This window comes from Lagopus leucura, unplaced genomic scaffold, assembly GCF_019238085.1.
Source record: "Lagopus leucura isolate 7727_CA_CO unplaced genomic scaffold, USGS_WTPT01 Super-Scaffold_100015, whole genome shotgun sequence".
In the NCBI taxonomy this organism is placed as follows: Eukaryota; Metazoa; Chordata; class Aves; order Galliformes; family Phasianidae; genus Lagopus; species Lagopus leucura.
This window is the reverse complement of record NW_024962269.1, coordinates 9,715,266-9,859,444: the sequence shown is the minus strand read 5'-3', so window position 1 is coordinate 9,859,444 and position 144,179 is coordinate 9,715,266. Positions and strand designations below refer to the sequence as shown.

Below are 144,179 nucleotides of genomic sequence, written 5' to 3'. Positions count from 1 at the left end.
TAAAGCCTGTAGTCAGAGCCACTCTTTAATTAAGACTGTACCAAAGGAGCTTTGGTTCCTGTCATGTATTACAGCCTGATGTTGTTTTCTTTGTCACTTCAGCAGGTTATTGGAAATGTAGCCCTTGATTAAAATGATTGTGTGTAATTACATTCCATCCCCACATCTTCAGCTACATCAGAATCTTGTCAGTGGTTCATTGGGAATCAGACTGCCAGAACCTTTGTACATGTTCAATTTATAAAAGGCTGTTTTTCTGGCATGGCATCAAACAGTCCTACACATCCAATAGCTTATTAATGCACCATTAGCCACAAGGAACACTTTCAAGCAAATATAATGTACAGGGAGAGATGAGGGCTTGCCTGAACTGACTCAGCAATTTGAAGGTCTTTTCCTCTTTGCAGGGATCACACTGACTTCTGAACATGCTTGAATGTCTCATGACTAATAATGATTTTCTGCTTCTGTACACCTTTTGTTATTTTGGTTTCTGATGGATTGAGATCATCAGAATTCAAAAGCAAGTCAGTGGGCTAAGAAATAGAGTTACAGAATCATTAAGGTTGGAAAAAACCACTCAGATCACCTAATCCGTGCCTGTGACTACTCTAAACCATGTCCTTCAGTGCCACGTCCCCACGGTCCTTGAACACCTCCAGGGGCAGTGACTCCACCACCTCCCTGTGCAACCTGTGCCAATGCATGACCGCTCTTTTGAAGAAGACTCTTTTTCTAATGTCTAATCTGAACCTTTCCTGCTGCTACTTAAAGCTATTACTTCTTGTCCTGGAATTATCTTTAAACTGATTAAAGTGAGCAAAAAGACTATCAGCTGCTTTGAAAGAACCCAAAGATGGGGCTCTTCAGTTTGGGAAGGTGGCTGAGGAGGAATACGTTTGAGCTGTACCGAATCACAGATCTGGTGAGTGGGAAAATGGCTTAAAAAAAGAAAAGGTATAGTTTTCCCAAGGCCCTGGTCTTTGCTTTTAGGTTGTCTCTTTTTATATATGTATGCAGCACAATAATGAGATTCCTCAAAAGCTTTTCATGCATGAAAGGAAGCTTAAATCACGCAGCTCTGTTCTATGAATAACAAGGTGAGATGAGTCCCAGTCAGTCTCTGCCAGACCATGGTTGGTATTTGTCTGCTTACTGTCAAAGGCTTCTTTTATATCTGTTCTTCTGGAGGTTGCAGGCTGTAGAGGCTAGTTGTTTTGTGGAACCCTAGGCTTTTGGACAGAAATAAGTATGAATCTAACTGATAGATATTGCCTCCACAAATAAGTACGTCCTTTGTCTGAACCCCATCTCGCAAAGCAAAAGCATCTCGCCAGTGATCTTCAAAATGATGCAGGGCACGAATTATGGTGATGCAATGAGGATTAACTAAGTTCTCCTGCCTTGTTTGTTGTGGATCCATATTAATTTCTGTGGTAGGCTAGGAGCCAACTGGACTGCAGTTATTTCCTCATTTAAAAAAGAGTATTTTTTTTCTTGGGTGAATTTTCATGTATGTGCAAATTACAGATCTGAACTTGCTTTTAGATGAGGTGCTCTTCCCTTCTCCTTGAATTGTTTTCTGTGCTGAGATCTTCTAGGTGATCCTAGTGCTGAACATTATGGATAGGATCAACTCCAAATCTCCCACAGGCTCAATATGCCACAGCTGAGTCCGGGAGCATCTGGAAGGACAGTGCATGCAGCCTAAAACAGCGCTGGCTTTCCAGTTGCTGATCTGCAGTTCTGCCTGCTGATATTCCATCAGTGCCAGGTTCAGAAATGACTCTTACTCTAGTGTCAGCTTTCCTAAAGCAGGGCTTTGGCTCACTTCTAGGATGCAAGGGCAACTGGTTTCCTCTCAGTTTTGCAGTGTTTCAGGCGTTAGCTGATTCACAAAAATAAAGCAGCCAACTATCTTCTCCCTTGTCACCACATGTTAAGGTGAAGAGAGTGCAGGCTGTGTTGTCTGGGGGAGAAATGATTTTAAATTTAATAAAATCTGTGATTTTTTTTTAAATGTTTTTTTTGTTCCATATTGATGCAAAAATGAGACCTCTGCGAAAGATGAAGAAGAAAGGAGGAGAGAATAGGCAGAGCTCAGACTACCTTGTAATGGGTGGGTGGGTGTAATAAGACTGCTTTAAAGATCTGTTTATGCTCACAACTACAGTCCAAATGTGTGCACCTTCAGCACATGTGTTTTCTGGCATGTACATGTACAGGTGCGAGTTAACACTTCTGAATACACAATAATATATAATCTCTTCTATTTTTCAAAATAAGCCCACAGGCTAATACATTAAACCAGATACAAGGAAGCTCCTTTACTCATTTTACTCAGGAAACCTCCAACACTGCATCACAGTCAACGCTGTTTTCTATTTAAGCCTGCTTTGCAAACTGAGATTTAGTCAATCATCTCTGTATTACCCCAAAATGCACCCACAGCTTTTGGAGAGTAGAAAGCAGACAGCAATGAGACTGCCATAAAATTCAGTTTTTCTATACACCAGGCCTCTGAGTAGGAGAGACTTGCTTTGGCTTACTGCTGGAGAAGACAGAGTGTGACAAAGAGGTTGGAGCCTGCTCATAAGCACTCTGATGCATGTAGTGTTACTGAGGTCAGCAGCCCTACACTGATATACTGAGTAAATAATGGGACTCCTGTGTTAGAGCTGCCCAGGGCATCTATCCTGGGTTGAATGAACACTAACTGCAGACCTTTCAAAAGCAGAGAGATGTACAGCATTGAGTTAGAAAACAAGACTTTATGGGCATGTTAAAATATAATCTGTGCATTGCATTCTTTGAATGTATTTTTTTCTAGCAGAGAATAATGTTTTTCTTGCATTTACTTGATGGTGAGCACCCTTGAATTACATTAGTTCTGTAAACATTGGACTGGTAGTGACTGGGTTGATATCTAGATCTATTTCTTGGTAATAAAACGCTTCATAAAAACTACATTGGCTTCAGGTGGTTTGTGGGCAGGTAGAGACTTCTGATTGCCAGTGCTTGACCAATATCATCCTTCTGGCAACTATCCTTCACTAGCAGGAATAATAAGGGTAATTATTTTCTGACAGGTATGACAGTGGTCAGGTATTGCTCACATTGTCAGGAGGAGGTCTGGAGAAAGGGAGGCTCCAAGCGATTCAGGCTGAGCAAAGCTTGTGTCTCCAAGATGTCTATCTGGAGTCAGTGGACCATAAAGACTGACAGCCCACATTTGGCATCCCCCATATTATGCAGTGTTAAATATGCACAATTTCCAAAGCCTCCATAAAACCTAAGGCAGCTCTGAGAGCTAACAGTTTCAGGAAACACTGCTGAATTTTGTCTTTGAGGAAAGCTGTTCTGCCAGAAAGGATGCTCTGACAGAACACTGCATTCCCCAAACAAATTCCCCTTGGTATCACCTCCCCTCATCTCCAACTAATAAAATTCCTTTTCCTTCAGAAGGAAATCCAAGCGGAGCTTTGACTTTGCAAAAGAAGTGCCAGTAGTTATCTGAGATCCAACAAGGCCATTTCTATTGGTATGCAGCTTTTAGTGGGAAGTGTTGATGGACTGTACTAGCAGCATGAAATCCTACGGTAGGCAGCAAGTTTGACCACAAAGAATGGTGTTCAAACTATCCTTTTGGCATCTGCTGGAAGTATGAGTTATAGTTATATATAACTATATATATAACTGTATATAGTTATATACAGCTCTTCAGTGTGGTTTCAAGTCCTTGTAGACTGTTTTGTCCCAGCTTAATGCCTCTCTAAACCTAGGAACAGCATCCTCAGTGCTATACAGTAGTTTTTTCTTGGTGACCTACTGCAGTGGATAGCAATTAAAGCGTTTGCCAGGTTTCTTATAAACTTAACCTTGAAATTCTATTAGCAATCTAATGGTGAAATGTAGCTGATGTGTGAATATCTCTCTGTCAAATGACAATATAAGTGCAGTGGTTAGGAACAAGTCCAAGTCTGCCTGTAAGAACTCTGGAACATCCTTACTGCCCACCACTCTGCTACTGATATCAGCTGAACTGTGGGGCAGGGACTCCTCTTAACTCTTTTCTGCCTAGGGTCTTCTGACAGAAGTAATTATGATAGCAAGCAACTTTCACTAGTGTCAGCCAGTGTTTATTTGCTGCACTGAATTTCAGATGTGCTTTGTTGGCTGGTGAAAGTGTGTGGGAAAATGTTTCAGTCGCTGTGGTCAGGTGCATCTCAAAGCACAGTAACTTGCTCCTCCTGCAAATTTGCTTATTCAAATGAAAGTATGATGATTTTCTATTTATACATTTGGAAAAATTCCCCTGCAGTGTGCTCCTTCACCCTTGTCACTCTCCCCCCACTCTGCTGGATAACCAACAATCACAGAAATTTTCCCTGCTATAGTAAGTGATTCTAAAGCCTGGCTCTCTTTCCTTATGCGTTATTTTAAATGTTGCTTTTTTAAGCTTGGGAAACAAGATTGCTTTTGTAACCCTGCAGACCTTAGCTTGGGAACTGGATCTAGGTTCTTTCCTACCTCATCATCCTACCACCATCCCAAGAATGATTCTGCACTGGCACTTGGAGCCATCTGATAACCCAGGAGGCATTCCCAGCTCCCACCCTACTCCCTGCCCTTACATACAGTGCTGCTGCGTTGCTGCTGGATGCAAAAGCCAACAGGATCTGCTTCAGTCAGTGAGCAGCTGGAAGTGTGAATGCAGATGAGATATAGACTTAATTCACTTGAGTATAAAGAGGTCATTATTTTCCTGTTCGTAATTGCGTTTTAAATGCATAATAAGTAGACTACAGTAACCATATGCTAATGGGTCTAACTATTCTTAATTGATTAAAATAGCTTCCAAAGACTGTTTTCTATTCAGGATTTAGTGCAGCACGATGTTACTGCATGGCATCAGGATGGATTTGCAGTTAACTGTGGCTCTCTTCTCTAGGTCAGATTTTGGGGGTCTGATGGGTGGGGAGAAGGATGGATAGTTTTGGATGGACAGGTGGAAAAATCATTTATTCCAAGTCAATAACATGAAGAAGACCACATTCAACTTTATCATGGTAGACACTGCACTGCATTACACAAGCATGTAGACAGGAATTGAGTTTTTCCTCTGTGGGATATTCAGACTTGGGACTCCATCTGTTCTGATGCAAGGTTGGCTTATATTTCATTTGTCAGATATGGCCAAAAAAAGAATTGAATATCTCACAGTAAAATCAAGATTATTATCTCTGCGTGAGCGTGGAAGATCCAAGGGAAGGCAGTTTTTGGTAGCGTCCTAGAATGAAAATATTATTTCTCCTACCCTTGTCTAGAATGAAGGCTTTTGTTCTCCAGCCAAAGAATGAGGAAGAAAGAACTTCTGAAATGTCTTGAAGTTGGCTGCAGTACAGGTTGCTCAGTATTAATAAGCAGAAAAAAAAATAATAGCATAATCATCATAGCAATACCAGCTTGGTGTTTTATCCCACCTCCTTTAAGCAGACTAAATAAACTGTTGCTTTAATAAGTGATGTTCCATGAAGCAGGGTGGCGACTGCCCCAGTTTGCTGGCACTTAGGCACACAACAGTACTCTGGCAAAACTGCAACATATACATTTTAAAGACAGCAGCTCAAGGTTTTGTCTTTCAATGGCAGAACATTAAACCACACAACCCATCTACCTCCAGGCTGTCTGAGCCATGTCTTATGTTAACCTGTTGTCAAAATAAATTTGATTTGCAACCATAAGACAGTCAAGGTTAATATTTTAATTTTAGGTGTTTGCTCTGAACTATTTGAAATGAATTTTTTATGTAAAGGCTTAAGTACACACTTAACTTTAATATGTTCTTAGGGCAGCCCTGAGAAGTGAAGCAGTAAGGCCAAGACACTTAATTGCATTTAGATTCTTAAATCCTAACTTCTCATTGACTTTAATGAGAACAGAGGTGCTTAGGCAGGATTTAGGAGCCAATCTGTTCCTTTGTCTTTGACTTTTAACCTAAATCCAAATAATACAGTCAAACTTAAATGCATTTTCTAAGTACTTGCTTGTCTTGCTAGTTGAGAACTAGACTACTGTGTACACTGCAGTCTTTGTGCTGGACACAATAATTCACTTTCTAATCTCCACCTTCTGTTACTGAATGGAAAGGCAGAGAATTGGAGCACTGCTAATTACAAGAAGAAAGAAATCTAACTATAAAAATTAATGCATTTATCTGAAATTCTCCCTGGAATGCAAGTTATTTCCTCATATCTCAAGAAATACTGACCTTCAGGAAAGACACAGTTACTGTGTATATATTAATTTAAATCCATGTGACAAAGGATATCAGATTGAGCCAAAAAAAAACCCACAATTCATAGATCTATGCTGACCAGGCAAAACTGGGGAAAAAAAGGCTGGAAATAACTTGCTTAGTAAATTAATACAAAGCCTTTGACATCATAAGCACTTTAGAATTGCACCTAAACAGCTGGTAAAATGGGAGTTCGTCATTCTGAGTGTTACGTGGAGGGAAGGTCAGAGTAAATAATTAAGCAAGTATGCGGCAAGCCTGACATAGCACTCATTAGAAACTCAGATCAATGGGAATTTGTTTTGCAGTACAAAAACATTGCTGCTTATGAAACCATTAAAGAACTGTGGACTTGGACCAAGTAGATAAAAATCTAATTTCGAAGGCTTTTCTCCTTAATACAGGATGTTTCCTAATTCTTCTTTTAAATAACATTTAATTTACAAACACTGGACTTCCCCATTTTGTAACTGAAAAGTAAATTCTATCCCATACTTGGTGGGATACTAAGGCTCAAGTAACTGTTCAGTATTTGCCCCAAAGCACAGCTAGTTCTTCAGTGTCTGATCTTATTTCACGTCTATGAAAGCAAGATTCATGTATCAAAGGAGAACTCTTTATAATAAGCCTCTGACCAGTCACAAGAAATAGGTTCATGTTCCATTTAAAGTGTCTAACTATAGGGATAGTAAATGACAAAAGCAGCCTTAGCTCATGGGATCTGCTGAAATTCATGAATGGCAGATATGTCATTGCCAGGATTTGGAAGACAGCATATGCAGACCCCTGGGAATAATTCTCTAAAAGCCTGGAGTTCCACAATCGTATCTGGGAGATATGTAGTATATAAAATCAATAACAGTGAGTTTGCACATTCACACTAGCCTTATTCTGCATATCTGTGAGGTATTGCTTCAAGATTCAATCTCTGTGTATGTCTGTATGGTGCCATGTCTGTATTACCTCTCAACTGCTTTCAGGAATGGGTCCCTATCGTTGCCGTGGTGTTTAAAGAATATAGTGTCCCACTGTTACTGTTTATTGCAATGCATCCTGCTTTTAAATCAGTGAAGGATCCTTCTCTTGTTATTTACCAGCATGCAATATGAGTTGGATGGTTCAAGCACTCCTCTTTCAAGGAGAGAAACCATTTGGATTTCATTTAAATTTGCTTTTACTCTAAACTTTGCAGGACAATTTCTAGTTATATTTGGCCAAATACTGCACTTGGTGACAAGAAAACAAACTGGGAGCATTTTACTGGAAGAACTGAACATTAACTGGGAATAAAACTTGGTGGTTCTACACGGCTTCCAGGGCTGATGTGGTTCATTTCACGTCCCACTGCACTATGCTTTGGTTCCCTATGCATTCTGCTTCAGTAGTTCATTTCATATTATTTTGATTTTATGCTAGCATAAAACTATGGTAACACAGAATTACACAACTTTGGAACCTAAAGGAATTATTTGGGACACTGTGAACTATGCATAACTCCGTTCTCATAAACAACAAAGTCCATAAATCATCTTCCATGTAGTTTGACATATAGTGGCAGCCAGGAAAATGCTATGCAGAGCTCTCCGTCTTGCAAATGTAGGCTGGGACCACGGTGTCAGTTAATGCAGCACTGCTAAGGCTTGCTTCCAGGCAGCAAGCACAGAAAACCACAAGAGTAAATTCTCTTGATTACTCTTTCCTATTATGTTCTTTTTTTTTTTTTTTTGGTGTATACAAAAACAGACAAACCCACAAAACAATGCAAATGCATACTAGAGCATCTACCTGTGTATCACCCTTAACTTTAGACAGATCCTTTTCCACATTTTTCATCATCCAAGCTTGGTAAATTTTATTAATCTTAGGTTAAAATATGGGAAAACTGATCTCTGTAGGACGAAAACCCTTCCCTTTTAAAAGAAAAGCTTCTCTACATGGGCTCAGCTCTGACCGAATTGATTTTCCATTCTGTCTGAAAATGTGTATGAAGCATCTACAAAAATGTATTCTGATTTTGTAAGGATTTGTGGTTGCTTTGCGCAAATCCTGCCTTCAGGGACATGGTTAGCAGGCATGGTGAGGATGATTTGGTGGCTGGGCTAGATGATTTCAGTGCTCTTTTCCAATCTTAATGATTTTATGAAATGTTGCCAACTAAGAGGTAACTGGCAAACAGATACTTTGATGTGCTTGAGCTCCGTGGGCAAAACCACAGGCTGGAATTTTCAGCAAAGGCCTTAAATTTTTTGCCTTACGCTCAACAGATAGTGAGCACTCCAAAGTTTAAACCACCAACTGTAATGTTTAGCTGTTAATGTGGCAAATGGGGTGAGAAATGAATTGTATCGTTGCGATGCGAATGCTGTTCAGAAATGCTGATGCATATGAATGCACGTTGATGTCATTTAATGAATAATAGATGTATTTGTTATTGCTACGCTACTCGAGCAGGGAAAACAACAGCAGCCTGTGTGGAAATGTGTTGGGAAATGCTATTTGGCAAACAGAAATTGATTATGTATAAGTACTTTCCTGTGTTGCAGGGGTAGAAGAGAGAAGGGGAGTTGGCAGCTTTCATGGACAGAGAGAAGGGCACACTGGCTTCACGTTGGTTGCATTGGGACCTTGGGTCCTAGGCCAGCCCTAAGAATGTCCCCCACAGGTACCTGCCACCATGACCTCCATCTGGCCAAGGGCTCTCATCCAGGCTCCGGAGCCTGGAGAGACATGATGGAGCCCAAATTCCTCATGGTGCCCACTCTGTCACTGGTGGCTTGATGGTGGCCACAGGCTGCTTAGGCCTTCTAGGCAAAGCCTCACATCCCCATGAGGCAGCATGGAAGCATGGGTTAAAACTTGGTTGTTTTCTTTTTTCCAGTTGGAAACCATTTCTTCTTCCTTCCTTTTAGTAACCTGGTGAAAAAGTGCTTTTATTCTTTCACATATGCCTTTTTTAACAGCAACCAGCAAGGATTTACAGACTGGTGATTCTCACAGCACCCTCTCAGAGTCACGGTAGTTGTTATTCTGTATAGGTACATGCAGCATATTTGAGAATAAGTGCAAGAAAAGAACCCTAGATAATATCTTCTTTCGTACACTCATGCTAGCCTCACATTTTTAAAATAGTGGCCTCTCATAACGTTACTGAGGGAAAAAAAAAGCCTCACAAATGAATTTGTAGACTTGTCTGTTATTTTGAAGATGTGGTGATTGTTCATTCAAACATGGGCTAGAGTTCTCAGTTGCTAAATTTGTTCTAACAAGAACTTTACTGGTTATTTACTACCTCTGTTCTCACTGAATGACACATAATTCAAGTGCACCTTTATGTTAGGCAGAGTTGTATGGAAGAGAGAAAACACTAATTCAACCACAAAGAAACTATGCAAACAGAAATCAGAAAGTTTTGACCAGAAACTCTATGCAGAAAGACAGTTCTTTCTTTTATATTCAGTTCTTCAAATATTGGTGGGGAAAATTATAAGACAATCCAAAGAGGTCAAGTGGAAAAAAGAAGCAATAGTTATCTAATGTGCCATGTGAAAAATGCTTCCAGAAAAGTACTATCCTCACTTTCCTCTGACATAAGTTTCTGGTTAGAGATTTTACTGATTTTTATTTCATGATGAGACAAATATGGCAAAGATTGTCCAGATCCTAGCATTGTGATTAAGAGAGCCTAATTGTTATTTCACTTATCCTAGTGACTATTAGATAGTGTCTGGTTTTCCTCACTGCTACATGTCTGGTCTCATAATTTTATTCACTGTTTTAAAATTCTCTTTGATTTTGCTTTCAAGGCAGGAAAATGCTTAATAGCAGCAGTGACACGGCATTGTGCTCAGGAGAACTGGCACAGCAGTCTGAAGGAACTGCTCCTGTTCTCTGATCTCTCTTACAGAGACATTCTGCAAAAATCCATTATTTTCAAGAGAAGTGCATCAATAATGGAGGAGAACAAAAGTTTAGAATACAAAGATGTTGCTTGCCAGTATCAAGAAAGGTGGGAGGCAAATAATAGATCACGTGTAGGAAAGATTGAAAATAAGTCCAATCACTCAAAATGTTTTGAAGGAACGGGTATTCTTATTTTTCCCATGGTGTTATTAGTCTATTTTATGGCTGAAACGGCTCTAAAAGTGCTGATCTTCTCAGTGAAGTGGAACTTCCAGATATTTCAGAAAAGTGCTGTTGGGAAGTTGCATATTAAAATTAAGGTCTGCTTGCAATTACAACGTCTGCTGCTGTTTGAAAATCCTGTTCTCTCAGCAAACCTAGTGAATTTAATGGAGCTGTGGGATAAACTTTTCCTATTCTAACTTAGTCAATTTTCCAAACATTTGATGAGTGAGATGTTATGTTGGATCTCATGACAAAGAAAGAAGAACTGGGAGAGCAGAGTAGCTGCAGTTGACATTTTTAGAAGAATTTGTTTCAATACAGCCTCTTCCTCTCTGGAAAAAAAACAACAGGTCATTCAGGTGGTACTGCCCACTGAATTGGACACTGCCTCATGGAATAGGGGCAGTGAGAGTTTTGCTCTGCTAAAATGAGACTCAGCATATTGATGGGACAAGAAGTTTTTGATTGCGTGGAAATTCTCAATGTAAGATTTATCTGCACAGCAGATTGTGAAAAGATAAGGGGGAATGGTCTTAAACTAAAAAAGAAGAGATTCAGGCTACAAGCTGGCAGGAAATTTTTTGTGCAGAGGGTGGTGAGGCCCTGGCACAGGCTGCCCAAAGAAGCTGTGGAGGCCTCATCCCTGGAGATATTCAAAGCCGGGTTGGATGGAGCCCGAGGCTTTGTGACATCACACGCTTTGCATTCAAGAATATGTTTTCTGTTGATGTTGAGCCACTTTGAGGAATCTTATGTACCCAAAACAAGGTCACTTGGCCCATCTCAAATCTCTGCCATGATACTTCACTAACCAGGACGTGCTTAGACTCCCAACACCCTCCAGTCATGCAGTTATGCATGCAGCTCATGTGCTCACCACTGTAAAATACCAGGGATCTCTTCAGAACAAACCTGGTTGTTGTGTTGACTGTTTTGCATATCAGGAATTCAGTATAAACAGACATAACTTGCAAGGGGACAGAGAAAGAAGGCATAGTAAGAAATGAGTTTGATTATTTTTTTTTAAGGTATGAAAGGTAGTAGGTGAGCTAGTACAGATTGCTGCTGTTGGTTATTTTACTTTATTTTATTGTAGTTTGTGGGCTGACTTGCTATGTTGGATTCTGCTAAATGTACTGATGATTTGATTAAATTGTGACCTCTCGGCTGAGCCCTAGGTTTTAATGTAGGTGCATAAGGAGATTTACAGTAATGAATTGTCAGGCAAAAAGAAAAAGACACCCATTCTGATCCCTACACAAATAACGAAACAAGGCTTGATTTTATACAGAGTAGCCCATTCTTACCAAATCCAACAGATAAAATACTGCTGAGAGTGCAAGTGTTATTTCCTTCTCTGCTATTAATTTTAAAAAGTGCTGTAGGCATTCATGTTTTGCAGATGCTTGCTTAAGCTGTAAATACATGTCCACAAGTAAATAAGAAATTGTTTAAGATTGAAGTAACATCTTTTTTGCTGTGAGATGGAAAATCACTTGGAAAATTCTCCTGTGCTGCATCCAAAATGTCAGCAAAGCATTTATGTGCTTCACTGTCCCAAGGCAATGTTCTGAGCATGATGCCAACCACCGTTGATTTCAATTTCCCAAAAATTACTTTAAAAAACTGTTTTAGCTTGAATAACCTGAAGCAAGCATAATTATTCCTTTTCTCAAAATTCCCATGCTAATTCTCTGACAATTGTTCATATAAAAGCTTTCTCTTTGGTTTGTGGGTTGGAGGGAGTGCAGAAAAGCACAGGTTGGAGAAAAATAAGTTTTTTTGCATATATATTCTGATGGTCTCTAACACTCATCTGCCTGCACAAAGACTATGGCCCAATCTAGACAGCACTGTTCCAGCCATCCACCTGCAAACTGAGCAGTGTTAGAGATTTACAAGATCTGGGGTTACCCCTTTGTAAAACGCTGATAACATATGCACAAACCTTGCCAAATCTCTCTCTGTACACTGCTTAGAAAGTATTGACTCCACTAAACCTCTTTTTAGATGCCAAATTCATTTATTTGAATTGTGCTAGAGTCAGCTTCCAAATGGATTCCACAACAGTTTTCTATACAGCCTGCTTCCAGTTGGCCAAGGCTTTGAAGTGCACTAGAAAGACTTTTGTTTCCTGGAGGTTGGAAGTTTCAAAGATAAACTCTTCATTCACCTGAATAGGAAGGTGGCAAAGATGTGCTAGAGCTGTTTCTACCAAAATTCACGTTGGTATCTTTCAGCAATTTCTATCATATAACATGGCAGCAACTGCAGGTAGGGAATGTTTTGTAGGCCAACACTCATAATTTGGTAGGGTTACATTTTTGAGACAGCCAGAAATGGAGCTCATGTATTTGTAGAAGTTACTTTCTGTGTTTTGCTTGATAGACAGTCTTTCAAGTTTAGTTTTGAAATATAACTTATGTGAATTTTAACTAAGGAAAATCCAGTGAGGTTTTCTCATGCTGAGCTGCCCGTTAGCATCACTTGAGCATATTTAAATGTATAGAATCATAGAATCATAGAATCACTAAGGTTGGAAAAGACCTAAAAGATCACCCAGTCCAACCGTTCACCTATTCCCAATAGCTCCTACTAAACCATGTCCCTCAACACAACATCCAGCCTTTCCTTGAACACCCCCAGGGTCGGTGATTCCACCACCTCCCTGGGCAGTCCATTCCAGTGCCTGACCACCCTTTCTGAAAAGTAATACTTCCTCATGTCCAGCCTGAATCTCCCGTGCCGTAGCTTGAAACCATTCCCCCTGGTCCTATCACTAATGACACGAGAGAAGAGGCCGACCCCCAGCTCACTACAACCTCCCTTCAGGAAGTTATAGAGAGCAATAAGGTCTCCCCTGAGCCTCCTCTTCTCCAGGCTGAACATTCCCAGCTCCTTCAGCCTCTCCTCATATGGCCTGTGTTCCAGACCCCTCACCAGCTTTGTTGCCCTTCTTTGAACACGTTCCAGGGCCTCAATATCTTTCTTGCAGTGAGGGGCCATATGAGACAGGATTGCTATGATAGCATGTAAATAAATGGCAGGGCTGGTCCTACTTGGAAGCTATACACAGACTTACCAGCTATTACACATATAGCAAGTCCAGATACTTGAAACACAGAAGAATATCAGAGATGTTTTAAAACTTGTGTTTTTCATTAGTCTGATTGTAAGCAGCATGCAAATGTTGGGGAGGAGCAGCTGAGGAATGAGCAAGCCAGGCATTTTATGGGAAAGAAGAGAGATAGATACAATGCTTTAACCCTATGCAGAAGTCCAGTCTCTTCACCTGCAGTGGTCTATTATTCCTGTCTAGGTCTGATCCCTCACTTGGGGTGGCCAAAACATTTCAAGGCTACACACCAAACTATCAGAGAATGGAATTAATTGAACCATATTTTGCCAGCTTTGTTAACCCAGATCTGTTCCCTGACCAGGTCAACTAACTGTTCCATGCACATAAAGAGAAGTACACATTGTAGGGTGGACACTGGAGTAGAAGTGACTGCTGCTTAAACACTAAACTGTCCATGAAAACACAGGACTTTCCCTTGAGGCTGGAGAATGACAGAGGAGCATAGTGTTTAAAGGAATGGAAACTCAATAGATAAATAGCAGCAGGGAGAAAAAAAAGTGAGCCTTGCCAAAGAGGGCAGAGAATGAGGGAGAGCAGATCTGAGGAAAATGGACTGTGCTATCTGCATTGGTGATCTCTCAGTCAGGTGCAAAGAACAGGAGTTGGCAGGAAAACCAGTGTCTAAAGTCTTTATCCTCAACTGTGCGTCAGGGAGCTTTTAAACCAAACGTGGTGTTCAAGCAATTCCAGGGGAACTTTAAGTAAGGGCAGCAATTTGCCCTACTGCATCAACTAGATATGGCAGGAGAGGGGGAACAATGTGTTCTGTGCTTGCTGCATTTACACTCTAGCAAGCTAGAGCAGAAAGTACAGATAATCAATTGACTTAGATTGCACCTTTTAGTCCAACCTCTGCTGCATTTAATTTGTAAAAATTAAAATTTTGTGTTGCTTGTGGGTTCTCAAGTTCTTCTTGGTGGTTCTTTCAATGGGTAGAAACTCCAGAGATGAACCTGAAGTTTTACATGTGTGTAAAACATACACAACTGCATATAAAATTCTCCTTCTGTGTGTTACTGACATTTAAGTTTTTGTTGTTGTGGTCAGTGACAGTTTCTGTAGTTTCCCAACACCTAGTAGTGACCTTTCAAAGTCAGTCATAGCATAGGGGATGGTTTTAGAAAGAAATACTGATGTCAGCCATTCCTGTGACTGCTTGCTGTACAAGTCTTGTCAGATAAGCTCAAAATGAAGTAAAAATATACCCTTCTCCCTGAGCTGCTTGTTGAAATGTTCATCTGCTTTCATCAAGAGAGACAGCTATCCATCTGGGTACCCACTGAGGTGACCCATTGCTTATTTTCCTCACAGATTAAAGGTAACAAATGCTTTTGTACTAATGCTGCTTAAAGAAACTTTGTGGAGGTTGTGCTGCTTTTATTCCCTTTCCAAATCTTGATTAACTGGTTTTGTTGGTATTCATTTCATTCAGAGATACTCGTTATTTTAGCCATTTTCTGGTTTGCTTCAGATACATTTGGAGATGTGAAGGTGTCTAAAGGGCAGCTTGAACCAAATCTCAAGCTGGGAAGCACTGATACAAAATATAAAATACTACTGAGGCACAGTGTCTCTTGGAAGAAAAGTCATTTTATCTGCTTAAGTTCCATGTATGACCAGATTTTCTTTGTGGTTGCATTATGTTTTCATTTCTCTTTTGTAATATTACTTCCTTTGTTCGCCATAGTTTAAAACAAACCACTATTAGAAAACAGAAGGGTGACACAACTTCCTTCATTGCCTGTAACATCTCCATTATAAATCTTTAATGTATCTGCAAGGACTTAAGCAAATAAAGGCACTGATGAGAGGCTGCCTATTTGCAAAAGAAAGGATTGCTCACAAAGGTGAGTGATTGCAAGGTCAGGTTTGTTTGTGCTCCTTTTTATCTTTTGCTCCACAAAAGGATAAGTTTTGCAAATGCAAGTAGTTGTTGATTACTAACAGCATTCTTATCTGCCTTTAATGGAAGTCTGCTGTGTTCTGATCCGGGGTCACTGGGAGTCTCCTTATTGCTGTCTGCTGATTTGGGATCAAGACCCAAACTAGGATGCTAGGGGAAAATTTCTTTATAGGAGCAATTTGGGGTTAGATTTTTTTTCCTGCTTGCTAGAATGTGAGTACCAACCTGCTCCCATTCTTCAGACAACTCTTAAAAAGATCATTGCTGAGATATGGTTCAATGATAGAAATGATATGAAGTGGCTTCAGTTGTTTTCTGAGCTGGAGAATCTGCTCCCTTCACAAAAATCCCCACAGAGATGACAAGCACAAGCGTTGTAATGCTGTGACAGAGTCTGAACTGGGAGAGAATATAATGCTATTCATCTTTCATGTGGTGAACAGACACAGCCCATGAGAAGTGAATGGAGTTCCCTTCCCGAGTTTCATGACTTTGAATGATTTCTTATGATTTGTCATTATTTGAGCCTCTTGGAACGGGAGATACCTTCCTGACAAGTTGCCAGCTTGGAGTGGCCTGCCTTCCCAGCCTAGTACCAGCTCTTTCTAAACCTCTCTGGAAACCTCACAGTAAATGGTAAAATATGCATAAGCTCACCTTTGTTCCAACTCCATGGAACCTCTCCTTTATAGGCCCTTCTTTGTGCTATTGTGTGTAATTGATAGGCCACATTGATATGATGTATTATTTTCCCTGATTTCCTCCATAAAGAGGAAGCACAAGGTTCACAACAGCAGATCCATCTTTATAGAGGAGATAAACAGATCAATATGGCAAGGCTCTGTATGACAAATACTTAGTGCCTTCAAGGGAGGTAGAAAAAATGATCTCGTATCTGTTAGTTGTTCCTCCTCTTAGCTGGATCATGCTCAGACTGAGGACTGATTTTCAAACTAAACTTGTGAAAATCCAAAATAATTCTGCAACATGTGGTGTGTTGTGGTCATTTGGTAAGAAGTCATGGAAAGGTTGGTGATGCTGGCAGACACAGTGGGGGCTTGAATATCAGTACAGGAGAACAGTATTGAATGGGGGACATCAGCTTACTTCAGGACAGTTTGTAGCTTAAACTAAAAGTGTGATGCAGCAAATTCTCCAGTAATCAACAAATGACTCAGATGGTGCAGGGATAGAAAGAGAAAGAAGGAAAGCTGTTTCCAGCAGATAGTTTGTATTTGCTTGAGCATGTGGTTCTGTACTGCCATAAACCCTGATTGAAAGTCTAAAGCATAGCATTGAGAGAAAACCTGTGATTTATGATAAAAGAAAATAAATTCTTGCACTGTTGCTAGTGGGAGAAATGTGAGCATCTGTGTTTTCAGCAGCCTTCTGTCTTGCTTCATCATCTTTCCCTCTGAACAAGGTACTGACTGACACACTGGGGATATGATGTTCCTCCTGTATTGGAATCCTTCCCTTGCTGACTGCTATGAGTATTTGTGAATAGGACCCCAGAGGTTTAGCCTTGCCAGGGCTAGGTGAAATGGATTTGAAATGTGATGCTCAAGCTATGTTCAGAAAGTGTACGTGCCTCTGAAGCTGTTGTTGAAGCAAACACTTGTTAGGTACACATGCTCTTTCCCTCCTATTTATGTTCAAAAGAGATTAAAAGAACATTAAAAATTCCATGAGCCAAGTCCTAGAGAAAGAACCAAGCGCAGAGCATTTGGAGCTTCCTCCAGACATTTCTGTGAAAATCAAATGTCTGTTTTGCAGTCTGTCACTGATCACTGAGGTTGTTAGTAGCTGTACTTTCATGGCCGTATTTTTTTAAGTTCATTGCATTGAATTATCCACCAAAAAGCCGTATGTCAGAATTCTTCTCTAAAGCTTCAGAGAAAGAGGAATCGTGGGCCAGTTCTACATCTTCCGAAGGTCAAACTGCCCTGTGGGAATACTTTGCAAAATGTTGAGCCTGATTTTTCAACTTCTGGATGTATTTTGGGTGCATATCTGTACTTCTTGAACAGCCCTTGGAAGTGGCAAGATGTTGTTTTAGAGCTGTTGTTTAGAACAGGAGCAGGCAGCAGTATTTAAGAAGTACTCAATCATAGTCCTTTAATCCTCCTTGAGCACTATGGCACTGCTGCTTTAGGAACAGAGCTTCTGGAGACTTGTGTGGGTGTGGAAAATGAAGATAGCCTGGCAAAGAAGGTATTCTAAATTGAAACTATTACAGAGTATTAAACAATTGCCTTTGGTAGGAAGTGTTAGCAAGTAACATTTAGCACGGCCGTTTTGTTGTTGAAAATGGATTGTCTAAACATATATCTGAAGATCCCAATTAAATTCAATCTTGATGCTCACAGCGGAAAAGTTTAACAAAGATTCTAAGTCATCTGCTTTCATACATATGAATAAAATAATTAGTATGCAGCATATCTAAGTAGTTAGACACCATCAGAAAGTCTACCCTTGAACAATAGAAAGGAAAGAAAGTGCCCTTCCTTTGATAGTCTGGAAAAAAAGGCAATGCACATTTTGGATGTCACAAGCCCTAAGTTATTCTTCTATATAAACATGACAGCTCTACTAAGCGTGGTAGAAGAATTCTCTGCTCTTGTTCAAATGCAGTTGAGCTTATCCCTTTGAGAACATGCTGAACGTTGTATTTAACTTAACATTGTCTGCAATTGGTTTCTGTTGCAACTATGACACATGTTTTCACCGTGTTTTGAAATTAGAGAACATGTTTATCCACCTATGATTGTGTGTGTGTGTGATTCAGTTTGGATATTAGGAAGAATTTCCCTTTGGAAAGAGTGGCGATGCATTGGAACAGGCTGCCCAGGGAAGTGGCAGAGTCACCATTCCTGTTTGAGGAAAGGATAGATGTAGTACTCAGAGGTATGTTTAGTGGGTGCTATCAGTGGGAGGTTGGACTATGTGACCTTAGAGGTCTTTTCCAATTTTAATGGTTCTTTGATTCTCTAATGCAGCTCTGTACTGGAAATTTTGTGTCTGGTGCTCAAACATCAAGATGGTGCAGTCAGATTTAGCACTGTGAAGAGCTGGCAGTGCTTCTACAAGAGAAATAAGTGGTAGCAAGACAGCGATATGAATTAAAGTAGTCTAAATGTTAATTAAATTGGGTTGCAACTGATTACTGGCAGCGCAAGTTAAAATGACTAAACTTTCCTTTGTGTGCTTCTCTCTAAGATTGCAATGCAATAAAGGGAACTTGACTTATGAGGCAAGGTCCTTGCCAGAGCAATTTGAAAGGCAGGATGAAGTGAAAACATTTGTTTGCTGATATACTTACTCTAGACTGTTGAGAAATTAGCTTTTGTATTTAATATTTTCCATTTAAATTTTGACATGAACAATGATATCTGGGAAATAATTCTAAGTTCCAGTTCAGGAAACACATTTTGATTAGAGATTCAGAATTGCATGAAGGCTGAAGGATAGGTATAATCTTTCTTTTTCCTCTCGTGATTCTCATTATGTACCTAGCATCTTTCCAACATTATTTGCCTTTCCTTTGCTCCCAATTTATATCTTTTGTTACTGGGAGAAAATCATGTGAAAGCAATGACATGTTCAATTACCACGATTAATTTACCTGAATGTGTCTGATGATGATGTTATCAAAACTGTGTGTTTCACATACATCCTGCTTACAGGTAAAATCTTGGCTATTTCCTCATGATAGAGAATCGATGTTAGGTTTATAAATCACGTTCAGAATTATCTTATAATAAATCCTCGTATCTTCCAAATTCATTATTGGCTTCCCTGGGTATCTAGATGAAGAAAAGAGAGATGGATGACACACACACTGATCATAAACCCGCTGCTGGAGAAAGCGCACAGATCGTGGGCTGAGGTCCTTGAATGAGAGCAGCTCTCACACCCACCAGGTGCTCGTGAACAGAAAGGAACCCAGAGAAATTGAGATAAGAGAGAAAGGGAAGAGGTGACCAGGTCAGATTCGGACACGATTCACCTGCCTTGTAGATCTGCCCATCTTCAAAGTTGTATAGCAAGTGGAGAGTGTTTGTTCGTTGCCTTAATGATTTCACCCGATAGCACCTTACACCACAAAGGTTCTCTTAGGTAGGAAGGAGAAAATTATCTTGATGGCACTGTCAGGGAAAATGACCATTATCAGCATTTGTCTCCTTCTCTCGAGGAGCAAAGTCTTTAAGACGTAATTGTTAAATATGAGCAGAAAGATGTGATAACGCAGAGCTGTAATTGCAGGGTATTTCTCAGTGCCTTCAGCTGTGCCGTGGGCTAAACACTACACATCTATAGCAGCATTCCTGCAAAAAGTCTCAGCAGGCACTGAGCTTCAGCTGACTTATTTGAGAGAAGTATCCCTTTTAATCAAGTGATGTTTCAAATTTTGCACAAAACTAAAATGACACAGATGTACCAGTGAGGAAAATTTTTCTTCAGAATGTGAAAGCTTCCTATATATTTCCCAGTAGTTTGCAATGACGAAATAAGGGCTGCTTACAAAGAAAAAAATGAGTTGTGAAATTAGAGACTGCTTTCTTTAGTACCTTTTACAAGAGGCTGATGGCTATTTAACGATGATGTTCGACAGAGCAGTAAGAAAAGAATACCTAACTTTTGGGATTTGTGCATACTGCTGTCAAAAATAAAATTAGTATGTGTTACCTTTAGGAGATAAACACGCCTGGAGCCAGAAATGGCAGTAATTCTAACAGCAGTTAGTCTGAAGCTGGACTATCACAAGTCACTAAGAAAGCTGTATCAAGAAACCAGAGGAACGCAGCTTAATAACTGTCCCTAAATTAACAGATCGAAAGCTGCACAAATCTGATTTAAAATCTGTACAGAGCTTCTTCCAAAGGCTGCAATTATTTCACAAGCCCCTATTTTGCAAACACTTTCAAACTATGCAAAGACCCCATAGGAACCAAACTTTAAACCATGCCTTCCCTTTGCTATACATTGCAAAGAAAAAGCTGTGCTACTGCAGGAATGGAGACATAGCACTCGAATCCTAGGAAAGACACAGCTCTGCTATGATAAAGTATTGCTTATAAACATTTACCTGCAAAAAAGCACCAAAACCAGAAATCAGACCACTCAAAATAGAAATGGGCTGTGTCCGACAAAGTAAAATACAAGGATTATTCTTCATCAATGCACTCACTCACATAGTTGCAATCCACAGCTTTTCATTACCCGGTGCCACAGTCCCTATAAATTCAGCACTATATACAGACTGTAGCTTGCACCCAAGCATAGAATCATGCTCCATAGTGATAAAGAGCACACAAAGGTAGGCTGACATTAAGTTATTAAGCAACATCCCTGCTTAAACGCTACAGACATGAGTACAGAGAAAAGGCACAAACCTAGCAGCACTAGTTCAGCACAGGACCATTCAGCAAGCACTGCTCTGCAATACTCACAACAATGCAAAACTATTCACTTAGTGTCACTGCTATCAGCTCAATTCCTTCGCTTGATTTAGAAACAACATAAAAATTCCTGCAGCTCCTGCCACCGGTCCTGGACTGGAGGTTGTCTCTCAGGCAGCAAAAGCTGCAGGGCTTCAGCTTCTTAATAACCTCAGGAAGCGGTGCCTGCTGCAATATCAGAGTCACTTACTGCATTGCTTTTCAGCGGAGTGAGAGTGGCTGCTCTTCTCGGCCGCACATGGCTCTGCCAGCCGGAGGGGCTCTGTGTTCAGCACAATTCAGCTCCAAAGTCTCTGCGTGCAGAGGTAATTGCCTTTGCTCCGTGCTGGGCTTTTCTGGCTGCAGCAGCTGCTCACCCTATCCATTGCCTCTGGTGGATGCTAAGTAAGCAATCCCCTGGGTCTTCATAAGGAAAGGATGAAGAGTCACAGCTCTCGAGAGCAGATAAGGTGTTCTGCTGAAAGCCACTGCTTCCATGGCATTTTAAAGGCAAAGAGGCTGGGGATGCCTTCCTTCACGTTGCTGCTGTTGTGTTCTGTAACTCACAGTTGAATTTGCAGCTCAATGCTGTTTTTATGTTTCAGAAAGATTTGAGGTGATATTACAAATCTCTTTTTAAAGGCTGAGGAATGAACTCTTCCAACCAAACTTAATCTTTTTTTTTTTTGCAGAACAATGAGGGAAGGGGAGGGGGGCTCCCAGCTTGAGCATTCCAGCCTCACTTACAGAAGGGGCACAGCCAAAAAGTAGCACCCCAAAGCTTCATGAATTTGCGTGCTGGACTTAGCACAACTCCACAGCTGTGTATCACCCTTGTCAGCTGTCTGTAGGATGTCTGTCAGTGAGGGCTTGTTCTACAGCATGCTGATGTGATAGAAATAATGAACAGTAATAATAGAGGTAGGAAGAAGAAGAACCGCAGTACAGAATTTCTCATTAGAGATCACACAGTGAAATATTTGCCATTAGGAAAGCTGCGTGGGAACTGTACTCGTGTCCCTGCAACAGCTCAGGTGAGGTGTGGGTGAGTTTTCTCCACCTGGTTGCCCCCAAACGTAACACAGCAATCATTAATTAGCATTTCTTACAATGAGACGTTGTGTAAGGTGTTCATCATCCCTCTATGACTCCTGGGCAGATTTTCTGAGCCACTGCCAGAAGTGGAACTTCACGAGAACGGCAGCAGCTCCACAGGGAGGGAGGAGGCTCCAACTCTGCTTGTGACGGCCTTGAGAATTCCCAGAGGCTGATTATCCAGTTCAAGTGGCACTGGGAAATCCCACCCAGCATAGAAATGAACCTAATGAACTTTGTAGGAATAATAATTGGTCTCTAGAAAAAGATCAGGGAAGGACAGGTATGTTGAAAGTGCAAGTCGCATTTTTTCCTTTGGGAAGTGTTTATCTGCTGGACTTCAGCTTTTTTTCCCCCTGAAATTACTGTATTAGTGCACCTTTCTGTGACATCTCTCACTGTCATTAGCACTGTTGGCGTTGTTTGCAGAGCTGTACATTTCCATCTGTAAAATTACCAAAGATACTCAGTCTCTGTCCTACAGATGTTGCTGGGAAGGTGATGGTTTGCACGCTCCCAAAAATAACATTTTGGAGAGGGGAAGCCTACACATGGTATAGTGCTGTCAGCATCACTTGCTTTCTACAGAATGAGAAAACACTCCTGCAGTAAAAAAAATGGACCTTTATTTTCCTCTCTTTCGAGCTCACAGCTGTGGTTAGAACCAAATTTGTTGAGTCATGGAAAGTCAGAACCAACCCAGGTGCCTTGAATTTTAAGTTTATTGTACATTGTGATTATGCACTAGGTGCAGTTCTTAACTCTTAGAATGCAGAGAGGAAACAGTCTCTGTTGCAAGGAGTACTCAGTAAAACTGAGACTAAATGACTCAAGCCTGCTGCAAACAGGATTGCTAGGTAACAGCCTTATTGCTTAAAGATATTGCTTAAAGGTCAGGAAAACCTGCCTGCATTTGGGACCTGCCTCATTGGCAGCAGAAACAACTCATGGTGAGCACTCTCACTTTCATAGGAACCCATAGAATGGCATTCACATTCACCACTTTATTCTTCTCTCACCTTTTTGGAACATAATGATCCTTCTAGAAGGGGTCTAGTCATCTAGTCCTTCTAGTAATTAAATTGTGTGAGTTGGAAGGGACCCTTAAAAGCCAGCTGGTCCAACTCCTGTGTAGTGAACAGGGACACCCACAGATGATCAGGTGCTCAGAGCCCCATCCAGTCCATTTGCTCCCCTTGGCTGGGAGATGAGTTATAATGAATATCTTTGAAGCTTGAGCTGGACTAAGAGAACTGAGCCAGCCCAGTAATTCGATGTGGCCCTTTTTAATATTCCTGCAGACCTCAGCAGTGGCCATGGGCAGATAAGTTGTTATTTCTAACAAGCACAGAAATCTGCTTTGGAGATACAGCAAAGACAGAAAGTTTTCAGTGGATCATTTTCATCTGGTTTTCTGGGCTCATTGCCTCAGCTCAATAGCACAGCAAACTGCTATGCTAACACATCACTTTGCTTTCTGTTAGTTAGCAGTATTTTAAACCCTGAAAACAAAAAGAACCAAGCAAGTGATTTACTGGGGAGAGGGACGAAGGACAACATTTGCTTGAAGTCTTTAGGAGACATTCTAAATTTAAAAGCACAGTCAAAAGTAAAAGGAAAAGAAAAAAGGAAAAATTGAAACAGAACACCCCTTACACCCCATACCAAAGAAAACAAAACGAAAAAAGCAATGAACCAACTAAAAAAAAATAATCTAACAGAAAAGCCCAACACCAGAACAGTCTGTGTGGTCATTTCCATGAAAAATAAACATATTATGAAGTAACTATTATATCTAAGGAACAGACCAATAAATAGCCTGAAAGAGCTGAGCTGTCAGTTGGTTGTTGTACAGGGAGGTACCAGCACCTAAAAAGCAGTGTTGCACAAAATGATTTAACTGAAGAGCTTTTCCAAGCCAGATGGAGAGTATATCATATTTGCAAACTGCAATAAAAGAAAATTGAATTTTAACCTTCCTGCTAGGGAAATATAAAGGCTTTATAATTGACTCTGGCTATACAACATTGATGAGAGTCAGATAGTGCAGAATGCCCATCTATGAGAAAAGTAAACTAGTTCATGTATGAATTTGTTTATGACAAACTTCTCTCTCTCTCTATAAATACATATATATATCATAAATATGTTGATATTTATATAGTAGCAAAATAGTTCTGCCAAGAACAGACTCTATAAGATAGAAGAATTTTATAAAGCTGTGTAGTAGCTCAGGGCATGTTTGTTGTGATGCATTAATAGCCCCAGCAATAGTCTGGGGTAACTTGTCGTGGGTATTCTACAAAGAGGTCATGGCCACAACTGTAAGCTGGAGGTCGATGTTGGCAGGAAAGTCATTCTGTCCCTCCCATTTCTGGTGGAGAATAGAAAAAACAGAGAGGAAGAGACTGAGCAAAGTTTGCTCAGGTCATTTTGAACCTTCGAGGAGTTCAGGCAATGTGGATAACCTCTATCTCCTTCTGAACAGTTGAGCAAAAGATCATCTTTTTTCACGTAATGTATTTCCAATTTGAAATCCTGTTTTGCTTCGTAATATTTCAGCTAGTTTTGCAGTCTTCTGCTTTGACCAATGGAAACAGCACTCAAAGAAGGACTTCATTGCTACACATCATCTTATGGTAGCAGTTAGTGGAAAACTGGCCTGATATTTTGATCAGTGATTATAAAAATTGGGTATTCCCATATTAAGAGCTACTACTTGGCTTGATGTGTGAGATTAGACTTGCTTGCATATGCATTAATGAAACTGTTATCACTGTTAAACTGTGTTTAAATGCATGGGGTGCACTCTCAATCACAACTGTATTATTCCAAAACAATTTAACCTTATCTCTGTGAAGAATGCTTACATTTCCAACAAAAGCATATGACTGGAAGCTAAAATGCAAATTTTAGGAATTTGCTTTTAATACAAACTGGTAACTGTTGAGTCATGGTCTGAACCACTGATTGAGCACCTGGGGGAAGGACTGCTCAGCCCTGGGAGCACAGGTGAAGGCAATTCTGCTGTGTGACTGGAAGGGGTGCAGCCTGGCTGCGCCTCTCTTAGACCTCATTTAAGGGCTGATTGGGACTGGGGCAGGTTCTCTGGTTGGAGATTCCTCCCTTGTGGGGTTTTCCTTCTGAGCCTAGATGTTTGGAGATGGGTGAGCGCTTTTCCTTTGTAATATCTTTCCATCGTGCTAGAATCTTTGTCATTATACCTCCTGTGTCCTTGTTCCACTGCACTGATCTTTCTGATACTATACTCAGCTTCAGTTACTTCAGTTAAATTTTTCTGACTAGGTCTACGTAGGAAGACCTTGTGAAAGTGAATGCATGGGAGCCATTCCTGTCCCACCTAGAAGGGCATTCTCAAGTCTTTCTCAGATTCATTTCAGGCTGTTTCATTGGAGATGCTGCAGCTTGTGGAGATGAGCAAAAGGAACTGAGCATTCAGTCACTGAATAATCTTATTTGAATTAGAGATCTGCTTTCTAATTTCATGGGGAAATTAATGGGGGTTATCTTAATTAGCTTTTTTTTCATAAACTAGCAGATTGCATATTGTTCTGTGTTCTGTTTCAATTTTTCTTTTTTTTTTTTTTTTTACTCTCAATGGTATTCTTATCAACTTGCTACAAAACACATTGTGTATATTATACAGTCTGTACATTTTCTTTCATAATGTTTTCACTGAGTTCAACTTTTACTTTACTCTTTTAACCCCTGTGAAATCATTCTCAAGTCAATAATGAGTGGAAAAACTTTCTGGAAAAATCCAAATATTTCCCCAGTTAAACTGAGACAAGAATCACGGAACTTGAATTTGGTATAACTTCAGGTGTTTAAGATAATTTTTACAAAAATTGCCTGGAAATCCATAAAAAGCAGCACCAGCCCTAATGAGCCTTCAGTTTGGCAAAGGCATCTGCTTTGGGAGGCTGTGCTATGGACATGTGGGAAGCCACAGTTTTGTGTTTCAGCATGGGGGAAAGAAGAGCACAGAGTGTTACTGAGGAAAGAGGATGATGTGAACAGAAAGCTATGCAGACAGCCCTGATTGTCTGAGATCAGAGGATGCCTTTTCTCCAAGCACATTTTGAATGTGGATTTTGCTGTTGGGTTTTTTGGGGGGAATTGATTTTGAGATTTGGAGGCTTGCATGTTTCATTCAGTTCTAAGGAATTTTTGACTTGGAGACCAGAGATAATCATAGCCTGGAAAACAGTTGAAGTGGAGCTGTTTTGCTTTTGGCAGTATGAAGATGAGAACTTGAGGTGGCCATGGCAAGAGAGAAGGGCTACTCAGAGGCCTGAAGAGCATCAGATGAGAATGACACTTGAGAACAGAGTAGTTTAGCTTCCTCTTGGATATGCTAAAGGAAGAAGTAGAATAATAGATTAATTAGGTTGGAAAAAAACATTGAGTTCACCTAGTCCAATCATCGACTCACCCCTACCATGCCCACTGACCACATCCCTCAGTGCCACATCCCCACGGCTCTTGAGCACCAGCAGGTATGGTGACCTCACCACCACTGTTTCAGAGAATAAATTTTTCCTAATATCCAACCTGAAATCAAAGTGAGACCTGGAGGCACTGCATCACAGCCACACAATCACACACTGGGCATACACTACCGCATACAATTTCCAGTGTGGATGAGTTACAGGAAAAAGCTGTAACAAGTGTCTACTCTCTCATTGCTATTCACTATGGTTATTTATTGCACTGCAATGAAAGATAATTTGAACAAAGTTAATTTTTCCCTATCAAACTTCTTTTGGTATTGAAAATTCAGAGGTATGGGTCAATACATTTTTACATAGCCCTGTTCCCAAAATCACAGAATCGCAGAATTGTAGGGGTTGGAAGGGACCTCCAGAGATCATTGAGTCCAACCCCCCCTGCCAAAGCAGGTTCCCTACAGCAGGTCGCACAGGTTGGCATTCAGGCAGGTCTTGAACATCTCCAGAGAAGGAGACTCCACCACCTCCCTGGGCAGCCTGTTCCAGTGCTCCGTCACCTCACTGTAAAGAAGTTCTTGCACATGTTTGTGCAAATCATGCAAGGGAGCAAAAATAGAATGATTTTTCTGAGAAATATTTCCTTTCTCCTGTGTCTTTGGAAAATTTTATGATCTGATGAGATCCTTTCTGCACATCTTTATTCTTATTCTCTTAAAGTTCATGTCAAACACCCAATGTTCTGGGTAAACAAAGAAGCACAGTAACAGAGAGAGCAATGCAAATGAAGGATTTCAAATAAAGTGAGGCCTTTACGCAGCCAGATTCTCCAGCAAAGAGAAAGACAAATGCAGTGCCCCTCTGCCAGCGCTGGCCATTACTGTTCTTCTGACCTAATCTACAGGAGCTGGGATGAGAGAGGATTCAATTCTTTGGGTCCGTAATTCTCTTCAAGGCTGGCTGACACTGATAATACTGGTTTAATGCAAGCAGTGCATTAAAGAATGTAGGAATAAATGTTAAAAAGTAACTCTATAGTAGCCTTGTGTTCTCCACAAAAGAACTGGATAGCTTCTTGTCTTTATGGTTTCAGTATGATAGAGAGCTAAATGGGCCCTTCTGCAAGCAAAACCCTCCTGTTGGTTTGCAGAAACCGATGTGCTAATGGAAGTGCTAGTAGAAATGAAGCAAAATGACTGGTATGTTTTGTGATTGCTCTGGGAAGGTTTGTGACCCTAGGATTTACTTTGAGGAAAGATTCTTCTGTTCATTTCACATGGCCCTAAAAGCAGACACCATCTATTAGAACTTGTTTCAGTGCGTGAATTTTGGCTTATCAGCTTATGTCTGGGTATAGCAAGTGGCAAATATTGGATGTAAATCTGTTTTTCAATGCATTATACAAAGCAGCAACTGCAAACATATGTAAAAAGATGTGTAGCAAAAACAAAGCTGAATTGAGAAACAGTTATATTAGACCTTCTTAATATATGAGAAAATCTCAAAAATAGATCATTACAGGATAGATCATAAGAGCTGTGGGTTGTACATTACCCCAGGGCCCCTTCAAAAATTTCTCACTGTGTGTGTATCCCTTGGAACCGCATGCAGGTAAAATACGTATGATATGTGGAATGTGTAAGTCATAGGTTGAGGAATAACAGCTATGAACGAGTTCATTCATCTGTGCATAATTTTCAGATTATGTTGTTGTTACTCAGTATCACAAGATGTTTCTGACTGAAACCAAAATGAAAATATGGACTTGGAACATGAATCAATTCATCATGCCAAGTGGAAGATTTTCTTTCTAGGGAGCAAATGACATCTTTCTGCCATGCATGCTATGGAGTTTCTATGAGAGAAGAGAGGGTCTTGCTGTAGTTCAGAGAACTGCAGGAAAAAATGTCTTAAAAGAACAAACCTTCCAGTCTTTTCCATTGCCAAAGGAAATACAGAGAGGCCTGTTGGGTTAAAAAGTGATCTGAAGGCATTTCTGAAAAAGAACTGAAAGTCAGGTTGTTGTTGTGTTTATCTTAGCATGAAGAAAGGTAGCAGTTAAGAAAATGTTAGAAATGTCCGAGAGAAGCTGTGGTTCTCTTTTGTACAAATAAAACTCTGCACTGCATGAGTAGTTGTGGAAATTAGCCACATAAATTGATGTCTTTTGGAAAACATTCCTCTTCTGTCTCCATTCATGCTTACTTTCAAAGAATTCTTCTCATTGAGAAAATGACATGCTTTTTATACCTTGTCTTTAGGAGGAATGGGAGAAGTGAGTTCTGCCCAAACAAATCTGCCCTCTGCATGCATGATGATGAGACCTCAAGTCAGATTTTCTTTGCTGAAAGGACAGCAAGTAATGACTTTAAGTTGTGCCAGGGAAGGTTCAGGTTGGGTATTAGGAGAAATATTTTCTCAGGACGAGTGGTGATGCAGTGACCCAGGCTGCCCAGGGAGGTGATGGAGTCACCATCCCAGGAGGTGCTCAAGAACCGTGGGGATGTGGCACTGAGGGACGTGGTCAGTGGGCATGGTGGGGGTGGGCTGGGATTGAACTGAAGGATCTCAAGTGGCCCTTTGCAACCTTAATGATTCTGTGATGCAAAAAAGCATACCTGGGATTCAAATTGGGAAATTTGCAACCCCAAATTCGTTGGGTATTCTGCTGAGGGACAGCAGTTAAGCTGGGAACTGTCCTGGAGTTAGTGAGCCAGAAGGCGATGGCCTTAGGGAGGTTCACATTTTTGCTTTGCTGTCCCAGTGCTTTTCTTTCAGTAGAGTAACATTTGGCAGTATTGAAACAGCACTTACATGCAGCATTTTTTCATTAGACAAAACCATTTCCTTGGTTTATCTTCTGCAATTTCCAATGGGTGCTGTAAAGCAGCATGCCAAGCTAGATTTAGATAAGAATTATCATCTCTGAGGTCTTCCACCTGATGTGCTCAGTCAGATGGTATTTAAATTGCATCTGCAGACTGATTCTTCTGCCACACCACAAACCTCACTATGGTTCTGAGTTCAGGCTGCACAGATAGAATTGTTACACTGCTTTTGTACCTACTAGGTGTTAGTTTGTGCTGTGTCTGCTTCATTTAGTTCAAATTACCAGCTCACATCAGAACTAAAGTTGTTGAGGGAGGAGCAGAGATACCTTTACATCTTGATTTACCAACTATGTCTATATTGTTCTTATGCAACATTATAGCCTTAAAATTATAAGACAAGAAAGGGAAAGACTGCATTCAGTTGAGGAGTTTTCTGAGAGATACAACTGGCATGTTAGAATTTCATTTGTTGCATGGCCACAGCTAAAGATGCAAGGAAAGTTTCAGTTACTATTTCCAATAAAATCAGCTTCATTTAGTGATAAAATAAATCAGCCTCAGGCACAACTAGCAACAGTTCCATCTGAGACTTCCATTTCTTTGTGATGGAGAAGTCAGATGTTCTAAATAGATCAGGAACAATTTTTCTGTAAACAAAACTCGCTCCATTATAATATCTGTGATTTGATCTTCTATGCTCAGTACATGCAAGCAATGAGAATTAAATGCTTTTCCTTGAAAGTGAAAATAAAAACCAAGCAATGTCATTTTTTATTTTCCAAAGGGAAGGATCTAATCACACCATATGCGGGTTTGTTCTGCTGCAAGCATCTTTTTAAATCAGAATAACCTCAGTTTCTCAGCTGTTTAAAAAAAAAAAAAAAAAGCTCTGCTCCAGTAAATTTGAGCTCAATTATAACACTTTATTGCAGCAAACAAAATGCTTCAGTCCCTAGAGAGGAATAACATTGAGAATGATGAATCGTCTGCTGCTTTATGACCAAGGGCCTGTGAAGGGTCCAGTGCTGAACAAATTTCTTAGGTTCTGCTCATGTGAGGATTATTTTTACCTTATTAAAATAGTTTTTAAATCTCTGCCACAAATTGAAGGCCCAGAAAAATACTCCCTCTAGACCTCAGCCTCGTTATTGTAATATAATGAGTTTTAGGGTTTTGAGTTTTCAACGTTTTAGTAACCTGCAGCTGCTTTTCATGTTAAAAAAGATAAAAAAGAGGATCTGTATTTATTTAGCACTGCTAGGGTTTGTCACATAATGAAAATGCAGAAAACAATCTGAATTCTATCTCAGTTTTGTTTGTGTCTATCTGTAAGGAAGTAACCATTGCAGTGTGAGTGATGGAAATTTTCACAGGAAACCCTTTGCAGACTTTCTTATTTACTGTTCAGCTAAGAGAGGAATAGGAGGTTGTGCTGTACTTTTCTGAGAAGCCTTACACACGGGCAGTCACAACTTTCACTTCTTCATGCTATTCTGACCGTGCTGATGGCTGTTTTCATCATGTGCTGAGGAAACAATTGTGAATTCTGTGTGATGAGTCCCTCTGTCCAGGAGAAGCTGAAAACATAGGACAGACTTCTCGAGGCCATCCCAAAATCCACATCCTACTCCAAGAGTGGCTCAATAGAAAGCCTTCAAAGGTTGGATGAGGAGAGCTCTTCCCTGCCATAGGGACTGTCTCTCACACTCACCCACTCACCCTTCAGTGGATTAACATTGACATTCTTTTGGGATGGAATGTGATCTTCAGAAGTTCATGACTACAGTACATGGCTATTTATAAATACCAGAGAGTTGAATAGTTATCCTGTGTTGCAAAGGAACCTTTCCTAATTCTGCAGTGAAATGGTGCCTTTTATATAATAGTTGGATGTTTTGTCTGAGTGGATTTGGCAATGGCTCCAGCAGTTCTATACGGTACCAAAAAGCCCCTCAGTTTGCTACTCCACTTCTTTCTATTCTACTTTGATGCTGAATCAGAAGAAAACTGTTCAGCCTTGCACTGAGTGAAAACAGGGTACTGGGTGTTAATAAAATTAGTTGATTCTCCTTAATACAAGGAGCCAGCTTGCTTTAGGAAGGCCTCCTTACATTCTCCCCTCATTGCTTTCTTTGTGATGTGCATCACGTTAGCAGTGACTAAGGGCAAAAGTATCAGAACACACAAAAGATTGAGTTGTTACATAGATCTGATGGGTTGATGGCTCAATAGTAGAACTAGATGATCTCATTGGTCTCTTCCAACCTTAATGATTCTATGATCAGCATAATGTTAATGACAGCAGTTGTAGCAGGCCTGTCTTCTCCTTTATTTCCACTGTGGCTTTTTGTAACACAATGTTAGGGCTGTTCACCATGTAACAGCTATCTGTACATGCCAGTAACTAAACGGGCATATTTGCTGAGTTATGTTTATCCAAAAAAGTTGGAAATGGATTTTCAGGCTCTTTTTCCTCTTCCAGGTACTTACGTTTATCTCCTGAGGCTTGAAGTGTATCTTATCTTAATAGGAAGTAGTGGTAGTAGGGAATTAGGTGAAGAAGTTGGGTGAAATATTTTATGTTTTTGACGCATTGCTTTACCCTCTAGAAGAGTATTTCAAGAAGTCTTGAGAATTATTTTCCGTCTTGTGACAGAAGTGATCTCTTGGATTTGGTTTCCCCCACTTTTTAAAAAGGAATCTGAAAAAAGTGAGAATCCTCAGACTTTCATGGGAGAATATTCTTGGTATAAAATGGGTTGTAAAAAGAAACAGTATGGAAACAGTGTTGGGTTTTTCTTTTGTAGGGAGAAGGAAAGGTGAAAAACCAGAAAGTGTTAAACAGAGGGAAAATGCAAACTGACAAAGTGTGAAGGCTCTGTTTGCTGCACTTTTATTTGAAAGATCCTCGCTTATACCTCAAGTGAAGACTTGCCTACATGTTGCCCCTTTATTCATAAGAATTACAGAAAGCAGAGAAAGCTTACTAAAGAAAGCAAATTCAAGAGTCAGAGATGCTGCAGGACAAGAGTCTTTTACACCAAGGATCTAACCAGTGAATCTGGGAATTATTTGTGTAATGTTCTAGATAGCTGATCTTAGCTGCTGCGGTTTGGAGAACCAGGGGAATTTATATTGCTTTCGTGAGGAGTATGTATGCTTCAGTCTGTACATGTGAAGATTATTTATAGAGCGAAGTCCAAGAAAGCTGTTTAGTCTGGGGGAAAACGGAAACCAATAGGCAACAAAACAGCGGTCTAGACATGATACCTGGGGTAAACAACTTCAAGGGAGTTAAAATAACAATAACTCAATAAAAAAAGAGTTGGGAAAATGCTCTTTTCCAGGCCCCGGGCACTTACACAGCTGGCTTGCCAAGTCTGAGAACCCAGAGATCAAAAAGGATGTGAATCTTAAAAGGGCCTTGTTGGAACAAGAAAGGAAGGAGTGGGCTGTGAGCAGCTGTCAGGGGATGAGAGGAAGAGTCTGAAAAAGGAAGGGAATGCAGCTGAGACCAAAGATGGAGATAACTGAGCGCTCTGGAAAAACGTAGGCTGAAAATGCTGCACAGTGCTTTTTTCAGCAGCAGGTGGAAGTAAATCCTAGCGCACCTAGCAATATCGTAACTAGAAATACCTGATCACTGCGAAGACTTGCACTGGTACCAAGGCTTTTGATGGGGTTTGATCTTCAGTGAGCAAGAAAGAGAATGAAATCTAAAACTGGATTTGGAACCTGAAATTCCCTTTTGATCTCAGATTCAGCTTAATTTGTTCTAGCATTTCCCTGAATTAGTCCAACTGTTCTTTCTGTGCAGCGGAGAAACTTATTGTCAGCTATACTCAGAGGGATCTGTAAAGTGCTGTTATCAAGTGAAGTCTGTACTACAGTTATGGTGCAGTGCAGTTGTAGGGTAAGGATGCTTTTTTAAGAGGGGATTGGTTCTTGGAGACACACAGGCAAGAAAGCAAAGCTGTCTGCTACTTACTTGAAAAGGATCTAAAACCTATGGTGAACTAAACTGAGCAGTTGGTCATTTTTCAGGTGCTGCACTGTTTGTACACCTGATAAATAAATAGATTAAGGTCAACAGAAGGAAGCCTCTGGTTTCTTCTTCTGAATGACAATGAAATATTTGGTAACCAAAGAACATCCATGCTCTCATCCCATGCCTTAGTCTCACAAATACATGCCAGTTAGCACTTAGCAGTATTCTTTTAGCATATTCTCATTAGAATTAAGATAAGTTATCAGGCCAACAAATGATCTGAATAACTGAAAGTGATAAAGGCACAGGTTCTTGAGATTTCTTTTGCTGCAGGCTTGGCTGATTCAGGCATCTTTGTAGCACTGTCACTTTAATACTGCCTGACTTAATATTCCCAGCAGTAACTACCAGCTCTAACTCCTTGTCCGTTCTTTGTTCGTTTTATTTCTTTTCTGTTGTCACAGCTGTATAAACTCAAATTTTAAGAAAAATCCACAGGATTTGGGATTTCTCATCTTTTCTGCCTTCATTACAAAATGTTTTCTGTTTCTTTCTGTCATTTCCTTTGTATTGCAGATCAGATCAGATAGGTGTATTTTAGATATCTCAGCTACCTGAAATGAATACAAAAGCATGAAACATGCAGGTGATGAGGATAGTGGGGAAGAGCTGGTCCTGTATAATACCCTTGTGCTGAAAGCTTAACAGAAATAAAAGCACTAACAACAAATCTATAAGGATAGATTTGTATGAACAGAAGAAATACAGGGAAATAATTAGCAAAGTCAGTTGAGAAAAATATCATGGATTTGCCTAAAGAGGAAACTTGGTCTTTTGTAGTTGCTGATATAAAAGCCACGTGGAACTGTGAGCTAAGGATAGGGAGACTTGCAGGGAGTGCTGTGATCCTACCTGGATGAATAATTCATACAGTACAAATGGAAAGGGGAAAAAAAAGAACAAAAAACCCTAAATAAAAGAAAAAATATTTGATCAAATAAAGCTATTTCTTTAGAGACCAAGAAGTTTATGATTACATTGGGCATACCAAAAAAAAAAAAAAAAAAAAAAGTGAAACTAAAAGCTCAGGTTTAGAAAAAGAGCTGTGGGAGGTGACAAGGCACTGCTGGCTATTTGCAGTGTTTGCTTCTATCGTCGTCCATTATTGGCTGGTGGCAAAAGCAACGTTCTCAAGATTTGCTTAAAATCTCTGCAGAAGAATTTGCACTGCAATTGTCTGGAAAGCACATCCCTTAAGCTTGAGCTCCTCTGGAAAATACACCGAGTTTGAACATGACAGTGAAATATCTTTTTTTTTTCCCTTTAACTCTGATCCCAAGCTGTGCAGGCTGGGACAAGCCGTAATCAGGCTCTTGGTAAATTAGTTGTGATCTTCTCCATGCATCACTTCTCTGCAGACAGCATCACATCTGCTAACTCAACTCCTGGCAGCTGTATTCCAATACAGTAAGGTTTTCTTCTGCAAACAAAGGGCTCACTGAGACAACAGCATGCAAGCACAAGCGTTGTCAGTGTGGAGTGAGAGTTTATGTTTGGAATGATTCTTCTATCTTTGAAGCCTTGAAAACCTTAATAAATATTTTGGAAGCAGATGACTGGGGGTTGTTTGGGATTTTTTGGAATCCCAGCATGCCTTGGATTGCCATCCCATCCCACAGATTTGTCTCATCTATATGCTATAGCTTAAGCTGCAGGTTCCAGTGACTGTCTCAGTGAGTTGGCCACTGCATGACACACAGATATTTGCTACAAAGTACTAACAGCTAAAGTAAATGAGATTCAGTTAAGCATTCAGTTATTGCTTTGAATTTGGAATTTCTTGCTCAAATCTCCAAGAAAAGATTATATTTTCCAAAAGGAAATCCCTCTTGAGGATTTACCATATAAAAGCTGTAGCCCAGAGCAGGACAGACATCATTCAGTAGTGATTTCTGTGTTGGAGTCTCTGCCATTGGAAGTGAAAGCTGGAAATATGCTGCAATCTAGTGATAAAAATTGGCCATTTTAGGTTGGATCATCGGTGGATATTGGGATAAATGCAGTTTTCATAGATGGTTAGAATTCTCCCAGTAGACTTTAACTACAATTCAATTTGTTGCGCAGTGGCTAAAGACCCTTATGGTGTAGCAGAGTCCGTTCCCTCACTCCTCAATAACATGAATGTGTGCCAATCTTATTACAGGCACACATCTGCCCCAGTTTGTGTCAGCATGGCTCAGTCCAGGTCCACTCACAGATGGATGTTTGCAGGGAGTATCAAGCTAAGCAACAGCTTGGTTTTCTTTCTTCCCATCTTTGTGGAGAACCAGCCTAATGTTTCCTCTGAACATAAAACTGTGCTGGCTCATATAGCAGAGGGTTTAAAAGCCTGTCAGAAATACTGTGCTACAGAGTTTTCAGAATGACGTATATCCTCATTCCTCTTCAAAGCTAACATCCACCTAAGCTGTGTCTCTCTGTACTGTAGTTAAGAGCCAACCATGCTCAGTACAAGGCAGGGAAAAGGAAGGCTCAGCCCTGCTCCCACAGAGCTGCCATCGCAAATCAGGCATTGCCAGCCTTGTGAAACCCATGGGAAGGGCAGCTCTTAGATCGTCACAGATTTACAGTTCTGAGTCATTGCTTAGTGGCATCCGTATTGGAGGAATCTGTTGACAAGGAGAAAGTAAGGCGTGAAGAGTAACTTTAAAATTAAAAAAAAAAAAGACATTAACAGTTCTGGCTCTGCACAAAGCCCACCATCCAGAGAAGTCTGTGCATGGCTACAAACATGGTATGTATGTATGCTGGCCCCACTGTCATTGTGTTTGTTCAATAGGGCTCACAATGGTTCCTGCTACATTTTCCTTTGGCTCCATCTACAGCTCTTGACTCCTTTCTAAGAATTCTCTTGTTTCTTTCTGCTCTTATTCAGCAGTACAGTACCAGGCATTACATTTAGTTTTGAAATGCATTGAGTTGTTTGAACTCACCACCACCAAAATCCTTTTCCTAGGGAAAAAATAGTTACAAATATATAATGAAATGTGTTTAATGATCAGTAGCCTTCAGCATCTCTGACTGATGTCAGTTGGAGTCTTCCCATTGAAATTAACATCATTTACAGCTAAATAAAGGCCAGGAAGAAATGCATAGGGATGAAATATGTATTTTTAAATCTGTTCTTTGTTTAAAAATGAACAAATACCATAAAATTGAGATAAGGGTTAAATAAGTTTCTGAATAAGTAATGGTGATGCACTTAAATAGGTAGGATGGGTTATCAATAACATTATCAATAGCATAAGAGCCTGCTGGAATATTTATATCTGTTCATCTCAAATAAACCTCATTTTCTGTTTGACAACAGAAACAAATGCTGTTTATTACCAGGAGACAGTAAGGAGTAGGATTGAGAGGGCCAGATCTTATGTTCCACTCACAGCACTTCTTTGAGCATAGCATTTTGATTTGTATGTAACAAACACCTCATACTTTCAATCCGTAATTGTTAATGTTTGATAGAGGAAAGGCTGTCCAAGCTCCAATATTATTGGAAATTATCTTTTTAAGTAGTTATCCAGTACTACTGACATTGACTGAACAGCAAAGTAAAAATGTATTTGTCTCTTCTGATGCTAATTTTCGCATAATGTCCTCCACAGGAAGACACTGCATTCATGCTCTTACTCTGTTTTGATAATGCAGCTCCCTGCTTTTCTTCCCAATTGTTCTAAAGTGATCCTTAAAATAGAAATGCAATGTCTCTATATCTATGTATTTTCTACTTCCAGCACGTATTCCAACAGTAATCTTGTGTCGTAAGTAAATGAAACCAGTAACATATACTATTACTGCTGTTGCTCAGTGTTTGCTGTCCAACATTACTTCATAACCTCTGAGTTTATTAGGGGAATTTTGTAAGGCATTTCTGGAAACGCTGATCAGATGTAATTCCACCAGACTGAAAGAAATATTTTTTGACTTCGTGCTGTTTTGTGTCAAAGCCAAATTTATGTCTGGGTAGATATTACTTCTTATTTTTGCCAGATAAGCAGTAATACAACAAGACCTCTGTCTCTGCATTCCTCATATTTGGGGATCATTGGCTTAGCAAGCTATTACTACCAAGCTGTTTTATTTGTGTCATATCAGAGATGAGATAATTAATGCCAGAATTTAGTTTTGTGAATCCTAAACAACTTTTCATTACATCTTTAAGTTGAGGGGATGCACTGGGACTGCATTTACATTTGCATCTCTGATTTTTTTTTATTTACTTCGAGTTTGTTCTTTGCTACAGCTCTGTATTTCCCTCAGCATTTCAATCTTTCATCCAAATGACATTTTTCCTTCTATGAATTGACTTTGAGCTTTTCTGTAGCTAAATAAGATTTATCTTATTGGTAGTTAATAAAGTCTCATCCTTAGGAAAACTGAATTCATGAACTGAATCTGTTGAAATATTATCACTAATGATAAGTTATTGTAGATCTGATTTTTGGCCACGTATCGCACTCCTAAATGAGCAAAATGAAACAACACTTTACTCATCAATGGAGTAGTCTTGGAATAAAATGGATTATGTTGTCCTAAGTACTGAACTGTTTACCTACTGTAAACAGACATGATGTCTCTTGACTAACTTAGAGGCAAAATGGACAACTCAATCCATCCAGCCCTGTTGTTTCTGTCTTCTTGACAAGAGCCTGGCCAAAAGCTGAGCCATGAGTTAGAACTTCATTTCATCTCACGCTTTCCCAGTGCCCCAGCTGTCTCTTGCTGCCTCCTACACACGGATGTAAAAAATATGCAGTGGAAAGCAGGGTTACTTGTGTGAATCAGACTTTCAAGGCAAAATATTTTCCTAGGTACAAGCAGCATCCTTAATAAAAACAAAGCACAGAAATCAGTAGGTCTTGGTGCTAGAAGACCTTCACTGCCACAGTCACCAGCCACTGGGTGTTACCAGTGTAGGAGCTGAGAAGCAAAAAAATTGAAGTATATAAGGAAGAGATCTTTGCAGTTTAGTAACATTGTGAGATTTTTTTAATGATCTGTTCAGTTTTGCTGCTTTTATTTCTGTGCCGTGTGTTTGATGCATGAGCTCTAGAGTTACTGTCTTGATGATTTAAATTATATTCAGTACCTAAGTCTCATTTTACTGTTTGCTTTACTCATTCCTTAAAATGAGAAGGGCTTGTGGCTGCTTTAAACCATACAAAATAATCAGTGCTTGCTCACTAGACAAGAACTGCATAATTTCACTAAATACTAACATACAGTAGAGAAAACACTTTGAGAAATGTAATCTGAAATTCTCAGCATTGCAAACCTCTCTTTTTAACAAGTAAATCCCAATGGAAGATCTCTTACATGATTCTCCCCTCTGTGCTGGGCATTGTCTACGTTTAAATTGTTTTTCATGTTTATCAAGAGTTGACCTTATCTCGTGAGAGACAAACTTAGAGCTTCTCTCATCCCAAAACTTCACCAAAAGGGGTGAAATGACAGGGCAGACTCTTGGCCTCACTGAAGACAATGAAAGCTTGTCACTGACTTTGGTTCTTGCCTATGAACTTCAGCATTTGTTCTATCATGGCGTTGCAAGAAGTTTATATCCAGGTTGAAATGGGGGATACCTGTTTCCTGATAGTTCTGTTTCCACCTTAAATCTTTAAGTATAAGAAGTAAGCAAAAAATGTTCCCTTACTTTGCCTGTTCGTTGCTGCTGCTTTTGATTTAAAGCCTTTCAATTAATTGAGCACAGTGATGACAGTAGGAAGTTACTGTCATGTGATTTGTGGGACAATTTGGCTTCCACAAAACTGTTGCAGATCCAAAGAAACAGTCCAGCAGACCGGCTGGTTTGTATGAGGGAGGAACACGGATTCTTCTGGCTATTAACTCGGTTTCTGTTATGCTACAGTTTACAGTGTGAAAGTAGCCCAACTTGTAATGCTCCAGCTTAGCATTTTGTCCTTACCTTCTGCTTTTCATGAAAATAATTCAGTGTGTTACCCCAGAAGCACTTGCATGAACCTGTTATAAAACTGCTCTGAGTCTTCTTACTTAACCCCTGAACATGACATGTCCTAGAGATTTTCTGGGGCCCAATTCTTCTACATATGAAGCTAAACCTTGCAAAGGGAGGAACATCCTTGATTGCAGTGGCTCAGTCAAGGTATTAACAGATAGTCCAATCTGAGCATTGAAACCAGAATCTGGGCATCCATCTACATCTGGGTGACACTTAATTTAAATAACCTCCTGTGACCCTTGTGTGAATAGTATTGTTCATCTAATTATAGGCAGATTGATCTCGCCCATAAATCAGGTGAATTGTGTATAAATCCTTGATGTTAGGGAGTAGGATCTTAAATGTAAGAAAGAAAATGCAGAAAGAATATAACATGCAGAATAAATTACTCTTGCCAGAAAAGAGTCGATTTGCTGAGTTCTGTTTAGTTTTTAATTTATAAGAAACTCACCCCATCACATTCTTTGCACCTTCTATTAAAATATTAAATGTCACTATATCAAATAAATCCTCTGTGACATTAAAGGAAACAGAGAACTTAGCCATGCATTAATTACACTCCAAAATGTGGCATACAGCTTAATAAGCATAATTTCAATAACCTTCAAACAATTACACCTATCTTTTAACTGGAGCAAAGGAAAGCTGTGATGCACGCTTTCAGACAAACTATTTCTTATGTGGAACTGTGCTTTGCTGACAAGGTGCACTTCTTGCAGCACGTCACACACCAGTCTTGATACGCAGGCTAAATTAACCTCCTGGATATGATGACAATAAAAGGCATTATGAGAACCAAGTAGACAATACAGGCATCTCAAAAACATTTCAAAAATCTCAAAAATCTTTCTGAAGAACAGATTGGATTTTGCTAGGAAAATGAAGTCATTTGTTTCTGTTTAAGGAAAACACATTGAAAGGACCATATATGCTTCAAATCCAACAATAACAGTTTAAGATGATAAATGTTATTTTAATGATCCCTATCTACTTTGTTATCCGAGTCATAGCACATATGTTTAAAACAGAAAACGTCAGAATCTGCAGTGAAAGTATTAACATGGGGGAAAAAAATCCCATACAAAATCAGAGAGAGATTAATGGTTTTGATTTACTTAAAAGATATTCACAAACTGTTATAAAAAACAGATTGGTCATAAGAATTAAAGTTGTTAGCATATGCATCTCACAGATTCTGTTATGTTCCTTATGCTGGCAAACTGACTAATGATTTCAAGATTGCTCTCCAGACCGAAACATGACAGTCCGTGTGCTGTGTGTTAGAGCTCTCATTGCTCTGCAGCACAACAAAACATAAATTTTGCAGAAGAATTCAGATATTATCTCACAATCTGTTCTGGTGAGAAGAAAGTTGTATAGCAGCTTAATATATATTTCAAACAGACTCCTGCAGCATGTAGGTGAATGATATATTAAGTATACTGGCCCTGTATTTCATTTCCTTTTTTTTTAAATACTGTAGCCACAATCTTAGTATTTCATTGTCCTGTGGATTCTTCAGTTGAGAACTTCTGCAGACCGTTTGGCTGTTTTCTTACATATGTCTGTTTTTTTGTTGTTGTTACAGTTTGGAGGCGCTCAGAACAGGATGGGCTGAACACACAGGTAGTTCTGTTGAAAGTAATGGCAATTGAACTGTGCACTCTGAAACCTAATGGTAATAATTAAAAATGTTAATGCTGCCAACAACCCAGCATTATTAGCTGGATGGGGCTTTGAGCACCTGATCAGCTGTAGGTGCCCCTGTTTAGTGCAGGGCAGTTGGACCAGATGGCCTTGAAGGGACCCTTCCAACTCAAACAGTTCTATGATTATCTACACTAAGCATAGGTATTTGGAAACATATCCAAGATATTTCATAACAAAATCCGATCATAAAATTAAATATTTTGCCAAAAAAAAAAAAAAGGCAAGAAGTCTAACAAATCCTGGTAGACTAGAAACTTACGGCTCAATTATCCTACACTGTGGAAGTCCTCAGTATTAACAGAACTGCCTGGAAAATATGCTCCCATGCTCTTCTGAGCAAAAAGATGATGCTAGCGAGCTTTGCAATTGATGTCAGATGACTGGGGAGTGAAACTCCAACCCCATGTGTTCCAGTGGTGAGGAAAAGTCTTGGACTTCCTGAGCATTGTTTCTTCTGCCTGGCAATGAGGATAGGAATAAATGAGCAATTACCAGTGAGCTCCTCTCCTCTGTTTTAATCCCCAGACATACCCTGCAGGATCACACTTAAGAAATTGGAAAACATTGAATCGCGCTATTTAATTGTGGTTAAGTAAACCTCCATTTGGCTGTGCAGGGTTTGCTTCCAAAAACATAATACAAATGAGTAAATAAATAAATTGGAATTAATCTATACTTACAGCTGTGGGGCAAATTTACTTCAGAAAATAAATCATGAGTAACTTAAGAAATATCTTTTCTTCCCTGTTGCCACTCTTTTGTTTCAACACAACCTGGTGGAGTGGGCTTTGCATATGGCTATGTGCTTCCAAGTGATTGCTGGATAATTAGTAATTCAGCATGACCCTGAATGCTGTCACCCACAAGATGGTAATCACGCATATTATGTCTATTTTGCCATTGCTTTGAGCAGGAGAAGAGGGAAGGATTTGCCTTCTTCACCAAGAATTCTGGCAGTAGAATTAATCTGATTCCTTATGGTATTAATAGGAGTTCACTTTTTTTTTCTTTAATTCAAATAATGTCTGAGAACAGCATTTGATATTAGATATGATAGTATAAAAATATTGTGTCAACATGTTTTCCGTGGAAAATATTGCAAGAAAAGATGTGTTTGGTAGATGCTGGTCTCCAGGACACATTGCCACTGTTCTGTCACCTGTGGTCCTATAGTAGGACAGCGTCCAGTACATCAAATACTCAATCACATGCCAAAGGATGTGTTCATGGGAAGGAGAAGATAGTGTTCTTCATTGGTAAAATGCAGAGTATGCCATATTTTTAATGATCACCTGTCATTCCAGTATGAGTGGTTGGCAACCCTGCCTGTGGCAGGGGGTTGAAAATAGATTATCTTTGAGGTCCTTTTCAATTCAGGCCATTCTATGATTCTCAAAGGCCTGATTTGCCCTAAATTCAGTGAGGCAGCTGAGGGTAAGCAGGGGGATTCAGCAGTTATCTGATTCTCATTTTGGCATTGGTCAGCATCAAAACTGTGTAGACGTTTATCATTACCCAGCATTACTATTCAAGATGAGAATCTACTCATGTGTCTCTACTAACATTTAGCAGCTTCCAGGCAGCTGGGTCACAATTAGGAAGTCTGTCCTTTCTCTCTGGAACATCTGTTCCAGGTAATAGGGACAGCAGAGGAAACACTAGCTTGATGCTGAGTATGATTAAAGGCAAATTTAGAAAAGAATCAGCTGTTAAGCACCATTCCAGGAAGCACTGGGAGCAGTACTTTCCTGTGACCCTCTATTATTACTTAGATTCTGGCTAACCACATTGCACACAGCCCCCTCCTCCGCTTGCTCAGTGCTCTGGTCTGTCTCCATCACGCACAGTCACTGCCAGAGATGCCGGTGATGTCATTGCAGCATGGGAGAATATATGTAGTTCAGTCCAGACAAATGCAGCTGTACAACCTTAATACCTGCCCCACTTGGGTCTGGAAATTGCCATTATCTCTGCAGTCCTCTATAGCTCTAACGGACCACAGGCATTCCTGGAAAATCCTCTCCTCTGATTTTGCTTTCAGTCACCTTTCAATGCTCTTAACTGATGGATTGTAACTTTGAGGTGAAGCACAGTGTTCTTAGAATGGCAAACCCTGACAAAACTTGGAAACATCAGATTGTGAAATGATAGCTCATGATCTGAAGAATCAGCCACCAATCCTCTATTCATATTCCAATCTTCTGTCTTTGTTTATCCTTCTCCTTCACACCCATGGACAGGATAAAGCACATCATGAAAGAGGCAGTATGAAAAACAGTGGTTTACTTACGTCCCACTGACAAAACTTACAGGGTATTTCCTTCCCAAGTTCAGTGTGAACATGCTGGAATGAATTTCATGCACACTCAGAGAGAAATGTCACTTTGGAGTGGGTCTTCCAGAAGTGTGAATCGGTCTGCTTGCCCACTAGGAAAGGAAAAGTCCCGATAGTATCTGAGCCCTCTGGCATTGTTCTCTGCAATTTGGGGGTAGAATTGTGGAACAGCGAACTACACTTCTTATCATACCTCTTAAACATGCATGCATGACAAGAGGTTTTTATTTCCACTTCCAAACCCACAAAATGCATTTGCTTGTATCTCAGTATGTGTTTCCATCCTATTTGCATTGTGTCATTACCTCCTGCACCAAAAGATGCAGCACTCTGTGTGCCAGCTCTCTCACTCTGCTGTTTAAAATCCTGGTGCTGAGCCTCCTGTTCCAGGTGATCGATGCAGATGCAGCCCAGGTGGACGGAAATTAATTGATGTGACATTTTACAATTAATTCAGAACATAGGGCTGATGTTAAGAGGGGTTTTAATTATTCAGATGAAGCCTCCTAGTTCAGGAATCCCTTAGATGCAGTCTTCTGAAAGATGTAGGAGTGCAACAGGGGGAAGCATAACCATTTGCCTTGTCTTTGCCTTGTCTTCTCAAACACTGCAGAGATAGTGGACACTGTTAGAATGAAAATGCTTGGGCAGGTGGATCTTTGGGCTGATTAGATCTTATACACTGGCAACTTTTTCAATGTAAGCATTCTTTATTTTATTTTTTACATGTTAACAGATGAAGAATTAGACTGTACTTGAGGTGATCTGGAAGGATGGATAAGAAAGAAAAATTATCTACTGCTATATATATATATATATAGCTATTAAAATATTCAAGATGGTTGTTCCTTCTTTGTAAATGCAAATGCAAGAACCATAAAGCATATGGTAAGGGATACTCCATCACTTCTGAAGCACACTTTTGCTAGTATAGAAATGAGTTATGTTACATTCCATAATTCAGGGATTACATTTTGAACATAATTAAGCATGTCTTTGAGGCACAGGTACACATATTCACTCTATTTCAGAAATAAAATCAAGTTGGAAGCTACCAAAAATATTTTCTGTAAGCATTTAAATGAATGGATCTGCTAAGAATTTGCATAACGTCTTGCTCATGAAATGCAAAACCTGTCATAAATCATAATTCAATTTATAACACAATTAAATGCATGTGTCTCTGTTCTCTTTTATGGTTCTTGGAAACTGTTATCTTGCACAGCTGAAGAAAGAGGGGCTGCTGAAAGCTGAGAATGAGCACGAAGGAATAGAAAGCAAATACCAGGCAGCCACTTCCCTACCTGTTTGTTGTGTTTTTTTTTTCAGCTGTCCTACAATCAGCCAAAATCGTTCAGCATACTTCAGATTCCTTCTAATTTCTTATTTTGTTTATGACACAGTGCCACCAAATCTCATGGGACTCGGGCTGCTTCACTGAAATTAATTGTGAGAACCTTTCTGCTATTTTGGTCTTTTTGCAGCTAATGATCCTCAGCAAATCTCTCTGATGAGAAACAGAGAACTACAAAGGGACTAAAATTCGGTTTATAAAACTTACCAAAAGACTCGTCATGAATTCTCATTTCAAACCAGGCATACGCCTCCATTAAGTTGGCAGCAGTATTTTTCCAACATTCTGTGTTTTTAAAGCATGCTTTTCAAAGCCCATTGCCATAAATTTGAACTTCTTCTAGGCCTACTGTTGGTTTCACTGTTCTGTCAGAACGCATCAATCTTTTGCGGATTACAGAAAGATCGATTCTAGAAATAGCATTGGAAACCTTGAAAAGCTGAACTGAGAAATGAAATACTTCTGACACAGTGTGTGGAGATTACATTACTTGAATCTTTACATTTTACTGCAATCACTAACTTATTTAAGGGGAAGATAGGGTAGCAGGAGTCTGGGAAACCAGAAGTTTAGTGTTAACCTGAGTAGTGAATATGAAAAAGGCCCTTTCTTCCATGCAAACGACTGATCATTTTTAATAAATTAACTAACATGATCTTAAAATCCAGCTAATATCACAGAACTGGTGAACAGAGCGATGTCACACAGAGGCAGAATTGTAAATCATAGTCACAGAATACCTCAAGTTGGAAGGGACCTCACTGTCACAGAGTCCAGCTCCGACATCAAGTCCAGCTCCCAATGAAAGCCTTCCTCCAGCTGTGCAAATTTGTTTCTGCAGAATTTAGCTCAAGCCCTTATTTTTAAAGCTGGAAAGGAATAAAAGAAGTTGAGGAGTGCCCGGTGACTTGGGATGTTGCTTCCATGACTCCAAAAGGTCTCCAAAAAATGTTACCTTGTGCTTTAAATCAGCGTCCTGACTACAATATATCTGAAAAAGAAAATCCCTTCAAGTAGGCAAGCTTTTACTGAATTGCAAGGTGAAACGTCATTTTGAGGAGAAAGGCTTCACTTCCTTGTGTCGTTTTGCTGATTCACATCCCATTCTTGCTCATACCCTGGCATTTTGGTAAGCAGAACACTGTTTATGGTTTTTGTTTTTTGCCCAATTGCTTAAGAGAACTATTTCAGAGACCTAATTATGTATGCACCATAAAAATTTTATTCCTGTATGCTATGTGGTCAGTTCTGCCCAAAGGAACCACCAGCAGCCTCTACGGTTTTAAGGATGGCTTTGTTTCTGTCAGTAAAAGATGTTAATGCTAGGAATGCTATTTAACATTAAAAAAAATTAAATGGAATTAGTAAACTTTGTACATTTGCTAATGTTTTTGCATCAGTGACTCCTCTCTTTGGCCTGATAATCGAGTTTCATTGTTCAAATATTCGTTGTATGTGGTTAAATGGACACAAACCAGGACTATATAGAAAATGTTAGAGCTGAAAGTAACCAGCACAGGAACATTTGCCTGATTTCAGTTACTTTTCTCAGGTAAGGGGAGTTCTGCCACTGACATTTCATCTCCAACAGGATTTCTCCAATAGTCAATGTCATTTTCTCTACAGTAAAAGCACGGAGAATTTAACAGCAATAACCATCATAGAAACTGAATTTCTATACCTCCAGGACTGAACAGAGATTAATGTAACTTCCACATTCTTACCAAGGTATTTTATTATACTTTATGAGAACAATACAATTTCCTCTTAAACGATATGGGGCAGTTTTAAGAACAAGGCTGTAATTTCTTAACAAATGCTTTGAAGACCTTCAGGTGATTGTTCATTTTTAAAATGTCATGATTTTCTCCATAGCTTATTTAGGCAAGTGTGGTCATCCACACATGACAAAACAAAATTAAAAAGGGCACTTAATATTCCAGCTGCCAGCAGTTGGGTGGATGGGGTTGCTTAATATACACGTATTGCTCCAAACTGTCCAAGACTTTTGGATAAATTAAGTGCAATATATTAATGCAATTGCAGTGGCAACACAAACCACGTAGCTGGGAGGTCTTTTTACAGTATGAGACATTATTAACGTGTCCCTGGTTCTGATTATACCAGATTAAAATGTTTGAAATTTTACCTACTTTCTTTATCTCCCCAGGAGAGTAAATGCTGTTGAGGAGCTGAATTCTCACTGTTTCAGACCTTGGTGTTCAGCTGTTTTAAAGTGGAATTGCCATAGACTGGAAAAATAGCCGAATGACCTTTTATATACATACATACATACATATATATATATATTTGACACATTTTTTCCTTCACTTCGAATTATTACCTTTTTCCTTTGCTTCTGGACTTCATTGATCCAGGGTGGATAAACCAGCTTGAAAACACTCATTTCTTCATACGAAATAATAATTTAAATAACCAACACAACACAACACGACTTTCCACTATTCAAAAGAAATAAAAACCTCTTAGAAATTTTTATTGCACGGCACGGGACAAAAACACATGGGGAGATAGAAATTCAAGTTTCCCAACTTGCAGATCAGTGCTGAAATTTCAAAGGAAATGTGTTAATGAGAAACAATTATAGTGTGCTGCAGTGCTTAACTGATCTATTTGTAGTTCTAGTGCCAAGATGCAGAAGACACATCTATGCTGAGCACTAGTGTCAGTGATAATAGGCCTCTAAATTGGAAACGATCATTACAAAGACACCAACCAGACTCTTTCTCTGGTACATAATAACAAGATTGAGATAAAAATCACTTTTCCTAATTTGTTCCCTTTCCTGTTGCTGCACATCCTGTCAACATTTGTTTTTAATTATATTAATATGGTAAATGAAGCACCCCGTTGTGCCTCACAAAGAGTAAATCTCTCTCAGATTGCTGTATGTATATATTTTCTCTTGGTACTGATAATGTGTTGTTTAATCTCAGTGAGTGTAAGGGTATAGATCAGTGCTGGAACCCCATCCCCTAGGAATTGTGCTTCAGCCAGCGGAACTGGGAACGATCTTGTAGAAATGAAACGGTACCTAGTTTATTTCACACTGTACTGTGAACCCATTCTTTGTGTCACAGAGAAAGCAAACACACGCCATGCGTTTCCACCATTACTAGAACATGCTTCAATAGCAGTGATGATTTCTTTCATCAGTTACCGCTGTTAGAGATCTCAGCACAGACATGGAAAGGCTCAGAAGGACACAGCAAGGAAATTGTTCATTCCAGATAAGTAGAGGACAGTTCAATTCATTTATGGATTGTTTCTAAAAGACTCTGCTAAAACTACCTATTAAGATAGAGGAGATGGGGAGGAGGGAGAATCAATCTCATCTCTCAATCTAAGTGAACAAAGAATTGCATGTGAAGCTGAACGGAGTGAATAACAAAGCTCACACCAAACCCAAAGGAAAAGAAAAAAGAGCCTTATTTTGCATAATTATGTCTGAATTGCACTAAATTTGACAGAACATGTTCCATTATAAGCCCTAAGGTCATATTTAGGTGGAGCAAAACATCAGATATACTGGCTGCAGTGTGCTTTTTCTGGTCTAATCTAAAGTCTCATGGGACAGCATGCAAGGGGACGGCATGCACAGTTGAAGAGCTTTGGTTTAAATTCAGTTGTTTGGTTTATTTGATACGTGTGTTGAAAGCTATGACAGCACTCTGTCAGATCTCTACGTTTCTGGGGTGGCTTTCTTATCTCTAAAATAGAAATGAAATAGAAGATATTAATGTTGCTCTGTTAAGAGAGTGATAAGGTTTAACTCGTGAATATTTGTAAATGGCTTCACAGGACACTTCAAAAGTGCCCGATGCACAGTGTGTTTTTTAAATGGTGTTTTACCAGTGCTACCGTGCCAAGGGTTTGGTTGAAGCTTGTGTTTAAAGTGATGTCACCGAGGCTCATGGCAGAGCTTTCATGGTCAGTACTACCTGCATAATTTGAACACGGGTCTTCATAGATACCCAAAGGAACAGAGCTTTGCCCTGTACCCTGGGGTAACTTACTCAGAATGAGCTTTTTCTCCCTAAAGTAAGAATCTAGAGATACTATGACCAAGGTTCTAAAATGACAGTAACAGTCCTGTTTGAATGAAAACAAATTGTATTTACAGAATTGCTGATACAGCACGGTCTTCTTGTACTATCAGCATAAAATGTAGGAATTAAGAAGGCAAATAAGAGCATCCCAAACTCAACAGCATGAGGAGGCACTAAAGCAGCAAGACGTTAAAAAACAGCCCAACATCTCATAGGCAAAAATAAATAAATCAAAGATAAAGTAAACTTTCTAGATAAGCAGGAGCATTTTAACGCTATCCTGATAAAATTAATCTACAAAAACGAGTCAACAGTTTCCATATTTTCTCCATCTTTCTGCAAATTTACATCCTCATGGCTGAACTGTTTCAGGTTACTTATTGATCAAAGTAAGGGAGCGATGTGCAATTTTTTTTGCCTTGAGTGATTCCATTAACTTCTGCAGGACTGCTTGGGGCCACCAAGCACAGTCGAGTGAAGCCGCTTAACAATTAACAAACCTCACAGTGTTCCAAGGGCGTGAAAGAGCCAAAAGCCATTGCAATACAGGTTTGCTTTGTTAGTACTGCATATACACTACATGTGACTGCCGCAGTTGTCACATGGGTTGCTTCCACCAAATCATGCAGCTTGTTAATTAGTTATTGAATTGAGTTGGAAGGGACCCTTAAGGGTCATCTGGTCCAACTCCCCTGCACTGAACAGGGGACGATGAGACATAGATGTAATTTGTATATACACATCTGGGAGGAGCGTGGTCGCCTGTCTGAATTCCTTGATTCTTTTTTCCATTCAAGAGCCCCAGGAACTGGGAGGTCAGGATATTAGGAGAGAAGGTTCTTCACCAGCGGGTGGTGGGCATGGAGCAGACTTCCCAGGGCGCTGGGCAGTCCTGAGCTGCAACATCAAGATCTCCTAGAGATTGGGTCCAATTTTTGGGTGGCCACATGTGGAGCCAGAGTTTGGACTCTATGATCTTTATGGGTCCCTTCCAACTCAGGATATTCTATGGTTCTATGATTCAGTTATAACATTTCAATTAGAAGCACAATGAAATCAGTATTATTAATAATAGACAAAGTCTCTTTGTAAGCATGACCAACTGGAACCATCACATCTTCCACCTCCAGACATTGGCAGCGTATTTGTGACTTGAAGACGCTACCGGACCTCATTTTTCCCCCAGAAAGCTGTAGAGCGTTTGCCCAGCTGAACCCCATCCCACTCTACTGCGAGTGCGTTCACCGCAGCAGAACCCCGCGGGCTGAAGGACCGGAAGCCACGGTCGCGGGCCTCGGCTCGAGAGCTCTCCCTCAGGAGCCGCGCCCTGCCAGGACCGCTCCACGGCCACGGGTTCGAACCTCGAGGGGGGCGGCAGTTCCGGGAGCGGAGCCCGGCGCTCTCACACCGGGCTTCGGCCGGGGGTCCCGCTCGGGCTCCGGCGGGAGCGGGCGTAGCGCACATGTGCGGCCGCCTGGCACATGCTCACTGCGCGCGGCGCATGAGCAGAGGCGGCGCGGGGCCATCGGACATCTTGGGCCGCCCCGCACCGAGCGGGGAACGCCGTTGCCGCCGCCGCCGGGCCCCGGGGCGGGAGCAGCCCGACAGCCTCCGCGCCTCCCGCCTCGCCCGCCCCGGCGCCGGCTGCCGCCCCCGCCTCCCCCGCGCCGCTCAGAGCATCCCTCCTCCCCTTTGCGTTTGTCTTAATTCCGCTCAGAGACAAGATGGCAACGCCGGCGGCGGTAAACCCTCCCGGTGAGTAGCGCTGCTGCCGGTTCGCCCCGCGTGTCCCGGCCGCACGGCGCGGCCCCGCCCGCCGCAGGCACGCAGCGCCTGGGAACGCGGTGCGGAGGGCGGCAGCGCTGCCCGTGCGGCGGGAGAGGCTGAGCTGCTCGGGGGGTCCCTCACAAGCATCGGCTCCATCCTGGTCTACGGGCACGGGGAGCCGGGTGTCGACAACGCAGGTTGTCGCTGCGTTTGCCAAAAGGTGCAATAATAGTGTTGGATTTTTTTGTTTGTTTGTTTGTTAATAACTTATGAAAAGAAGGAACTGAACTGCATTTTTATCTTTGAGTTCTTTGCTGGGGAAGGCTTTCCCTGAGGTGGCGGTGGGTCTGTGTGGAGTGCCGTAGTGGATATTGCTGTGATGCACTTTGACCGGCTCAGCGTTGGGTTGCCTGGTGTCCAGTATGAAACACAGTGGCACAGCGGAGCTTGCACCGAGCTCAGTGCCAATGAGCACTTTCATCAGAAGTGGATCCAGTTGTATGTCTTTTCATTTCGTTGTATTTCCTCGTCACTGTCAGTTCTGATTGCAAGTGGTGTGCTTGAGTGAACCTAACACCAAAATGTTGTCCTTGTTGCTTTCACCCCCTTGTGAACGCTGTGACACACACAACTGGTGTATTTCAACCAGCAGCAGTAAAGGAGGCAGGAGCAATCCAGTCGGATTGAGTTTTTGTTTTCAAATTCTATGTATTAAACGAAAATCAGTATTTAATGATGGGTTATCAAATGTGTTTTATTTAGCGTCTAGGCTACCATGTTGTGCACGATAGCAGAATTCCACCGTGCATGCACGTGGCACCAGTCAGCAAGTGGTTTCGAGCAGCTGAAGCTTGGTTTGTTTCTTACTCTCTGCTCCTCCTAAGCTATGCAACAGGAGCAGCCCCAGCCACGTGCAGGTCTGTGCTCAAACCGCTGGGTTTAGTAAATCTGGCAGCTCTTTGGCACCAGCCTCTTTCCCCTGTTCCTGCCCACCTGCAGCTGCAGCCAGCAAAGCTGTGGTTACATAAGAGGTATATATGCACCTCACGAAAGAGCAGCCTCTAAGCATGGCTTTGCATTTGTTCCTCTGTGACCCAGGGAATGCACATGTTGTGAATTTAGGGAGAGCTTATGGGAAATAGGAGCAGCGTTGGCTGTATGCGTTGTGGTCCTCAGACTATTCAGCGCAGATTGCAGGTCCACAGAAAGGATGAGGGAACGAGCTGGTTTCCTGAGGTGAACTAATGCGTGCTTCTGTAAGGCTGAGGTCACAGCATCTTGTTGCTCCACTGCTAGGTAGTCAGAGCAGAGCTGAGCTGGAAGACAACTCATTAGCTCTTAGTGATCCTCCCACGGTATTTGCGTGTGAGTGCTGCTGTCAGACAAATGCATGGGCAAAGTCAAAATGAGATTTTGAACTGTGTTCTGCAGTGTTCACAGTGTTTCCTCTACCACAGACAGAAGGTAGAGCTGCACAACGTATCTTGGTTTATGCTATATTGTTTGACATGGTAGCAGTCTCTTTATTTTTTTATTCTGGACTAGCTGTGAAGCAGTACAGAGAAGCAGAATCAAAAGCTTTGCTGAGAGGATTTGATGACTGCTGTTTTCTTCCTGGGCCAGATCCTCAGTTGGAGTCAGATGAAAGCAGCCCTATTAGTATTGGTGAAGCTGCACTGCCTTATGCCAGCTGACTTCCTGATCCACGATGTTATGGGAGCACAATAGAGAGATTAACTTGTTAAGCATCTTTAATGATGATTAGAAATTACAATATGATTAAATTTTTATTAAGCAATTGTCTGGGGTTCTAATAACATTTGGTAATTTAGGCAGGACATTAACCTACAGCTACCACAATACAAATACGTGTGGCGTTAGTCATATCCTAAGTAGTGGAATGGGGATTATCAGATGCAGAAAGCCGGGTGTTCTGTGGTTCTGAGGATGAAAGTCCTTCCATGTGGTATCTCCTGGTGCACAGCCACGTGCTGCTGTGTGCTGTTACCTCCTCTCACATGCTAGATGCAGATTGATCCATTTTTCCTGATTTCCTTGCAAGGAAGGGTTTGAGTAGCCAGAACTCATGGAAGTTGGAGCAGCTTGCAACCCGTCCTTGTTAGGGCTTGTGGGAATTGCAGTGACAGGAACGGGGTGGTGACAGAGACATGGCCACCCCTGCTGATGGTTCATGGTGGTGAAGGGGCTCGTCCATTGCTGCAGTGGGACATTGCACTGATGAAAGTGAGGGGCTCTGAAGAGTGATCTCCTGTACAGCTCTTGCTGTATGATTGACCTTAGGAATATGATCTGGTTGGAAGTACTTTGTTCATTTGTCATAATTCAGATGACTAACTGAACACAATGCAGGTGTGTGGGAAGTTCATCTGCATTGGCACAAAGCAGCAGAGTTAATTTATTTCCTCCTGAAATAAGATTGGCATGTTAAGTGGTTTTTAAGAACAAAAAAATTGTGGGGGTGTAACAAGCATTTCATAAATTACTGCTTGCAGCAAAGAAACTTAATGCCACATCTGTTTTAAATATATGTATTTTTGGGATGCAAACTTGTCTGTAACTGTTGTTACTTGGAGGTCAAATTCTGCTTAACTTGCAATGAAGTCGGTGATGTGGTGATTCTTGTATTAGTCCATTTAGGATGAAAATGTAGAACTCATAATGAAAACAATGTTTTATTTTCCTTATTAAGTGGTCTTGGGTGAAAAGTTCCTTTTCGTTCCCAGGGTATCCAGCTGGAATGGAAAATGGGAGAGTGGTTTGCCTGCACCTGTAGCTCTCACATATTCAACACAGAGCTCAGTTGTTGGTTTTACTGCAACAGTAGTAGCAGCTTTGCCCTTCATTTACTGTGTAGGCTATGCAATAAACCCCGACATCAATTCTACAGCATTCTGTGCGTTCTACTGATGGTGGGCTGTAATGGGCTTGAATGTTTCTGGGATGCAAACAAGTAGTCGTTTCTAAGATGATGTTAAAACAAAGATCTCAGAAGCTCAACACACATTAAAATGTGGGATCCATAAAGTACTGATCCCTTCCTTCTTTTTTTTTCATGTCTTTGCATGAATTTGCTAGCAGAATTTGCTCTTCTTTCATTCAAACTGTGTTGTGAGATGATAGTGCTTATTGGATTGTTCTCTGATAGTATCCTGACCTTCAGGACCGTGTGCGGAGCAGCAAATTTCTTGTTACTTTTTATCTACAAGATAAGAAACATTTCATTTTAAAGTATCTCTTCTGTCACAGAGTATTTATTTAAAATTTGCGTATGCAGCTTATGGTTAGTTTCAAATATTTTTTCAAATAGAATAATGTTTTCCTGAGGCTCTTAATAAAAATGCACAACAATACAGGCAGTGCTGATGCCTGTAATACCATATGGTTTTGCTGTTTTTTCTTTCCAGTAAGAAAAATTGCTGTAGAGATTAAGTAGGAAAGGCAAAAAGCAGCCATTTCAAAACAATCAAGGCAAATAACACCTTTGAGTTAGTGATTATTGTTATTAAGAGGACAGAAATGGGGCTGTCATTAGGAAGATGAATGCAGAGATTATGCTTAAATGGCTTGTGAAGATCAGATGTGCGGGTAGTTTAGGGTAATTTTTTTAGACTTAGTACTTCATAACTGACAAATAAGAATGGGAGTGTGTTAATTCAGTGCTAACTGAAGAAAGTGCAGTGCTATTAAAACTTGCAATAGAAAATGGAAAGAGGGGGCCTTGAGTTTAAGACCCTTGGGGGATTTAGATCTGCCTGTAGCAAGGTCTCCTTGGGTGGCCAGAAGTACTTGGAGGGAGTTTTGGGAAAGAAATCTGAAAATTCAGAGCAATGCCCTCACCCATTCAGTAGGATGGTTTTGCAGAATAATAGATTTGCTGGCCCAAACAGGCAGGAATTCAGAAATTCCAGAAATCTTGGATGTTGGGTCAGTATACAAACACTTGGCACTTGTTTGTTCTTGCCAACAACACTTCTTTTGTTCCAATGTAAAGCATTTCCTCTCAGTCCATGTCTATCCAGCATTCTGTTTAAAGAGAAAGAGAAAGTTGTGTAAGGCTGCTTTTGTACATTTTAGCTTCTGATTCTAATCCAAAGTGGATGCGTAGTGTAAGTGAAGTTTAAAAATAAGAAATACTAATAATGAATCATTCATCATTTACTATTGCAAAAATCAAAACCAAAAAGCAAGTTGATCTTGGTAGGCAGGTATCTAAATTAATATTTGAGTATGGAGGGTGTGCTTTCGGTCAACGAAATGAAAAGCATTGCCCTGTTTAGTTAGCACATTCTTGGAAGATCTTCAAGCATCAGTCTGATGTTCTTATACCTGTTTGATTTTTCTTGCTGTTCAAGTCTGCTGTTCTTAATTGGTGGAATAAATTCTCATGGACCAGATCTGTGCTTCGTGGCTACTCCTAAAAGTGACAAAACATTATTGCATATCAGCAAGCGTTGGCCTGGCAGATGGATAAGTTACAAGCTTTGAAACTCAAAAGCCAAACATAGAATGCCAATTTTTTTCAGAAGAGTTATTTGAAACTTTGAGTGCTCACCGCTTCAAATGGGTTTGTGTAGAAAAATGGCAAAATGAATAAAGCATCTTTTGTATGTCCTGGTATTACAGTTTATGTGAATTAATGGCCATAGTCGTGCAGTGAGTAATGGATTGGAATCCTCAGCTGTAATTTCCCTTTTTGTAACCAAACCAAAGCACATGGAGAAAGAGACCTCCTTTGTTTTGGATGCTCTACGTTTTGAGCAATGTTTCTAGTTTTTCTGTTTCTTCTCCTTGTCAGCTGTTATTTCCATTCTCCGGCCTTTCTCCCATGTTCCTATCCTCTGCTTTCCATTCTGCGTCCCACTTTACATTGGCTCCTCGAAGGGTGTTGTTAAAATGTAAATGCATCCTGCAATTGTACTGCTGCTTCCCTATAGTCTATCAACAGCTTATGAGTTCAGCCTTTACAGTCCATGGGTAGCATCTGAGCTCCTTAGGTAAAAGCCGTTCTTCTGTTACAAGTAGCAGCGGCGCTACCTTTCACGTAACAAAGCAGGTATTTTAAAGTATAATCAATTGGCTCAAATTAGAACCATCCATTGGTTTATTTCTTCTCTACATGTCTATATGTTGCTGTTCTGTTCAGGCACAGCTCCTAACGTTAATTTTAAGTGTTTGCATTTGGGCTGCTGCTGTTTTTCTCATCTAAGTGTCAGTTGCATTTGACAAATAGAATAACAAAATAATCATTTTTTTTCTCTAATCAACGAAAAATGGTGTTGAATTGCTTAATTACTGGCTTTTCCTGCATACAGATGGGAAAGCTTTTCAGGTAAGTTGCTCATACAAAATGCCTGAAATGGGTAGTAATTAACAACTGGCTCTTCATTGGTATGTTAATTGTGCTGCCATTTGTCCTGGTGCCTGTCCTTGTTTAAGTGCTCGGTTACACTGAACTGAAGCGTTCTCTTCCTGGCAAACACGGAATGTATCAGAACAGTTTGACTCCGAGATATATGCAAATATTTTATGGGAAGCAGCATGCCAGTAAATCACTGAGGTGCGAAGAGCAAAAACACTGCGGATTTGTATTCTGCAGAGGTAAAAGCAAAATCTGTTTCTGTGGAATGTATGGGCGTGATTTTGAAAAATGTTCTCCATTACGTTTCCAGTAATAGTCCAGAACTCAATTTTAGGTAAGTGGATGGCTGAGGGGACTTGTTCCTGTTGGCTGTGCCCTTTAGGGAAGGTAGGTGGGCAACTGAGCACTGGGAGATGCTTCTCTCAATGCGTGTGTTTGTGAAACTGCATTGCCTGTAACAAAAGGGGTGGAAAATCAAGCTGAACTGGAAATGCTTTTAGAACTTGAGGTAAGACAGGTTATTTTGGATGCAAGGAGAGTTAAAGTAACTTCTTGTGTATGGATCATGGCAATGGTTTCAAATCTTATTTAATTCGCTTCTGAGAACACAGATTGCCTTCTGTTACGTGGATGGTGCTTTGCACAGGGCAGCCCCAACCTCCAGGTGTTACTGCAGTGGATAAAACCAGGCTGCCTCTGGCGTGTATCTTTAGGTTATTCAGTGCTGTCCTGAAGAAGGGCTGAGCAGTGATGCAAAACGAAACCAGGATTTTAGTTTGCTAAGCCTCTGTCGCATCGAAAACTGTTGGTCTTCGTAGTGCTTTGTGAAGTCAGCAACCCCGGAAAGTAGGTGCTGATTTTGCAACAGTAGCCATAAGAGAATTACAGTTCTTGTAGCCACAGCCACTGAGAAGGAGCTTAAGTACACAGGAGCTGTGCAGGCAGGCCCTGTGACTGCCTTCAGCAAAACTCAGGTCACGCTGCCTGCTCCTGTGAGTCATGTTCTTGCTGTTTTGTATGGGGACACAGTGGTTTCCTCCCATTTAATTTTTTAGGGCATCTTTACGAGATTGCCTTGCTCTTTATGCATTCTATTCCCCTGTATATCCTCTGTTTTCTGTAATGAGTGGTGATTTGACTAAAAGAAAGCAGGGCTGCGTAATGAGAACTGCCCTTTGTTAGGGGATTTTCAGCAGCCTTTGCAATAGGATGGCCAATCTTTGGAAGTATGTAAAGGTTTTCGTGTTCCTGGGATAAATATTCTTTTGCTAATTTGTCTTGTTGATGTTTTCATATAAAAAAGGATGACGTTTAATTTGCTGGGCAGTCAGCTTTGTGGGAATAGCAATTGCTGCATTGAACGTTTGAAGTATGCATTTTCATTGTTGAATTTAAAGTAAATGAGCCATCATGAGAAAAATACAGGACCATTTTCAAGCTCGTTTATGAAGACTGGAAAAGAAGAATGCTTTCTGAATACGTGGGCACAGTCAAAAGGTGGACTGCTGTCCAAGTAATTGTTCTTCAGCTGCGTTCTTCAGCCGGCATTGACTGTGAGACACAGTTTGGATGGAAGAGGTCTGACTGTCCACCTCCACTGCACCAGTGCCCAGTGTAGGGCTGGGTTTGGCTACCTCTGACAGTAACCATTAGCAGTTGAGGTGCTGAGGGCAGGTTTCCCTCTGAGTCATGGTGGTGATTTCCTGCATAGAAAGCAGTGGGCTGAAGCATTAAGTAGGCCTTAAACGAATATAATAGTCTCCAAAAGTCTCCTGTTAAAAAATAAAACTGCAAGAGGGGATTTTCTTCTTTCATTGTAGCTGATGGCATTGAGTTGTGCAGTTTTATAGGAGTCTTTTGTTGCTCTTGTAAGTTAATCAAGCTTGAGAGCTGGTTCTTGAATGAGAGCAGTTTTTGCTTTTATTTTTTCTAAATGAGATTGAATGGTTTTGTACTTGCTTTGAAGCTGTGCTCTCTGAGATGTGGTGATAGATCAAATATATTTTGTTGGCCTTTCATTCAACAAACAAGCAAGCATCAGAAATTTCCAAGGTGTTTGCTGACTCAAGACTTATTAATTATTGTTGTTATTTTCTTTTAATGCTGTTCTCCTTCAGCCACTTGAGCCTTTTGGTTCTGAACTGGAAATGGAACTGAGGCTTAGGATTTTAACATCGTAGCGAAAGGTGCCAATCTGAATTTCTTTCACAAGGTTCCTACGGCCTTGATGTAGAATTTCAAGCGGTCATATATTCTAAGCACACAAACTAGCTTTCTCTGTAGCTTTTCCTGTTGTTGATTTGTATTTCTCACTTTGCTTTCCATGCATGTTTTTAAAAAGAAGGCCTTGTAAATACTGAAGTAATTTTTGAGGTTAGGCAGCTGTAAAAGAAAACCTTAATTTTGTGGTGCAGTAATCCAATTAGAAGTAGATAGGTGGTTTTACTGTTGGCATTTTGGTTGGATAGAATCAGTTGGAGATCTGTGGGTGGAAAGAACATTTACATGAAGTTCATGCTGAATTATGTTTTGCTTGAGGAAAACTCTTCATTACTTGCAAAGCTGGCACATGCTTTTTTTATTATTCCTTCTCCAAAGTATTATCTGATGACTGTGATGAAAAGGTTGATATGTCATTAAGGAATTGGTTCTGCCTCATCTACTGATGAAGTGCAAAACCTCTCCTGCCTTTGGCATAATAGAATAAGGTGCATGTAGAACATCAGTCCTTGCCTTATCCTGGGAGGGTTGTGCCTGTGGGAAGTGTTTTGGGATGTGCAGTGATGGCCTTGTCTTGGCATGGGATGCTTGGAGGTCAATAGCATCTCAGTGTCAGCTTTGCATCTCCGCCTGATGAGATTGTTTTTATAAGATGGTCTTCAGGACAAAATGTTCTTTTATCCTTGTTCAATTTAAGATGTCTGTGGTAATTATGAATAAGAATTTCAGAGGCCAATAAATTCCCTCCGTACGGGGAAATTCTTGGCTGTTACAAGCTGCCTGCATTTTTCAGTTTTATTGCTGGCTGGCTGCCTCCTGTCTGCGTTCTCTCGGTCAGCTCTCAGACATGTCTACAAGCTCTGGGCAGGGGTCAGATCTACTCCAGCTTTCCTGCTCAGCCTCTGACAAGTCCTATGGCATCCCTGTGCCTGCCTAGCCATCTGATTTCTTCCTGTTCTCCTGGGTACCATTTGCCTGTCCTGCTTATAGGACTGTGCATTCTGGGATGCTTTCTTCTTTGCATTACAAGATCATTATAAAATAATGTATTTGTGTAAGAGGATGGAGTGCCATCCTGCATCAATAGGGAATATCCTTCTTTCCCCCCGCCCCCCCGTAGTTATGCATATAATTGATAATGTTTTAATAACAGAATTTTATTGCAAACAGGTTTGTGTTGGTCAAGCAAAGAATTTTTCTCCTTTTGGGAAGAAAGGAGATCAAAAGCAGTGTGTGTGTGTGTATGTATGTATCTGTGTGTGTGTGTATATTTGGATAGAGGAGGTCTGACTGTGCCCACCTCCACTGCACCAGTGCCCAGTGTAGGGCTGGGTTTGGCTACTTCTGACAGTAACCATTAGCAGTTGAAGTTCTGATGGCAGGTTTCCCTGTGAGTCGTCATGATGGTGATTTCCTGCATAGAAAGCAGGAAATGGCAGGTGTTATTTATTCTAAGCACATAAATAATGATCAATTTATGTTTGGGTATGGTGTTGGGATAGTTTTTCTTTAGTGTCTTAGAAAAGTATAGCATGAGCATTGACATACAAGCATAGGCATGACATTGCTGAACTAGCAGTGATCCACCTGGCTGTACAATCTCAATAAAGGCTTTACAGTTTATTTCTTGCTCTCTTTACTGATGGTCACTTAGTCTGCCTTTGAAAACATATTGGTTTGTTCTCAGCCAGGTACAATTTCAGTTCAGATTGAGAGCAAAATATTGAATGGCTCATGAGCACAAAAATATGAAACTATGTGAAAAATAGTTTCACTGTGAAAATTATGCGTCATTTTTCAAGTGTTTGGTGGTTGCTTGGGAGCTGAATTTAAAAAATAGGAAAATGCATTATTAGGAAGGATACATGGTTAGTAGGTTAACTTATAATAGTCTTTAAATCAAGTTAATGAGCTTTCTCTGGAAGTAAATATGCTTTCAGAAATCAAATCATGATTCTTCCTGCTGTTGCGATGTAATGATAAGCTATTTGTGGTGGCTTTTTGTTGTTGTGTTTTTTGGTTGTTTTGTAGAAGCATTGGGTTGCTAGCAGTTGTTTGCTTTCTTCTGCAGAGCTCCTGTTGCAGTTGGAACGTGACTGCCAAGCTTGGCATTCAGAGTAATTGTACATGTCCTCTGTACTTGTCTGTGCTGCTCTTCAGTCAGCAAATATGGAAGTTAAAATTTAGTTTGATCAATATTTGTAGACAAATACTCAGCTTGTTTTTTGACAAACATCCAGTTTGTTTGTAGTGAGATTTTTTTCAGTGTCATTCTTCAGTTCCGTGTTTGATGTATCCACAGAACTGTCTGTGTGCTTTTGGGAACAAGTGGCTTGTAATGGATGTCAAATCATGTTTAATATAAATAAGGACATGGGGGGGGGGAGGGGGGGGGAGTTGTAGTATTATATGTTTTCATTTGTGTAGTAGTTTACTGGTTGAACATGCAGTTAGTTTTTTGTATTTTGTAATGGTGAAAAAGCAATAAGGGCATGGCCTTCAGAGCCAGTTGCTTCCTGAAGCAGAGCTTATCTGGAAACATAATTAATTGTCTCTCTTATTTTAAAATTGGTAATTGTGACTAAAGCAAAGTATAAGATTCAGTATTATGAAAACTGTTCAGGAAATAGCTCTGTGAGGAAGTTAAGCAGGTAAAAGTGTTCCAAAATTCATGACAAGTTCTTGGGTATATAGTAAAAGTAAAGGGACACCAAGGAATCTTCTGCAGCCAAACATAGCAGAGTTTTGTACTGATTGTATGCCTATCAAGATTTCTCTTACGCCATATTGTTGGAGTGTTGTGTTTGGAGCATGTGTGGGAATGAAAAAGTCCAGAATGTGAAACAAAAATTGCAAATGCAGCTGCAGTTGAGCTTTCCAAAGCCTGTGGGCTTCTCTTGTTTTTGTTTTTTTTGTTGTTGTTGTTTCTGTTTGCAGACATGAAAGATATAATGCTTGAAATTGCCTAAAAGGCAGAGTGTTCTAATCAGTGTAATTAACAATCGTGGGGCAGTGAAGAGCAGGAAAATCATTAAGACCCTTATTTGTAATTTACTTTTTTTTACTGTCAAAGACATTTATCCTTTATGGAACTAATCTTCAAAGATAAGAGTAGCTACTGCAGGTTGGTATGTCAGAGAATGGAAGTTTGAGATGATGTTCTGAAGGTTGTCCTCTGCTGTCTTCTTCCATTTCTAGATGGAAAAAGATAGGAGGTGTCAATCAGAAAATCTCACTTTCATAGAATCACAGAATGGTTTGGGATGGAGAAGATCTTTAAGATTTTACCTATTGGAGTTTCAGTAAGGAGTAAAATAAATTTAGTATGCTAGGCTCAGGTTGTGTTTTTATAATGGAGTTGTGTGGTTTTTTTCTTCCTCTACTTCTAGAAAGCAAATATTGCCTTGGAAATTGTGAGGAAGAGGAGAAATGGGAAACCACGCTATTTTTAGAGCATTTTTTGTGATGCGTTGTGATGTTCCTTTTAGCAACAGCACACAAATGTTCTTCTTCTTGCTAATAAACTGGGATGTGGAAATACCTGGAAGACCAGTTAATTATCGTAACATCAAATGAGCATCGTTTGCTTGTTGATCAAGCAGAACTGAAGTCATTAGTGCTATCAATAAAATATTGTTTAATGAAAACAAGAGAATTCTGATTACCCAACAGTGCCCAAGGACACTGTAAATATACTGATAATTAAGTGCTTGCTAACAGGAGTTGTTCTGAATAAAATGTAGAATTAACATACTCTTTTGAGTCACGTATCAGAAAAATCTTTGTAATAAATAATGAAGGCATTTGAAGGACATGAGTAACTAATTTAGAGTGAATCAGAGCGGTCTACATTTTAGTCTTTTTAGTTGGACTGTGTTGTTCCTAGGCTTTCCACCTTGCCAGACTGGGTGTTTGTGTAGGCTGGGCTGCATCCCAAAGGCCTCAATGCCCAAAGGTCATTGAGCCCAGCTTGGTCCATGCCTTGTAGGACAGCTTGTGGTCCACTACTGCAACAGTAACAGTCACTTAAATCTTCCACGGTGGGATTGTCAAACAGTTCCTCAGAAATACTTTGTTCACATCCATAATGGTCTTCCTTCTCAGTCCTCTATGACTTGGCCAAGAGAACTGATGACCAGAAATGACATCTCTGGGTGTTTGTGCTGTGCCCTGTTGTAGCGGGCTGGTGGGGCACAAGGTACCACTGCAGTCTAGATCTGGTTCTTCAGAGTCATTCAGAGTTGTAAATTTAGGATGAATATTGTGAATACTTGCACCTGTGAGCTTGGAACATGCTTACATGTTTTTATATAATGAAAACACATTGCAAGAATATTCTATGTTAACAGAGGATTGCACATTAGTTCATTCATGAGGAATATCTCTGCTCAATATTGAAGCTATATCTTGTCAAAGTTCTTTCAGCTTGAATCAAAAGTTGTAGGCATAGAGACTGCCTTGCATGCTGGTGAAATTGGATAACTGACTTTTACTGTAGATAATTTAATAGATGGTATGGACAAGAATCAAGTAAAGTTGACTCTGAAGTTGCAGAAAATGGTTTTCCTCTAAATTCTGTTTTCTTACCTACACCATTATAATTATTAGAGTGGTAATTTCAAAACATTTTCTTCAAATTGAAGTTGAGCTTCTACATGAGTTAAATTGATCTGAGTTCAAAATATACACCAACTTCTGCTGGAAGAAAAATGGCTAGAAAGACAGTAAGAAGCCAGTCTTTCTATTAGGTGAGAAATAGCTTTTAAGTAATCTGAAGCTGATTGACTAAAAATGAAATCTCAGATGATAACATAATAACTGCTCAATAGTTTATCTCTGCACAAACTGTTATTATTTATTTCTCATAAAACAATTGCATAGGAATTTAGTAAAGTACATTATCTCATAAACTTCTGTTCTATGAGATAATTTTCCAAAGGACAACGAACCAAGAAATGGGGGAAGGAAAAACAGCAGTGACAATATAAAGCAAGTAATTGGTCATCAAGAGTAAAGGCATACTATAGCAAGTAGTTTATTTGACTATTTGTGAAATAAACAAATAGTGGGAATTGGCCAATTTCTTACCTTTGTAGAAGAAGCAAGCTTAAACATTGTGTATCCTGTGAAAACTGGCTGTTCTGTCCCTGGCAAAATGTTCTTCAGGCTCAGCATGCCTTTTCCAGCATTGGCCAACAAAGGTGCTTGAAGGAGAATAAACTCAGGGCAAGCATCTACGGGCCTCCCCTGGGTACATTCCCAACCTCCAGCCATGTGTGACTCACAGGCTTCTTGAGCCAGCCCTGATGTTTGTATTTAATAGCACTCAGCGGGTTTCTTTTCCACAGTTTTGAGCAGGATCTAATTCCATATAACCTTCTGACATCCACAGCTTCCTGTTGCAGGGAGCTTGGAGTGTCCCAACTGGTCAGAAAGGCTTGGTGAAAGCAATTGTGTTTGAGGACTGTAGCTGTGAGGACATCCAGCAACGGAGATCACCTGGAAGAGTGCAGGAGCTAGGGATGGTTGGATGGGCAGACGAGACTTAGCAATGTGGAGGCAAATGAACCAGAATTTAGTCAAAATTAGTGCTAATTGTGTTCATGCTAATGGTGGAATGATGTGAGTTTGATGGTGATGAGTTTGTTTTGCTTGCACTGGAACAAACTGAGAGCAACTCTATTGGCTCTTTGCTTTCCTTCTGAGCAACAAAAATGTCAACATCTTATGGAATCCTTTTAACTGACCAGTGGGGTCTTCTGGGGCAGCACCACGTTGCTAATTCAGTGTGGTTGTGCCTGGCTTCAGCATAGCCTCAGCTTCTCTTGCACTTCCACTTTACCTCCTGGTGTTTCATACAGCAAGTATTTTGTTTTAAAAAGAAGAAAAAATGCCCTGTATGTGGATTTCTAACCAAGAGCCAGCCAAAACAAGCTACATGAAACACACTTGTTAAACGATGAATTAATGGACTGAGCGTGATCTATCTCAGAGAAAGCTGAAGGAAAGTCATAGCACTTAATTATTTTTCATCTTGTTTGTTTGCCCAGGCTGGGCGTATGCTTCTTCAGTTACTGTGAGTTCACTAATGCAGCAGCTTTGGCTGCTCTGATACCCAAAATGAGCCATAAGTTGTAATTGCTAGGTTTGACATGGTAAGTAAAAATCACAGAAAATAACTTTGAATGTTACCTTCTGTTTCTTGTGTACAACTTATAACTGTGCAGTTATTTTTGGCAAATACCAAATGTCAGAGGAGGAGGGAGGATCACCATTCATTTTAAGTTGAAAATAATGCATTGTGTGGGAAGCCTGATTTTTTTTGTAATGCAGAATCATTTAATTAGTACACTTGCCACGTGTCACTAGTATCAACGGAAATAATATCAATAAAACTGGGGCAGTTTAAGGCAGAATAAAGTGACAAACTGTTTTATCAGTGCATTGTTGTTTGTGTAGTGGCCTAAGACCAGTGAGGTCGGGTTCAAACAGCACAAGCACTATTGCTGTTGACTGCAGTTGTGCTGTGACCCTTCAAGTAAGCTAAGCTTCTGTCTCTTTTGTTTTAATAAATGTTGAATTCCATCAGTCCCTTATAATTTGTTGGAGGGTGGGTGGGGAGGTGTGAAAGTTTAGCAGGATTTGTCAGCAAAGTTGGATTTGCTAGCATATTAGATGGAGCATGAGGAATAGTTCATCTAAGCCAGATATTGGATAGGTCAAGAAGAGATAACAAGGAATTATGAGTGAGAAGTGGAGAAACAGCTAGGGAAAAATACATGGGAATATGTGAGAAGGTGAATTGGTGTCTTGCAGTTTGTCAGGAAGGTGGGAAGAATGCAGAAGGTACCGAACTAGATGGGAGCAATTCCCCTGTAGTAGATCAAAATGTTACTGGTCAGGGTCTACTTTCAATTTTTTTTTGTTTGCATCTTGCCTCCTTTTGCACATCCTCATGGTGCTGGACTGCAAAGCATGCAGTAGGGGTGCTTTGTACTGAGAGGCCAGGACTTCCCCAACGCGTGCTGTGGGCACAGCGATGAATTGCAGAAGCACCGCAAACAATTTCAGCCCTGTGGCTTCACCTGTTGTTCTCCCAGTCTACTGGTGGGACATATTAGATGCCTGATAGATTTGCTGTGTTGCCCTGATAGCTGTTAGTGCTTTTTCTGGGGTCATGGCAAAGACAGTGGTCTTTGACCATTAGTTAGGGCATCTCTTGTATGGTTTCTGACTGTGTTGCTGATCCGGTCCCCCAAAATGACTGGCTTAACTGCATCATTTTTCCCCTTAGAATTCACTTGTGATGCAGAAGGATGAGAAATCTCATTTAAATTCTTAAGAAAGGAGCATTTCTTTGATAACAACTCACTGTGCCCTAATTTTTCTTCAAGATTATGAGGGGGGCATCCCCCCCTCAAAATACGGAGTATCCTGCTAAATGGAAAAGTGTAAAATTAAGCAAGATTTATCTATCAATCCTAAAAGCTCTCCCTATCTAAGTAACCAGTTCCAGAACCTAAATGGTTAAAGTAGAAAATGTTAGTAATTTTGCTGCAAATAAATTGATCAGTATGCAAGACGGTTGTCACTGGCTGAATCATGGTCCACAGTTAAGGTAAACAGATCTGTGATGACATTTTCTGAGCAGAATACCAATGCTGCTACATTTCTTCCCAGAGGTTTCTGACACTTCTTATATGCGGATAAAATCCCACTCCAGGAAGGTGTTGCTCGCAGGGAAGAAATAGCATCTTTGAAAGAGCCTTCTCTAAAGGTGGGATTTATTGTATTTCCTGATTTATTTGCTGTGAGAATTGTCTTAAAGAACATAGAAGGGGATGTTTTTGCTTTCCTGCTTATTCTCTCAGTGCAGCAGATCTTTCTGATCTGGAATCTATTTAAAGTATCTGGCAGTGAAATTCAATAAAACAGTATTTAGCGGAGTTATCAAAAAGAATGTAAGCACTGTAATTTTTATGGTCTCTGAAAGAGATCTCTCATTTTATAATCTGTGCTTAACATGCAAATGCAATGACTAAATATATAGTTAGGTTTTAGCATAGGTGTTTCTGTGAAATTTTTTTGGCTGTGTGATGGCTTCATATGTTCATTGCCATATTCAAAAGAGATATGCTTTGGTTTATTCTTAAATGTCTCTGTGCTAGTCAGAAATCCCCCACTGCAATTGCCTGCAATCAAAACCTCTTTGCTGACGTGCATCGAACTCCTGAATGACTTTAGAGTATGAAAAATACCAGGAAGGTTTTGAAATCTGTTTTCTCAGAACATATAAAATGTCTGGATGTTGCTAGTAAGGGGAGAGGGTACATGCATAATTCTTCATTTAGCCTTAGATCTACATTTCCTTTGAGGTAAGTGATGTCTCAGTCATTCTATGGATTTGCAGGTGGAAATCTGTTACGTTTGTGTTTATATAAGTAGAATCTTATCAGTTTAATCAGATACCAGTGGCTGCCTTTAATTCTGTTTATTACACTAAATACTGGGGGATAGAAGAGCCCTGTGAGGAGCAGAGCACGCTCAGTGATATCTGACCTGTCAGAGCAACCTGGAGCTGGTCCTTAAAGTTAATGTCAGAGCTCCCAAGTCTGCTAAGTGGGTAACAGCTCCTCTAGGCCAGGGGCTTGAGGTTTGGGTTTGATTTGTTAAGTTTGGGTAAATGAGCCTTGATTTAATAATCTCAGACTTGAGGAAGGTCCAGATGAACCCAGCTGATATCCCTCCAGTGGTGCTCGTGGCTGCAGTTTGCATGTGCTTGCAAGGTATCCCTGCACAGCACTGAGCCGCTTCGTGCCTTCTGCTGTGCAAAGTGTGTGCAGATCCCTACAGCTGTCCCATCTCTACAACACTTTGAGATGAGCTTGGAGTTTCCTGGGGCTGGATTCCTACATTTTACCTGCTTATTTTTAATGTATGCTTTCTTTCCCCCCCCCCCCCCACACACACACAAAAAATCCATAAATAATTTTGGAGTGACATATGTGCAGTGCTGGAGGAAATTGTAATATCAGGGCTTGAACGTGTTCAGCAGTAAATTTAATTCTGAAAGAAAAAGAAGAACGAATGCTGCTTTTACAGTGCACCCTGATGCTATCTCTGGGTTAGCATGGCTCCTTAGGGCTTCTCAGGGTGGGTATGAGGAGCAGGGCAGAGCCAGGTCCTGTGCCAGGCAGGACAGCAAAGAGGTGAGACCTTGAAGGTTGTCTGCTCTGAACAGAATATCCACTAAAGTGTGTTCTGGTGAGTTCTATTTTCATAGCGTTTCTGTGCCCTTTGGCAGAGCTGTAGGTCACTTTCTAATTTCCATCCAAAATACTGTGTATATTTCTCAGTAGAAAAGCAGTGTTCATTCAACTCTAAGAAACTTGTTTTAGATGATTTTTCTGAGTACTGCTGTGATGGTTATTGATGCTTTTTCTTGACTGTTCAGTGTGACATTGTTTTACTTTCTGAACACATACCTTTACACTCTTGTTTTAATTTGGGGTACAGTAGGCACTGTTTGTCTTATTTCTATTGGCAGGAGGAAAGTCTGTTTGAAGATCCAGTCTCGGAAAGAGAACAGCTTCTTTCCTAATTTTCGTTGCTGCTGAAGCACTTCTGTGGGCATCAGCACTAACATCTGTATGGACGTGGGCCTGGAACATAATCCTTTTATTGATTTATTTATCTGATTATTGTTTATCCAATGTAGCACCTGGTTCTGCAGTGCTAGGTCAGGCATCTGCCTGAGTAATCAGGGACCTGAGGAAAGAGAGGTTTACTCAATCTAATCTGGATGAATGTGCATAGGATGGTGCTTCGTTTCTGTTCTGTTGCTCAATAATGTTACCTTCAGCAATCATCTCTTACTTCTAGACATTTAAGAGGAAATGAATCCTCCCCTTCTTTTGGTTTGTCATCAGTTTTATTTTATGCTTGAGGAAAATGAAGGTACAAGAATTTCTCATCCCAATTACAAATACAGGATTGTTTCACTCTTAAAATGCCACTCAGTTGATTTGTTTTGGTTTGGTTTTTTATGATTACTGCTTAAAAAGAAAAATCTTGATGATTTATACCAAAATGTGTTTCTGAGTGATAGGGACACTTTGCAGGTAGATTTATGGCGTTTTTACCATCTGTTTTAATAAATGAGTCAGCAGAGTGTTTCAAAATGACCTCCGGTTACAGTCATGAAATGTGAGTTTGAATGCTACAAGTGAGTTATCGACATTAGAATGCTAGGAGTACTCTTTTTCCCTGAAAATAGTTTGATTGGTTGTTTAGAAGCTCATGCTTTCATTTATATGGAAATATGTTAATATACATTAATGCAGTGTTTCCATGTACTGAAGCTTTGGAGACAGCAGGGCTCTGTGGTGTGGTAATCTAGGCAGAGGTCGCTTTGCCCTTGCACATTTTGAAAAACACTGGAATGGGTATTTGCTGTTGCTTTTTATTTGAAAAGGAGTTAATAGAAGTAAATGCACCAGAAGAAATTCATGAAATCGTTGAACAGATAAAATGGTATTATTTGAAATGCATAATGCTGCATAATGAATTTATATAAAGTGTGGCAGAGATGAAGTGCTCTCCAAACATAATGAAGGAAACATGGATTCCGTAATTGAAGTTCTGTTGTACTTATTTGCTGGGAAGAATGGCAGGATTTCTGAACAGATTTGCTTTCCATTAGCAGATAAATATATCTGTAGCTCTGGATTCCCAGCCAACTTTAAAAAAAAAAAAAAAAGTTGGATGGAAGATTTTCTTTCATGATAATTAAATGTTGTGACTAGATTTTTACCTCCAAAGTGAGTGTAGCTTATCTGCATTTAAAAAGTTTTAATTGCTTGCATGCTTTACAGGAGCTGCACAGAGATAAAAATGTCTGATCCATGGAACAAGAGAAAAGGATATAAATATGTTATAGTCCATTTTTCTTTTTTAAAACTGTAATAGACTGCTACTAATAGGTTGTAAAAATACTTGCCATTAGTGGTCTGAAGGTGTCAGATGTGTGCTGTTGCTAATTCTCAGGTCAAAGATTTGGGGTTGAGGATGTCATTAAGCTGGGGCTGTATCATGGAATCATATAGTGGCTTGGGTTGGAAGGGACCAACCAAGGACCATCTAATTCCAACCCCCAGCAGCATGCAGGGCTGCCAACCACAATATCAAGCATTGGATCGGGCTGCCAACCACAATATCAGGCATTGGATCAGGCTGCCCAGGACCCCATCCAACCTTGCCTTGAGCACCTCCAGGAATGGAGCTCTGGCACAGGGGTGAATGCTTGTGTCTGGGGCTTGGATCAGCTCTACCAGGTGCCAAGCTGAAATACAGGAAGGCTTGCATCTCTCCTGAGTTCAGCCTGGTCTTTGGAATACTGCTAGAATGTAAGTGATAAAAACAAAAGCATCACCTGGGAATTCATTGCTACTCTAAACTCCTGACTTCTTTGGAGGACTGAGATGTCTCTGAAGTTTTATTTTTCTTAGTACCTACAGTTACATTTGTCTTGGAAATGCAGCTCTGTGTATCTGTACGGGGCAGTTCAGCTACTGTGAGAGGTTGCTGGCCTTCATATGGCAGCCCATCTGAGAAGCTGAGCTGTAGCAGCTTCAGGTAAACTAAAATAGAGAGAGACCTGTTGTACACTGTGTTCTTTTATCTGCCTCCTAGGCACTCTTAATGGCTATTGACAAACCTAGACTTGTAAGAGGGCTGAAAATTTGCTTGGCTTTGGTGGGAGAGCATTTCTTTCTCTTAGAGGAGGAAAAAAAGGAAAGCTTTTCCCTGCTTGTTTTTGAAAGAGCTTCTCTCTAATTTTGTCGCTGCCGTTGTCTCCTTGGGGGCGATGGATTAAAGGTTTTTCTCTCTCTCTTTCCCTCTTCTGTCTTACAGAAATGGCATCTGATATTCCTGGCTCGGTGGCCTTGCCAGTGGCACCGATGGCAAGCAGCCAAGTGAGAATGGCAGGGTCCATGCCTTCCAGAGGGGGAAAGCGACGCTCCGGGTAAGGCATGTCTTCAGGGCTGAAACTGGAAATATCCATCTGTATGTATGTTTGTTATGTAATGTTGATGTAGGTAACTGTCTTATGGCATTAGTCACTGGTGTTCTGTTTTTCTCTTCAATGTATCTGCTCTTCCTGCAAGATCAAACTTGCTGATAAGAGTACTGTTTGTTGTTTTGCACACTTCAAAAGATTTTTCGGATTTGGCAAAGCATCCAGAAGCAGAATTTGGATCCTGTGGCTGTTTTTCATGTAACGATTGCACGTTGCCTACATCTGTTTAATCTCAAGAAGAATTCATCATGTGAATAAAGGTAGCAAGATTTGTTCTTGCTTGTGCGTGCCTGCTATCCAACTTCATCTGAAAAGTGGATCTGGAATCTCTCAAATAGATGCCTTCTGTTGAGAATGTTTTCTTTATAGTCCCAGGTACATGGAAAACATAAGCAGCCTCTCTGTTCGATGTTTGTGGTTTGTGACATTCTAAGCCTTAGTGGAACTGCAGCAGAGTCTCTCCAGCTTGGGAGAAGGAGCCTAAATCAAGTCGAGCTCCTCACCTACTTGAGTGTCCTGCTAAAGCAAAAAATCTGTTTTTTCCAAATGTAAAAGTTGATGTGATGTAGCCGTAGCTTTTCCACATCAGGTTATTCTGTGCATCTCATAGAATCGTAGTAATCTGTATTAGAAGAAAGGTGTCTTGAGAGCTACAGAAGAACAACAAATCACTCTCTAATATTATCAAAAATACTTTTTTTTTTTTTTTTTAATAAAAAAAGCTTTATCACAAGTAATGATCTGTAGGTGATTCTTTCCCAGAGTTCTCTCTGGTACGATTCTGCCTGCAAACGAAATCGATTGGTCTTATATTTAGTCCTAAGCATTGCAGTGGAAGGGCTCGGAATGAATGGTAATGTGAATAAAATCTTAACTGACAGGCACCTGGTGAGAAGCCCTAATTCCCTGCGTGAGCCATCCAGTCCTGGGTGCCGTGTTGAGGAGCAGTGCTGGAGCCTTGCTCCTGGAACGAGTTGAGGAAGGAGAACGTGGACCTTAACTTGGGCACACGATTGGGCTTGTGGGGTTTTTTTCCAGGGGAGGATCTTCCTTCGGATAGGATGGTTGTTCCCCTTTGAGTGTGCTTCCATGTGCTGAGCCAATTGTATAAGATTGCTTGGAAAAATTACCCAAAATCTGTTTTTGACAGGCATTTATGGTGGGAAACATTTTAGTGACAAAGCCTGTTCAAGCCTCAGTAGAAGAAATAGAGCATTAGCAACTTTTCATTGCTACATAGCATATATAACCTCTTGTGCTTTTGGGTTAAAGGATATTTATCTCTTTTTTCTTTGATCATAAGCCACACAAGTACGCACACCAGCTTGCAAATTGTGGTTGCAAAGGATTGATGCTACTAACTGTGAAATCTTCTGATTATACTAGGTACTGATTTGATAATTAATTGAAAGCTGTACACTAAACATTGCATTTTAAATATCCTCAATCTATTTGCAAGGAAGGGGAGTGAGGGAGGATGGGAGGAACATAAAAATCAAATTATTTGAAATGTATTTAATATGCAAATTCAGTGAATAAGATAGTATAAATTTGCAGCTATACCCAGACTGTGGTGTTTCATCTGTGCACTGTGGCTCTAAACCAGCAGCCCTTCTTCAAGCCTGAGCCGGGGGTGCATTTTTTTTTTTTCCTTTGCTGTGCAGTATTCAGGCCTGGAGGGAAAGAATGCCTGCTGTGTCTGATGCCTTGTAGCGTCTCTTTGAACAAAGTTGCAGCTAACGCTTGGTCCTTTCATTACTGCCCTGGTGGTGCATCTCTATGCACCTAAATCCTTGGGCGTTTTAGAAATGAGTGCTTTGTGTCAGGCATAAAGGAATATAGCTCTGAACGCAGTGGTCTTTTCTAGCTTCAGTTATCTCTGAAAATTGTTTCTTTTCTCATAATTGCTGAGGCAAGCTGGCAGAATAATTGCTGCGTGGTCTTGAATGTAGATCAGTTTGAGCTCATTGGCTATCCAGGAGGTGTTTCTGTGGTGCAGGCATTCAGCTTCATTGACAGCTCAGAAAAATATTTTTCCTTTCTACAGATTATACCGAGTGCTTTGTAGAAAAAAGTGAGAGCCTCGTAGTGTGTAAGCTAATACATCGCTGTGATCAATAACTTCCTCACATAAGGTAGTTCTTCTTTAGGCTTTGCTGTATTGGAGGCTAAGGGGCTTTTTCTGCAGTCATGAGGGGCTGAGTTCTTGTGTATTTACAGTTGCATTGGTTCTGTTCCATTCCATCACACGCTCCTGTCTTTTCTCTAATGCAGAACTGGGAGATCTGAGCAGGACTGACCGCTCCCCCGTCTCTCCCCCCACCTTGTACTGCACGAGGGGCTGCAGTGCACACTCCATACACAGCTCAGCTCTGCCCCTTCCCATGCTGAACATACTCAGCATTGCTTAGGAATTTTACATAGCCATTTTGCTTCAGTGTTCAAATCCTTTCCCATCTCGTTTTTTAACCTGTGCAGAACCTCCTTGTGTTTGTTTGTTTTTTTAGTTTGTTTTTTTGTATGGAAATGTTTCCAATTAAATACAAATAAAAAGCATATTTTTGTCATTTTACTTACATTGCTCACGTCTTCTTGTGGAAAATGTGTTTTAGTAAGTACTTCATACGTCAATTCCTTTCACAGATTGATGTGATCAGTGTGACAAAGGAAAACAAGATTTATATTCTTCAAAACAAAAGAGTGCAGTGCAGCTCTTTCGTAAAGTCTCTTTTTAATGGGAATTTTAAATGATGATAAGATACTCCTTCAGTGACTTCTGAAATTATATCATTTGTCTTCTTTGAGGCTGCTTCCACTGCTCTGCTAATGTGCAGTATATTCTGTCTGAACAGAAGATCTTATCTGCCAGGGTAGAGGAGTTTGTCGGAATGTTATTTTGTTGCATCTTGCTGTGTTGAGCTAAAGGTTGCAGCTGATTCCCTATCTTTCAGTTTGGCTTACTGTAGAGCAGATGCAGTGATTCAGTCAGGGAGCTGAAATCACTGGATTTTAACCTGAGATTTATTTCATGCTGCGCACCAAAATTAGGAAACTTGTTTATTAACAGCAGTGGAACAGGGATACACTTCCATTTTTACAAATATTGACATTTTTATGAACTTCATGTAATTTTTTTTTTTTTTCACTTGGAAAAAAGTTGAGATTTTCTAGTAGTCTTACAAAGCAAAGATCTTAAAGACTTGAGTCTGCTACAGTCTGGTAGCAGACTGTGGTGAACCTACTGCGAGTATGATAGGAATGACCTACAGAAGTTGAAAAATCAGAATCTCATAAGAGGAGAAACAGATATCCAGCCACTTAGATAAACTGATGAGTTACTTCCAAATGGGTGAGTGGGGCTGTGCATACAGCATGGGCAACAAGGCTGAGCCTCATCAGTTTCTCTGTCATTTTCTGTATTGCGTTTTAGAAACAATAAAATAGACTCAATGCAGTAGAGCCAATATGTGGTGATGGGGAAATTCATCTCTTAGCGCTCAGTTGAAGTATTTCATGGGAAGCCAAGAAAATACCAAGGCATATAATCCTAGTGTATTGGAGTGGAAGAAAAAGGGAACACAAAATGAATTCATCCCAACTCAATCTCTGAGGAAGGGTCCTGGCATAGCACAGGACGTGTGGCTGGCCACTGGAGGTCGGTGTTGTTCTGCACAACGCAGCTGTGAGGTCACTGCCAAGGGAACTGATTTACAGGGTGGATTTGGTGATAATTGGGTGAGCAAAAATGCAATTTCTTCTGAAAATGATGATTTCATCAAACTTAACCAAGTTAAAGATGTATTTCTTCTTAAGACTCCTTTGGGAAAATGATTTTCTCCCTGCTTCCTCTAGCAACGAATAACCACTATTGCCATCTGGAAAATATTACTCTGCTGTTCCCAATTCCTTTACATATTTGCTGCTTGTGTCCTGATTGAACGTAGGTTGCTGTGAGTCAGATGCATCTTTTATAGACCAGTCTGTCTTTGATATCAAAATAAGGAAGCAAGGCTGTACTGTCTAGATGGGGCACATACTGCTGTATGTTCATTTAATTATGAAGAGTTCTTACACCACTGTTCCCACACTCTGAGCATACAAATCTTAATTTTTAATTTGAAACGTTTTTTAATATTGAGATAAATATCGTTGTCACTCTGCAGAGTTTTGCAGTTAATATGACATACCTATTGTTAACGTGAAGTGGTAGAGACGTTGAATTGGTAATTATATCAAATTTATTACATTGAAATGTTAGAAAACTTAGGATGTGAAGAAGCTCAACAAAACCCTTTATAAAACGGAACTATGATTTTCAATCTACACAAATTACTTTTATGTGGCTGCTCAAGTCTCTATCATACCAACATACTTCTTTATTAAAATTAATATACCAATACAATAATTGTATCTGAAAATTTTATATTGGCTTGGTTCTTAGTCTGTTGTAATGCCAAAGTCACCTCTGTTATTAATGGGATGTCTATTCGTCCACCTCTTCGTAGAGGTGGTGGTAAACTGCATGGAAACATTACTACTTCTACAGAATTTGTAGCGACTTAACATCAACAGGAAGGAGATGATCATGCTGCCTGACATAGGAGAGTAATGCAGTTGGCTAATTTAGGACGTTAATCTTCCCAGTCTCACTGCATTACAAACAAGGAAAGGTTCCTGCTTTTTGTGGCTCCAGAGCAGCCCAGCTAGATGGCTGGGATTTGGCCCAAGGAGAAGCTCGTTCTGTTGACTTAAGGAGGTCTTGGACACGAGGAAGGTAAGTTAGGTAGACCCATAGGTCACTTCAGTTTGGCCTAGATGAGGACGGCAATGTAATTGCCATCTGCAGGCTGGCTGGCAATTCTTGTGAGATGTGGTTGTATAGGGCTAAAGAACGTATCACAGTTAAAATCAATAGAGGCAACGTACGTAATCCTCTCAGCAGAGAGGCTGGGAGTTCATTCTGCTTTACCTCCAATGTGATCTTTAAAACAGGGGTAAGAACAGTGTGTACCTGCAGAACTTTATATTCTTTAGGCAGAATTTCAGTTCTTATGTGGAGTCTGTACTGATTTCTGAAGGCTTCTATCAGGCCTAAGAGAGAGTTCTTATCACCACTTCACAGGAGCTGCATTTGTCTAATATTTTCTATTATTTGTTAACGTAGGTGGTGCAGATTTTTGAAGAGCAGAACAGAGTGAGGGTTTATTTGTTGTTTTGTTAACTTGTGTTCCTTGTATTCCTGGCTCCATCCTGAGCTACTTTCAGAGGATCTGGAGAGCATGAGACTGAATCTGCGGTCATTAACACCTGCAATTAACACAAACTAAACAAAATTGAGAACTGCTGGCTTGAATGTGTATATCACCATTGCCAATTTCATGATTACATATTTGGAAATCTTCATTTTACAGGATGGATTTCGATGATGAAGATGGGGAGGGACCCAGCAAATTTTCAAGGTGAGCCTTCATAAGGAGTTGGCCAAATTGTTGGCTCTTTCAGTGGAGGAAGACAGCTTTCTCAGTGCTGCTATTTTGAAGTCTGTTGGCAGCTTCTTCAGCCCGTAGCCACACAAATTGTCTTAAATTCTAGTTAGCTTTTTACCTGCTTCCTCTGCAGGTTAGGCACACTGGCGGAAATTTGCTCAGTGTAGCTGTTGGCTTGCAAAGCTGACAGTTTGCTTTGTCATAATAATTTCATCTGCAGCTAAAAATTGCAATCTTTCTCATTTGACGTGGCTTAGTATTTCAGCTGCTGTAAATGAATTTTGGTTATTTGACATTGCTGAAGTTGTCTTTCTGCCACTGAAAATGAATTTTATTTTGAACTTAGTTCAGATGTTAACTACTTTTTAAGACAATACGACAGATCCTAGAGGCGAAGATTGTTTTTTTTTTGAGATTAAAGCTCATTATGTACCATTAGGTGTAACTGGATAGTAAAAATTGCCAAAATAAATATTAATATTGTAGTTAACATGGAATATTCTATGCTAGAAATAAAAACAAGCATTAAAGCATCATTGCCATTTTTCACTTTTCCTTTTGTTCTGATCGCACTATCTGCGTTTTTTCATCAGAAACCAAGTGGCTACTCTTGGAATAGGTGCTTTGAGGCCTACAGATAACTGCTAATTACTCAAATTGTAATTGCAGCTATATAGCTGCAGACATATTCAAGCACAGCTGTCACTGTAGGGTTTTAACATTATCATCCTAGCCAGTCTGAAAGAAAAGTATGCTGAAGATGTGCTGTAACACCATAGCGGAACCTTGTGGATGGGACCAGCAGCGCTCATGTTCAGCTGTTATCATTTCCTGAAAGCATGTTCCAGCCTGTGGTACTAAAACTGATGGTCTGAGGGCTAGTCATAACACTTTCTAGAAGATGCCTGCTGCCGATTCACGACCATTAAGGCCTAATTTGTGCCTGTACAAGCATCAGGGTTTCTAGACACAGCACTACATGCACTTTTGTCTGCCTCTGCCCTGGCTTCAGCCTTTGAAAATTTTGGGGGGAGAGCCAGTAGTTCCATAATTTTTTTTGCAGAAGTATGATGTGCTGTGCTACGTCTCTGATTTTAGATGCTAGATCAAAATGTGATTTTTAAATCTTAAACGCTGTAGAAATCCCAGATGGATTTTGGAGAAGGTACAGAAAAACAGTGCAGAGATGGAGTACCTCGGGAAGGATCCACTCAGAGAGGTCAGCTGTGGGGCTGGAAGGGAGAAAAGATTAGTGGAAGCAGCAGCATCTTGAGCAACCAGCCAGATGAGGGTGAGCAGGCAAACTGCAAGCTAGGGCAGCTCTGTAGGTAGTGGTGTTAGCATGGTGCTCCATGTGGGTTAACACACCTTACTTCTCAGGGAGTTCCCAGCCAGCTCAGGTATCTGCATGGCTTGTCATGGGCACATGAAGATGCATGTTACTTCTCACCTAATGGCATATGGCAATTCCTCATTGAATCTGTTTTTTTGTTTAAACTTCGTAGAGCACTGTATGTTCTCTGGGCAGAGTCAAGTGGAAGAAAGTGACTTTTCACTTGAATGTTTTGAGGGTGCTAGTGCTAAATGTAATGTAGAAAGGAGTGCAGCTCAAGTCTCGCTTATGCTTTGTCATGAGAGTGTGAATGAGATTTAATGAGGAAGGAAAATAAGTCTCACAGAAGATTTTGTATGTTTTGACTACTTAAAACTACTTCCAACTCATTTGTGAAGGAAAAAAAGGAAAATAATTAGTATTTTAGAACAGAAAAGATGCTTTCTTACACCATCTTTACTTATCAGGTAATGTGTGGAAGCTCCATAGGCTCTCTTTAGCAGTAAGTTACATTGTTTTAGAAAGGCGTAATTCTGGTAGAATATCTGACTTTGCTGTTGAAGTAGTAATAGTGTCAGTTCTAAAAAAGCCTTTTACTTATTTTATTTTTGTGTTTTAAAGAACCTACATATTCTGTTTTGGAGCAAGAGTTTTGATTTCTCCAAATATGGTTTTCTAGGTGCAAAAATATGTCTTTGTAACTTCTTTAGCAAACTTAATTTCAAAGGCTTGATGCCTTTCATAGGAAAAGTATATGAGGAACATATTAGTTTTCAATGAAATGTCACATTGCTGCCTGTCTCTGGGACAACACATCAGAAAGACTGAAGGTTTAATCAATGGGGCTGATGTCCCATGGATCTGGATATCCTCATTGATTTGCTGCAAGTATCTGTTTAGGCATCAGACTTCTGTTAATTCAGAAAGGAATGAGGTATCTGCTTACTTTTAGGGATCTAAGCCAGTTATAATTTCACTTCTGTTCACCCAGCAGTTTCATGCCTGCCCAGCTTTTGCCGGTCTTTCCAACAAGTGGTACAGTGTAGATACCTACTAGAGCTTTTTTTTCTGAAGGCATCTCCATATAATGCATTGCACTTAAGTGTGTGTCTCTCTGCCCTGCTGTGTTATCTGTAGACCATCAGTGCCCTCTGCTGAGTTGTGGTTGCAATCTGGAAAAGATAACTCTCTTTCACTTCCAACATAGCAATGAATATTTCATGGGCTGCTGTCGGTAGAAGCTCAGTGGTGTTTTCTGTTACGGTGCTGGTTGTGAAGTTTCCCAAGTGATGACTGTATGTTAGTGTTTGCATAAGTCCAATGAAATGTATCTTCAACTTTTTTTTAAATGTACAAAGGAAGTTTTTGAATTGGCGTGGCTTGGAAGTTCCATTGAGCTCCATAGTTTCTTTGCTTTATCATTTTCATGCCCTCATTTTTCTTGCTGTTTTTTGTAATAGTTTGCAGTTGTGAACCTCTTTGCTTTTTGCTGCGTGTTGACTTTCCTAGATGTATAACCCTTGTGAATTTACTTACTGTCTTTTGTTTATAGGTATGATGGTGATCAAATATCTGGTGATAAGGAAAAGTTTGCAAGGTAGGCATGTTCCTGAGAGGTCTCCTGCTGAGAGAAAAGAAGGAAATGGTCATATCCAGAACATCTCAGTATGTGTGCCTTAGCTTAGAGAGCTGGTTATTTTGTTTTTAGGTGGGAAGATGATCAAAGTACTGCTGACACGAAAAGGATGGCCAGGAACCAAAGAAGGAAAATCAAAAGTGATTTTTTTTTTTTCCCCATTTTTGTTTTCTATGATGCCCTTCTGACTGATCAAAAGTAGAAAGGGTTGGCTGATCTAAAAATTCTTGAAGTCAGCAACACTAACCTTGGACCTCCGTGGGTTTGAATCAGCTCCCACAATCTCTCACAATGTAATGTTCCTCCAAAACTTCCATGCAAAAACAAAGTTAGAAATTACAGAATTAGGGCATCATAGTGAATGCGTGCTTATGAATGCCAGGGTTCCATGGGCAGGCCCTTTTGGAAAAGGAACACGATCTGTCTTTTAGGAGTTTAAGTTTGAGCTGGCTTCAGGAAACTTTCAGAGCTTTGTTTGGTTGATCCCTTTCATAGCCAATTGGTTAACGTGCTATTACTTTTTGTGATCATAAATAAAATGGACTATTGAATATTCTTATTTTTCTTCTCTTTTGCTGTGTGTTTATTCTTTACAATAGTTGTTTATAATTGATTGGGAGTCTCAAGATAACTTAGTGGCAGATAGGGGAATATATATTTGTAAATGTAAAATATGTGTTGAGTGCTTGTGTTTTTTTGTCTCTCAGTTACCATTTCTGTGAAAATGCTGAACTTAGATCAAGCTTTCATCATGTAAAAATGCATTTTTCTTTCTTTTGCCCATATTTATCTGCATATGTATGCTGAGATGTACACACATGCTGTTACGTACATGCACATTGTCACACAAGATGTTCTGCTTTTGTGTGCATACAGTCCAGCTCTCACAGGCTCTGTTCTCTCCCACAGATGTACAGACCACGCAAAGGCTCTCTGTCAGCCCTTTGAAGTGGAAAGTTTCATTATTAAGTTGTAATAAATAGCTAAATCAGTAGTGACCTTTTCCAAAGGACTACATGTAATTTACTAAAACACAGTGGCCTGTCACTGCGGGCCTTATACATTCCTTGATTTCATGAGTATTGGTGTAGTAGTGTAGGCATCAGTGGGAATAGTAACTGCATGTAGCCCTAACACATAGCATTCCTGTAGAAAGTGCCTCTTGCATGGAACACTGGTATGTACAGGAAGGAGGTTATATGCTGTGAAGTAGGGCAAGCCCATGCATTCCTTTATTTCAGAAAGCAGCATACTGCAGCCTGGATTTTTCTTCTCATTTTAAGAAAAGGCTCTACTATCAAACTTACTGCAAAATATGCCAAGCCTTTCATGATCATTCTTCATAACGTTCAATTTCAAAGAATGCTGGAATTTCTTTTAAAGTTGTGCTATCATACTGATCAGTGCTGGTGGACTCTCCATGTGATCACCATGTCATCTTGTTGGATCAGCCAGAGATCCCACAAGAAAAAGCCATGCAGAGCTCATTGAAATCAGTGGAAGATGCTGCTTCGACATCTGAAGCATCACATACCTGTTGTATACTTGTATTTAGCTGCCATCTGACAGGTACAGTATGTGAAAAATAAGTGCTAGGCACTGAAGGATTCTAGGTCTCTTTGGACCATCTCTCTCAGTTGTATGTATTGGTGTAATTCCTTGATAGCAATCAGACAGTGGTGACTTACAGTAAGAGAAAACTGAACTCTGAGATCTTCAATTCTGGCAGGCATTGGTGACTGTCAGTTTTGAGAATTCTCAGTTGGCTCACCAACTCAGTCATATGTTTTCTATAAAGGATGAGAACATCGGAGCTCAGCCTGTAGCGGGGCAGCATCAACTACTGTCACTGTTACTTCCCTGCTGTGTTAGTTTGTTTTTGTCTTCAATTCTGACCTATGTCTGATGAGCCAGATGTTTACTTGCTGTCTTGTGTATTTCTTTTATATATATACTTATTTAATGTGGTGTTACACCATATATGGTCTCAGTTCTGCAGTCTGATCCTACAGCATTTCCCTGCAAGTGAAGTGTACTGGGAGGCTGGACTTGGCACACAGCATTAGAGGACATGGAAATCTTTGTCATCATTAAGTGGGTGTTTTCAGCTGGGACATAGGGTTTTTTCCCCTGCATAGTGAGATGTGATCCAGTTACTAGTGAGAGCTTTCCTCTATAGGAGGCCTCCTGTAAGCATAGCCAACACCTTGAGCAAGGTCTGGAAGGTGTGTGGTGCATCACAACTTCAGCAAATTCAGGACTTTGGCAGGAGTTGGCAGGTGTACCTCAAATCTTTCCACTTCTATTATTTGTCCTTAAACCGAAGGAAACTAAACAGGAACCAACGGGATAGAAATTTGAGTTCTTCCACAGCTATAGGCAAATCGTCCTTCTGTGGCCTGGATTTTCTGGCTATAAACTGAGAGATAGCAATGCTCAGCTTTGTAAAGCACTTTCCTCTCCTGACACGGTAACTACAAAACAAGTGTAAAGCATTACAATCTCTTACATCCATTTGAAAATCTCACACTGATTACGTCTGCTTTTCTGTTGGTTTGGTGTTTCTCTAAACGATCAGGGAGAATCACAGTGAAATTGAGAGGCGCAGAAGAAATAAGATGACGCAGTACATCACGGAGCTGTCTGACATGGTGCCCACATGTAGCGCGTTGGCTCGTAAGCCTGACAAGCTGACAATCCTTCGGATGGCTGTTTCACACATGAAATCAATGAGGGGCACTGGGAACAAATCTACCGATGGAGCTTACAAGCCATCGTTTCTTACGGAACAGGTAGATCTTTTCACAAATGTCTGTTTGTTCTGTAAGGAGTTCTAGGCAGCTGAACTGGGCTGTGATGGATCCCATCTGTAATATCTGGGGTACTTTACTGGTTACATTTTTAGTGCAAGAGGGAAGGTGCACCCAGTACTTGAAGAAAAACTGTGTTTGACTGAATGCACTGGAAATTCCTACAGTCTTCACTGTTTGTGAAGTCCTATGGGTGTAATGGGCATTTTTGTGGTCTGAACAATTTAAGTACTTACATGTGTAAGTTATGGCTAGAGGCAATACTTTTTTTTTCTGTTAGAGAAACAGCAGCTGCTGCTGACTTCTCAGTATTCACATCTCTACTTATTTTGGCTTTCCTAAAGTGTGCCTCTGGAGGTGCTGTGCCATTCAACTGCTTTTTGGTACGACACCTTGCTTGCTTAACATTGCAATTTTTTTTGAACCTTGAAGAATGACAGAATTTATTTTAATCTTTGTTAATAATATATTCATAGCAGGTCTCATTATCCTTTGAATAGTGCAGCAGTGAGTTTTTTCTTTAGAATATGTTCAGAATTGGTGTGCTTTCTTTCTGATGAAAAAGTTGAAGCCAGCAGTAGTCTTCAGGCTGATAAGTATTGATGTGTTATTCATTCTTTGGGGGCCTTAGCAGAATTCATCAGGTTATAGTCCTCACCTTACCAGGTAGTATCTGACACTTGCTCGCTCTCTTACCTGAACTGGGAAATGGATTATCCAAAGCTCTGTCTGAATTCCAGATGCAGTAACTCACTGCTCTATCTTAGCAAGCCCATGCATTCACAAGAGCCACCAAGCAAGAGCTGTGATGCTTGTTTTCTGTGAATTGGAGTAATAGTTGTCATCATTTCGCATGAGAAGTTTTCAAGCTCTGTTAACCAAGGGTAGCATGTTCTCATGATGCATGCAGCCGTTTGCATATGCATGTCAAGCTGTTGAGTGTCTAGACCAAGTAGGTATCTGAAAGTGAAGGACAGATTGGAAAAGGAAAGCAAGAAATGATGCAACTTTCTTATGCTCAAACATCCTAAGGGGAGAGGAGGCTGAGGATTCCTATCCTTGCCCATGTTACAGTTTCTGTCTTCCATCCAGTGACTGTTTAATTTACAAACAGAGCTTATCCTGAGGGGAAAAAAATCCACAAAAACTGACAGGAGAGCTTGTTCATTTCTTTCCAATTAAATTATCCAGGACGTGTAATTAAAGGATGAAACTGCCATATGAGTTATAGTCCTTAATTTCCTCAGTACTTTTAAATTACTTTTATTTTTATTTTTTTAATATTAGATACCAATCATGCAACATGCAGCAAGTTTTACTTAGTTAATTTTCCTAATGTGAATTGAGATCACCTGTTGAAAGGCAACAAAGGAAAACAAAATTTTGGTTGTTATTAAGGTCAGTTTATGTCTTACTGCAAACTTGAACGTGCCGTTATTTCAGTACTGCAAAGAAAACTTCTCCCAGTGTTTTGATCATCTACTAAAGTCTCTAAAAAATAATATTCTTTGGCACTGGCTGATGTGTTATTGAATTTCTTTTTCATTCTGTCCTTCTAATCAAATCCCTTCCTTGGAAGGAACTGAAACATCTTATCCTGGAGGCTGCAGATGGGTTCCTGTTTGTGGTTGCAGCGGAGACTGGGAGAGTCATCTACGTATCGGACTCAGTGACTCCTGTGCTCAACCAGCCGCAGTCCGAATGGTTTGGCAGCACATTATATGAGCAGGTTCACCCAGACGATGTGGAAAAGCTACGGGAGCAGCTGTGTACATCTGAAAACTCTATGACAGGTCAGATTTGTCCAAAGCATGGTTTGTTGTATTACAGATCCCTGCTGAGGTTTTCTGCCGTTCAAACAACTGTTTTACAAATCTCTTAAAAATGGAGTTCAGTGAGATTAGAATACCTTTTTCCTGCAGGCACTGAAGTAATATAAGTCATCTTTTGTATTACTGCATTTTGTTTGACTTGAGTCAAATCACTTTCATATAGCTCTATCTTCAAACTTCTGGCTCGGGTAGGTTTGGAAGCTGAATTGTTTTCAGGCATCGTCTGGAAATCTAGATTGTTTTGCCTTCATCCTCTGTGAACTTGTGACTTCTTTACAAATATGTATTTCTTTATGGCAGTGTTTATTTTGAAGGCAAAAATCATCCTTCAGACTTTCCATTTTCATAAAAGCTCCTTGTGGTTTTCTAACGGGAATCCTGGAAAAAAAAAAAATCTAGTGTTTGGCAGCTGGAAGTCTGATGTGGATTTTAAACAAGAGTTCTGCTCCTGTAGCAGTGGTGTAAGTTAGCTACAGTTGACAATGTGTTATTTAACACAGAAAACTGTATTATACTTGTGGTATAATTCTGGCTTTTACAGTTATTCATGTTTGAGGCTGCCAGTAGGGAACTATCCTCTCTTTAATAGAATATGCATATGTCAGAGCTATGAGAAGTAACTAAATCCTATTTTAACTCAAAATTGGAAAAGGGAAAGCTCAGCATCTCTTTTTATTCTTCCATATAATGTGTTTATAGCTAAAAGAAAAAAGAAAGCAACTACAACTGGGAGAACATTACGTATAACCAAATCCTGATCAATGTTAAAGACACATAGTTTCTCCTTGCTGTAGTAGTTCAGACTTCTGACCTGGCTTGCTGGAAGTTTTGTTGTGTTTCATAACTCAAAGGACAGTGAACCAGTTTTGAGTGAACCTGCATGCTGTTTACAGCTTCCATGTTAAAGCAGTGCCAAATTCATGGCTTCCTGTGGTTTGAATATGATGTGGTTTTGGCAGAGGTTTCCTCTATTCATATTGAAAACTCAAAGCAAAATTCTGTGGTAAAAATCCAGATGGATCAAAACCAAACAAATGATTAGGGGAACCTGTGCAAAACAAAACAGCTGAGTTCTGTACCACTTTAAAATGTATATGTGAGATCTGCAAAAGAGCACAGTCACTGTTTTTACTATATAGCATGTTACACATTATAATGCACGTTACCATTTTCCTCTAAGAAGTAATTCAGAACCCAGTTGAACAGTTGCACTTAGACTTCCAGAAGTGCTCTGATGGTTAGTGGGCTTAAGCTGCATAAACTAAAGCAGGACTAGAGAAATGCTGAGCAGTTCTGAAAGTCCAAGTCTGTGTTTCTTTCATTTTTCTTTTCTTTTTACACTGAACTCATCTTTATGAAAGAAATGGAAATGGAAAGAGAAGTTCAAATAATGGTATTTGTAGAGCTAAATCCTTTTTTTCCTGTCTGAGTCTTTTGGAGTTGTCAGATTGCCACAGAATTCTTTTAAATCAACTGCACAGGGCAGCAAACGTTTTCCCAGTGTGAGAGAAACAGCCAGTTTAGAGCCAGGGCGGCCTGCTTATCTGCACTCTTAAAGGTGTGAAGTCCAGCTGGGTGTAGAAGGATAACTTTTTAGAGACTGGTGAATATGTGTAACTACAGCCTTTTCGAGCACGTGCAGGGAAGAACAGTTCACAATTTATCCTAACTATACAGAGATACTGTACAAGTTTTCCTGTGCAAAGTTACTGTGGTTACTTGTGCACTGCAAGTATTGACCCTGGGAAATACCATTAAACAAGAGCAGCACTTCTCTTTATGGACTGTTAGCTAAGCATCAGTTTTCTTTTAAATAGCATGTCAGGAGCATCACTCACTCCTTGAGATACCTTTTTGAGAGCAAGGTCATTCCAGAGTCTGTTCAATCAGTTCCACTTTCCTTCCTGTGACACAAGCCATATTCAGAGTAACAGCATTGTAACAGGTAGGAATAAACTGTAGTGAACAGAAATAATGAGTGCCTTAGTGATTTTTAGAAGCAAGTGAAGTAGGCAAATGCTCTTCTTCTAAGTCAGTGTTTACCAAACCAATTGGGCAGCCTGAAGTCTCTCTAGGCTTTCAAAAGTTACGTTTCATGAACAACAAAGGCCAATGCAGACTTTAGGGAGCTGTAAACTGCAAGGCAGCCAGCCATAAGTTTTATTTCTTTCTTTATTTACTTATTTATTTTCCTTCCCAAAGTGGAGTTCACCACAGGCAGCAGAAAAACCACATTGTTTAGTGGCCTCTGGCAGTTGAATACAGGGGCTACTTAGAAGAAGGGATTTTCTGGTGAAAGAGTAATGAAGTGCTAAGATTTTTAATTTTACTCTCTTCCTCACCTTAGGGTTTGTTTTCTCAACACTGTAGCCTCCCTCCTTGAGCCCTCAAACTGAGGAACTAACGACAACATGTTGACAAAGGAGAGCCTTCATTTGCACCAGATCAGAGCAGCGTCTTCTGACTGTACTTGTTATCAGCGGTGATCATTATCAGTGCATTTCTGGGGTTTTCCCAGCACCTCCTAGCAGTCATGTCGTGTATAAAATGCTCCAGACCCCAAGAACTTGTGAGGCTGCCATTGCCAGAGGGAAGAGAGAGAAAAGCTGATGGAGAAAGCAGTTTTCCTCTCACATTTCTACCCTCAGGAATAAGACTGGGACTGTGGTTGCATGAGCGTCTCTTTGGCAGTCGTACCAGCTTATGCAATGCTCACCTCATTTCACCCACTAATATTTTGGCGTTTGCCATGACTCACTGTAGTACCAGATAAAGGGGCCAGCCCAGCTGAAAGCTAGCCTAAGCAAAAAAAACACCACCTTGTTTGTAGTTGAGAGCTCTTTGGCTTGCCTTATCTTGGGGTTGCTTGAACTCTGTGCTAGCACAAAGGAGAAGCAGGGAATAGTTACAGATCAGGAGAAGACAGGACTTCAGGAGCAGTAAAAGCATATGCCAAACTGAAGTGGCTGTTTAACTATGGGCTTAAAACCGTGATGTCTTTGTGGAGTTAATTGCTTTCTCTATTTTTAACTCTCAGGATATGGGGAAGGATGGATAGTTTCTATTCCATTTTATTTCCTTGGAGATTTTATTCCCTGGAAATGGAACAGTTGTCTGCTTGTTTATTGTACATTAATTGCTAACACATTGTAGCAACGGGAAAGCTGAACTGTGGTGTGTGTGTATGGTTTGAAATGCTCTAGAAAAGACAGCAGCAGCTGAGACTTGACAGCAACAAACAGTCTTCCCAGGAAGCTTGTTTGTGTTATGGATGTGATTCATCAGAATGGGCTAGATATTCCAAGTAATAATGTATTTTCCCTTTTTGTTCCTGGAAACCTGCATCTGGGAAGAGCAAATCACTTTAAACATACACAAAATAAAACCTACAGTAGGATCCATTCACAAAGACATCTTTGTTATCAAGATTCACTGATGAAACTGATGGATGTTGGGGTAAGGACGCAGGTTCAGGGCTGGAGGTTGTGAACTGAGTGAGTAATGCACAGCATAGCAGAGTCCCAGTGCAAGCAGGAGCTTCTAAACTGCTGCAAAAAAAAAAAACCCAAAAAACTGTCTGATGGCACAGAACATAGAACTTTGAGTAAAATAGTAAGAAAGACAACTTCTGAAAAATACCTCCATTCCATTTATTCCCAAAAAACTGAACTAAGGAAGTACTGCACAAGGCCTGCTCAGGACACTCATGTTCAGCAGTCTTTATAAACTGTTTTGGCTGGGTAGCAAAGGGATGCTGAAACTGTGTACCTGTGACAATGAAAACCAGAACCTCCACAACTTCCATTTTTCAAGTGATTTAAAAGTGTGTAAGTCAGTTCAGTTGCTGACTGAAAAAGATTGAGGTTACTTCTGGACAGGACCTCTGTGCCAAGTTTAGTCTTGGCATAATATTTTATTGCCATATTTTATAAGTACAAAAAAGTAGAATTTTATGATGGAAATGGTGACAGAACACAGCAAAAATTAAGCTGATAGGTATTATTTTAGAAGAGAAGACCATTGTGTGACAGTTTGCAGTGATTCATGAGTACCGTGGAAGTATGAGTCCAAATTAGTTGAACAGAGGATTGAATTGAGGAACCTGTCTCTAGAACCTTCAAGTAACACTTATTCTCCTAGTGGTGGTTTCAGCAAATGCAGTTTTCTGTCTAGCTGTAGAGCTTTTTATTCAGACCGGTTCGTATGTGGAGCCACAAAAACCTAATGGTGTAGGTAGGAGCCAAATCGTTCTGTAAAAAAGAAAAAAACAGTATTAAACTCGAAAGAGGATAATGCCAGAGACCAGTGGAGAAGCAAAGCAAAGCTTTCTAGAGCACTGAACAGATGGGAAATGCTCAATTAACAGTAAATAACCATATGGGAGACAAGATCAGGAATAACTTCTCTTTACAACAGATGCATTTCCTGAAATTCAGCACAGGATTTCTTGTGCTATGAGTTGTCTTGTATCTCCATGTCAGCTTTCCAAGTCTGATTTCCACTTGATCTTTCTTGAGAAGGAGATTTATTTCCACGCTCACTGGTAGCCTATGAATGCAAACATGGTTTTGATGCATGGTCAGTATTTTGAACTCTGACTCAAATTAATGAAAATCCAGATGATACAAAGAAGAGTTGGATGAAATCCTTACTTGGCTTTGCATGCAAAATTCTTTCAAGGGATTCAATAACTCACTTGAAGCATGCCCAGAAACTCAGCTCTGGCAAACAGAATGCCATTGTGCCTTAAATGTCATTATCAACAGTGACAGTAAAACTCGTGATTAATGAGAAAGTAATGCATTATCAAAACATTTGATGAATGGGATGACTTCTGCCATGTACTAGCAAACCAAAGGGCTTCTCCAAATCAGTTTTTGAAAATTAGGTCAATCCATTTATTTAAAATATATCTGTATCTATTAGAGGTATCAGTGCCTAAAAGTTTATACCAAAAAATAAACTCTGTGATCTGACAGATTTTCCCTGTCACCTTTCTGTGCTTTGTGGAAATTAAGATACTTGCCAAAAATGGATGTTTTTCTAATCGGAGCTGTTAACACTCCTTGAAAAAGAAAATTTCCCTTTTGTTCAGATAAATGTGTCCTCATTGAGGCACCTGCCAAAATTAAGAGTGGTAGTAAAACTTGTTTGGGAGCTTATTCTTTGAACTTTGCATCTGAAGAGTACGTTTGTCAGAGGTTTATGCATCAGAAGGGCACTCTGCCTGTAGAGGGCTGTTTCAACTGGCAGCAGTTTATTTAGTTATTTATTTTTACTTCTGTGATTTCTCTTGTGTGTGTGAACTCTAAACAACCATCTGCCTCTGTGCCCAGCCCAGCAGCTTATGAAGGCAGAGTACAGAGAATTAAAACCAGACCTCAGTACTAAGGTTTTAACATTTTAGCACAGCATGACTGACCTAGTAAGACCGCAAGCGTCCAGACAGGTAGGGAATGAGTTGTATTATTTTTTTGTGTGTGTGTTTAGAGGGAATTAATAACTACATATGTCTCTCATTCTGGGATAAAACAGTGGTTCCATCATCAGATATTTTCACTTAAGGTCCTTGAAACGTAACAACCAGCAGGAGGAAGAGAAATGGCCATCGAGTGAATAACATGCAGGACAGCAGATAGGTAGAAGAGGAGGAGAGAAAGTTTCCGTGTACATGGCATGAGATGTCCTGAAGTTGTTCTCTGCAGGACTTCTTGAACCTTGATGCTTAATATTTTATGGGATTTTTCCACCCATCCATCCACCCCCACACACCCACTTTATTCCATGGAAGGGTAGAAGCCTGAGAGGGCTGTGCCAGAATTACTGCACCTGCAGGAGGAGGGAACAGGTATCTTTGGAAAAGAAGCTCTGGCATTGTCTATCTGCTTTTTCAGTATGTGAATTCCTGGAGCATACCGACATGGTCATGTGTGGAATGTATGACTGGTTCATGTGAACTGAGTATTTCACATTTGAGTCTGGTTTTACTGTAGAAAGAGAGAGTTCTGGCAAGGAATCTTCTCGTATTTAAAACTTGTAAACAATTCTGCTCGCTGCAGGCAGCTACCAAATCTCCATATGATACCTGTTTTTCAGTGAAGTTATGTGGTCCCACCGGCATTGCAGAGAATGAAGATGTTTCAGATGTAAGACTTTCCATTCATACCAGCCCACTGCTGTGCCATTTTTCCGCAGAAAAACATCTGATCACAACTTTGTGGACTTTTTGTTCTGGTAGCAAGAAGGTCAAAGCGTGCCAGCCAGTGATGGCACTGGAACTTGGCAGTGTCGTGCACAGGAATGAGTGGATGTTGGGCTTTAGTCTTTAGTTCATCTGATTTTTACATATGGGATGAAGGAAGTGAGTGTTTGCTTTCCATTCTGTTAGCAGGCAGATGACTTGGTACGGTAGATGCTTAGGAACAGGAAACAAGCATGCTGTGCATGTACAGCATGTACATCTTGAATATCCCACTGATGTGGCTGAAAGTGATGCCCAGTGCCTCTCGCTGTATTTCCAGCTTCTCTTCTGTTGATGTTTGATTTGATCTACTGCAGTTTGCCAGCTTAGTGGGTAAATGAGGTTTGTCTGAACCTGTGAACCTGCTGGCATCCAGAAGGAAAACAAGGAAAGTTTTAAACATCCTGTGCATAACGGTAGTTGTATGAGACTTAATGTTTCCTTTCCAATGCATTGCCGTGTTTTTCAGTTGAAGTGAATGTAAAAAAATCCCTCATTTGGTTGTGGCTGTGAGCAGTGCCTGTGGTTGCGGGGTCTTGCAGGGGTAAAGCAGAGTCCAGAATTTGGGTTTTTTGTTAATCATGTGATAAAAAGAGGACTTCAGGGGCCGTTCCTACCCTTTGACACACTAGACAATACCACAGAAACAGAAGAACCGAGTCAGCTCTCAAAAATAGTTACTTTTATATGATCATATTTTAAATGTATGGTACATTTAATCTCGCTAACTTATTCCAAGAGAATTTTGTTTTGCTTTGGTCTCTGGGGGTGTTTTGGGGGGGAAGAAAAAAAAATCCCAAAGGTTGGGAGAAGCCAGCTATGCATAAAACAGTTCATAAAGCAACTCCTACACAAACACTGTGACCCAGTGGTCTCCCTGCTGCTGAGGCACTCAGATTGGGTGGATTGTGCTGGAGGGAAGACTAGTGATGGTAAATTGAATTTTAAAAACGACTTTGCTAATTTTAATGGTTGTTTAAAGCATTTAGTACCTGTTTCTACAATACAAATAAGGAAGCTAGTATTCTGAGACAGATGTCTTACACCTGAATAGCATTAGGAAATACTTTTAGGGTGGGTTTTCAGGTGCTTGGGCATGCATGTGCAAGTGGGTTTTGTGGTTTTTATTTCTCTTTAGTCCTCACCATGAGTTTCTCAATTGAAAACTGCCATGTATTTAGGTCTGTTATCACAGATGTTTGACTGGATTGTTTTCAGTTGCTGGGTTTTAAGGTTTTTGGTTTCTTTTTGAATGTTCAAATATTTATTCAGCCTGCTCTGTTTTGTTATGATGAAGTATATGGAGTTTGCGATTTTTCTGCTTTTGAAAAAGACTAGTGCATTACAGATATCTCACCGAGATGTGCAGCTTAGCACATTGCCACTAAGGCAATCTGAGTGCGCCGCTTGCAGCCCACTGTAAATCTTGGATGCCTCAGTGGACAGTCCCCACGTGCTGGAAGGGTACAGTACTGTCCTTAACATCTGCCCTGTGGAGAGCCAGCTTTTCCTTCAGGCTAATTTCTCTGCTGTGCTGCCTCAACTAAGCTAATACAATGCACTACAATATTTTATTATTGTGTGATGAGTCCCAGCTTAGAGACGAGCATTGCCTCAAAGACAGTCTTCCACCCCAAGCTTTAAGCAGAGAGTAACTGCCTTACCCACGCTGCTGGCATCTTTCCCTCTTACCTCAAGCTCTCCTACTTCATAGCGAAGGAACAGCAGTGGTTGGACTTCCATGTTCTTTTCCCTTTCCCACCAGCTTGCTGGGACCATGGCACCACTCGCCTTCACTGTCCTGCTATGGGGAGGGAAATCCTTCCATGCACTGGCACACAGCTAGCACAGTGATGTGGCCCACTGACAGCATTCTGTGGTTTGATTCCTTGGGAGGTGGTGAAGGTGCTGTCCCTGGAAGTATTCAGAAACCATGGAGATGTGGCTCTGAGGGACGTGGTTTAGTAAGCATGGTGGGGATGGTTTGACAGTTGGACTGGGTGATCTTAGTGGTCTATTCCCACCTTAATGATTCTATAATTCCACGGTCCTAGGGTCTGTTTTACTGTAATGCCTTAGATCTGCACTTGGATCACTGAACATACTCCTGTCTGTTTTCGTAGCATGGGAACTCATGCAACTCATGTTCTGTATTTTCAAAAAGATAAAATGTGTAATAATGTTTTGTCACATAAGCCTTGTTTTAATTGAACTAAAGGAATAGCCTGCAGCTTCCCTGAGCCTTTTGTTTTCCTCCTGCTCTCTTACCCTCCTTTTGTTTAAATTTAGTTCCATCCACAGCAGATGTCTCACAAAGTCATCCAGCTTTCATCATTTATTTCCTTCAATGGACTGTTCCATCATATGCCACTGACTCATGGAACTGCCCATAACCTAATTTTAGAGCTAGATTATAGTAATTTTTACTAATACAGCATATATTCTAGTTATTTGACTTTGATAATGAAGTACAAGTCACTCAGAATGCAAGAAGCTGAAGCTTTTTTGGCTAAGTGTGTTTGAGTAGGGCTTTCTGCTGAGCATTCAAGTGAGACACTGTTTAATTTAAAAACTACTTACAAGCTTTATGTGTTTATTGTGTAGCTGTGAATGGTAAAAGAATAAATTATGTTTTTAGAATTAGTTTGGATGCCTCTGCTAATGGTTGGAGTAACTGGTGCTGGGGTTTTAGACACTTTTTCTAACTGTAGAAAGTCTGCTTTGTCTTTTGAGGAACTTTGTATCTTGGGTCACTGGCAGGCCTAAGCATGATGATTTTCTCCATCTCCTTGCAATATATCTGATAGCTGTCAGGAGTGCTGCTGCAGCTGCCCAGCTCACGGAGCCATGAGCTTGGTGATACTTCCTTGTTTAAAAGTACCTACAAAGATCAGAGCACAGCTGTGTAAGACCTTTCCCAACCCTATAACAACATAATGATTCTGCTAAGTAAGTTTGAAAAGACAGTACAAGGATGGAAATCGGAGAACCGCCATCCCAATTTACAGGGAGGGTACTAGAAATAGGGATGACTAGGGACAGCTCACACATCTGAATGGCTTTGCAGAAGTCATTCTATTTAGCGTGCTGAATGCTTCCCATACATAAGATAACTCTTGTTGAGTGTCCCAGATGCACTTAGTCATTAAAATGTTTTTGAATGTCTTATGTTATAACTTAACTTTCCACATGTGCTTTGAATTATTAGCTTGTTTTTTTTTTCTCCAGTTTTTCCACGTCCCTCAACAGAGAAGCTTGCATGTGATCTCTAACACTATCCCTTCAAATATTCCCTTAAAATTAATTCAACAGCATGGCTCAAAAGCCCGTGTAGTTTCCTTTTTAATTTGATTAAAAGGATGCATATTTGCCCAACGCCGTGGAGAATTACATGATGCAGACTGCTTACTCAAACACGAAGGCAGGCACAGCAGAGACCTTTTGGCCTCGTGAGTTTTCATAAGAACAAGTTGTATTAGGCAAACAGCTGTGTAATGTGAGGGGTTTCTTATTAAAAAACAAGGGGAAGGGGCAGGGAGAAGGCTTTTCAATTTCCCTTGGCCTGGTCGGTGTCTTCAGTTAGTAAGTAGGAGACAGATGGATTTGTAAAAATAGCTACATTTCGACTGCATTACTACTACTACTTTTTTTTTCTTCAACTTTGATTGCTGCTGATTGGATCTGTTCTTCATTCTATTGTAAGAATGTCATAACTTGACTCTAATGCTTATACAACGCCTTTAGCAATTAGATGATGTAAACCTTAATACCACTGGAGAGGCTCAAATAGCCCCCCTGAGAAGCCAGGCCAGTGAGAAAAATGAGCTTTGATGGTTTATATTTATAAGTGGAACATTATCCATCATTAAGGAATAGGTAGTTCAGGAATTTTTTCATGACTGCAGAGGGAAAAACGAGCAATGGAGAGCATTTCCTGCTTCTAAATAGCATTATGAACATAGAGTACTTGATTTAAGTGAAATATGTTTTCCTTATTTAGGTAATTCATTTCAAATTCTATACTGCTACACCAAGAGGTTATCACTGGATATAGAACCAGATAAATCAGCCACCCAGGCTGTGGTCTTCTCTTGGAAGTGTGATCATGTACATTTCTCATTTAAGCTGATTATGTCCCAATAAGCACACAGTCAGAGTGAGATAGTATGGGATTTCTGAGAATCACTGTAGAATATGCAATTGAGAATTATTACCTACAGCTACAGTGTGTTGAGAACTCGTATTGCCTATGTGAACTTGGGCCCTGCAGTTCCTGCTGCTGGCTGACTGCAGGCAAGTGGAAATGTTCTCTTGCACTTCAGTATTTTCATCTTTAATAGGAATAAAAGCATGGATCTCCTTTGGAATTTACTTTCTTTGCTAACAAGAAGTACGTGCTCACAGCCAGTTACTCATTCTATATATTGATGCGTTTATTTGGTATATTAGTGACACTTTATAATGTAGTTGGATGAAGAGTGGGATCTGATGCTGCTTCCTGCTGCGCCTGTGAGAGCAGTGAAGCCCACGGCTGTGAAAGCTGAAGCAGCCTCCTAATAACTGTGTGAAAGGCACTGTCATCTTCAGAGCTAGTGCAACTGCATTTTATCCTCGCCGTCCCACAAGCTGCTTGGTTGATACATGTGCAGGATAATGACAGCTGGGAAGCCCTGTGTGGTCCCTGACTTTGATCCAGGCTGTGTAGGGCTGGCTGATTTATCACTTTTGTGGTGTTTTCAAGGGATGTTGGTATATCATCATCCCTGTGGCTCTGTTCTTCTAGATGTCTGTGGTTATTTTGCATGGCATACTGTGCAGGCTTGCCCACACAGCTCTCTTGAGCCACATTCCAGCTGGATGCCTACACTTGATCTCCAAATACTCCCTATTTTCCACATTAAATGACAGATGGGACAAAGTCAGGAAGGACCTACAGCTTCTTCCTCTACATCTCCAGCTACAAGACTCCGCACACACCTTTTCTGTGTACCTGAGAATTTCCAAGTGCTGGAAATGCTGCTGTGGTAGTTGTGCCTCATTTTGCTTTGCCCAGTACACTCGGGTTCCACGCCTCTGGCTCTACCCTGCCTTCTCCATGCCCTGCTCCACCTAGCTGTCACCTCCAGCGCTCCCACTCCTATTGGAGATGTGAGGAGAGACCGAAACCAGCACGTATTTTCTTCATCCACCTCTGCCTGCTGCTGTCATGCTCCTTTTCAGTAAAACCTGATGATTAAAGCTGCTTTGCATTGAGCCGGTTGGATGCCAGGAGATCCCAGCAGAGGTTGCATCAGGGCAGGAAGTCCTGTTCTGCAGAAGAGAGAGAAATAACAGTAGTGGTGTACAGCTGTGCAGGTAGGGTGAAGTCTCCTGTAGTGAGTTCCCATCACCTGCACAGTCAGACCAGCTGGGACACAAGGCTGGGCTGTGTGCATGGGGATGCTCTGCCAGACGCCTTCAGGGCAGAATCCAAAGGCTCCACCCAGACCCTCACCAACTTTCCACGTGTGAATTTAAACTGTGCACACACTTGAACAATGCAGCTGCAGTACTTATAATGCATAAATCTGAAGTGTGAAAGAGAAGAGCCTCCAGTCTGCTATGAACTCATCTGTTCTGTGTCATTACAATCCTGGCAGCACTTCCATGTGGCCGTGCAGCATCTGATTCAGGAGGAAGTGAGTGTGCTAGGGAATGGCTCTGCCTGCACGCCTGGGTTGTTTGTGGCAGGGCGTCTTGGTGAATGAGTTAAGCATCACGAGTTGGCAAATGTTTTGTGAAAACAACCTCATCAAGCTCTTTATTCTGAACTGTGCATTCTTTGTGGCTTCTCTTGGGTATTTTAAAAGCTGTGAAGAATTGGTGTTTTTGTCACAGGTTTAAAAGATGATTAACTGCTCAGTGAATATGAAGTAGTAGTGTTAAAATAAACACCAGATTATCAGGCACTGCCTATGAGATCTGTGCTGTAGCCACTGATGTGAGTGAGGGGAATGTTCTAAGTGTTGTTCCTATCTTTGTGTTGAGCTGGTGAAGGGATGCTCCCTTCTTGGAAGGTACTTGGGTGACCAGCAGAGAATTTCTGAGCTGTGGCATTTCCTCTCAATCTGCATGTATATTGTTTTATTTATATATTGTGAGCCACCTCTGGTTTTTATGAACATGATTTCCTGGAGGGAGAGCCAGTTTTGATTCTCAGCCTATTCTTAGGTCATCTGTGATTTTATTTTATTTTATGTTGAAATCCACAGGGTAGAAGCTTATTGATTAAACTTAATAGAGCTTATACCACTCGCTCAGATACATTAAATATGAGATACAATTGTATCCCTTACCATTATAATGGTATAAATTTTTAAGGTTTTTTTATTTTAATTGTTGAATTAATACAGAATAATTGGTTTGCTCTGTCATGAGCTTACTGAGAGTAACTTAATATAAATAGATCAATTTTCAGCTCTTTTAGCTTCTTACTGAAAATATTTAGTTTATATGTTCATAATGCATCTCTTGTTTTCAAGAAGAGTTCTGCCAGCTAGTATCTCACTTAATGTAAAGCAGAGTGTTCAGCAATGGTTGGTGAATATGTGCAAACTGCTATCAAGGAGGGGAAGGAGTTGGTGTTCTGGACTCTGATTGCTTGTCCAAAGCAGCAGCCAGCGTCTTGTATTTGTTCATTTGCAAGGTTGGGCTTCTGTGTGCCGGGGTTGCAGCTGATAGCTTTAGTTAGGAACATCTCTCTGCTGCTACTTTCTGAAAGCTTCACGTACTGATAGCATCAACACAGAATAAGTCTTTTGTTTTCTGACGTTTCAGCTTACATTTGGATCTGTGTTCTGAAGCCTCAGTACTTTGACCATGAGTTTTCTTTTGGTTTTAGTTATTTCCTCTTGTTTTCCTGTGTCCCTGTCTTGCTTTTTCCGTTTTTGTAGTAAGATAAAGAGGTTTTTAGTTTTCATAAGGATTTTTTTGGTGCAGTATTCCTGTGTTCTGTTTGTCTTCCCTGAGTAGCCTGTGGAGTATTTTTGATGAGCACAAAGGTATCTTTTGTTACTTTGTCCAAACCAAACTTAGCTTATCCTTCATTTTATTTTGCCTGGAAAGAAGTATGCAGACAATCCAGTGGCAGAGAATAATTACGAAATGTCTTTGACCTGCAAAGAGCACATTGGATGCTATTACAGCGTGAGTTTGCTGGGTTGCTGAAGGCTATCCTGTTGAGGGCAAGGTGAGACTCCTTACATTAAGATTTTTTTCCTTACTAACTGAGATTCTATGCAAGACATCAGTCCTTGTACTCTCATGAGTTAGATGGAAAATTGTATTGTGAACTTTACTGTTTTTTTGTGTGCGTGATGCCAAAATATTTGAAAGTAAATGCAAGTAGTTTTTGTTGCAAACCAGGGATATGTCCTTACTGCAAACTCCAGCCCTGAAGCTGGATACCATACAATTGTTTTTGAGACAGACATTTACAAAGCTACTTGCACAGAACTCATTTGCGGAAGAATGCTCTCACATAACAGACCCTTCTTTCTAATTACAGGCTGTGGGATTCTTAGGAACTAGAAATCCAACAGGGAAAGCATTTGTGATAGAATTAGGCGTAGATGTCTGTGGAGCTTTGATTCCACCAAAAAAAGAACTGAAAGACTAATAAACAACAGACTGTGTTTGATAATCAGGCTATAAAGCCTAGCATGCAGTGCTTATCCGTGAAGGAACAAATTTCTAGCAGTCTGGTGCTGTTGTATAAAACTGGATTTGAGCCAGACTTCCAGATTTAAAACCCCTTGAACTCCAGTAGGCCCGGACCAGTCCTTGGCTTAGGTTCATCTCAACCATTGCAAGCACAGAAAAGATATTTGAACATTTGCAGTAGCAACTGAAGGTTCAAAGGGAGGAAAATACATCCCTGATCTATTGACTGTTTGCACATACCAGGGCTTTGTTACTACCAATTTGAGCATTTGTCCTCTTGATAGCTTTTAGAACATCTTTGGAAACACACTGCAACACAGCACAAAGGGAATGTTCCAGGCATGTATCCTCCTGCACTGTTTGAATTGGTTGCTAGCTGTTCTCTCCATTGGGAGAGTTTAGCTTTACTTGACTTCTCTAATTTTACCCCAATAATTAATCTCTTGCACATTCTCCTCAGCTATGTTGCCCACTCTTGCGGCCCTTTCCTGTTGTGGCAGAGGACATCAGCTTCCTGGGTTACATGATGGGTTCTTGCTCAGAAGCCAACTGGAGTATTTACAAGTTTAAGCAGTACTGCCATCTGAGTGTGGTCTCTGATGGATAATTTCAATAAATGGTCAGTTATATCCAGACTAACTCGATTTATGTGATGGTTTAATAAGCTTGTGGTCGTTTATTTGCTTTCACTTTTGCAGCAGAATAAACTGGTTTTCTCTAAATTGTGCAGCTGCTGCAAACAGTAATAAGATGGCTGTGTCAGACACTCATCCTGCTCTTGCTGTGTCTGAGGGTTGTCGCTGAAGCTGGAGAGGAGAGAAGTTTAATGTGAAAGAGAACTACATGCAATTACCTATTTATATGGAGCTCACTGGGGGATTCAGCTGCGGGTGGCAGTGAATTGCATTTCCCTTTTAAAATTGCTCCACTTAAACTAGACGAAGAAAAGGGGCAAAAAGTGCACATGTGCACTGTTCAGTTAAAGGAAGTTGTCAGAGCATCATGAAATATTTCTTACAGGACTATAATTACCAACTTTTTTATCAGATGTGTGTTTGCAGGTGTCCTGCGGAGAAACCTAAGTGAGTATTTATCACCAAGGAGGCAGCAGTAGTGTACAGGATCAGGAGCACACAGATTGGAATATTGTATGGCTCTGTGACAGAGCTATCATCGCAGTGTATCATCTCCTTGAGCCAAGCTGCGTTTGTGGAATGAAGTTGTGATTTGAGTCAGTGTAGGACCCACTGAGACCCACTGTGTGAGCAGCTGCCGTGAGTTGTGGGTGATACAAAAGCAGGTAGAAGATGATTTTCTAACTCTGTGCTGGCAGAAGTGGAGTCCTGTTTGCAGAGTCGATTGCAGAGCGACTGAGGAGCCCTGAGAGATGTGGCTGTGCCTTGAGACCAGGCCTTGTGTTGTTGCAGCTGCAGACTTCCACAGCCTTAGGAAGTTGTCACAGTTATTTTGGTATAGCTCCAGCTTGTCCTGACTTCACTGTTATCTGTCTGCACTTCTTCAGGATTGCCTGGTAAAAGCTACATGCTGTAAGTTGGAGTCTGAAAGTGCAGATAGGCTTTTAGAGCAGTTTGCATGAAGTTAAACTGAGAAAGGATAATGCTGTGTCAAAATGGTCATCATTGAACACACAAGCTCTGCAAACAGAGGGTTCTTAGCAGCAGCTAGTGTGTATGCGATGCTGTGGACAGGCAGAAATAATATTAGACGGTTCCTTTATCCCAAACCAGCATTTACCTGTGATATGTAGCCATGCTGGTCACAAACTCATATCAATCTCGTAGCAAGTTGTTGCTCTGTTTCCTTTCCCAGAGATGCTCTGCACGCTTGATGTCCTCAGTATTGACATCTTGAAGCTCTGACAGAGCTGAGAGCTGTGTAACAACACGCTCAGGAGATGCCTCTTCTCCTAGGGATGCAGGTTGCTTTGAGCTGAACCAAAAGCTTTGTTCTTCATCTATTCAACTACATATTCTCCATGTTTTTAAGAGAATTTGGGCATTAGCTTCTAATGATATATGTTGCAAATTATCTGTTCTTTATAGTATGTCAGTTGGCTATGTATTGTTACAGCACAAATGGCAGACTGTTGAAACAAGCTGCTGAGATAACTGTGTCATACCTATGTACCAAACACTTCTCTGACTCATACCCCCACCCCCACCATCCCCTGCAGTGATGTTGTAAGCCAGTGCAAAATTTAGACCACTGTTTGTTATCTGATACATATTTCTAAGACACTGCCAAATAAAGCTGAGTTTAAAAACTATGATTTTCTTGTTGGGGGCTGCACTCTTGCCAAAGCAATTCATGTCAGCAGTTTTAAGCTTAGCAGCCACATAGTTCTGAAACGTATTTATAGATGATTTTGAGGAAAAAAAAAAAAAGATATATTCCCATTAGTTGTTTGGGTTACATTTATATTACTGCTTTTTGATTATTGGTATCACATTTACAGATTTGTTTTAGAATGAAGAAAAAACAAAGTGCACAGAAAACAGCTCTTCTTTTGTTTATGTGCATCACAAATTTAATGTTTTTAATGAGAAAAATACTTCTAGTGGCTTGCTTTGGCTTGCATCCTCACATGGACAGCACGTATTCTAATCTTTAAGCTACTTTGCGAGGACTTCATTTCCATTCTTGGATGGAGGTAAATACTCAGTTAAAATAATTCTGCAGGGCGTATGGTTGGCAGTAGAATTATTTCAGAACTGAATTTTTGGACAGAGACTCCTAAGTAAACGTGATGAGGAGGACTTTGGCTGTATTCTGTATGATTTCTCCAGTCTAGCACAGAGCGCGTATCTTGCTATAAATTTGCCTGTTGTTCTATCTTGGTAAAGGCTTTAAAGCTGGTGGCCATGACTTAGTTGTCTAGCAGCTGTTTCAGTGCATTTTTCTTGCCCACTGTAATTGTTGTGGCTTTATCCAGCCCTGAAGTGTTGTGGAATTGGGACAGTGATTCATTTCTAGTCCGTTTCTAGTCCATGTTAGTACTGTGCAAGATTACGTGTTCATCTGTTAATAACTGAGCTGTAGTCACAGAAGTCAGTTCTATCTACTCTTTAGTGACATGCAGTAGGAAGCCAGGTGATGCTCAGACAGTGCTGCTGCTAATCTAAAGCTTTCTGTAGTAACCACTGCTTTCTGCATTGTTAGGAGAGTGCAAAGATTAAGCCGTGCTACTGCTCTGTTACCTTTGGTTTTATTTTTCTAAGGTCCTCTTCCAAGTTACTGTAGGAGCATCACCCCAGCTCTGCCCAAATCTGTCCTTATTTCTATGTCTGTCCCTGAGCGGGAAACCTTGATCTTATGTATTCTTCACCATCATTAGAGCCCTGCATCTCTGAGGTGCTGTTATGATGGCTGTTCTGGATAGACAAGGCGAAGCGACTGCCAGGGAAATGGTGCATGTTGCTTTCTCTGCAGTGCTGGGAAGGACTGGAGCAAGCAGATGAAGTCAAAAAGCTATTCTTGCTGTTGTCGTCTTCTCTGTCTCCAGACATTTGACCCTGTCTTAGCAGTTGGTTTCAGGCTAGATAGAAAAGAGAAGAAAAAAAAAAATAATGACTCACATTCACTGAAACTGTTGGTTAAGCCAGCACATAACAGATGCGAGACAAGCTTTTTGGTAGGCTTTCCCCTCCCCCTCCCCCCCCAAATAGGCTAATGGCATTAAGTTTATGAGTGTATTGTCATCTTCTTTTGTAATAAATGGGTTTAAATTTATGTACTAAACATCAATTCCCTTCCTGGCTTTTCTAGGACGAATCCTGGACTTGAAGACTGGAACAGTAAAGAAAGAGGGTCAGCAGTCCTCAATGAGAATGTGCATGGGATCAAGACGCTCTTTCATTTGCAGAATGAGGTTTGTATGTACCTGGTATTTCTGTTGTGATATTCTCAGATTACAGACGTCAAATATTTTGTTACTCTCTCCTGACCTTGTTTGGAGACCGAAGCTGTAGCGACATACTCTGATTGAGCATTTCCAGAATGCTTACTTTTGTAACTCTAGTAAAACTGAAACTTGTTTTCCTTTATGATTAATGGCAAAGCAATATCTCGTTTGTGTTGCAGTTGGGTTTTTTTCTTTTCAATGTGGGATGTTGCATGCTTTCCCCAGAGACCCTCATGACAGCTTCACCCCTGGCATGTAAGCAGTTGTCTCTTCAGATCAAATTATTTGAATCAGTACTTTGGGAACAGAGCTTTTGCAAGTTTAATGAAAGCCCAGCTCTGTGTTTTTCTTCAAGAAACCAATAATATTAAAAGAATTTTGAAGACAAACAGGAATTCAGCTGCATATTTGCCGTCTATGGAAGAATTAACCTAAGCCTGGTATGAATTAACTGGATGTCAGCTAGTTGATTCTAGATACATGAGTAATTGTTAAAGGGTTTTTATTTTGAAATTTTCCACCTTCTCCTGTGTTGCCTGGGCTTCTTGAGAGGTCTGCCTGCCCAATGGTTCTGACATTTTCTGTGCAAACAGGATAACTCTTTGTGCTTAGAGGGGGAAGTACATAATTGCATATACAGCCTATATTCAACATACATGCTGAGAACAGTCGATGCACAATTTGTTATGGAATGAGACACACAGACCGAAATATTTGACATGTTACAACGAATGTGTGTGCTTCTGTTAATTGTGGTGAACGTTCTATGCATCCTGCAAGGAGGCTGAATATCTGGCACTTGAAAGGGGTTTATGTACCTCATACCTTCGGGATAAGATGTCAAAACTGTAGCTCCTCTTATATTAGCTGTCCTTGAACCATGCAAAGGCTTCCTGTGCTTTAGACTTCACAGCGATACTTGCAGGCCAGTGGCAATAATTTGAAGCCAGTAACAAGCATTGGAGGATGCAGTAGGAATCTTGTATTTCAATGGAAGTGTTCATCAAACAAGGAGAACACGTCAAGATGAAAGGAAAAGGGCAATGATCTAGAGAGCTGTTCTCACAGCAGCTTCTTTTCTTAGTTCTGTGCAGTACGTGAGGTTATGATCCGCAGAAGGAGCAGCTGTATGTATTCTGAATCCAGTACTGTGCGGAACGGTGATTTTTTTATATTTTAGCTTGTTAGGAAACAAAATATGGTGGCTTCAGACAAAGATTTCTTTAGAGACATTCAGTCTGATGTTTGCTATTCAGTAAGCATTTCTTCTCTAACAAGGAGACAGCAAAGAAAGTTGGGCCTACTGTCCTATTTACTGCTGTTGCCCAGCTTTTAAAACAACAATTAAAATGCAGTTATTTCTTCACGCTTCAATTCTGGAAAGTCGAGTGCATGAGGGTAATTTTAGACATTCCAACATCCCCATTGTTTTTAAATTCTGAATCTTACTTTAATTATTCATTCTTTCTCATTGGCAGTGACTGGTAAACATAAAAACAAAAGTTTAAAAAAGAAGCAAAAAAAAAAATTGTTGGAAGAATGATGATCAAATAACGTGAACTTTCCTTGTGATTACTTCTTTTATTGCTATTGTTCTTTGCGTCAACCGAGAATGAACTGTTTTCATCTTTCAGGCTATTTACTGAGTTTCAAATGGATTGTAAAATTATGCTGTTAGGCATAGTTAGAAATACCACAAAACACACGAGAACAAATGTCTGTCCTGGCAAAGATCAGAGTGATGTCTAAAATTATAGCTGGTGTGCAGCAGTTGTAATGCTCTGTCCAGGGAAGCTACCCATACACTGAGATCATTTTGTGTGGGTATGTGGGGGCCTCACTCGTCTAGTTTTCACCCTGTTTTACAGTATCTGGGAGTGTAACTATTTTGTAGCCACTCTTGGAATTCCTATTGCAAATAGCCCTTAGATTTGGAGGGTTTGGAAGGAATCTTTATCTATTGTTTTTCATAAAATCAAGAAAATATTTGTACTGCACCCAAGAAGTTTAGGCTGCGAAAGCAGCAAGTTCTGAGAAAACATGTATCTGGGACTTCCTGTCAGAAATAAACATCCATAATTGTCTGCCTACATGTACTAATAAGGATCTTAAAACGCATTTTCATCTCAGCTGTTTATATTCAAAACTTCAAATACTTTTTTATTTTTAGGTGTGGAAATGCTCCTCTGGATCATTTACCTTTGAACAGAATAACCACCATGAGGAAAAGATACAGGTATTTAATTTACTGCAATGGTCAGTTGCTGTAAGCACCCTCATTTTTCCACTAGAGTAATGCTTAGTCAGCATACATCCTGGACAAATGTTCGTTAGCATACAGTGCAAAGTAGCCCAGGGTCACAGGGAGGAGAACTTAGTACTCACTTGAGCTGTGGCAGTCATTCGGTCTTTCAGAAACCATGAGCAAGTGACTCAGCTATTTCCCTTAACCTGCTCCATCTCTGAAATAAGCTTCATTACTGTTTTCTGAGAAGTACTGTGGAAAGGAGGTGACACTTGAGCAGTGTTGTAATACAGAACTTAGGGTCATGGTAGGCTGTTTCAAACACAGCTTACAGATATTAGTGGATCACCGATAATAGTATAAAAAACCAAATCTATTCTGCATGTCAATTAACATTATTTGTGTGTATTTGTATTTGTGTGTTTCCTTTTCATTTAGGAATGGCCTGGGCCCGGTAAAAGAAGGTGAAGCACAATATGCTGTTGTCCATTGCACTGGCTACATCAAGGCTTGGCCACCAGCAGGTGTGTAACTTGTGGGCAGAGTGCAACGCACATCTTCGAGGACTTGGGAACCTGGATCAGGATCCCTTTACTGGTACAGAGCCAGGCTGAATTTCTGTAAGGGTGCCTCCTTCTGTTTGATCTTGATAAGCTTTTGATATCAAGAAATCAGCTGTTGTTACACACTCAGAATCTTCCAATTTTTTTTTTTTACATGAAACCCTTCTCAACTTCATTGCTAAAAAGAGCTATAGAAGAGTTGTCAGTAATGTGGGATTGCAGCAACTGAAGCCAAAAGATTTCAGTCTGATAGCCAACATAAAAATGGCCTCATTTTTAGAAGGTAAACCCGAAGCTCAGATACATCTACAAAAGAACAACTTGTATTTAATACAACTTGTATTACCAAGTTGCAAGAACCCGTGTACGAAAACGTGTAATGTCAATTTAGGTGCATAGATCTTCACTTCAGAGTAGTGGTTTTAGTGGAGAATGTTCAGCCATTGTGATAAGTTCTGTTTTGAGGCTGTTTTTTCTGGGAAACAGGTCTTGATATTTTTCTTTGAACTGGAGTTTACCTATTGCTCAATATTGCATATGGGAATATTTGCATTTGAAAAATTCCAAGGGGAAGCAATGGAGCTCATCTAGACATCATCATGAACTGGGCTGGCTGACCTTGGCATTTGCAGTAGTTGAAGAGGACTGTTTCAACATAACAGCACCTGACATGAATCAAACCTTGAGTCGTCCTGCCCTTTTGCGGTTGCACACCACAATCATAAATCAATTTATTGAGGAATTTTGAATGCTAAAAGTGGTTTGTACCGTGTCTGTATGCTGGTGTGCAGATACCAGAATATGGGTGTAAACCTCGTGTTTATCTCCTGCTGAATTGTGGTTTTGAGTTATATAATCAGTTACCCGTGTTTTTCATCTCTCAAACAGTACACACATACATACAGACATATTTTCAGTAGTACAAAACTGAAGCTTTTGAAATTTTCTGTAACTTTTGCATCCAAGAACAGGACGAATTTGTATCACAAGTGACTTGTGCTTCTGAAACAGTACAGGCAGTGAAAACCTCCCCTCTTGTTACTGATAAGGGTTTAATATATTTCATTGTGCTGTAGAAATCAAAATGTTTCAACTTCATTCTAATCGCAACAGAGCGAACAGAACAATGTGTGTAAATTGCTCTACAAAAATGAAACTGTTTCTGTTGGTAATTCCAAGCGTAAGTTTAGCTATGATACACGAGATGTCTCTTCAGAAAGGTGTGGGTGAAATTAGATCTTTGCAGCTCCCTGCTTAACTCACGTGAAGGCCTGCTGCATGGTATCAGCTCCTTAGAGACCTGATGCTTCTGGGGTACGTGGTGTTTTGCTCTACTCCAGCTCCACAGTCACGCTGCTGTCCCATGCTTAGCAAGTTCTCCAATCCAATCCTCAGTTTTCATCACTTTATCTTAAGATTATGGCAGTGTATTCTTCACATAAAATCTTCTTGCCTTGTGTCTCTGTCTCTCCAGTCTTCTGGGGCTTTCCAGAAGGAAGTCATCTCCTGTCAGCCTTGACTTTGCCCAGATAAACCAGGCTTCTTCTAATCGCTGCTCTCACTGTGCATTTTCTTTTCTTTATCCATCTGTTTTAACTTCACTTTTCAAAATGTAGATTGTCAGAACTATCAACACTTGTTCCAGGTGATACTGTAGTGATGTATCATGAAAATGGTACTTCCTGTCCTGAGAGGCAGAATATGATATAATCTGTTTCTTTTCTGTGTGATGGCATCCTAAGCCACCTAATATATATATCAGACTGCCTTTTCCTCAGTTTTTGTCAACTGAAAGTCTTTGTAACAAAAATAGCTTTGAATCTTCTGATTCACAATGTGAAGTTTCATCCCATTTCTAATGCTGTAGTTTGTGGCAGTTATTAGTCCCCAAGTGCATGCTTATGCATTTAGTAATGTTGGATTTCATCCCATTTCTATTACTGCACTCCTCAAAATCACATGGTGATCCCCATATGATATCCCACTGCTCCTCCACAAAGTTAATGCCTCCAAACCATAGCACAGTCCAAAGGGATGGTTTAGCTTTTAAGAGCCTTACGTGGAATTTCAGTGGTCTTTTATATTAACATCCAAATTGTTACTCATCACAGTCATGCCTGTGTCTTTTTCGGGGCATGTAGTACAGAATTGAGACATCTTTGAGTGTTTATTTGCCCTCACACCCCCACAAGTCTTCCCCATTTCGTGTTGGTGATTTTCTTATGACCATTGTATTTGGGAGCTGAATGAGAATATCCAAAGGCTGAATTGGCACCCAGTGTGTTTGGGAAAATCAGTGGCAACAATACATTTGTTCCCATTTCCAGTGGTAATTCAACCATAATGGGCAAAGCAAATGAAATAACTGCACAAGTAATTTAATTTGCTAAAGCTTTTCTTACTCTGTAATAAAATCACTTTTGTTGAAGCCAGGTAGCAAGTAGCAAGCTGCTGGTCTTTGCATCATCTCTGCATTCTTGGGCATAAATGGGTTTGTGCTGCATCTCAGCTGGTTTATAAATTAACCATGGAAAAGATCATTTTCATTTTTTTTTCAGTTGCCAAGTTTATGCTTCAGCATAAACCCTTTATCTTGTTCTTTCAGAGCATGCAGTGTGACACGTGCATTATGCAACTGATATACAACACATATCACATACTTTCATGAACACAGTAGCAAATGTTTTGCAAATACACCTAATCTGCACTTAATTTAACACCAGTTTTTTTCTCTTTCTGAGCTATATTCCATTGTCCATTGTCAATGTGCCTATACTCTGTGTATCACAGTGAGTACTGATGCAGAAACATCAAGAGAAGAACTGCCCTGTGATCACTGTTAGTGTTACCTACCCCACATTTTTCCCTTTTTTCTCACCTTTGTGGAGCAGCAAGACTCATTAACTAGCAAGCTGCCTCTTTTTCAGTATGCGAGAGGTGGAAGGAAAAAACATCATGCCTCATCCTCCACCCAGAAGAGATCAGGGAGCATGCAGGACCCATAGGCAGCATCTACTTTAGGCATTTCATAGCCAAGCAGACCAAGGAATGCTGCAGCCTGTGCTCTCTCTCTTGGTCTTCTCCTGGAAGAGGAGCTATTTGGCTGTTGTTGACTTGCTTCTGGGTGAGTGAGCCACAGAGAGAAGACAGAACTGTTTGGAGCATGGGTCTCTTCAGGCTGGGTGCATTAATGGTCTCTCCATTGTCCTTTATTCTGCTTGTGACAGAAGGGTAAAGCAAACTTCACATGCAAAACCCCCAGTAATATAATGTATTTCCTCATAAATTACATCTTGACCTTAGGTGGACTTAGGTGCATCAAGTAAGCTTTGTGTAGAAGTCACATAAAAAAAAATAGTAGCCAAATATCCCAGATTCCAACTGATGTGTTGTTAATTTCTTATGTGTAGTGTGTATTAGAATAAGCAATGGCAGTGCAGTGTTGGATTATTTTGAAGGAGGTTAAAGGATCTCTTGTTTGAAACTGGCTGCATCCCAACTCCAGCCTTTGTCCCTCTGTTTCCCAAGCTAGAAGGCTGTGTGATTCTTAGCTCAGGGAATGTTTCAAGCTCCTAACCAGTCATAAAGCTGAGAAATGCTAACCTTTTCCTGGTCGTTCAGTTTTAAACTTAAGCACTTAATTTTCTTCATTTTTTTTCCTCCAGAGCATCTTATTCCTGAAAGGAAATGAACCTTATGTGGTCCATATGATATTTTCCTAATAGCTTATTTTCATGCTGTAACAATTGATGGAAAATATTTGGTGGAGAGAAAAGATACAGTCTGTTGAGTTGTTGCTACTTTTCTGTAAATCAAAACCATGACCCGCAGGAAGAAAACATTGTGAAGAAAAGGCTTAGATAGATCCTTGTTACAAAAACTTCAAATAAAAAGTCCCGGAATAGTATTGAATTCAAATAATGTCGAAATCTTTTTTTTTTCTTCATTCGTTTTTTTATCTTAAAAAAGAAACATTTTGCTCTTCCAAGTCAGACTTACGGTAACGTCTTAACCACAGCATGCCAAAGCTGTTAGGTTATTCTACAGTTTTGGCAGAATCTGGACGTTTATGCAGAAGTACTCCCTCTTCCAATACAAAACAGAATACTTGCTTGAATATTCTTTGCACTTTTGTCATTTTTAAAGTTCTGTTTAAAGAAAGAAAATAATTCAGCTTTTGGGATTTTTCACAAGAATTCTCTCTGATATATGATAAGTATCCACACTTTCCAGTGTTGTCTATAGAAAATAATCTTGTGCAGTGCAGTTCCATGCATGGATGTGTAACTGTAGCTGAAATGATGGAGATAGGCATTTACAGAGGATTGGTAGTGATCATGGAGCACTTATTATGTCCTTTTAAATACTCAGAAGTAATTTATTTCTGACTGTAGTAAAGTGAAACCACAAATCCACTGACACAGTTCTGTGTCTCAAAGAAAGCATGGGGCAGAAGGATGGAGAAAGAAGGCAGAAAATGAAGTTGTTCTGTCATTAGTGCCAATTGGAAGCTCAGTGGGAAAAATAAAGAGTTCCTTATGTCCACACAAACACATGCCATTACCCTGTGGGAAACTGTTTGCTGGCATACAGGACACTTGGAAATTAAATATAACCTCTGACGGCACAGTGTTCTATTTGTGATGCTCAGTTGCAGGCTTAGCTTTTCAAAATGTTGATATAAACTTGAACAAGCATAGCACTATATTTATTATTCAAGAGAAGCGTGTATTTGGTGTTGAGAAATACAGCCTCTGTCAGAGTTGCATATAAAGAATGTGAATAACTGCTGTATGTTTATTTTGTTGATACCTCCAAAAGGTCAGTGTGGTGGTTGCTGTCCTGCATGCTTTTGAAGCTTTTTCTGGAGATTCTGATGGTGCTTGGTGAACGTAAGGAGCAACGTTATGTTGTGTTAAGAGCTAGAGAAACTGGTATTAAGTGAAAAGAGCGTGTATGTAACTGTCCTTATTGGAATATGCTCAGTAAGAAGCTTACTAAAGCAAAAGTGAATTTCTTCTAGAAAGCATCTTTGTACAGAAGCGCACACACAGTTGAATCTTCATAATTATCAGCAGCAGAGTAAAGAAAGTAGTTTCTACCTGTGGAGTGCTATCAATAGTAGCACCTGCACTACAAACAAGTCAACAATCGTTTTGGCATAGCTTTGCCATAGGCATTTTTAGGGCAGGGATAGTAATTCACTGGGTCATATATCAATGAATTCCAGGCAGATTGGTTTGTTTTTATTCATAGTGTGGGATAAATGTGTTATATGGACCAAATGTAATCCATCCTGCAAAAAAAATAAAAAAATAAAAAAAACAACGAAAGGTGAAATTTAGATCAACCATTTCCTTTGTCAGTGCTGGAGTTCCGTCAGAAATGGTGTTGCTTAGCTAGGTTTAATTTTGGAGATTGTTTATGTTGCTTTCAGTTTATTTGGGCAGTAGTTAGCCTGTACAGAGTTCCTAAAAAGGAAAGTGTTATTGAAAGCTGAAGAAAAATGATTATGCAAAGTGGAAGCCATCCAGCTGAGTATCTTTGCTGTCCTTTGCAATAAATACACTGTGTGCAGCTAAAGAAATGATTGAAAAAACCAAGTCAGGAAAACCAAGTTAGGAAAATTGACCTCTCCAAATGGAAAATTCCATTTAAGAGAAGACCTTTAGGTTAAGATTATCTTAATCTTATCAGATTATCAGAATGCCTAAAATCGTTTCCTTAAAAATGGAAACTCTTGTAGGGTCCTGTGTTGAAGAAGCCCACTTCTCAGAAGCAAAAAGCAGCCACCCAGAAAACCCTCGCAGGGGGGAGGACCTAGAGGCTATCTGTGCTATCAGTGAAGACAGGGCATGAGTCTGTGCTTGCTTCAAGCTCTAACTTTTAAGTTAGTCCTTGGGGCTGGCCATTGGTCCTGCAGGTTTGCCCCTGGTGCAGGGTTCAGGCCCAAGGCACCTCCCAGAGGGATGCAGTCCCTGCTGCAGGCTTCCAGCCAGTGTCACAGCCTTCTCCAGTTCGCTTTCTTTGTGTGGGTTGTTTTTGTACTCTGCTGCAGTCCTTTCACATCAAAGTCAGCGTCCTCATGCTCCTTCCTAAACCACTGCATCATTTCATTTGTCCTGCTCTTGGTTTACCCCTTTGTTCACAGCTTTTTTTAAGATGAAACACTGCTGCATTCTCAGTTGTCCACTTTATACCTATTTAAAATGAAAATTGGTCATGTGGAGGAGTCTGATTTTAGTTTCAGTAGCTCAGCTTTCCCTGCCCACCACATGTGTGTGAGCAGATAGCCACATGTCTGCCAAAATTTTGTCTGAAGTAGACACAGTTTTCAGTTGATGTTCCGTGCTGCTTTTTCAGGGTAATCTTCTCTTTTTTCTTAAGAGGCTGCCAAGTTTAATTCCTTTGCAGAGTTGAGCTGTCACTAGCTAATTGCTAGGTCTTTTGTTGAAGAAATAACTCTGTAAACACAGTAAGGAAGAAAAACAAAATAATTCTGCAGTATATCTCTGAACTGCAGCTTTGTGTCAGGTTTACGCTCTCAGATACATAAATGACTGTCTCAGAACATGGCACTTGTCTGTGTTTGGAGTCTATTCTGCAGTTTGCCTAATGTGTAAAGAAAAGAGAAGGAATAGTGCTGTGTGAAACGTTAGAATGTTGCTTTGTGATTTAACAGATTGAAGGTTTTGAAGCTGCAGATTGCCCTAATTTCAAGTGTGTTCTATATCCAGATCAGGTAAAGAGCTTCACGTTGTGGTTCCATAGAGGGACCTATATTGTATAGCACAATGGGAACTGATAAATACCTTATTGTCAGATAAGATTGAATTATTTTGGTACAAAATCCTTAATTCAAAGACTACTTCAATTCGTTTACCAGCAGTTACAGACATTTTTCAGAGGCGTCATTTTAAAAAGTTGTATGCTCCATCATAGTCCAGAGATTGACCTATGTGAGGAACTATACATCTTGAGAATAGAATGGTGCTTGTTTCATAATTGGCTTTGCAATTAATTCCATTGATGCCTAAAGTGCATCTTAAATGATTCACTGCCTGTTGTGACTGAATTCCTTGAAAAGCCTTGTGAAAGAGCTCAGAAAAAAAATAAGTCAGCAGTGTCACTATTGGAAGATGTTTTGCAAATCCTCCATAGCAAACTGGTATCTCAAAACTTAAGTTGGGAAATAGCCTTACTAAGGCTTAGCCAACTTGTGAGTAAACAGAGCTAGTCTCAGTGTTCCCATTTGTGAAACACTGAGATGGAAAACAGCACACATGTATGTTCTGAAATTTTTCCTGTGTTTATAGTAGTTACTCCTGTTACACAACTGAAACATGCACTGTTAGCAATGCATCCGCGTTTTTTCGGTCTTTCAACGTAATAACCCATGTTTAGTGTATTATAGCAAAAAGTAAAACCGTCTGTTAAATGTTAGCATGAAGCTCGTGTGCCTTGTTTTTAAGGCTGATAATAGATTATTTGCAAAGAAAACTGAGCACAGTGTGCAGTGACTGAGCATAGTGAAGTGACAGCGTGATTCCAGTAATGTGCTGTGGAGCAGTACTCATGGGAATGTTGTTGCCTATCTCAGTGTCACGGAGTTTCTGTACGGCTTCAGTACTTGCTCTGTATGCATTTAAAGTCTGTAGGATCAAGTACGGCTTTGAGGGAGCATCTGATCTGAACCAAGTGATAACGGCTGAATCATAGAGAAGACGATCGTGTCATTTTGTATGATGTAGAGCATCTAGAATAGTATGGAACCAGGCCAGCAGCTTCTCTGCTCATCCTCATTTCCTAATTATAATGGTATTTGTTGTTGTTTGCTTTAGGAATGACTATACCAGAAGAAGATGCTGATGTGGGACAAGGTAGTAAATACTGCCTCGTGGCAATAGGAAGGCTTCAGGTAACGCCAGTCTTTTCTTATGTGAACTACTACAGAAAACATAATCAGTGATGTGGTTTAGCACCTCCGAAAATAATGTGGCTTGATGTCTGATTGTGCAGTCAGTGGCTTGTTTAGAACATGTTGACAGAACAAACTGAAAATTTGATTTCAGTATATATATGTGTGTCTCACCCAACAACTGCAACAAAGATGCTCCTGGAATGTGAGTGCATCCCGACCTGATGCTCTGCAGAGTGCGTGGGGATGGGATATTCTGGATGGTAAGGAGCTTGGGAGCGCAGGTTCTGTAATGGCTAAAGTGGTTCCCAAAGACAGTGGTGTGCTCCCTGTTCTTCTTTGATCCGTTCTCTCTTGCTGGCTAATCAATTACTTGAAGAGAGATGATTGCAGGAGTTGGTTTGAAAGTGATAAAGATAAAGCAGTCAAGAGGCGCTTCACAGATGATAGCTTTTTTTCCTCAGCATGTCATTTTATGCATTCATATGCATTCATGATGCCAGCCAAGGGAACTGTGAGAATAAAATTCTACTTTTTTATCCAGACTGTTGCAATTGATGTATTATGTTTTTTTTTTGTCTGTTGCTGTACGAGTTCTGAGCTGGAGTTAGAGCAGTTGCAGTGAATCTCTTTTACCACAGAAGGAAAGCGAGCTTTTATCTTAGCAGTATGGGGATTCTGCCAGGAGTGTATATGTTAAAGCTTCTTACGTGATCTCTTGTTGGCCTGCACTCATTGCCATCTGCTATGATGGCATCACTCCTTCTTAGAAGGTAGAATGACCCTTTCTTAGAGCACAGGTACCAAACCTGTCTTATTCAGGGTGACCAGCTGCACATTGCTGGAAGAATTAGCACTTCTGCAGTGTCTCCATTGTGATGGCAGACTTAGGAAAGTATTGCACGATGTTTTCTAAGTTAATCATACTTTTATAATCAGGGGTAATATATTCCACTAATGGAGAGGAGTAAGATATGCGGATTCGTGTGTTAGAGCTGCCAAAAAAGACTATTTCTGAGAAAATTGCATTAGTAATATGGAGTGTCAAAACATCTGTTATGATAGAGAAGGCAGTGGGAATATGTGAGGGAGAGGGGGAGAAGGCTCTGGGGATGGCTTTGATTGCAAAGAAGTCAAGGTGCAGAAATTAAAAGCTGTGCTCTATAACAGCAAATAGAAATCTTGCACACAGTTGACCAGCAAATCAGCTTCAAGACAGCAAAACATGTTCTTTTTTTTTCCCTTTTATTCTGGGGCCCTGTTAGTCCTGTTGGCTCTGAAAGTTCTAAGATAAAGAGCGGTCTTATTATAGTCCCAACAGGAAAAGTAGGGAGTAGAGAGGCCTGGTTGTACAGGTTTCAGGCAGAGGGCTGGAAGTGCTTCATTTTGCGTGGAGAGCTGTGTCTTCATGATGAGCAGCCACATACTGGTCTAACAGCATGACCTCTGGAAAGCTTTGCTCAGGTTGTTTGAGGGGTTTCAGGTGACGTTTGTTTCACCTGACTGTGGTTATCTGAAAGCTGAGTGTTTGTCTGAGCTGGTCCTGCTGGATTCATTTGCAGATAATGAGTTGGCCTCTTCTATAGACTGGCCTTCCTGTCCTAAAATGGCAGGCTCAAATTGTCATTTGGAAGGCTCTTGTTCTTGGTTGACAAGGGCAGGAATCAAGAAGCCTGACTTCAGCGCAGTCCTACAAAGTGAGATGAACCCAATCTTACTTTTGCCCTCCCTTATTGGGAACTTCGGATGTATTTGTTTTCCTGCTGTGCTGTTAAGCCTAGGAAGGTGCTATGGGATGAGCTAATTGCACTGCAAACTAGCATTAATGGCACGTCTGTGTCATGTATCTGTGCTGTCGTTTTGTTTACAGCTTTCCACGGTAGTTAGTAATCTGCCAACAGATTTGTTCTTCAGCTGCACAAACGTGAGGTGGGTCTTCTGTGGACTAAATGCTGTGGACTTGATTGGTCCTAGGTAACCAGCTCTCCGGTGTGCATGGACATGAATGGCATGTCAGTCCCAACTGAGTTCTTGTCAAGGCACAACTCTGATGGAGTCATCACCTTTGTGGACCCCAGATGCATCAGCGTCATTGGCTACCAGCCCCAGGTCAGTGAGCCCCATCATTGCTGACATGCATTAGAGCTAACGAGGAGAATCCTGTTTGCACATTAAAATTGAAAGCAGCAAAACGTAAAACATCTGTAGCTAACAATCTATATGCCATGAACTGAATGCTGTTCATTTTTCTATGCTGACCATGCTTCTGTAAAATCTATTTTTCCCTTTTGTTAAGAGGGTTGTCTCTTTATTCTTTTGAGATCCAATTAAAATCCTAACAGCAAGATGCTTTAAATCTTGCACGGCGAATACATTCTGTGACAGAAAGTTAACAGGGCTTGGAGGGAGTTTTAGTCCTGTAATTCTTAACTTCTGCCAGTTTCTTGAAGAAGAAGAGATCATTCATGGCATTATTTTCCTTTAGACTGACATCCTGCTCCTCTCAGCAGGAGTCTGCTCATAGAACTGAGCAGAATAATAAATGAATTTCTGACTACTGTGACCCTCCCTCAGATAACTCTCAACACTTCTATTTTACAGGCAAAAATCATATCTTACTCATTTGTTTTTTCCATTTATATTGATTTTAGGTAGTTTTATAATGACTGATGTTACACAAAAAATAGTTTTAGTAGAAGATTGGTCTTTTCAAGGCACCATTTCACGGGTATTGGAATTAATGCTTGTTTGTAAACTCGTATGTCTGTGGAACTGTACAAATATAATGCAAGATGTGATGCCTACAGCTAAGCCTACAAATCTCTGTGTTCTTCTTTGATTAACTGAGTAGTCCTGTTGAGGATGATGGATCCAGCGTCTGCAGGGGTTACTTACAGATCCGTGCATGGAGTTGTGTTGCAGTTTGGGCCTTTTACGCAATTTTGTTTTACTTTTTACATAGTTTTTGTTTTATTCTAGGATCTTCTGGGGAAAGACATTCTAGAATTCTGCCATCCTGAAGATCAAAGCCATTTGAGAGAGAGTTTCCAACAGGTACTGCATCTTGTTCCTTTTCTTCTGCTATTTATTTACTAACTACTCTGTTATTTGGAGAAATAGCTTTTATTTTACATTCCAGGGTACTTTTTTCATTATCCAGGAGAAGGAGCTGCAAAATAGAAGGCAACCTGTTGATCTGTTAATAAACAGTTAAGCTGCATAAACCATAGTTTAAGCTGCGGCATCTGTTGGCTCTGTTTTCAGAAATAAATCACCTGCCCTACCTTCCTGCGCGTGTGATGGTGCAGCTCAACATACATGATGGCTTGCTGACACCAGGGGTCAGGTCCCACTCCTCGTTTCTGCCATCCCTGACCTCCCCACCCTTCCTGCTACCCTGATGCCATCACAGATAGACTTGCCTGTTGGGTTAGCGAAAGGACTGCATGATTTTGCATAGGAGGAGCTTTCAGATGGCTCAGCTCCCAGAGCTCCTTGCCTGATGGCACCAGTGGTGCAAGAAAAGCAGTAAAAACACATATGCTGTGATTCAGTAAAGCCCAGATGATTGATTCCACTAATTCATCCAAGAGACAGTGACAGAATGCTGCTAGATAATAACATGTCAAACATCCGTCTGTGATTGTCTGAGTGCAGCCTGGGGCTCAGGAAGGCTGAATAATGTTCTGGTTAAAGGCTCAGTCTTCACTGGGTGCTGGCTGAGATTGCACCAGGCCACAGGGGCTGCTGCTGTATCCTGGAGTCACTTCCTGGGGACTCTGCTGTCACTGCTTAGCATTGGGCATGTGCATAAGTGACTTGCTGGATCAGGGATTTGTGTGATTTTCAAGGTCATGCAGAAAGGCAGCAGGAAAAAAACCCACAAATTAGAAGTGAACATTCCTCTTCTCTCAACCTGTGTCCAATCTATGAAAATACTGCGCTGTTTCTTTAGCAGACCGTTCCTCTTTCTGTATATTTTTGTTCAGTACGGTAGCAGTGTGATTGGGGCTGTTATTTCAATCATGGAATAAAAGCCTGATGTAAACAGTTCAGCTATGCACCAGGTGGTTTTTATTTTCTAAAGAATGTAAAAAAGTAAAGGTTAAACATTCACTTGGAATTTCTTTTGTGCTATTTTATTTGTCTGCACTGTTGGAAGACAGTTCACAATTTTCCCATCAGTGATCTCAATGCTTTATATATTATTACAGAATTAATGTTTGCTTTATTCATACTTCAGGACAATGGATCAGTGCAGTTTATTTTATTATTGTTAGTTTGGCCTTAGAAGTCTTTTCATTAAAAAGGTAACTGATTTCCAATAAACCATTCTTTGTTTTTTTCCTCCCCCAAACCCTTTAAAACTTGATATTTTTAATTTGCTGGCAGTGCCAGAACCAGGTTTGTTCATAACAGGGGAGGGGAGGAGGGAGGGATGGGTATGCAGGTTTTGGTCAATTGCCAGCATCCATCTCAAAGATTTTACTTCCTTGGGAAGATAAGTTCATTCATCAGGGTGGGAAAATCAGGTCAGAATGAGATATTCTCAAGGCCAAGATCAACAAATAGAGCTTAGTATCAAAGGATCCAGAATACAGCTATTTGATATCCAGTAGGATACTATTCAGATTGGACACTTATACAAGGTCTGGGTGTGGTAGTAAAAATTTCTTGATTAAAGAATGTTGCGCATTGAACTCAAACTACAAAAGTTTTTGGGTTTTTTTTATGCCTTATGATTCATTATTCTGAATTTTTTATGCCTTATGAGTCATTATTCTGATTTTTTCTGGGCAATAGTAATACTTTTTGCACCTTTTTTTTTTCCCCTGTATGCTTTCCATTCAGTCCTGTAGCCAGCTGATCAGCTTGAAATGACAAAAACAGAATTGCAACACATTTCCTAACCTAATTGCTTGTTGGTGGAGGCGCAGGGTTTTCTGAGATAACTGCTTGTAGGAAGTACAGTGGACAAGGATAGAGAATCCACAAGATGTGCATTTGTCTGCATTAGGCCTCCCTTTTCCTTGCCTGAGATCTGGCAGCGATAGCTTTGTGGAAGAGTAATAAAAAATAAACAGAGAGATCCTAGGTGAGTGCCAGCGGAATTATTTTAAACCATCTAAGCTTTCTTCTGACTTAAAGCCAGGGTTATTAGATAATTCATACAGTGAATTACACTGTACACTTATACAGCAATTATAGTGCCAGGGTGCAGGTTTTGTTTCAAGCACGCTTCTTCATCTGGATGCTCATCAAAGTGAAAGAGCAATCCAGGCCCCAGAGTCTGGAGCTGGCACACTTGTTTCTGGGGTTGCCTGGGCCTTGGACCTCATTGCTCATTTTGAGACATTGTTGTGTCACTTTCACTGCCATCAGTGCCTTTGTTTTTTTCCATCATACTGGGAGACTGATGGTGAAATTTGGCACCTGATTCCCAACTTTTGACTTCAGTGAAACTTCAGCTACCAAAGGCAGAGTTGGAAATGATCACTGCCGGATATCTGACTTCAGACTTCTTATAAGCAAGTATGCTGCCCAATAAAGAATTAACTATCCATTTTTATTCATTAATGCTATTAAAACGGGCAGTGGCATATTGCTCTCCACATTCAAATGCTGGCTCATCATTTCTTCTTGTGAAGCCAAGAAGCAGTTGTTTCTTGCTAGCAGTTTGCCATCCTATTTTTTTAATTTTCGGTCTGCACTCATGGGTGCTTTTCTCTTGATTTATTATGGGACCTGTTTCTTTTCAAATTCCGATTTTGGATTTTCTCAGGAACAGTCTTTGCTTGTGATGTGTGAGATCTGACTGGCTTTGCGTAATTATTGGAACTATTTCTAGAGGATATTCTTGTTTATTTATCAGCTTTAAATTGCTTCTTTTGGAATGGTCTGTTTTAACTTCAGATATCACAGAAGTAATCTTCAGGGCTCATTTCAGCAAAGCACTGCAACATGTACTTAACCATAAGTATGTGGTAAATTCATTTATATTCAATTATGCCCGTAAGAGCAGTTTAATTTAGCACATGCTTAATTCCCACTACATTCGGAGCTCAGCACACTGCTGAGTATTTTGCTGAATTAGAGGCAAACCTCTTTTGTCTTTCTCTATCTGTGGTTACATCTATCTTTATTTACCTGTTTCTGTCCAACATAATTGCTGACTTCTGTGCATCCTTTGGAAGTTCTCATTGCCCTTTGTTCAACATCCCTGCAAGATCTTGCTGGGTCTGTTCTACACTGAAAAATTCACCTATACATCTAAGAGGTCATGAGTATCTCCACTTCTTTTTTTTTTTGTCTTTCTCATCAATTTTTCTCTAATTAGTTATCTTTCTCCATTCAATTATTTCACTCTTCTTTTTCTTCTGTCCTCCTAATTCAGAATAATTACCCTTCTCTAACTGTTTTCTTCATTCTGGTTTATTGCTTCTTGACAAAATGTAGTCAGGTTCTTCATCCTTACTCCTATCTTTGTCTGCCTTATCTTAGGCAATTTAAATACCGTTTTTAAATACTGCTACCTGTTCATTTGTTGGCAAAAATAAGGTGTAAAGGGAGCTTGTCAGCATTTGGACAGGAAAACTTATTATAAGGAAACAAGTGTACAAGATAACGATGATTTTTTAAGGCATTTGCTATCATTAGGAAGAGGCAGCGAACAGAAGAGATAAGGGAGCAGATGCTTAGCAGAGCCCTAGCTAGGTGGGTGCCAGACCAAGTCCCTGAACAGAGATTTCTGAAAAGGAACTTGATAGGCTTTTCTTGGATAGTCTTTCTTAAAAATAGCTTACAGCTCCTGCTAGCTTTGTGTCTTGGAGTCTGCACAATACCTGTGTTCAAGGGCAGGGCATATGTTAAAACTTCTTCTACTGTGGAGTTATGAGCAGTTGCTTTGACTGGGAGTCCATTTCTGAGTAATCCTGTTATTTAGTGCAACAGTGATCAAGAAGCGGAATCATGTCAGGATGTGGCACCAGGTCACCAACATCTTACTGCTCTCTCTTACCATTGAAACAGAAGAGAATTGCAGTCTGGAAGATGGGCTGACACTTGGTGGCTGTCTTGGCAACAGAAAAGCTTGACTGTGTGAGCAACACTTCAACATCTTTAGTTCTGGAGCAGTTCTGTCTTTAAGGAAGATGATTCCAAGTTGTGCTGGGGTAGTTGAAGCCCCCCATGCTCTTGTGCACCCCTCTGACAGAGGTTAATGCCCTGAGACCACAAAGGCTGAATGAACACAGGTGTCTGCTTCTCAGCTACCGCTGAGTTAACACCCAGAACCCTCCATCAGTTACTCATGTTAATAAGCAGGCACAAAAATCGTAGTGAGAGAGCACCTGTGTTGGCTTTGCACTCCGTGGGAAGGAGAAATAGTAGAGTTAAATCCCACGGGGAAATATAAATCAGAATCCCCATGGACAGACTTTGACAGGTAGAGGTGCTCACTATGTGATATTTAGAGCATTTCAGGATCAGATATTAGTCATCTGAAGACAGATTTGGGCTTGTAATGTGTTTGGGGAAGGAAAAAAAACCAAAGAGTCAAAATAGTCACATAAGGTGTCTACAAAAAGGAAAAAAGAAAACATTAAGTATTTTCCTAAATGTAGTGTGATTTAGCATGTCACACACATGAATTGTACAGCTAGATACTCAAGCAGAAAAGCAGACAGGCAACCTCACAAGAAAACACATTTTATGGACTTTTATTTCAGGTACAAAGTTTAGTTCATGATATACATATTTAAAAGATGCCTCAGTTTGGTTCCTGTGGAAATATGTATTCTGTATGGAATGTTTGGTGAATATTCCATATTAAAACCTTCTTAAAGCTTCCCTCTTGGGATAACAGCACAACCTGTTGGTTCCTGAATCTGTATGCTCTTTATAAGCAGGCTGGAGTGAATGTCTTATGTAACAAAATGTGTGTGGGGGGTTAATTCTGAAAGAAATAGCTGCAAACATCTTTCAAATTTTGGTTATTGTCTCTTTGAATGAAGAATTGTCTTGCTTTATCCATAGCTTTCTGTAATTTAGGTTCAGAACACTCTGGTTTCTGCTGCTTGTTATTCATTTGCACAGCACATAGCAATCTCCTTTTATTAACCTTTCCAAATGGTTTTGCAGGTTGTGAAACTGAAAGGTCAAGTCCTGTCTGTGATGTACCGATTTCGTACCAAAAACCGGGAGTGGATGCTGATCAGAACCAGCAGCTTCACCTTTCAGAATCCTTACTCCGACGAGATTGAATACATCATCTGCACCAACACTAATGTAAAGTATGTGCCCTTCCAGGTGCTCATCTATGTGCTTTGGAAAGAACCGAAGCATTACTTTTTGCTGTTCAGCAGTGTAAATGCTCATTCAGGTTTTTATGTTACTAGCCACATTTTGTTTCTCTGTACCAATCTGTAGCAGAGCTTTTCTGCATCACCAGATCCTGCAGCATAGCTGCTTCTCTCATTATCCTGCGATGCTTCCAGGCCTTGGCTGCACAAGGAGAATCCTCACTTATCTTTGTTGTCATTAGGCAGGCCCCTTGATCTCAGTCCAGGCTGATTTAAACTAACACAGAGCTTCCGGCAGCAGACCAGCTGTCCTGATATTGGAGAAAGGTTAGCCTGATTCCTAAGCCAAAGAGAAAATTACATGTGTGCTTTAATAAGTATCACACAAGAAAACAAGACTCCTGCCTCTTGTCTGCTGTGATCTTACTGTTACCCTGGCTATCTTCTCCTTGAGCCCTGCTTGCTCTTGCAGCCTATGAAAGCAATGGCAATATGATTTCCTAGTAGGCTGAAGTGGGAAGGGCTACTCCTCTACTGTTAACATCTGGTAGAATATCCCTAAGTATGGTGATAGATCCAGCCCTTCATACGAAAAGGGGAATGGAATCATCATGTATTTGAATAAAAACTTCCAAAAATCTGTCATTGGACTTTTTAGAAGGAGATTGAATTAGTGAGTGTCTCATTCTGCAGCTGATAGAACTGCTTCTGAGGAAAAGTCTGGCTAGGAGTATAGCAGGGGTTTGTCACTGTTTAACTGAGCAGAGAAGATTTTGGAGCCAGCAACTGCAGAAGCTAATCTGGTCTTGATAAAGCTGTTGCTTTTGTAGTTGTTAGGGTTTTTTTTGTTTTTTTTTTAATGTCCTTTTTATAAATATTTCTTCTTTCTAGTGTAAACTTAAACTATTTCTAAAACAAAATCTACTTCTGGTCTGACCAGGGTTTTTGGTGGCTTATTTGTTTTTCTTTTTTGCCAAGTGTTCAACTTTGAGGAAATTATTAGATTTAAAATCTTAACCTGTTGGACTGTGTAATGGAAATGCTGAATAAGCAATCTACCAGTGGAGATGCATGATGAGAATTCTACTTGGAAAACCAAAGCCCCAGGGTGTTGGCATTTCATCTTAGAAATCTCATAAGTGTCTCTGTGTGCTCCCTGACTTGCTGCTGAAGAAAGGTATTTGGCCATGACACCATGACACATACCTGGGGTGGAAGACCTGTCCTTTCAGCATCTTGAAACCCATCATTAGAATCAATTTGCTTAGATCTTTTGTGCTTTAAAAGTTAGATTTAAACAACCAAACAGTTCATTGAAAACAAGTGGCCTGAAACCAGGGATGATCATCTTCCTGATACTTCCTGCACTGATATTTCCACATTTATGTTGCCCCGTATCTCTTTTCAAAATGATTTGTTTGCAAAAAAGGCCAGCAAAGTAGATGGTAATTGCTGCAGTCTGTCCTAGGATGGCTTAATTGTGCTTTGTTCCCAGGAGTCCACAGCTCAGAAGGTGGAACTGCAGACTGCATTGTGTTTACTCTGGGAATGCTTCTTTCTGAGAGTCCTCTATACTGTTCAGCTTGGCATTGCAGCAGTCACTGAGATGAATAGGATTGTGCCAGATTCTGGCTCCTGTTATATTTCTTTTGCTGGGTCTAAATAACAACCCAGCAATGCTGCCCTAATATGGAAGTTGCCTGCTGCTTCTTTGACAGTGGATGTTCCTTCTTTTCTCTTGTGTTGAAAATGTTCTGGTCCTATGGCAAGATACAGCCCATTATATGTCTGCTTTTGAATGTTAGAAAGAATGCATTATTCAAACTGTTTTCTGCTTTTCTCCCTGTGCTCTCACACTTCTCAGACAGATGTCCAAAGAGAACTCACTGTATTGTAGTGCTGTTCCAGGGATATATCTTTGCTCTTGCACATTTGGGATCATGTTTTGACTTTCGATTTCTTAGATGCCTTGAGACATTATTTGGCATGGTAACTGCTGCCTTTTGCCTCCTCGTTCAGCTCCTGCTCAGGCTGGCGGTTCAGTGCTGTTGGCCATCCAAATATGTCAGTGGCTGCAGCCAGTGCTTTGGGTCAGGCAAAGTGCTTCACCTGGAGACCAAGCACTGCTGCCTTCCACCGCACAGCTACATGGAGAGACACTTAATCTCTTACTATGATAATGTGGCCAGCTCCAGGATATACAAGCTTGAGGGGAAAAAAAAATTCAACAAGCAATTCAAAAAAAGGCAATGTACACAACAAATCTAGGTTTAAATAACTTTTTAACAGAAAAATAATTAAAATCACACGGCATACATCTTCCCCTCTCTCTCTCCATTCATGGCATAGCTCTCATATTCTGTTGGTCAGCGAGCAGTGTTTTCCCAAAAGACTGCAGAGGGCAGTGGTGGATCCAGTTGTGGAGGGATTCATTGATTATTGTTTTGGTTTTGCTTTTCTCTTTTCTCCCTTTTTCTGCTCTAAGGATTTTCCTTTAGAGCTTCAAACGCTCAGCTTTCCAAATCTGCTTTTGGTGCAGAGTATATTGGGAAATTAGGTTCAAATGTTCACTTAGTTCCTTGCAGAAAAAAAGACAAGAAAACTCTCAGTTTCCCTGGGGTACAGTCATCCAAGAGAAACTTCCTGGAGAAATGAAGCATTTAATGTTTAGCATTTGTGCTGTGTTCGGCTGAAAAGTCACCCGTCCAACCACATCTTCCTGTGCATTTGAGGCTGTTTGATTTCCAGAAAGAAATAATAATTGGGATTAATGTTTATCTAACAGAAAGTACGCAGAGCAGCGTTTGAATGAAATAATCCATCGTGGTGACAATGGAAGTCTTGAAAAACAGGGAGATCAGATATTTTTCTGACTTCTCTGGAAATACTGATGTTTTAATTTTTGTCAACCCCGAAGTCCTGTGTTCCTTTGCATGCATTTGCGAATCCTCCAGATGCCCTGAGTTTCCAGGTTTTCATCTTGGAGCCAGCTGGCTCGGGTCACTGCTGGAGGCAGCCTGCAGGATGAATCAGCCGTGCCTGGGGAGAGCTGCTCCCTAGTTCTGATTCTCTGGGGCCAAAGTGCTGTTGAGACCAATTCTTCTCTCTTGGGTAGGGATGCTGAAGATCCCCATGCCATCTGTGGGCTGCCTGATCCATCATGACATGTGTAAGATGGGCCCTTTCACAGCAGTGACTTGGATACTAGACAGAGAGGAGTTTCAAGACTTCCTGAAAGAAGACTATATGAGGGCAGTCTCAAGATTTCTATTGCTGCCTTTTTGTCCAAAGCAGGGAAATGTGTGTGCCTTTCTATTGCTTTGATGCCTAAAAAAGCAACAGGTTGTGTTCCATGTTTATATGGAGAGATTAATTCAGCTGAAATCCTCTTCAGTGTCCACAGGAACTGGTTCAGAATATTTCCTTTTCCTCCAAATGGAAGTAAAATTGAATTAACTGCCAAAAAGCTTCAGCTTTGCAAAGGGCTTTCTTGCTCAAGCCACACACTGTCCTGGTTTCATACTGGATCAAGGGGTGAGCCTGGAATTCTGCAGCATGGGCTGGAATTGTTGACTTGGGCGATACCTTACTTGCTGTGTTGGGTATCACATAGAGCTCAGAACTTTCTCTTCCATTTACTCCTTTAAGGTGTGAAACCAAAATAGAAACCAAAGATAGTTTGGCTTTTGGTTTCAAAGTCCAAAGGTTATGGGATCACAGAATCATAGAATTGTCAGAAGGCAGTTTCAGTTTTGCCGAAACTGATAGCATGTTTCTGTTTGGTACCACCTTAAAGAAACAATCTGGCACCCCATGCCTGAAGGGATGTGTGTCTGCTGCCATTCCATCAGCAGGGCTGGTTGGGTGACATGCCCACAGCAGCAGTCTTCAGCTCTCCCTGGTCGGATGCTCCAGGAACTGCAGTGTGGCTCCTTTCAGGCTTCAGACATCATTCAGACTATCTACACAGTAGCAGCAAAGATGCTAACCTGGCTTTGCATTCCAGACTTTGATGCAGTGTAGCTTACACAGAGCTCAGGAAGAAACACTCAAGTATTTGGTGTTTATAGGAAGTGGATTTAGTAGGTTGTTCACTGAGTTCTGTGCTGTTAACACAGTGTGATAGCTGTAATGTATTGCATGAGTATGGTATGAATATTTAATAAGTATCAGAGATGATAGAGAAGGGCAAAGGAGCACTGAGTTACAGGACTGCCTACAGAACAAATAACTGGTGAGCGTGCTGTTTGGTTTGGCTCATTTGTATGTATATAGCTGAATCAAGAAAACATGCTTTCTACGGAACAGAAGAGACCTAATGTGCTGTTTATTGACACACGCACCAAGGCATTGGTAGTAAAAACAAATGAAACAGTGTAATTAGCTTTCACGTTAACAACAGGATTTGATGGGTGTTTATTATCCACAGGGCGGTATTTAGAAAAACTTCCCCATAGATTTACCATGATTAAATTACCTCCCATAGTTCTGCTGGAAGAGTGTGCATTTTATGCTTGCAGAACAAAGAATTTCTTTGCGTTCCAGAGGTAATTTTTTAGGGATTCTCTGTTGGCTGAAGCAGTGTGGAAAATCCATACTTCTTTGGTGACCTGGAGGAATGACATTTTTGCTTGTTACTCATGGCACAAAAGTGATTCTATGTACTATGTACTCTACAAAGTAATGCTAGCAGAATGTGTTTGGCCATCTGCTCTGATCTGGTCTGTTGCAGGTCACAGATTTTTGTCTAATTTGCCACTGAGCCTAATAGTAGCTAGTGCCTGTGTGAAGAATTACATGGAAAAGCAACAAGTGAGGACTGAAAGGCATCAAAGGGTGGAAAAGGTTGGAGTGGTCCCTCCATTGCTGTCATGTTGCTCCCAGTCTGTTTTATTTGGTCTCAACGTTTGTCTCAGTCCTTTGACGTGTGACCAAAATCATATCCTAGTTATCCAGAGCTTTGAAGTCCACAATCTTGCTATTTTGGAACATCTTGCCTGCTGTAACTGCTCATCTGTGAGGTGACTTTTTTCTTCAGAAAGAAGTCAGAAACATGCAGAACTGCAACCACTGTCAAGTATCATTTGCAGCTGTCAAGCTCGTTAATCCAGCTCCAGTGTTATCCTCATCTCTGAGTTTTAGCATCATTTTGAAGGGTTTATATTTCCTTTGATAACTAGGCAAAGAGCATCATAGGTACAGCGTGCATCCCTAAGCTAGGAGTAATCTTGCTGATTGTGACCAAGTGACAGAAAGCAGCTGTTACTGGAATGTGCAGAGCATTCAGGTAATGTGTCTGTACAAAGAAAATCATGCATTGGAGGGTGTAATACACAAAAGACAAAGCATTTAGTCACAAAATATTCCAGTTCCAGTTATGTGCCACTAAAGCCTTTAACCAAAGTTCTCTGCAGGGATTCAGATATTCTTCTGTGGGAAAAACCAAGTAGCATTTTTTGAGGGACCATTCTAACATTTTCAAAGTCAGCAGAGAAGCAGAAGTCGAGTGTTGTGTCCTGTGTTATCAAACAGTTACAGAGTGCATGTGGATGAGCTGCTGAGAATGGGGTTTGAATAGCAGCAGTGTGCCTGCTGTGCTGGAGCTCAGTGCTGCCCTGAGCAGCTCTCACACTGCAGTCCCAGCTGGGACTTGGGACACACATGGGTTTGATGTGTGAATTTGTCTTTTCCAATCTTAAAAAGCGAGTGGATAAAAGGGTTCAGAACATCACTGTGCTTGGTACATGACAGCTATAAAAAAGATACGTACATTTTTATAAATAATATTTGTGCATATTGAATGTAAATATCTCTGAGTGGTCACCACCTGCTTGTTGTCCCTACAAGTCTTCATCTGTAGGAAATGTCACCTGTTGGTTATTTCTTGTGACTTCCAATGATTTTCTCTGCTGGTATTGCTAATTGTTGTAGTTAAAGAACAGTGCCTGATGCTAAACACAAATCAAGTGCATTTCAAGCACCTGCAGATGCTAAAGTTCTTTGTTCTGGCATACAGCCCCCAAAGTTTATTGGCTCTGGCAGTTTCTTCTGAAGTATTTTTCTATTACTGCTGCACATTTAATTTTTTCCTAAGTTCATATAATTGGATTAAAGCTATTACTTCCAGTGATTCTTATCTCCTTTGAACAACTGACATTTTTCTGTTTGATTAGCTCTAGCAGGAGGCTTGTGTTTTCTGTAACATTTGTCAACACAGATTTATTTTAGGTAATGATTTCATTTACATAGTAGTACAAATTTATTTCTTGATGTTTACCTCCTTAAAAGATTTCAGAAACGAGATAGGATGTGGACTTGGATCCTTAGGAGAGTAGAACTGAAGAATATTAAAGAGATTTTATTACAAAGAAGGTTTTATATTCAGTTCTAACTCATCAGACTGTTCCATGTGCCATTCAAACAGGATTCTAATCACATTTTTCTTATTAACTGGTATAGTGCATTGGTGTTGCTGGACTTTTCCTGTTTACTTCAGCAGGATCAGGGAAGAGGTTTGGCATACTCAACGTGAGGAAGACGTTCGTGATGGTTAAAAGCGAATCCTTAAGTCATGTATAAGGAGGTTATGTTCCATCCTCCATTACCTACCCATATTTCTGTGCCGATACAGAAAAGCTCTTCATGTGCCATATCACATTCTGTGGTGCAAGTGTTCTGAGTGTAAAAGCTTTCAAAACAGATGGATCTCAGAGGAAAGGACTTAATGCCTGAGAGACATTTCTCTCAGTATTAAATAGAAGACTGCGGCTGCCCGTTTTTCTGTATCTTAAATGTTTTTTGTAACAACATCGTTTTGTTTCCTTTGCAGGCAGCTTCAGCAGCAGCAAGCAGAACTTGAAGTACATCAGAGAGATGGGCTGTCATCCTATGATTTATCTCAGGTGAAGTTTCTCAGTACTTTTTATATTTGTGCCTCTAATCTTTTAAAATGTAAAGCATTGGCAGATTTCAGCGAAATTAAAGATGCCGTGTGACCCTCCCTGAACTCCTTTTTGTGAGATGTGTTGGAGGGAATTACCTTCCTCTGTGCATCTGTACAGGTGCCTGTTCCAAGTATACCAGCTAACGTTCATGAGAGTGGGAAGTCTGTGGAAAAGCCGGATGCTATCTTCTCCCAGGAGCGAGATCCTAGATTTGCTGAGATGTTTGCTGGCATAACTGCTTGTAAGTGGTGTTTAATTTTTCACCCTGTTTTAAGTTTGGTTACATGATGTGGAGCGCAGCCATGAGAGAATGTGCTGCATGACAGAGAAATTTCCAACAAGGTCAGTTTGCAGCGCATTTCCAGAATTTGGGGTATTTCCCCCAAAGATGTAAAACTCAAGGGGTAAGAAGAGCTATCATGTGGCCAGTTACTTATTGCTGTTCATTTCACAAAGGGATCTTAAGCATTGTTCATAGATGTTAAACATTCTGAGCAGAATTTTCAGTTTCCAAGTATATATTTTCTTTCTTAGATAGCAGATGTGAGTTCACCTCTCTAAATAGGCATTGATCACGAAGGTTACCAAGCAGCTGTAAGCATGCAATTTTTCATCATATCAGAAGCTTCTACTGTGATGTTTTGCATTGATATGCATCTGAGAAATAGTTACATTCTTCTATATTTCAAAAAAATTACTGTGAGGACTGAGTGCTCACAAAGTGCCCTCAGTGAAGCATTTCCCAGCCGTGTTCCAAGAGGTAGCAGCCAACTTGTCAGCTGGGCAGACATTCCTCTAGCTCACTTCAGCTTATGTTGCCTGTTGCCCTCTGTTGAGAAGACTGACAGCTGAAGGGGTCATCTGAAATATATCTGTAGGAAATAAGGCTCATTATTTCCACTGCTTGTGGAAGAAGTTGTTAATCGTTTATTGTTCTTAACTGTCCCCACTGAAAAATAGAAGTTTTTACATTTGTTTTAAGTAAATCAATGTGCAAATGTCACACAGCACATGAGGGAGACAACCACAGGGTTTGGCTCCAGGGGTGTTGGGAGATGACCTCACTGCATTGGTTCCTTGTGTCTGTCATGGCCTTTTCTAACAGAGAAGGTAGTGGAGCTGCAGGATAGCCCTGGTACTCTGTCCTCCTCTTGCTCTTACTCTTAACTTTGTTATTCTTGTTCATCCTTTTCCGTCTACTCTAACAGTGAGTCTACAGCTGAGGCCATAAAAGGGGTCCATTAGAAGGTAGCAGGACTCTAACCTTAAACACTAAAATATGTTTTCCCAAGCAAGAACATTCTGCTTTTTGGCTGCCTCATTGGCTCTTTCTCAGGCAGCTCTCAACTGTGGGGAGGGGTTAGGGTTAAGGGTGCAGCAAGCTGTGAGCTAGCTGAGAGGTTATGTTCTTGGAAATGCCATTTCTCTTTTTATTCTCATCAATTTACAGGGTATGCTTTTTTTGGTATCTTACCATGTCTGAATTTCTCATGGGAGCTGTGATCAAGGTCTTCTCTGAATGATAAAAAGAAATGGTTCTCAGTCGGAGATGAGATAGGCTATCCAAAACCAATATTGACAAACCTGTGTGCTGCTCGCAAGACTTTTTCATTATGTTGGTACCAGATCTCAAGCTCTGCTATGTTCTGTAAAAATACAGGTTTGACATACAGGAATTGTTGGATAATCACATGCGGTGGCCACACATAATTAAAAACTGAAGTGGAAAGAGGAGGGCTGGCATCACCCATTCATACAGGTGCCTTGTGGTACAGTTCTGACAGAGGTGTTCATTCTACAGGCAGAAATACTGGTCCTGCTGCCACAAGAGTAATGGCTGACCAGTAAAGGGACCTTGGTGTAGGGAAGGGAGTTAAAAAGAAGTTGGAATAAGGATGCAGGTAAAGCACCAAAACAAAGTAGATATACAGTGTTGTATGGTAAGGGCAGTGAAGTAGTGTGGCAAATCATGAATGGGAATAAGAGTTCTTAAAGCTGATTTAGCTGCTTGCAATTAGTTTAGCTGTTCCCTTTGTCTTGGCTTCATCCTGCAGCATGGACCCGCTAGCTGCCATGGTAACTTTTCTCCACTTGAGGAATTCGAGTTCATTTAGAGCGTTTTCAGTGCTGCTGTTGAGACGTTTTCAAATGGCTAAAATAGCTGCAGGGTTTTGGCTCAGCCTGTTCCAGCCTTGAGAGCTTGGTATCCCAGCAAAGGGTGGCCTTAGAAAATGAGAGGTCTCAAACAAGAATTACACTGCTGAAGGGGGGGGGGAGGAAGGGGGTTGGAGGGAGGGAGAGAGAAAAAGAAAAGAAGAAAACAAAAAAGAGGCAAAATCATCTGCCCTTCCCTTCTTCTTGGAGATGTCCTTACCCCAACCTATTCTCAATTAGTCCCTCTTACCATATGCACAACTTTCTCTAGCCCTTGTCCCCTTGTCCCCATTTCTCCCTGCTGTTTTTATATGAGAGTGTAAGTTTTCAGCCCAGACTTTGCTGAGCAGGTTGTATCCAGTGAGGAGTTTCTACAATTTCCTACACTGAAGAGGAGAAGCAATGCCAGCTTGCCTCAGTAGCATACATACTCCTTCTCTGAAGTTCTTGTGATGTAATTTGAGGTGAATTCTTCATCTGTGAAGGAGATAAAAGAGACTTGTTAAGAAAATAACATAATAAAAACTTAGATAACAGCAAAGAGGTGGTGTGTATTGGAGATCCTTGATGAACCAAGCTCACAAGATCTCTGAAAGGTAGAGAAGGCTACAAAATACTTGTACTGGTTGTGAGCTGTGTGGGCCTTGTGTCCAGGAGGGCATTGTGAGTGGGAGAATGAAAAGAGCAAAGGGGAATTTGAGGAGGCAGACTTGATTTCTCGGCCTGTCAGAGGTGTGTAGCATCAGGTGGTTGCAAAGCCATCTGTGAGCTGTGGGTGTTTTACACTTGAAAATAGTAAGGGAAAATGGGGAAAGTGAATAAGGGGTGATGAAGCGGATCTTTCAATTATTTTAAGAGAAGTAAATAGCAGTGAGGTTTCCCTGGGCTTCAGAATAATTCAGCTCAAGAAGATTAAATTAAGGGACTGAATGGCATTGTTGTCTAATTCAACTAGAGATTGATCTCCAGTTGCCACATTAAGAGCAGACTATAAAAGTTAATGGCATCTCCATGTGTGTATTACTCACTATGTTACTCTGTCTTTCCACACCACTACAATGCCTGCACTGTATTTCTTGGCTCTCCCAAGCCACGCATAGAACCCTTGGCTGAATGGAGCAGGGGTTCTCTGATACAATTCCTTGGTGCATTTAACCCTGCTGCTGCCTCCATACAAACGGGCTGCAAGATCTGGAGCAGCTTCCAGTGGACAGCACGAAGGTCTGGACTGTGTGACTGCAGGGCATGTAGCAGTGTCATGTTCCATGCAAACAATAGCATTAATGAGGTACATCCTGGGGAAGGGCTGTGAAGTACACACAAGCCAGCTGTGTCTCTAATTTCATATTGAATTGTCATATGGCTCTTTTGTGTCATAATGTACTCCACAGTGCTTTTTCATAAAAGTTTGAGAGGGGAAGAGCAATCCCTGCTGTGTGTATACGTTGCTATTTTCTTTAAGTAATTTTTCTTGTCCCCTAAGCATTTATTTTTCTTTCATTCACTTTTCTTTTGTAGCAGATAAAAAAATGATGGCCTCAGCATCCACAGCAGGAAACCAGCAGCTGTATTCACAGGGAAGCCCATTTCAGCCAGGACATTCAGGAAAGAGTTTCAGGTACTGTAGTCCAGATCCTGAGCACTGAGTGCAAGCTGTTTCCTTCAATTTGGTGGAAACCACACTGACCTATAGCAGAAGGGCTTTCTTTGCCTGTATGAACTTATCTTCTTGTATCCTTTGCTCCTACATGGTGTCTCTGCATGTGCGCTAGGCTTACAAGCAGATTTGGTTTACTCAGATAAAAATAGTGACTGCTAAGTAGATAGTTGTTGCTGTGATGGTGACATTGGTAAAAGATAAGCAGTAACAAATCTGAGAGGTGATGGGGCAGGCTCACATGTCTGTCTGATGAACATTCACCCAACTAGGAAGGTTCACAGATTTACCCCGAGCTGCTTTGTGCTGCCTTGTGCTGTTTGTGCAGGCTGCCTCAAGGGCTCTATTTGTCAGTGATCCAGTCTCGTGGACTCCAGTATTAAAAGGAACAGAAAGTTTGTTTAGAATGCCAGTATGCTCGGTAGTTCTGTAATGTTTTAAGTCATTTTTCATTAATACAGAAGGAACAGTTCTAATGTGATCTTGATTCTGAAAATTTCCATATCTGTAATACTATTTGTACACTGGGAGTGTGTCCTAAAGCTGGGAACTGTATCTGTTTCTTCAGTTCGTCTGTGGTACATGTGCCTGGTGTGAACGACATCCAGTCGTCTTCATCAACAGGCCAGAATCTGACACAGATATCTCGCCAGCTAAATCAGAGTCAGGTTGCCTGGACAGGAAATCGCCCTCCGTTTCCAGGACAGGTATCAGTCAAAGCTGTTCTGTTTTCATAGTCGTTTGAGATTTGCAGTCCTTCTTCTTTTTATGTAAGATTTGCTAAACCTCATTTATAACTTGATTAAATGTACTTCAGTTCTATCATTTATTCTCAGAGATAAATCCATTCCTCCACTTCTGTTCCTTGACAGGTTATAATAACTTGAGACAGCAGCCCTATGTGTAGCTGCATTTAGTTTGTAATAATGTTCATAATATTTACAGTTGCTGTGCTGACATAAATCCCAATAGAAGGTCTCAGTCTAGCACTTATTTTTGTGTGCACCAAATGAAATAAAAGAGGGCAGCTGTAATGATTTACTATTAGGCTCACACATTAATTCTTTCTTGCATCCGGCAATATTATCCACAGTTAGAAGCACAATCAACAAGTGGTGCATCCAAATACAGGTGTGAATTTGGAGCAGAGGGCACTGAATCTGTTGCTTTCCATTAGCACTGCCCAGTGCTACTCACACTATGATGCATGCTGGAGGAGACAGCACGTCTTTCCATGAGGTGCCCCACAACAGCATCAGGGCTTCATTAACCCAGAAGTCACCTCTTGTTCTTGTGTTAACAAGAATAAAGTGCTTCAAAACAAAGAATAATATGAAATAATCATGTTCTGACTATCATTAATGCTGTTCTTAATCACTAACTTTCCACTGTTTGGTAGGTTAGAATGACATCTTAGGCTGGGTGATAAAATACCTTTTGAGTAACTGAGTTACTTCCACGTTGAACACATTGATGCTGCCCAGCCCTCAGTGTGCCATGGCTATTCTGTCACACCTGTTCAGTCAAACACATTTGTAAGCTGGCACTTTGTTGAGTAATATGGAGGATTCTAAAAGTGATATTAAAGGATTACTCGTCCCTCTTTCTGTCCAAGTCAACAGAGTTTATATGTGAGCATGAGGAAATTGGAATTCATTCATTGTAAAGAAAGAGTTAAGCCTTGCAGAAGTAACACATGCTGTCCTTGTCATTGTAAAAAAGCTTTAGAAATGGACGATGTCTTAGTTTGGAAATGAGCTGAAGAATTAATAGCATCTTCATCATGTTATATGCCTGTTGGGATCTCTCTTCCTCCCCCAGGTTCATTGCGTTTGTCTCAGACAATCTTCACTTGAGCGCATTGATTGCCAATAGCAGCTCACATCATTGAAGCATCTAGAGATGTAATCACCTTTTATTTCTATTTGTGGAACTGGCTAGGCAGTGTTTTTCTTGGAACTTCTGCATTTGTTCGTAGTGCAGGAGATGGGAAATAGTTTATTAGCAGATTTTATCTGTAGTGTTACTTGTTGTTGTAGCACATGGTTTTGGATGACATGCTTCACCTCCCTTAGTCTCAGTATACATCTCAAAGCAGTCTTGCAGTGTTTAATCATTTGTATAACATTCGTGGAGATTCTGTGATGAAACCATTATGTAGGTGAAAATGACAGCAAGTTGCTTTTTAATACCCTTGAATTAATTTTGCTGCCCTGTTAAATCCAAGTTGGACTGTTTGTTCCCTACTCCCAGGGATTGTGATTCACACTACCTCCCAAATTTTTTTACAAGGCAAAATAACTTTGTTCCCTGTACTCCTGAGGCAGGGAGTGTAAGCAGATCATTATCTTCTTTGGCCAATTTTCCCCAAGCACTGGTGACTCTAATCATCTGAAAACTCCCTACGTTCTACAAGACAGACAGATAACTGTGCTTTTCCTGTGGCACTGCAAAATCAAAACACATGGCAACTAATTCTTCACAGCTCTTCAGTTTGAGATTAATCCTTGTGATAGAGGTGAAGGAAATCTTGTTTTTACCAGTAGCTCTTATTGCCTGCATGTAAGTTAATAAGCAGGAGAGCCGTAAGTGTTGATTTATAGCTTCTTGTGTTGCTTACGCAGCAATATGTTGGCTTTGACAGAAATTAAATATGACTGAGATGGGGAGAAAGTGCACATTCATATCTGCAGGATTTATTTAGTTTATGCTGTGTATTGTTAAGAACGTGTGTCTGTAGAGATGCTCTTCAACAATAAAAATAATTCCTTTCTTTCACCCCGTATTCCTCAGCAAATTCCATCTCAGTCTGGCAAGGCTCAGTCATCTCCCTTTGGGATTGGGACAAGTCACACCTACCCAGCAGATCCATCATCATACAGCCCACTTTCCAGCCCTGCCACCTCTTCTCCAAGTGGGAATGCCTACTCCAGCTTAGCAAACCGAAGTGCAGGGTTCGGTAAGTTTTGAACAAAGCAGCACAGAAATGCCCATAAAAATGAAACGTTGCAGCACAAATGGAATTTTAAATCCTCCAGCTTTGTCTGTTGGTGCTTCAGTTGGGAAGCTTGGGGTGTGAAAAGGTTCTGCTCTCGTTTTGTGCACAGCAGACTGCGATAACTTGTTCCCTCCGTGATGCATCCTCTACATCCAGCAGACTTTAGAATGTTGTGACATTCTGTAATACGAAGTTGCATCTTTTTCCCTGTCAGTTGTGTCATGAAAGATTCATGCATTGCTTGTACCACTAATACGTCTTCCCAAACTGTAGCCAGAAGGTTCAGTCTCTACTTCTAATGATAACACCTAAATGGCACGATAAAATTTACATTCTTTCAGTTTTTCAACTTCTCTGATGGCATAGTGTTATCCCCTTGTCTGGGGATGGCTTGCTGCTATTTGGCTGGGCACAGGATTGTGCTGACCATGCTGCCATTTTGGGGAATGGTTTTCCTTTTCTGTGCTCAGCTAGTGGATTTCAGACTGTATGACCCCTTGGTGAAGATTTCTGGACTCCAGGAGTACAGCAAGATTCAAGAGTGAAAAAAATTGAAGGTTTGTCAGTGATAAACACACACAGAGTGCATGGGAGATGTTGCTGGCTGATAGTAGGCTGCAATTCCAGAAAACTTAGGTAGAATCATAGTAATGGGTGCAGTTTTTCACTTCTTTCTTGAGACTACGACAGGAGCAGATCAGCCTCCCTAAGTTCAGTCCCCTAAGTTCAGTCCTGTGCTGCATTGCTTGGAATAAATACAGTGAAATGGAGCTTTTCCCGCAGAGCTTATTCATGACTCCATTTTCATTTCCATTAGGCTTTGTACATTTGTTTATGAGACAGCCTTGCATTTCAGGCCTAAGCTACTTGGCAGGAACCCTTTCACCTAATGAGAAACATTTCCTGACCTACATCAGTTTGGATGCTATTAATAACAGCCTTCACAAAGACGAATGTCTTCAACCTCTGGCTTGCAGTCACTCTTTTGCTGAAAAGGAGCATCATTTGCCTCACTGACTTAATTTCAGTTTATTCTTCTGAGAAAACAAATATTGCAAGTTTGTTTTTTTTTTAAGAGCTACTTAGATGAATTTTATTTTGGCTAATAAAACGAATATAGGATTTCTGAGTCAGCTGAATTATTGTGTAGTAATGTCAGTAAGGAAGAGCTGTAATTGCTTACTTCAGATGTGATGGAAATACATCACTGCAGCCTGTATATCATCCTGTGAAACGTTCATTTTATCTGTTTTGCTTGGTTCAGCTGGTAGTCAGAAGGATTGAAGCACTGATTATGGAATAGTAATTGATTTGACATTACAGAGTCTGGTTATTGGAGACCTGACGTAACATGGTGCACGGAAGTTTGGTATCCTTGGAGGAGGTGCTGATAATCTGGGACAACTGGATCTACCAAGCTGGGTTGCCTGTAGCATGGGGAAGACAGGCAAAAACTGTAGGAATAGATATTAAAAAAAAAAAAGAGGGAAAAGTGTTAGCCTCTCAGGAAGCTTTCCAACATGCTAAATCTTAGAAGGAGATTTTGACAGTGACTAAAACTGTCCAAAAATGTATAAATTTGGGGCCAATCTGTAGAAATAGAGGACAAAATGAATTCAGCTTAGTATGAGCTGTGACTGCTCATGCAGTGTGTGTGTAACAGATGACTGGATTAACGTGTGTGGCATCATATTTTTTTCTGGCAGGTTATTTGGAAGAAATCCATCTCCCTGAAGTCATCATTTTAAATGTATTTACCATAAAACCTTGCTGTTCTTATTACACGGCCTTAGTCTTTAAAAGAAATTGTCACCATAATAAGATGATAATAATTTGCTATAAGCTACATGTTAAATAAATCATTTTGCAGCTGCAATATTGGCAGCTAAGATGGTGTAGCTAACAGCACTCCATATTTTTAAGACAGCAATGTCTACATTTAATACAGCAGAGCTGTTGCCTGTTGATCTTACTATTTTGACATCATATACAAAATGTGAAAGTGCTTCTCAGATGAGAACTGTACGCCCACTGCTGTAGAAATGATTAGGCTTTTTAATTAAAGAGATATTTGGATGCTGCAGCTTGTTTGTTTTTTAAGTGAAATGGCAAATGAATGGCACTCAGGGTCTTTTTCAGGGGATCATTTGCAAACATAGGTGTTGGTGAATGAAGTCTCCAAAGCAGCTTTCCAAGGGGCTGCTCTCTGACTTCTGCCTTTCCTCTCTTCTTCCAGCTGAAGGTGGTCAGAGCAGCAGCCAGTTTCAGGGGAGGCCGTCCGAAGTCTGGTCCCAGTGGCAGAGCCAGCATCACAACCAGCAGAGCGGAGACCAGCACTCACACCCACAGCCCAGCCAGACCGAGGTGTTCCAGGTGAGCAGAGCCCTGTGAGCCCTAAATCCCTCTGTCACTGCTGGTTCAGATAACTGTGGCTGTCAATGAGCTGGGATGCTAGCAGGGCTTCATGCAGTTACCTGTTACTGTGTGCTGCTGTGGGTTTGTGTTGCTCGTGCCTGCTGCTAGCTGGAACTGACTGCTAACTAACAACTAAAGCTGTTTTTCTGTTTTATTTTAAGTTGGTTCAACACTGGTTTCCCTGTACCTGGGATGTGTGTATTTTGCAGGGAAGCCATGAAATGGTGCCAGTGTCTTTCCTACATTGTTGCTGACCTCTAAAATCCCAGTCAAGTCCAATTAAACTTCATTTCAATTCTCCTTGATAGTTCAAGCAGGAAAGGAGTGTGATATTGCATAGATAGTGTCCAGTAATTTTTTGAAGCTAAATCCAGTCAGATATCAGATAGCTGGTAAATAATCCTCTTCACCTACCTAATTTTGTTACATCAAGTACAATTTTGGGCCATCACTATAGGTGGAGTGAGTCTTAACAAGTTAATAAGTTCTTGTCCTTGTATAACTTGTTTTTAATTTAGATGAAGACAGTTTGCAACAAAACAATGGAGGTAAATGCAGAAAAGACAGCTCAAGGCCCGAGTAAGGTTTTGTTGTGGGGCACCTGATTATCTTTTAAACAGTGAATTTCCCTGCAAGACTGGGCTTGTGCTCAGTTGCTCTCAGGAGCACTGCAGAAGAGGCATTAGTCTGAAAATGTTCCTGTGTGAAAGCAATGGTTCATTCACACAAACAAATAACATCACTACACCTAGAATACCTGTCTGCATGCCATGTGGCCCAGACAAGATAAATCTGTTGTATCTCTCCCTAAGCAAAGTTTAATCACTTTGCATGTACTTTAAACCAAAAGCATCTTCAGGGTGATTTCAGTGAGCTGATGGCAGCAGAATTCAATGGCCTGCAGAGACACAGGGCTCCCTCCAGGCACTGTCTTGTGTCTAAAACAAATGCTATATCCCAGCAAATATTTTATGAAATTATGGCAAAGGAGCGCCAAGGATTAAATGGGAAAAAGGAAGAATTGGATTCACTTGAAAGGCCTTCAAGAAGTTGCTGGTGCTGTTTGTGCCTGAAGCCAGCCCTAGGTTAGATGGATGTGAGGAGAGAGGCAAACTCGGAAGAGGAGCCATCCTGCCAGTCTGTAACAGGAGACATTGCCTCAAAGGCGCCAGCAGCAGAAATGCCTTGGAGAGGATGGGAATTGAGGTGGGGGCAGATAGGGCTTCCCATTGTCTGGGGAGGAATGTGGGGAGAGGTAAAGGCTGACACTGGCAGCTTGGAAGCTGCCGGTTCTGCCCACTGCCTTGTTTTTCACCACTGGCAGCAATGCTACTGAGAGCTTGGATGGATTTTCATCTTCCCTGTTTTTGGGGTGACTGCTCAGTACGCAGCCATTCTCAGCAGTTATTCCTTCAAAGAGCAAATCTTGTGCGTTTTCTCTGTTTGCTCTTTGGATTTTGTTTTATTGTAAGGATAATGATCCATCCATGGCGAAGCTTGGCTTTACAGTAAGAGCTTATTATTCTTAGGACTGACAGGAAAAGCAAGTGTAAACTCTTAGTTTTCTCAGCAAGAGATGTCTTTTCCCTGTGGCTTCAGTCTCCAGCTGAGAGGAAAGGTTTAGTATTTTTGAAGCCTCCTGTGGGGAACTCACTTGGCTCAAGACACGTGGGAGCAATTACCATGAAATCCCATTTCTTCTCAGAAGTTTCCACCATTTCCTCTGCCTTTGAAAGCACACGAAGGCTGCTTTGGGCAGCTTGTCAGGCAGGGTGGGTGTGCAGGCTTCAGTGTCCCCCAGAGCAGCAGTACATTCACTTACAGAGCATGCGTTCCCACCACCGTGCTGACATAGCAGGAATTGTTGTTGGTAGGGTGCAGGAGTGTCAGAGATACTGAATACTGCTCATACAGTGCCGCCCTCAGTGAAGCTGCAGAGTTTCCTTCTCTCCATGTGTAGCTGCCCAGTACAATGGGAATTGTTTCAGCCTGTGGAGGAGTATTATGGGACGGCTCAACTGTGGTTTACTCAGAGGAGCAATCTAAAGCTGACGTCCCACATCCTGTTCAGAAAGCTCTGGCAAAACATAAGCAGCACGTAAACCTTAGCCCAGTACCCTGCACAGGTCCGTTCTCTCCTTATTTACCTAACCTTTTGCTTTTCTGGTTTTACAGAATGAAAGAATGAACAGGAAACAGTTTGTGTCTGGATAACATGTTAGAAAGTGACACATCACTTTGATTTTTCCTTATCATGCAGGACATGCTGCCGATGCCGGGCGATCCAACGCAGGGTACTGGCAACTACAACATAGAAGATTTTGCTGATCTGGGCATGTTTCCACCATTTTCTGAATAGCTTGTGAAGCAGAAATGGAAGCTCTTCTTCAAGGCCATTTCAGTATATTTTTGGCTCTGCTTTTTCTGTGTTGCATTTCTGTAGAAGCTACTAAAACCAGAAGATGCTCATATTTCAGATAGTGGTGTAGGGCTTGCTCTCTCCTCCACAGGCTGCGTTAGTGCCGACAGAGGAGCTCCAGCTCTTGGTAGTGTTCATTGACAGCTCCGTTATATTTCTTTTTTATTTTATTGTCATCTACCTCAGAGATGAAAAACTTTGTTTGATTAAAAAAAAAAAGATATATATCTCTGAGTCTTAAATATTTGAATGTGAATGATACCTAATACTTCCTTTGAATGGTAATTTTTAAATAGATCACGCAGTAACGAAGACTAACAGAGAAAAGGTAAGGTGGTGTGTTATTACAGTGCCTACCACTCAATTTCGATGCCTTGCTTTAAGCCTAGGTTTCTGGAAGCAGACAGAGTATTCTGTTTTCTTTCATTCTTGTAGTTTTTAGTTCACTTTAAATGTGAGATTAAGCAACATAATGTAGGCCTCTCTCACCAGAAGATTCAGCTCCACCTTTTCTAACTTAAATTTGAATGTGTGTACATTTTGGTACTTTCTGTATATCTTGTGATGTATGAAGTGATTTCCTGTACTGGTTTCTTTTGCCTTTTAATAGGGTCTGTTCTGGAGTGTACTGAGAGGGCTTGATAATACGTGGAGGCTTTAGATACTGCAGGAGCCTCCATCACTTCACATAGTGTTCTTACTTTTAATTCAGGTGGTTATCTGTTCAGAACAAGCATTTACTTACAGAAGCTATTAGTCTGTTTTTGCACTGAATTGAGGCCTATGTAACTCTACACATTTCTCACTGGCTGCTTTGATTGTTCTTGCTTTCCCAAAAATACTCCCTCATAAAAATGACTGTAAGCCCATCAAGATTGCAGTTTCTATATTAGCTGCATTTCCTTTCTGTGAAGTACTTTTTATACTGTGAAACCTCACGTTTTAGCAGTGCAAGGTGGTGGCCTATTACAGTGAAATCATTCAGGCTCATTTGCTGTAAGCAGTGAGATGGTTTTGTAGCATACACTTTTTTAGAGTTGGTAATGGTAATGGATATCAGTTGGACTCTTGTCCACTGTGTACACAGTGATAACTTGAATTTTTGCTTGGATTCCCAAGCAGTCATTTCTGTTAAACCCTGTTAACCCTTTTCTGTTAAACACTGGGTTTTCACCTTACAAAGTGTTTCGAGTACTGGCTATTCTGAATGCTGTGTGCTTTTCCACAGAGGTAAGTTCATCAGTCTTCCTTCAGAGCTAGTCATCTACCATATCCATTCATCAGAAATGTGGTAGCAAGTTTTTTACATGCTCTCATGCATATGATGATTTACAGGAGGTTGGGTTTGTAAGCTCAGCCTTTTTAATCATTTCTTTCGGGGTGGGAGAAGGCATTGCTCAGAAAGGACAAGGAGCCCAGAGTTCCTGCATGCAGGTTTTCTGCAACCTTTGAGGTCAGAAAGATTGGGAAGCTTCCCAGAGCCTTTGCATATTGAGGATCAATCATGGACCTTGAAACAGGAACCCCCATCTAGATCCCAGTATCCACAGCCCCACATCTAGATCCTAATGTTCACAGCAATTCATAGACTTCACAGCACTACAGTTTAGCTTTTCTAGCTCCTCTTGAGTCATGGGCTGTGTTCCAATGGAAAGGACCACGTACATTACTGTAGTCCATGTTGCCAGGATAACATCTTGGAAAAGCAGGCAGGCCCCTGTCCTGCAGTTTGCCCTGGCATCATGCTGAAAGGCAGTGCAGGCTGCCAGGCCCGCAGTGGCACAGGGACCATGGGGTGTTTTTCCACCTTCCTTTGCTTCCCCAGACCTCAGGCAGAACAGCATGTAGTTTTCAGTATCCAGGAAGAACCTTTTCTACTTTTTCTCTTGCCAAGTCTGGGACCAATCTCTTATCCTACGTGCAAGTGGGGCTAGAGACACTTTTTCTTAGGAAATTTTTTAATGTATCTAGATGCAGTGCTGCAGAGGCCTCAGATCTCCTGGTCTGTACTTGCCTCACCAAAATCACACTGAAAACAAAAAATCATACCTCTTCTCTCCCAGAGATAGGGAAAGTACCTTCTTAGGCGAGCGAGCCATGCACTTACGCACAATTCATTTGAATACATGAATGTTAATTCTCTTGGAGCGTTCTCCCTTTCCAACCATCTCTGAATTACATAAACAAAGCTCTGCTGTCCTCAGAAATTCACGATTTCTGAAAAAGAAGCCTTGGTGCATTGCAGGCTGGGGGAAGGCAGGGTCAGCATCTGCATGCTTTGGTAGGGAGCAGCAGTCTGTAGAATGTGGTCATAAGGGAGAGCAGCAGATGAGCAGTTTCTGTCTCTGTGCAGAAGATGCTGAAGATGATACATTTCAGTTCTTCTAGAATTTTTTAAGAACCATTAGTCTGTAAAGTGAAAAATGAATCAAAAATGCTCTGTTTCCTTTTACCTGACAGGCTGTTCTGAGCGTATTTATAATTTATTCTGAATTCAATCTACAAATAAGATGTATGCAGTTGTCTTTATCCTAATATCAGCAGTGATGACTTCATCCTAGAATCACAGAATAGTTTGGGTTGGGAGGGACCTCAAATATCACCCAGCCCCCACCTCCCCACCAGGGGTTGGATGCCACCAGCAGGCCAGGCTGCCCAAGGCCTCATCCAGCCTGGCTTTGGGCACCCACAGCTCTGGGCTGCCCCACTACCCTCTGAGTAAAGCATTTATTCCCGTCTAATCTAAATTTCCCTTCTTTTAGTTTAAAGCCATTCCCACTTGTCCTATCTCAAAAAAATTTGACTGTGCAGTTAAAAATGCACTGTGAGCAGAATTTCAAGCATATTTTCCCTTCTTTTATTTGCTGTGTTTTTCTTTTTTCCATACAGTGACATGCCAGTGTGCCTGAGGCACCAGGGCACGAGCAGCTGCTTCTGATCTGGTAGCCCCCCACCTTTCTGTTTGGGAAAGGGGATGGCTGCTCCATTGAGGTGCAGATGGCTCCAGGTTGCGGCTTTCCCTGCAAGCCGTGGTCATCCATCCCTCTGCTTTCTTCACCTTTCCGCCCTTCCTTACCACTGCATTCCTTGCCACACACAGATGGGGAGGTGTGGGCAGCCTTTCCCAGCGAGAAGGGTGCTTAGCGAGCTTCAGGTTCAGCAGCTCTGTGCTTCTAGCCAAGTGACCGAGGTTCAGCATCCACAGTGTCAGTGTTAGCTGCTCTGCAAAGCCCCATCCCAGCTCTTGTGGCAGAACGCGCCGCGCAGGCTGAGCTGTGCCGCATCTTTTTGTCTCGTGTTCGGCTGCTAAAGCAACTTCTTTTATAATATAGCTGGCATTGTAAAGTGCATTTGGAATGCTGACATCCTTCCTGTGTGCCATTGGTGTAACTTTGCTGGTGCTTTGGCTGCCAGTCTCTAGAATTTCCCAAGTGGTGGCTTTCTTGTTTCTTTTGTGTGTTCACTGCTAAGCTGCAAATAAAGCTGTGATTTCTGATCAAGCTGTGTTGCAGACACAGTGTTTCTCAAAACTGAATCTGCTGATATTTAAACTGCAAATAGTGTCTGGGTGAGCTGTTTCCACAAGTGGGCATGTAGACCAAGATTTTAGATGCTAAAATATTTACATTCCTTAGTTCGAACAAGCTGACCTGTTTAACGAGAGGGACTCCATCGCATTCCTTGTTAGAAGCACTACTGGCAGTACCTACGGTTATGCTTTAACCAGGCAGTTCCATTTGTAGCTTTGTTGCCTTTTTTGTTGTTGTTGTTCAAGTACAGTATGAAACTGTAAATACTTGTTGCAGCACTGCCTTTCTAACTCTTACTTACTTTTGGCACAGTGTTAAATAGTGTTGGATTTACCCAATTGCTATGACATATATTTTTATACATAGGTGTACTCTTTTCTCGAGAATAACAACAGCCATTTTGTCATCAATGCCTTACCAGTGTCATACTGCTGTTGCTCTTTGTTTGCAAGGTATCGGGTGGACTAATTTCTAGTTGAGATATTTTCACTTTTCCTGGCAGTGCTCATTTGGGATCCAGGTGATTTTTGCCAGTTCCATTTTTTGCAGTTGTAAGCTGTGAGAAGAGGAGAATGTGAGCTTTGTGTTCTTCCTGTTAATGGAGCAAATGAAAGGTGATGGCACCTAATTGTCTATAGAAGGTTGGTCTTTTCCTGCTCTAAGCCAGAGTGCGTTTCATGGAACTGATGACTGTGGGCACTGATTACTTTGTGTAGATTAATGGTCTTTAAAAAAATAATTAAGAAAAAAAAATTAAAAAAAAAGAAAAAAAAAAAAAAAGAAACCTCCAAAAATGGACTTCTGTCATTGTTAGGCACTTGGTTACTTATCTGTTCAAACTCTTCATATGGATGTGAAATTGTGCCGTGGATAAAGTGTATTTTGTACTTCTGAATGTTCTATATTTATGACTAACAAGTACAGAATCAGTTGTGTGTACGTATAACTAATAACTGCCTTTTTAAATTTCATTAAAATAAAAAGGTCATGAGCTGTTGTTAATTCCTGTCTTTTTGTAAATGGGTACAATATGCTGTTGGGAATCGTGGAGTGGGAAGTAACCCGGAATGATGCCGACAGTCAGGCACTGGGCTTTTCTTTGCAATCTGTTTGTATGCTGCATGGTTTGGATGGTCAGGTCCCTTTTATCTTCTTCATTTGTACAGAGGCTGTCCAGCGGGAGAGAAATGTTGGTTTGAGACATCAACTTTTGAAAGAGGTTCCAGAAAAGCATTAATTAAGAGCCCCGTTCTGCTGATGGCGTTGAGGTGTATGATTTGGGATCTGTATTGTAGAGCGCTTCATTAGAGCACAATTGGTTTAGAATTGATTCATAGTCTGTGGCAATTTTTATTCCCTCTCCCTGATGACAGCACAGTGCTTTCTTTGTCCACCTTTTGGTCTCATTATTCAAAGTTGAAAAATGCTCTCATCCTTCCCACAAACATCCTGGCGACCTTTCCAGACTTTCTTATATAAAGTGCATTTGCCTTTCACAGTGGTTCTTCATTGTATTTATACTGTATTTCTTTGTCTGCTTTGATACATTCCGAGCAGGATTTACCTCGCTAATAAATCCAAAAAGTTGATGTCTGGACCTCCGCAGGGAGCTGAAGATACTCCAGGGCATGCATTCCTGCTGCAGGGTAGGTGGTGTTTTCACAGCCCACGCACCATTTTAAGGGCTCTGGCCCTTGTTGGGACCCCTGTGGGAAACCCACAGTCAAAGCAGGGCACTGGGATGTCCTTCATCAGCTGCAGGCCCAGCCCCACCTGCTCTGCAGGCTCCACTGGGTAAGTGCTCATCCCTAGGAGACGTGTTGGTCTGCGG

The 144,179-nt window shown here is 40.6% G+C and overlaps 1 protein-coding gene across 2 annotated transcripts; it reads left to right on the top strand.

Moving 5' to 3' along the window:
• Positions 1 to 50,443: 50,443 nt before the first annotated feature.
• Positions 50,444 to 143,350, top strand: ARNT2 (aryl hydrocarbon receptor nuclear translocator 2). Of its 2 annotated transcripts, none has more exons than XM_042876054.1 (19): positions 50,444 to 50,553; positions 70,079 to 70,190; positions 75,656 to 75,703; positions 81,278 to 81,491; positions 83,089 to 83,302; positions 101,070 to 101,172; positions 103,376 to 103,441; positions 103,889 to 103,974; positions 111,855 to 111,931; positions 113,906 to 114,040; positions 114,911 to 114,985; positions 120,071 to 120,222; positions 127,061 to 127,133; positions 127,293 to 127,416; positions 130,848 to 130,947; positions 131,555 to 131,693; positions 133,780 to 133,945; positions 136,221 to 136,357; positions 138,660 to 143,350. In XM_042876054.1, exons 1-19 carry the CDS (start codon positions 50,523 to 50,525, stop codon positions 138,756 to 138,758), a joined length of 2,151 nt encoding a protein of 716 aa, XP_042731988.1. In that variant the 5' UTR covers positions 50,444 to 50,522; the 3' UTR covers positions 138,759 to 143,350. The 2 variants fall into 2 exon arrangements, with proteins under 2 accessions (XP_042731988.1, XP_042731989.1); XM_042876055.1 differs by lacking the exon at positions 50,444 to 50,553 and adding an exon at positions 50,712 to 50,785.
• Positions 143,351 to 144,179: the final 829 nt, after the last annotated feature.

What these genes read in the sequence shown, in the direction of transcription:
- ARNT2 (XM_042876054.1), top strand. Translation starts at nt 50,523, where the DNA reads ATGGCAACGCCGGCGGCGGTAAACCCTCCCG. An exon ending in TCATTGGCTACCAGCCCCAG is followed by an intron (nt 114,041 to 114,910) that starts GTCAGTGAGCCC and finishes GTTTTATTCTAG; the next exon opens with GATCTTCTGGGGAAAGACAT. An exon ending in CATTCAGGAAAGAGTTTCAG is followed by an intron (nt 130,948 to 131,554) that starts GTACTGTAGTCC and finishes CTGTTTCTTCAG; the next exon opens with TTCGTCTGTGGTACATGTGC.